We start from the raw sequence: 144,179 nt of genomic DNA on the forward strand, positions 1-144,179 counted from the left end.
CCCATATTTTATAGGAAAAGTTTAGAGGTGTATCTTCAACCGAGTTCCACTCCACCAGGGGTTTCACACTCATTCAACTTTGTCTCTCTTACATATTCATTTTTGACTGGCTCCTTGTCCCCCCCCCCCCGCGGTAATAATAAAAAAAACAAAATCCGGATGACCCATCCTGGAAGCCGAAAGCTGGACAAGTAATAGGCTCAAATCAAAAACGTAGGCTTGAAGGCCAGATCTTGGTATGTCCTCACATCCTAGAAATCTCTACCCTCTGGCCACCTTAAGGTGAAGTGTCAGCTAGCGAGGATGCACGGGATTACCTTTGTGATTAAGGATCACGAGTTCAAGCTAATTGCGGGAAGAGGGCGGTGTATCTTTGAGTCCTCAGTTTTAGGGACGGAACTCAAGGCCGCTTAGGAGGGTGCCTTATATGCGAGACGAGTTTTGAAGGCCCGGAGCATCATCTTTGGAGGAAGATTCAGTAGAGGTGATTGAGTGGGTTCTCCAAGAGGGGTCAAGCGTGTTCAACCACCCGCTTCTAAAGGACATCCGATGGCTATTGCAGGAGTGTAATGTCTTTCAGGCTGTGTATATGTTTTGGGAGGCGAACAGAGCTGCTGATTGGATCGCCCCCTTTGCTGCCCATCATTCTGGAGAGATTCTCTAGATCCGTTTTGTATCTGTTTCTCCACCTCTGTGGTGTATTTTATCTGTTGACTCAGAAAGCAGTCCCACGTGAGACTAATTTGAGATGCTGTACTTAAAAAAAATTAAAAATTAAAAAAAGAAAAGAAAAAGAAAAAGAAGAAGGCCAGATCGGGCTAGGCCCAGGTCTGATTAAATGTCACGATGTTTGGGCTGAGCCTGGTGCGAAGGTGTAGATATCGCCTCTCTGTCTCTCTCTGCTCCATCGTCCCACTCGCCGCGCTCGCAGCTGAGGGCCTCCGCCGCTGGATCTCTCTCTCTCTCTCACTCCCTCCCTCTCCACCCCAGTCCGAGTTGGTCTCCGTCAGCCGCCGGCGGCTCATCCTCTCCGTCTCTCCCCTCGCCTTTTTGGCGTCCAGACAGCATTACGGCACCCGAAATCAATTTCCAGCTGTGCCACGGGAACATAATTCGAGGCCGTCGAGCGTAGAAGCTTCCCCTCCGGCCTTCCCATTCCGTTCTCTCTTTCCTCCCACAAAACTGGAATCTATACCAGGGCGGTTCAAACGTTGAACCGAGCAGATGAGTGAGTCGACCGGCTTTTACTGGACCGGGTTCAGAGTGGCTGACGGCCTTCATCCCTCGAAAATCTGGTCCCAGAGAAGGAACTCTGCGGCGTCTCAAGACCCTCCGGCTACTTCCCGTGCGGTATAGAAGAGCGACCAGAACTCGAATAGAACAGTCCTCTGCTTCTCTCTCAACTCTACTGCGATTCTTGGAACAGGAATAGGCGCGCTCTTATGGCTCAGATTCCCAATCTCGACAATGCCCCGATCAATCTCGCCTCCCTCAGGTATTTCCCAGCCCTTCTTCCCCAATTGATTGTTTCCCCAGAATTGATTTTTCCTGTTTTGATTGATTACTTGTTTCGTATTATATCAGGGAGCAATCGCAGAAGGAGCTCCTCAACATTCTCAGGAAGGTGCGCTTCTCAATCTCACGCCCGGTTTTCCTGCTTTATTTCCCCCCTTTTCTTCTGCTTCCTTTTCTATTTTCCCGGTGTTTTCTTGTGCTTACGTTGTGAATCTTGGTAGATACGTGGCAAGAAGTGTCTTGTTATAGACCCGAAGCTTGGGGGCTCGCTCTCGCTCTTGATCCAGACATCGCTGCTGAAGGTACGCTGCTCCTTCTCTTTTCTGCAAGTCTCATTCTTTTTGAATTATGGTTTGTTGTTCTTGGGTTTTCATAAAAGGCATAGCATGAAGATTAGTGGCTGGTCCAACAGATGGGGGTTGGACACTGTGTTCTTTTGGAATTTTTGATCAAATTGCTGTTTTCCCAAAAAAGATCACAACTTTAAGTCGTTCTCAGGTGTTCTAGGTATTGCTTCCAAATGAGTGTTCAAAGTATTTAATTTTGTTTTTAGTTGCGGTGAATGGAGGGAATCAGAGAGGCATAATGTGTTTTTCAGTCTGATGTGCTCAAGCTTGCATGTGTAGAATGCCATGTGCTGGAATAATTTGTTGAAGAAAGTAATTGCAGTTTCTAGATCTATCATCCCCCAAAACAAATCTGACATATATGCATTCTAAAGTCCTGATTTGTTTATCTTCCTAGACGATGAAATAGCCACAAAAATAAAAAAGAGTGCCTATGTTATTTATTAAGAATTTAAACAGTATACAAGATTTCTAGACTATGGACAGGCACAATGAAGCCTTAACCTGCTTGGACAATCAGCCTAATGACCAAGTTATTCAGGAAGCATATACATTTATGCCAATCTAGTTTTATTTACTTATTTATTTTATGCCAGTTCAAGTTGACTTGGTCAAATCTATGTGGGTTAATTTTATCTAAATAAGCATAATTTGAAAGAAAATCACATTGATTAGCTGTAGTGTCATATGAATGTTCACATGGTTGGCGATCCAATAACATGAGTTTAATGACTTTGCTCGGTCGGACATTTTAGGCTCGTAAAGGTTTAGGTCTACTCTGGTTATTAAAAGTTTCTAAAACCCCTTTGTATTGTAAATATATTCACTCGAGGATTTCTGAGCAAGTATTTACCTTCTATATTTAGAGGCATTGAGTTTCTAACTAATTTATCCCTAGCTATACAAGCAAGAAAAATCAAACTTTATGGTCTTAACATACTGGTATTACCTTTCTGCAACCATATGAAATATTTCTGATCTTCCAAAGTTGCTGATTTGGAGATCTAATGAGTAGAAATGCTATTTTATCAATATAGCCTACTACATTATAGTCGTGTAAGAACTTATTGGCATAGTTTATCAACTGTGTTGATAGGTAACAATAATTCTGTCATCAAACTTCTCAAAACAAGCTATCTATTGTCACCTTAAAAAGATGGGGTGCTTGGATTTCATTCACTCCAGATTACCCATTAAGAAAAACTCCAGGGTGCTTGATTAGCACAACTTTGTCTATTTGAGGATACCAGATTGACAAAGATTTTAGTTCTTTTTATTTTGTGTGTGTATGTGTGTGGGGCTAGAAATGTTTTTTTTTTTGAATAATTGCCTTCTTTTTTTTGAAATAGTAAAGATCAACTTTCCTTCATACACATGCTTAGAGAGTCAAACTATGGCTGGGCTTGGCACATTCATTTAGACAGAGTCCAATATATGGTGATAGACAGGCAGAAATCTGTGGGGTTCAAACGAATTTGTAACATAAATTATGGCTGGGCTTGGCACTCTTGAGAGCCACCATAGCACACCTTCTTATTGTTTGGTGTAGTTTATAGTGGTTGACCATTTTATTACATGAAGAAGGAGAATGAATTTTATTATGAAATATCTCTTGAAGGAGTTCTTTATAAGCCTTAAGAGTTTTTCACTTCTTTAGCGGTGGTTGTTGCCTTTGCTTTATCATCTACAAGATCAAAACATGCTCCTTCTCTCTATTATTAGTGCATTTTTTGGTATCTCATAATGTGTTCAAAAGGAAGCATCATGATTCATGAACATTCCTATTTTTCGCAATGTTCCCCATGCAGATTTTTTTTTGTCCAAGTCCATTATATTGATGATATAATTGCTGCAGTTGGTGCCTTTAGCTCTTCTGTGTTTCTACGCCTTTAGTTTGCTTCTTATTGCAATAGAAAGTGCACCTTTGATTTGATCATCAAAGTGTGTATAAACACTAATGATTTTATTGCTTCAATGCAGTTGTTTGTGTTAATAAACCTCAAATATCTCCCACCAATAAGTGTTAGAATGTGAACTGCATTCATATGATCATATTCTTCCTGCATATTTTATATGTGGTGTAGGTGTTAACTAAATTTGTGGTTGTTGTTTCTTTGACCATTATTTGGTTCTCTTTCATGTCCTTTGATTACTTCGTGGTGTCATCAGCTGCTCAATTATTTCTTTTGCCTAAGGTAGTGTTATGTCCTAAAAGACATTAACCGAGTTTTGAGTCACACCGATCAATATTCTAGTTTTGCTTCCTCATTATTCTTGGATACACTTGCAATCTGAATGAATGCAAAGCAGGATTTTGTTTCTTGTTCTAAGCAAGGATTGCCGAATCAGTACCAGTAGGCGTATCGATCGGCCACCGGACCGATTTGGTACCTGTTCGGACCGAACCAAACTGGTACTAAACCGGTATCACTGGTTCGACCTTGTTCATGCATCCAAAAGCCCAAAAAAATTTGGAACATGTGCGAATCGACCGGTAGCCGGTATCGGCCGATATGGGCCGGTACCATTTTTTAACGTTGAACTGGACCGGTCAAAGACCGAACTGGTTCGGTACAGATTGAACCGGCCGGTACGGGCCGGTTTAATGGTTCTAAGGTCATGAACCATACAATCATCTACTTTGCCCTCATACCAGGGCATCTGATGCAGGCTAAATTGGGATACCTACAATTCATGGAAGTACCAAAAGGGGTTGGAAAACTAGGATTTGGATCAAGAAATCACATTGCCTCGTGCTGCAGAAAAACTGGGTAGAAGTGTTCTTTGGCAATTACAAAACTTAAAATGGCCTGCTTCTGTTTTAGGTTTGCACATGAGGTATATGTATGAAGAACAAGTTTCTAAAGGAAACTTATCAATTGTTGGTGGCATGCAGTAATCCTGTAACAATTTTTCAGATCACAAATATTTATGTAGAAAACAGAAGTGAGGTTTAGACAAGCGAAACAAGGATAACATGAGTAATCAAAGATAATAGAGAGAGATCAAGAAGAGAGAGAGAGAGGAAGGGAGATAGAGAGATAAGAAGGGTGAAACTGTGAAACCTTGCCTAAAAAATCCATAATTTTTCCCCAAAACAAATAATGGAAAATGATATTTCATGTAGCCCTAGTAAACCTTATATATATTGTTCATGACTTCTACAAGTAAGCTATGATTCTTGATAATAAAGCAACTGATCTCCTAAATCTTTTCTGAAAATTAAAATTTTGGAATCTGATATAACTATACTGGAAGATACCTAAAATACCTAAAAATCAAATGCTAACAACTTTATTACTTATCCAACCAACATATACCTAAAGTAGGAATCTTGTACACCAATCCTACTTTATATGGGACTCTGAAACCATCTCCAGAAATCAGCTAATTAAAACTTCCAAAAATACAATGATATCTAAGTAAATAGTTATTTACTCATTATTAGCATCTCAAGCTCTACTTCTAACACCTCTTTAGTCAAAATCAGGGTACCATCTATATTAACCGTTATTGATATTCCCTTAGTAGGTGAAGCAATTTAAGATTGATTCTCACTAACAGTGGTGCCGCCATTGTTCTTCTTTACTTTTGTATATCTGTAGTAACCAGTCAGCTAGTAGTGGAGTTCTTGTGAAGCTTAATGCTGTTTCATACTTTAAAGAGCTTCATCAAAATTGATCTTCATATTGGAATATAGCAATTTTTTCCACTCCATTTCTTGGCCCTTAGGTTTCACTAAAACATAAGCATAATCTGACGTGCTAATTAGCATAACTACTAAACTTGTAACTTGTGGGTGGTACAAATTAATCATGCAAAAGTTTGCTTAATGATTCAAGCTGGTGCAATAAGCAAATCTACCCCAAAATTAAAAATTATAATGGAACTTTTAATTGTAATTGAATAAGGTGTTCTGATGGTAATGAGAAAGCCAATAGATGTTATAGTCTGCCTACTTGAGTTGTTTATTACTTCGATCCATCCTCCCTGATGCCTGGTCCACCACCAAGACAGTTTAAAACTGATTCTCCTTTAGTTGCTTGGGCACCTGCTGCGAAAGTTGGTCCACATATAATAGCTGCCTTGGCTGTGGGACCCTGAAAGAAAAGGCAGGGGGATTACTTAAGCATATGTCATCCAGAGTCCAGACCCTTCCCTTTGCCCCAAAGTGCCTGCATTAATGGAAAATGGATTTGAGTATGACACTTGGGTATGGGCCTGCTAGAAGGACTTCTTAAATATTAAAATAATCTGATACATAGACAATTATCTGCTCTTGTTGCTCATAGCCAAGTCCATTTGACAAACACTTACCTTGGCTTTCCTTCTTAAACAGTGTTTACACTTAACATTTTTACAGGTAATTGTAATCGTGGTTCTGCAAAAACACTGTGGACACTGTGGTTCTTACATATGGTAATATATGAGAATAGTTTGTGATAATAGTCTGTTAGTTTCTATTCACTAATTTAAATTTTAATCCATTTGTTCCTAGATAACTTTTTTTTTATCAAAGTTCCCTATTGTTTTTTTTTTTCTAGAAATATTTTATATTTGTTTTTGCATTCTCCATTTCAACAACAAATTCTGATTCACTGATTGTGGTGATGCACTTCACAATTTGAACAGGAATATGGTGTAGAATTGCGGCATCTCTCTGCAGAACATGTTCAAACTGAATGCTCCAAAGTGCTATATCTTGTCCGTTCTCAGATGAAGTTGATGAAATTCATTTCATCTCATATTCAGCATGATCTTTCCAAAGGAGTTCAGAGAGAATACTTTGTTTATTTTGTCCCACGCCGCACAGTTGTATGTGAAAAAGTGAGTTTCCTTATAAACCCTTACTACGTCAATTTTTAGCTCTAGTTTTGGTTCCAGTTTGTTTCAGCTGTTTTGGTTGTTTCAGTTGTTTTGGTTGTTTCAGTTGTTTAAGTTCCAGTTTTACAGTTCTAGTTGTAAATTGTAAAGAAATCCAAAAAGCAGCGAAAACCATAAATGTCAAAAAGAACATAGAAAAACAAATAAAAAAAACTATTCATTGCTTAGGACCTTTTGAGTGTATATTTTTGACCTTTTCTTACTCAAACTTTAAATGGATCGTGTTTAGAGTGTAATTTGTTGTTTTACTGTTTGATGGCAATCTAGTATATGATCATATGATGCTTATGTGATGTCAGATTTAAGATAGCTAAAATTTAAAGTGTAAGCATAAGAATAAGTAGCTCATATGTACATGCGCCTTTCACTTTTGTCTTGGAGATAGGAATCCAATGAGCCGATCCATATTTGCATTCCGAGAGTCTCGAGTGAGGATGAAAGAGCCAATGGGGTCTATAGTAGGGGAAAAGAACTCTCTTTCGAAGGAGGCGGGACTTTTGCTTAGAGAGAGTTCTATATGGAAGCATTATCCATCTTGGAAAAGAGGGTACTTTTTACTACTACTACTACTACTGATCAACTCCAGGGAGAAGTCTTTCAATATATCCCTCTTGCTGATTTGGGTCAACTCCTTTAGAGGAATTGGAAGTATGAGACTAGACTCACTCTCCACAATTGGATGAATCGAAAGAAAACATACTACACTTAGATCGATTAGTCCAAAAGCGACCTATTTTTGTTTTGGCTGAAATTCTGAATTTTTTATGGAAGTTTAGCTCATGCTTAATGGTTTTTAGTTGTGATGTTTGGTCCAGAGAAATGGATCTGTTATGTTCTGTTATAGAACATTGTTGCAAGAAGATGTTTATACATTTACAGTAATTCTAACTAATAAGGGTCATTAGCTGATGATACATAGACTTGAAAATGTTGTCCTGTTATTATTGTGCTTGCATTACTATGTCATAGCTTCTCAAAGAAGTCATAAAATTTCTTATTGAACTGAAATATGTTCCTCCTTTTTTTTTTATTCTAACCTTAGCTTTCAGTCTCCTTCAGTTAAAAAAGCTGAGAACAAGCTTGTGCTTATTTATAGGAGTCAACAGATTTAACTACTCTTTGGCTGTCCAGACTCCTAAAGGACCCTTGAAGAAAGCTCATGTGAAGCCGCCTAATTCTTTGCTTCTTTTAATTTTTCTTCCTGTTGCATCTGTTTAACCATCATGTTTTGAAAGTTTTTCTGGTAATCCAACAGTTCCAGCCAATTTGGCTAGGGTTTACAAGCAAATCAAAATTTAAAATTCGGATGCAGATGCTGAGCTTGAAATGTGACAGTCCCACTAAAAGTCCTAAGTTCCTAATATTTCCATCAATAACTGAAAATATACTGATAGACTGTCAGGAGTGATTCTTCCCTGCAATAAATTTTTCAGATTGCAGAATACCTGAATACTGTAAATGAATTGGAAGGGCATTACTTTAGAATCTTCACCACTGGAAGTCCTTTGACCTTCATCTTTTTTCTAGACATCACTCGCTCCAACCAGCCTGCATGGTGGAAACATTCAAAATTTCAGATTGTACCTCATAATCCAGAGTCATTCAAAACTCTCATTCTCCATCTTCATTGTCTGTTACATCGCAGTAACATCAACCAAAGTTGTATTCATTCATATAGTTTATGTAATTTCAATATATTATAAAGGTCCAGTACTGTTTAACAAAGCATAGATGGTAAGTATAGTGAGTGTCGGTCAACTTTATCACAATGCATGTGATGCAAGCAAACAAAAAAAAAAGAAAGAAAGATGATAGATGAGTGTATAAGATACTGCAGATCTTGAACATGCATTAAGCACTGGATTTATGCTTGAAATAGACTGTTTTATCATGCTGTACTCTAATTTATATTTTATATGTGCATATGTGCATGCATGCGTGTGTGTACAACACATTTCTTTTAGATTATTGAATTAATTATCATTTCACTTCACATGTTCTGTTTTTTCATTAATAATTATTTTTAATTGCCTCCAAAGCTGTGAGACATGGGCCTGGGATACAAGGAAATAGTAGACAGGGTTACATCGTTTAGGGTGGAAAGATGCAGCCGATATTTCTTTTTATATTTGGAACCTGTGGGCAGTTAAGGAATTACAAGGGTAATTAACGAGGAGGGATGGGAGTCCAAGCTAAGACGGAGCTTGTGGATGTCGATTAGTAGGTGCTGATTTGTGTTTCTTTGAGAGAGGGGTGGGGTGGGGTGGGGTGGGGTGGCGGCGTGGGGGGGGGGGGGGGGGGGGGGGGGGGAAGAGAGAGCTGGTCCTTGAGAGTTTCTTAAAAATTTCATGAAAATTGGGGACAGATAAGGTTGGAGATGGTAAGAACAAAGGAGAGAGGGGATATTTATATATACATGCATTCATGCATGCATACATGCATATATATGTATATTATGTATCTATATATGTCTTTATTTGTACATACTAGTAAAACTATACATGCAAATGCATATAGATACAAATCCAAAAATGATAAATGATACTGGATTGTATGCCCATATAATTGCAAGTGGGTTGACATGTTTGGGATTCGCTTAGTCTCAAATCAACTTTTCATATTTAGACATGACCATTTATTCCTGTATTTTAATCTGTTTATGCAAAGTATAAGTGATGTCCTATGCATTAGACATAACCTTGACCAGAATAAGATTCGTAGCTATAACTCATAAATTCTGATAGAAACATAAACAAATCACCAGGCAACTCCCTCATGTTTGACTTTTCTTTTCTTTTCTTTGTGCATGTGCACACGAATAGAGGGCTGTACATATGTGTAATGTTGGGGATCTAAACAACAAACATTATTATTATAATTTTAGGAAAACAATTGGCCATTCTTTATGAGTTATCATGCTATAGCTGCAATTCTGCAATAAATTAATGGTTGTTGTTATGGTTTCATCATGGATTAAGTTTAAAAAATCAAGACTCTGCAAAACCTAGGTAGCAATAAAAAATTGCAAGGCTGCTAACTGAAGGCTCACTAAAATCAGATAATAGTACACTTGTCAAATCATGCTGGCTAGTAGCTGAGATTGGGGCCCATCATGAGGGAAGAATGAAGAATTGGGATACGAAGAGATTGGGCACGTGATTGCATTGGCGGCGGCGGCAAAGGTTAAAAAAGGAACCATCAAAGGTTTTTTGTTTAAGCTTTTTGATAGCTAGCCATTTGCATGAGGATTGGTTAGTGCAATTGGAGCATGAGCTCCAATTAGATCAAAGGAGAATAGTCGGAAAATTTGCGTATGTACTGAACTCATGATATGCTGTACCGTACTATGCCGGATGGTACCGGATGTACCGTTCCATACCGTACCATACCATTCTAGTACCGATACCAGTACCGGTGACGTACCGACACTTGCTAAACTAGGTATATCCCGTACCGTACCGATACTATGATAGTATGGCATCAGTACGAGGTTGGGTACCGGTACGAGATTCGGTACCAGTACGGAGAACCTTGATTGAACTAGAGCCCCTAAGGACCTTCCAAGAAAGCATTGGAGTCTTGTAGAGAGTTAACTTTGTCGAAAAGTGTTGTAGCATTAAATTTTTGGAGGGATTCAAAGAGAGAAATATCAGACTCTTGGTGGACGTGTGAGTCTTGGAGGGAGTTTGGGTTACTTGAAAGGAACTTACCGGTGGATGTGGTGCTAGATTTTTAGTGGAAATGAGGGACTGGGTCTTTTAGGTTAAAGTTATTTATTTTGATGGATATGATGCTCTTAGCTAAATCCAACGGTTGCAGTCTTGCAGATGGTTCTAGACATAATTATCGTTCGGCCTTCTGTATATAGCATAGGTATATGTGAAGGCCAGTATTTCGACAGATAGAGGAAGATACGCTGTACTCATCTACGTTTAGGGTGAGGAGCCGGTGTACCAAAAAAAAAAGAAGATAGAGGAAGATAAAGAGAGGAGAGAATGGGTGGACATCAGAAAAAAGATGGAGGGAGAGAAATGGGTCTATGAGAACAACCATTATATTTTAAAATTTAAATATTTAAAATAGCCATTGCGAAATTTGTTTGTATAAGAAAATTGTCTTGTGAAAAATAGTGCTCTTTTTAGGACCAAAGATTGACAGCAGTATCTCCAACTCCCCTAATATAGAGAAAATGGACTGAGATATCTACTCTAATCTGTATAAAGTTGTATGTGTATATGTAAATGTCATATTGTTTAATCAAAAGTCCAGAACTACTTTATCACATGAAAATTGATACTTTCTACATCGAGGTAAATGTTAATTCTTTTTTGATATCAGCAGCTGGAGTTTGTTATTTAAGGTGCTGCTCCCTTTGTATGACTCTTTTTCCTTGTTTACTTCTTTTATACTTGCTTTATAAGATGCTTGAACCCCACCTTAAATTTGGGAAATTTTATCCCTACCTCTATTTTATCAAAATTGTATCTTTTGACTAGTTATCTAGATCACCGTATTCTGTTCTTAAAAAAATTAACTTGATGTGTATTATTTTATGTTCCTTTTGCACTTCTATGTTTCATGTGTACTCTCAATTTAATTATTATGTTCTTGGAGCAAGATTTTCCGTACCGGTTGGAACTGTACCATACCATACCGGTACGCAGTCTTGTACCATACCGCATACCGATACTGTAATAGGATGGTACCTGTATGGGGTCTGATGCCAAGACGGGGAACCTTGTCTTGGAGTAATATTCTGATCCATCCCTAGCCTTTGGCAAATTATATTGGATAATTTTAATGGCCATGTGTTTTTGTTTCTTATACAAGTATACTCTGTTGTTTATAGAGTTTCATCTGTTTCTGTTGGAACTTTTCCTGCCTCACCACTATCATTTTCTATTCAACATGAATCATTGATGATACTCTCTTCTTTTTTCTGTTTCAATATATCACTGAAAAACACTTCAAAAATAAATCATTTACAACTTTACTGATTGATGAGATGTAATTTGCTTAGAAAGTATTCTGATCTATGCTCCTACAGATCTTTGAGGAGGAAAAGGTCCATCATATGCTGTCTATAGGGGAGTACCCCTTATACACATTGCCATTAGATGAGGATGTTATATCTTTTGAACTTGACTTTGCTTATAAGGTATGCTGAATGCTAATCATTAATAATATTGCACTCATAGTGTAAAGGGCTTTTCTTATAATTATTTAACTTCATAGGAATGCTATGTTGATGGTGATACAAGTTCCCTTTGGCATGTTGCAAAGGCCATTCATAAGCTGGAGGTATGTATGTCTTTCACTCTCCATGAGTGTTAAGCTTTTGGTTCAAATGGTTAGTTAACAATGCTTACTATTAGGCAAATGATTTTTTTTCCTGTCTAAACTGAGTTTACAATGTAATCTTTTTATCTAAACTGGAATAACATGCTATGTTTGTAGTTACGACAGCGAACCAGTTACTTATACTATTTTTTCTCGAGTTATATACAATTATTATAATATTAATTACTGATTTAATATTTTTTGATTTATGTCTTCCATTTGCAATATATATAGCCTTTTGAAATGACAAATCTATTTTTTTTTCACCTAGAAGACTTAAAAAATATGGAGTTCTTGTAACAAGAGGATAAGGAAAAGTAGGCAAAAAGTATTTGTGTTTTAATTAATTTTTTTTAAAAAATAAATTTTAAAGACAAACTAGTTCTTTCTGTTTATGTTTAAAATTACAGATGTTCATGAACTCTATTTTGAGTTTTCTTGCTTATGTTTGAGTCTACATCTTCTGTACATTACTCAAATGATTAAGGACTTCTTGTTTGTCTGACATGCTTGTTCTTATTTGCATGATTAAGATATACTATCTTTTGGTTTATTGTTTTTTCATTTTGTAAACCATTACTGTGCAGCTTCTGCTGATGATAGGTTGTTATGTGTTAAAATGTATATATTGTGGATTAGTGACATTACTTGTGTTTGTCAGCATTAGTGTACTTGTTAAGATGATTACACACGAAATAGTTAGAGGAGCAGAGCTTATTGTTTAAGATGTGAACTAATGTAGATTCAATAAGAGCTATGGTTCCTTGACATTGCTCTAGCTTATCTTTCATCAACATGTGCATCTTTAACTGCTTGCATTTCTGCTGCATAGCATATATGTGTTTCAGGTATGAAATTAATGCATGCTGCGAATATTAAACCTTAATTGTAAGTTACAATACATGTGTTTTGTATTTAATTTTTGTCACCCCTAATATTATCTTTGACAAGCACTTGTATGTTTGTTATAATTTCGTGTCATGTTCACCTGTTATAACACATATATGGTTCCTCACTTTGTCAATTCTTTACTGAATTTCAGTTTTCATTTGGGTTGATACCAAATGTGAGAGCTAAAGGTAAGGCTTCAACGAAGGTCGTTGACATTCTAAATAGCTTGCAAGTGGAAGAGCCAGTTAACACAGCTGATGTAATGTTGAAATATTTCTACCCTCTTCTTTGTTGTTTTGGCCTTTTTGGATGCATTGCTATTAACAGAAATTTGTGTCATGGTTTTTCAGATGGGGGTTCCTGAGATAAATACACTCATTTTGCTAGATCGAGAGGTAATGCTTTCTTCTTCTTTTAATTTGGCCATTCTATTAATGCCTGACTGAGAAGTTCTTAATATTTGTGCTCTAGGCCATTGTCACTGAAATAGGTAAAGCTTTAGTTTTTGTTATGGTTGTGATGACAAGTAGCAGATCTGGCATCTAGTCTTCGGTGGTGTTTGGCTGGAGCATAAGACCTGGATTATTGTCTTAGCCAACCAAACACTATTTGCCAAATGGGCATTTAGACTTGGAGTGGGCTATGCAACTCAAACCATCTTATGCCCATTTTTCGGGCATGGCTATTTCATGTTTATGTTGTAATAGGCTTATGCCCATTTCACCGTTTTAGATTGTACATTTGAAATTAATTGTATTATCTAATATGTTATATAAATATCATAATATGACAATCAATATATTATATATAACATTACTAGAAGAAAATATTATCATACTGTTATGTTATATCATATCATATTACATATAATATTCCATGTTATATATTTAGTATTACTAGCATAAAATATTAAAATTTTAGTACTATAAAAACATATTATAATATTATAATACTAATTATAATATAATAATATTTTTATTATAATATGATAACATTATATCTTATGCTATAAAAACTACTAATAATAATATTATCATATGAAAACATTACTTTAACAATTTTATGTATATTATAAAATAATGAAGAAAAAAGTTTATTATATTACTATAGAATTAATATCATAATATTCTCAATATGATATAATATTATGTTATAATATAGTATACTATTAACATAATATTAATAATTATTATGAAATATTTATATTTCTATAATATTATTAGAAAAACAATATTACAGTGTATTATATTAATATTACTATGATAATAGTATTAAATTTTTAATATTGATATTATAATATAATATCATTATACAAAATTAAAATAGTATCTTATAATATGATATGTATACCTATTAATATAGTAAAATAGTATATTATTACAAAAATGTCATAATATGATTATTTAGTATTAATATAGTATTCAAAATAGCAATATTATAGTAGAAAAAATTAGCATGTAATATATTTATTTATATTATGTTCATTAAATAATAGAATATAATATAATAGTTAAAATTATGCTGTTCTCTAATATTGATATTGTATTAAATATTAACATTAATGATATAAAAAATTCCATAACACTATACTATTCTAATATATGATGTATATAGTGTATAATTTATTCTTTAACATTGATATTATAGTTATAATATAAATACTATTGTATAAAATATACTGTGATAGGCCAAGGGTAGTTTCTCATTTCAGAAAAAGGTTTGATGGTTTATTCTGATTTTCAGTTTATTCAAAAAATTTTGATAAGCAAACTGAATCTTGCATAAGCACCTAGCATAGTTTTCCTTATTCCCATCATCTTGAACGGAAGCAAAGTCCCTTTCACAGGTAGTAAGTCGGTAGTCTGAGAGCCATTCAAGGAGGGGCAGTCATACAGAACTAGAATCAAAAGGAGGTAGTTTTACCACGTTGTTCAGTTATCATGTCCAGCTCAAATCATCAAGCCTGTAAGGGCTTGTCCCACAGGATTCAACAACTCTGTCTACATCACTAATAAATGGCTCAATATCAGAGACCTGTGGGAAGTCTCATCATTGCTGTGCAATCTGTTTGTATACCACTTATAAACATTGGTGTAAGCAATATTCCTTGGGCCAATAGCACCTCATCAAGGGCTTCTACAACTGATCGACCAAAATGAGGATCCCAAATTGCACGAGCAATAGGTCTTACATGTAAAAAGGTCCTGTATCGCGCAATTCTGATTGGTTGACTTCAATAGAATTTCTTTTTTGTTTTTCTTTAGATTATTTAATATTATCTTGAAAGGTAAAATGAGGTAGAGGAAACCTGTTCTATTTTTTTGAAATTAGTGTCCTCTTCCTCCACACATAGAAAAGAAACAAATAAATCAAAAAAATTATGAGAAGCTTCGTAAGGTGCTTCCTTAGGAGTTAAACTTCCAATATTTGTTGAATGCGCTCTTGTGGAATGATTTTTCCCTCATTTTTTTGGTTGCTAAAATTGTTAGAAGAGAGATATTTGTTTTTTAATAATATAAAAGATATATGTTTGCTAATAACCTAAGTTTTCTTATTACATGAGACAATATTTAGTTTGCTTTTGCTGTATATGTCGTATTTAGCCAAACTTTCATGGATCTGCCTGCTTTGGGCAGCTAGTTTTTCAGCCATTGTATATTGAGCACATCTTCTGAAGCTTTATGGCCTGTTTGTTTTATATCTTGTATGTTGGCTTTAAGCTTTCTTTACCTTGGCAGGATGATTTACATTAGAATTTGTTTTACTTCCTGTTTGTTGCCCTTGTATTTCTAGCCAGATGCTCTGTACTTCTCTTGCCAACGGCCAGGCTGCTGTCCTTGTGTATTAATTTGGCATATATTGACTAAATTCTTTTGTTGTTTTATGTTCTTATCTAAGCCCTCCTTCAGACCAATGTATTGCTCCTTTGATAAGATTCTGCATGCTTTTGTATTGTAGACATATATTGCTTATATTATGCATTTGTAAGTGATAAGGATTTCTAAAATCCCTCCTTGCCGAATTTGTGACTCATACATGTTTGATGCAGGTGGATATGGTGACTCCAATGTGCTGTCAGTTAACATATGAAGGACTACTAGATGAGGTGAGCTTCGCCTAAAACTCTGCTATATGTATGATTAATTTTTCTATTAGTATATCTGCAGGTGCAATCATGAGATACATATCCAGATACATCTATGGATCTGCATGGAACACATTTTTAATGGCAGCTTGTTTCTGCCTATTATAAATGGGTCATATGGAGGACAGTGGAATAAGGTTAAATCAGAAGAATCAAGCAATTCACCATTAAATTGAAGACTGAACTTTATTACCTTCTGTCAAATCATTATATTCTCTTTACATTTAAGAACTTTCAAACAAAATACTTTATAATCTTAATCTATAGATCTAATCCTATGCATTACTGGGCTCATAGCATTTCTAATCTAATCTAAACAACTATTCTATTTTCAGAAACCTTAATATCATTTAAACATGATGATGTTAAGCAAAAAAAAAATCTTGAACACTGTACAATTTGATGCATAGTGAATGTGTCAGTTTTGCCTAAATTTTTTAAATCACCTCCAACTATAATGCAAAAATGTTTTGACCATGGTACGCCGTACTGTACTAAATTGGGCGGTACGGAGTGTACCGTACCGTACTGGTTCGGTATTGGTACACGGTACGGAGGTGTACCAACATTGGATACGCTGAACGGGCCTCGTACCATATCTAAAGTCAGCCGAAGCAGACTGAATCGCCTAGTTTGGCCCGTACGAACCGAACCAGTGGGGGACTGGATTGGTTCGGCTATTAAAATTGGGACCGGTCCCGAACCGGCCGGAACCGGTCCCGAACTGTTTAGGTCCGTTCGAACTCGGTGCAAACTGGACGGCTCGCACCAAGTCGAGCCTGTTCGGAATACTTCCGCCTCCCCCTTTCTTCGTTTTGTCATAAGAGGATGTTGGGAAGGCTCGGCCTTCCCAACGTTTATTCTCTCTCTAAATATCTCCCTCATGGTCGGTGGAACCGTCCCGAACCGTCTGATTCACGGCGTCCCGAATTGTACCGGTGGCTTACTGGGACGGTTTCGATAACCAAACCAAGATGCCGTCGCTGGAGGGGGAGAAGAACAAGAGAGAGAGAGAGAGAGAGAGAGAGAGAGAGAGAGAGAGAGGGAGAGGAAGGAAGAGAGGCCGCCCCGAGGCTGAACCTCCGCGCGGAGGCGGCAGAGGCCGAGGCTGGGGAGAGTGGAGGCGGGGTAAGAAGGTGACATATGCCATATTTGATAGAACCTCTATTTTGATTTATGACTTGGGGTAAGAAGGTGAAAATTGTTATCTTTTATAGAACTTTATCCTTAACCGTCAGCAGCCTGCCAACAGCCTCAAGTGGCTAGTTTTTATCTGATTTAGTCACATCAGGTTCTCAAGAAACAAACATGTTTGCTTTCTGTGGCAATGGTTTTCTTTAAACATCTCTCTCAAGGTTCGCCATCTCAGCATTGGATCCCGCACCACTACCACGTTGGTATAGTGTCGGCACACTTGGTATGGGGTTGGTTCGGCATACAGACAGTCGGTATGCCTCCCGTAACAAGTTTCGGTTTGGTACTGGTACGACATGGTGTGCTTGGTATGGGATGGTATGCACTGGTACAACAAATGATTCTCCCTGTTCTTCTGTTGCCCTTATCCATTTGTGACAGCCTAGGATATGCAGAATTGTTAGATTACCTTTAACTCCAAACTTGTAATGCTTGGATATCCTAGGTTAACTAAATTGTCAACATAAATAGCCACAACGATGCTCAAATCTTGATACATTCCCTTAGCATTATGAAAGCAAAGACCTCTTCAGTAACATAACTATACGAACATGTTATCTACGTATTTTGAATTTAAGTAATAATGTTTCAACTTTCAAATCAGTGTAAAATTTAGAAATTCATTATTTTTTTTGATTTAGAGATAAATATTTGGAAGCATCAAATGGTTAAAATGTTGACTTTCTAGCTCCAGATTTTGCATTAATGTGTAAATCACTAATACTGCTGATATTTAACTGGAGCTAAGTAATTGAATCCTGGTCATGCTAATATTTATATTCTCTTATTTTCTTATCTTTCCACTAGATAATGGCAATGATGACAATATTTACAGAGAAACTATGGGTGATTTATTGTAATAGATCATATTTCAATAAAAATTATTTCATACTTTATGATTTTTGAATAAATGTTCAATGCAAGTATGTTGTTGAGTAGTTGCATTCCATTTTTGTTCTTTGGTTTATACTTTGTGCTTCTTTGAGTAATGAATTTCCCTGTGTTTTTGGCTGGACTCTTCCAATATCTAGGAGAAATTTGGAAGGTAACCTTCTTCCCTCTTTGTCTAGACTCTTCCTAAGTCTAATAGAACCTTGGAAGATTCTTAGCTGCATGAGCTTAAATTGCTTGTGCTATAATGTAGGCCCCACTACTTTCTAGAATGCTCTTGAGGTTGCACTATGGAGAGATCATATTGTTTAAAGCTGCGGTGACTGGAATTTGGAGATCTGCTCATAGAATATTTGGTAAGGATTTGGTAGTTAGATGCTCCATGAAGCTACTAAACTATACTTTGATCTATAAACAGAACATTTCATAAATAGGATAGGACTTGTTGGTGGCTCAGGCATTGGGGAGAACTATTTGTCCTTGTAATGCTCTAATCGTTCTTGGATTATGATATAGATTGCTGTGAAATTCACTTTTTAAATTTTCAGTAACTACTCTATCTATCATTTGTGAACATTTTTATTTGATTTTAAGCATATTGAAAGTGGTGATACATATGAGTTTTTGTAAGAAAGCCAATCCACCTTAGAACAACTCATACCAATTCAAATTTGGTCTTTTAATCTGATGTCCTTTCTTATTAATAATGATCTATTTCATGGATGTGACTTGCATGTCTACATATATTCTGAACCCAGAACCTAATCAAAAAAGAACCAGGAATAATTTGATACCATCTAGTTGGTATTATTGTTGATTTTATTAAAATACACTTCCATATATCATAGTACACTGGTGGGACATGCATTGATAACTCTGTGATAGGTCAATACTGGTTATTAGTTATTTCTGTATGCACCAATATATGTGGTGGCAGACTTTACTGCTGAGATCACATTGTTATTGCACTCTATTACTTTATGTAATGAGTTCCACAGGTTATGCTATACTACAGTCTGAAATCTGATTGCGTGTGATGGCTGCAATTTGTGTTTTAATGTATCTCAAATGGCTAGCATTGCCTTTATCATGATTTTTCATTTTGCCACTGTCATGCAACCAGTAGATGATTAAAGGCTTAATTACAGACTCTTCTGCCCTATGTGTTGAAAGGGATTGACTTTGTCTTTGCTGTCATTTTGGAATATCAAGATTTGATAATTTCATAGCACTTTCTTTCACAATCTCTAATTCTCTATAATATAGTCATTACTTTTAATGTTCCATGCAATTTTCAGAGTATGCGATTTTTAGTTGAACAGCTTTTACTTTATGCAAGCCTTCTCTGATAGCTTCAATACAGATTTTGCAAATCAATAATGGATCTGTGGAGATTGATCCCACTATTATGGGTGGCCAACAAGAGGGAAAAAAGACTAAGGTTCCTTTAAATTCAAGGTACTTTGAAGTTTGAAGTTGGTATTTTATTCGTTTTGGATTTGGTATATTTCCATTCAGGATGACCTGTTATATCTTCATCAATAACAGAAACAGTCACATGTATGTATGCATATACACACACACACATAAATACTTACATATATACATACTAGTAGCCTATTATGATTTTACTTTTGTCATTTTATGAAAGTGTTAGTGCACAAGAAGTTATGAAACTAAATACATTTTTGCCGTCCCCTCTTGTTTTGCCGTAAGTCCGTAACAGTGCTTTCTATTTGCTGATGAACACATTTGTTATGAGGATGCAATGTCTATAATTATGGTCTTCCAATTGAGATGGCTGCTCATACGCAGCATGATTGTCATGATTCTATCTCTCCAATTATTCTCCACTAGAGTCCAGCAACCGTGGTACATGTGCATGTTTGTTGCATGTGGAGGGCTTTTGCTCAATTTTAATCTCGATAGAATTCTAGAACTTAAGCTTGAGAGCTTGTGGAAATATACCAAAGAAATAATCTGCTGCTTGCACATAGAAAGCAACTAGATGCGGAGAAAAACTAAAACAAAAGGGATATATTTATTTTTTCCATGAGTAGTGGGGCTGGGGTGCATGGGGAAAGAATAGAGAGCAATGTTCGCCGTATCGGTCGGTACTATACCGTACTGGTCGATATTGTACTGTATCGGACATACCAGTAGCGAACCAATATGAAAGCTTGTACCATAGCAACACGCGGTACACCTCACCTTCTTGTACCGTACTGCATACCGATATTGTAATAGGATGGTACCGGTATGGTGTCCGGTACTGAGATAGCAAACTTTGGTAGAGAGTATTGTGTTTGTTTTTTTCTTTTAGGTTGTGGGGTGCGTGGCTTCAGGCTCTAAGGCCAGCCTTAGAGCCTTTCCCATTATATATTATTAGTAATAGTCAATCTAAGGGACTGACCTTGGCAGAAATGCAGATGTAGGGTAACTAGCTTTTTACTTGTTGGATACATGTGATTGATACAAGGGGGATAGTATTTAATGGATGATGGTAAATAAGTACACTTGATTAATGTCGCATACTCATATATGATTGAGAACAATAAAGAATGTTGTACTGTCTACACTTGTGGCAGTTTGATATATGATCTGCACACATGTTTGTTGTTTGTCATCATGATTGTAATTTGTTTTATTTATAAAATTGATTATAAGAGATAGCTGAAATGCGAGACATATATTTCATTTATTTCAAGCCATTTATTTTTGCTCTGCAATGTGTTTTTTCTGTTTCAGTGATAAGTTGTACAGGGAGATTCGGGATCTCAACTTTGAAGTTGTTGTTCAGGTTTTGTAAATTTCTTCAGTCTGGTTCTTTAGGCAATCTGTCTCATTCTAGATTTTTTCATCTGACACCATTGAATTTTGATATGCATTTCATGTAATTTTTGCATTTCTATTTCTGAAGTCATATTGTATTTATAACTGCAGGTTCTGCGCCAAAAGGCAACTTCAATGCAGCAAGACTATGCGGAAGTGAAATCTACTGTAAGAGTTGCCTTGTATATCATCCTGCACTTGTATTTTTGTACTGAAATTAGAAAAATGTCTAGTAGAAAATTTATATTTTTCACTTTTAATGATAAGTATTCTTTCGGATTTATTATTTGCAAAAAGAAGTCAGCTCTCAATGTCGCATTAGATGACAAGCGCCTTGAATGGTGCCTTACATAATACTGAGCTAATTAACTTTCTAACACTCTTGAAAAACATAAAAAATTTTGCTGGCAGGGATTTAAAGTATGCTTCAATTTTGATTTATCATCCATTATTTTAGATAGAGGTCCCATCTCTTCTACATCGTTGATATTTTGAATTGATTGTCATAGTTGCAAAATTCTCTGAGTTTTGAAGTTATGCTAGTGATTTTCTTGACCTTTTCATCTGAAGTTTGTTCCTTGATACCATCGCATCTTAGTGACTGCACTCTGTTTTAGATTTTCTGGTAAATTTTGTGAACTATCATTTCTATTTCTGAACTCTATGGAAATAAAATTACTGGGACAGTATTATAGTTCCAAAAAAAAAGAGCAAGAAAAGGATCTTTGCTCCTTTGACAAGGAAAGAACCTAAACTAAATGGAATAGAAGAGAAGGATTACCCCAAGGATCAAAGTCAAGTTATGGACCCATACTGCAGTAGGAAGGTAGTATGGGGTCAGCATTGGTTGGTTTGGAGCCACCTTCTATGAGCAAAGGTTGGTGTGGTATATGGGGCAGTATAGGTTGGTTAAGGATGGAACAGGTTGGTTCAAGGTTTGCCGTCTCGGTACCGGACCCTGTACCGGTGCCACACTAGCACTATGTCGATTTGGTATGATACAGAATTTTTTCGGTGTATTGAGTCCAGCTGATTGGAGGTGTATGTTCATGTCCATACACTAGCACTAGTATAATCAGCTAGAATAAGATGGTATGGATATGAACAATGAAGATCTAAGGTGTCTCAAGTAAGGATAGGTACTTCAGTTAGTGTTGAAGGTGGTAAAAAAAAAGGAGGGGAAGGTCTAATATGACATGATTGGAGGTTGTAAGGAAGGATATGGATAAACTTGGAATAACATTAGAGGTGGCCCTAAATAGGAATACAAATGAGGATCTATAAAGCCAAATCCAAGTAGTTGGGAAAAGGCTAGATAGTTGTGGTATAATCGATTGGAGCATCCATCCAACCGGACCCATGGCCATCACCAAATCCATGGCTATGACTCATGCAGGGAGATCAAGGTGGATTCCATCTTTGAGGAGTCAGCAGCCACGGTAGGAAAGAGAAGGAGAGATGGTGAGAGCAAAGTGTTTGGGAAATTGAAACAAAATACAATAATTTAACTAGCTAGAGCCCATCCCACTGGTTATTATTTTTAATTTCATTTGTTCACTATTCAACTATGCCAAATGGCAGATCTACATGGTGTGTAGGTGGAAGAAACCTACCCTCATCAAAATTGAAGAGACTGCTAGAGAATAAGGCGGACTGAATTTTGGTTTGGTTGTTAGTTGCATGATGATGGTTCCCATAAGAAACAACATAATTTCAAGCCATGTGGTAAATAAATCTAATAATGTTTGGATGCATTTGCATTATACGCATGGTAGGTTCATAAAATTGATGGTTGTGGCTCTGCAGCTTTTTGCTGGTCTAATTCACAACAATGCTGATAGATCAATGGCTGATGTAGATCCTTCTAATAATTTGTAACCCACATTCTCCTTTAGTGTGGCATTTTCGTCAAATTTTACTCTCTCTCTCTCGCTCGCTCGCTCCCTCCCTTCCTCACAGGGAAAAAATATCTTTGTACTATAGTTGGTCAGCATCTTTGGGTTCATAGGACCTAAGTGGCTGCTCAATGTATCTAGCATTGTAAGTGGGTCAGATTTGGGTAGGATCTGCAGGATCTAAATTGAAACTTGATACGATAATGGGGTTTGGCTTTTGATTTTGGGTTTTCCTTACTAGATTCAATTTGTGTTGTCTTTGTAGTTGAAAGGTAAATGCAAAGTTGGTGGAGCCGTCTCGAACCGGACAGTACCGGCCGATCCGAGCTGTACCGATGGCTCACCTGTACGGTTTCGACAACGGAAATGAGACCCGTTGCCAGAACCGGAGAAGAAGAAGAAAATAGAGAGCAAGCGGGGGAGGGAAGGAGAGGGAGAGGTCGAGACGCCGGCGGAGGGTCGGCGGAGTCCGGCGGAGGCCGCGGGGGGCGAGGCAGCGGCCGAACTCTGTTTCGTCCGAAACAAGAGAAGCGTTTGCAACTTCGCCTCCTGTAGACTCGGCTGGCCTCCGCCGGTGTCTGCCGACCCTTTGCCGACGTCCCTCCCTCTCTCTCCCTTCTTTCTCTCTCTCTTCCTCTCTCCCACGGTACCGTGCCCTTTGTCGGTACAGGCCCGGCACGGCCTGTACCGAGTCGTGCCGTCGGAGAACCGGTACGGTGCCCGGTACCGGTTCTTCCGACCTTGGCTAAATAGGTCCCATATAGCCTCTATTCATTATGAATCCTACTAAGGCATCAACCAGTTAGATGCAGAAGGTTTACATTTTAATAGTATTCATCTCCCAATGTAATAGACCTTTCCTTAAGCCATCTGCTTTTTTGGTTAAACATACTCTAGCCCCTTAAGTTTGCCCTGAAGAAGTGCAGAATTCTGAACATATTGAGTCCAAAAGAGATAAAGACATTATGAGCCAAGAGTTCTTTTTACTCTCTGAACTTGATCTCTACTTGGACCTGAAACAGGGATGCTCTTGCAATGCTTTGAGATACCAGGTGCAGTGATGATTCTTAAGGATTTAAAATAGCCCAAGCAAGAGCTTAAAGTTTCATGTAAGTCCTGAAGTTTCAGGCATTCAAATTGGGGATTTAGTCTTTCATGAAATCTATTGTCTAACTTTTGCAAGATGACAGAAGTTCTCCTGTATCCAAATTAGAAATTGTGTTCCATAGTGGTGGATTTAGAACCAAACTTGGCTTTGGAATAAATGTGAAAATTGAGATATTTAGCCTTATGATTGAAAATCTGTTTCACGTCATGAAATTAATAACCTATTTTGCTGCTTCGTCTACCTGATTTATCGCTTCTGGTAGTCCATTATGATGTCAGTAGAGATCTTGGGAAGGTCTTCAACGCCCAAGAGAAACCACTCTTTTCCAAAGGATCTTAACTTGATTGGAATGTATCTGGAACTGGAACTTGAATCATAGCAAGGGCATGATAGGTTTTGAAGAACTCCAAGACTATGCTGACTTGCTGAGTCTTTAGCAAAAATATTCTGGGTGTTTCAATGAGTAACAAGGATAAAAACACATGCATCCAGCTAAAAACATACATTAAAACAAGCAGAAAATATAATACTGGAGGTGGTCAAGTTCAGGGTGATAGATGGGCAATGATGGTGGTGTTGGCAATGCTCTGACTTGAAGTGGACGATGACAATCACATCTGGCAACAGTCAGCAAGTGACATTTAGGTAGGAACCAGCCATTATATCTCGAGAAAAGCGACAGACATCAAGAGTGGAACCTAACAGCTATCTCCCGATGAGAGCTGATATGCGCAGGCTGCAAACACCAGAGACACCGCTTATGAGAGGCAAGAGACATGGCTGTATGGAGGAATGAGCCTTGGCTCATGAGATAAGAGTCAGAGCTCTTCACGCAACGAGCGTCACTCGTGAAATATAAGAGTCACAGCTTTTTAAACAATAATATGGCCCAGAAAAGATAAGAGACAGCTCTATTCAGCAAGCAATGATTGTAAAGATAAGAGTCACAAATCTTTACATAACGAGCAAGTGACCAAGGTTCGCTGTACCGGTCGGTACCAGTCGGTACCGAGCGTACCGTACCCGTACCGATGGGTACCGGTATCGGTACACCAATGTCGGTACGGTCGGTACCGAGCGTACGGTACCGTACCGACACTCGGTACGCCTATATTAGTGCGGCACCGGTACGGGGTTCGGTACCGGTACGGCGAACCTTGCGAGCAACGCTCGTAAAAAATATAAAATAGAGGAGTCATAGTTCCTTAAATGGTGAGTAACGCTTGTGAGAGATTAAAATCACCGCTCTTAAAAGAAGATGGCTGCTACTAGATTGAACACGGTAGTGTATTATTGCTTTCCCTTCCATTATCATTGCTTTTATATTTTCACTACAGAACAATCTTACAATGATCAAGCATTAAAATATCAGATGCATCAATAAGCATGTAAGGTATTGGCTAGGAATCAGTAGTTGGTACCTTTGGGACTGATCCTTAGGCAAACTGTTCTAGATCGGTGTTGAATTGGCCATGTGACCCTGGCACCAACCTTGACGGTGTTTTTGCACTCTTCTTGGCTTCAATATTGGCTGATACCCTATGTTGGTACTATATGTATCACAACATGTATAATACCAACTAGTGAACATTATGGGACTGTATTGTAATTTTCAAAATCTTGATAATAAAGGAATAAATAATTCAAATCCTAGAATATCCGTACTTGTTTTATTTTTGTGCAAATTATGTCCTGCTAATGTATCCAATGATCCTTAACTTTTCTGCCTACTCTAATCTTAAATTTGATGGTTATTATTCTAATATAATAAATGATATTTATAATAAATTTAATGCAGGATATAGATATGAAGCATAAACTTTCTATGACATACAACAAGTATTGAAATAGATTATTATCAAATTATTTATTGGGTTATATGTTGGATACAGACAATGTGAAACCTGATCCTAGGAAGTTTTAGGATCCAAATTCGACTATTTCCCATTGTTTGGACTAGGTTAGTGGATCGTTCGGTACCATCTGGAACATACATGTGCTGTCATAGAGGCTTGAGGAGGTCTATGCTGTAGGTAAACTCGGAAAAGTCGAGAACAATGTCTAGTTGAAAATTTTATTAGCAATCAAAGTTGAGGATGATAGTGGTATTTTGATGATTAATACAATGATTAATAATGAGATAAAATTTGCGATAGGAAAGGTATAGTGAATTCTAAATTCCAATTCGGCAAAGTTTCAAGTGAAACGTACTCTTAAGTGGACAATAGTAATTTTCATTGTTTAGAGTATGTAGCACCACCATGACATATATTCAAAATTGTTTAAAGTTTATTTCATTGATTATATGGATAAATCTAACCTTAAGTTGCAGCAAAGTATGGATTGAGTCGACCCCGACACATCAAGGAAACATCTGGCACACTTCTGCAAAAATGGCACGAATGAACAGTACTTGGGTCGACCCAAGTGAAAGTTGAGTCGACCCCATCTTCAAGCTTCAAGAAAATAAGTCTCTGGAATCCCTGAGAGGGTCGACCCAAATGGAACTTGAGTCGACCCAACCTTGAGTCGACCCCAACAGAACATGAGTCGACCCAAAGACTATGTCATTCAAAAATCAGTTCTCTGGAATCTCTGAGAGGGTCGACCCAAGTGAAATTTGAGTCGACCCAACCCAACCTTGAGTCGACCCAAAAAGTGTTGAGCCGACTTAAGTGAAGGAAGGCTGAAACACAAGGTTTTGTGGTTCCTGAGAGGGTCGACCCCAATGTTGCATGAGTCGACCCAAGTGAAAGTTGGGTCGACCCCAGTAAAAGTTGAGTCGACCCAAGCACAGGCAGAAGCATAACAGCTAGTTCTGCAGAAGTACTTTTTGACCTCCAAACAATAAGTAACGGCTAGTTTTTGAAATCTGACCAATGAGGGATGTCCAATGGGTGAGGAAAACTATTTAAAGGGACACTATTCATCAGAGAACAACAACCTTTTGCAAAAAGATCAAAGCTTACACAAGAAAGACAAGTGCCCTAATCTTCTTCATCCAAGTGCTTCATTCAAGAGTTGAAAGGAAGTGGTTGAGCAGATTCCAAGAAATATCAAGAGCTCCATCCACCCTTGAAGAGTGAAGCATTCTTGACAAAGAAGAGAGAAGTCTCATCAAGCGATAACTATTCTCTAAACTCTTCTTTGTAGCTTATAATTGTTATATTTGCTCATCTAGGAGCTTCAACTTTCTTCTTTCTTTTGTTAATCACCTTGTAAAGGTTTGTTGGTGAGCCCGCAAAACCAACGGTGTAGGTTTATTGGTGAACCCATAAAACCAATTATGAAGGTTCGTTGGTGAGCCCGTAAAACCAACAATGGTTATTGGTGATCCCGAAAAACCAAAGTGTAAAGATTTTTGGATTGTGAGCCCGGAAAACAATCCAACTGTAATCCAAGGGATTATAGTGAATTCCCAAGGGGTCGCTTAGGGAGTGGACGTAGGTGCTTAGGAGAGCACCGAACCACTATACTTCTTGAATGTTTGTATTGTGCATTGTTCTAATTTCACTCACTCATCAATTAACTAAAGTAAGATAGCAAAAATTTAGAAAAACCAATTCACCCCCCCTCTTGGTTTGTCATCTTGGGCAACAAGTGGTATCAGAGCGAGGTGCTCATATAGTATTTGTTGATCTCACAATCAAGAGACAAAGATCATGACAACCCAAATGGGATGTTCTATGAGTGAGGGGCAATCCACAAATAGACCTCCTCTATTTAATGGCACTAATTACACATACTGGAAAGCTAGGATGAGGATATTCATTCAAGCTCTAGACTATGAATTGTGGTATATTATAACTAGAGGACCTCACACACCCACAATTAGTGTAGAGGGCACTATCATACCCAAACCAGAAATGGATTGGAATGAAAGTGATAGAAGACTAGCACAACTAAATGCTAAAGCGATTAATGTACTTTACTGTTCACTAGATGTAAGTGAATTCAATTGAATATCTACATGCATCTCCGCAAAAGAAATTTGGGATAAACTTGAGGTCACACATGAAGGAACTAATCAAGTTAAGAAGTCAAAAATAAACATATTAGTACATAATAAGTATGAGTTGTTTAAAATGGAATCCACTGAGTCCATAACTGAAATGTTTACTCGTTTCACAGAAATCATAAATGGGCTAAAGAGTTTAGGAAAGTCTTATACTAACTCTGAATTGGTGCGAAAAATTCTCAGGTCTCTACCAAGAGTTTGGGAGGCCAAGGTAACAGCAATTCAGGAAGCAAAGGACCTCAATACACTGCAATTGGAGGAACTTCTAGGATCACTCATGACCCATGAGTTGACCATGAGGCAAAATTCAGAAGATGAAGTCAAGAAAAGAAAGACCATTGCATTAAAGACTACCACTACAAAACAGGAAACTGAATCGGAAGAATCTGATGATGATGAGGAATTTGATGAAGAAGGAATGGCTATGCTTGGAAGAAAATTCAGAAAATTTATGAGAGGAAAGAAGAAACTTCATAAAAAGAAGCCCTTCTTCAAAGGTAGTTCAAGTAAAGAAAAGGGTAAGGACAAGAAAAAAGAAAAGAAAACGCCAATTTGCTATGAGTGTAACAAGCCCGGGCATTTTAAGATAGATTGTCCGGAATTGAAGTGGATGGCACGAAAACTTAAAAAGAAGAACTTCATGGCTGAATGGAGTGAAAGTGAGGCGTCAAGTTCGGAAGAGGAAGATCAACAAGAGACGGCTCAAATCTGCCATATGGCTAATGATGATGAGGGGTGTCTTGCAGCTAATAAGGTGGATAAACGATGGTATCTAGATAGCGGCTGTTCAAGACACATGACAGGTGACGTAGAACAATTTGTCACCTTGGAATCTAAGAAGGGTGGAGTAGTAACCTATGGAGACAATGGAAAAGGGTATATCATTGAAAAGGGTAAAATTTTTATTACTCCATCTACCTTTATAGAAAATGTCTTATTAGTTAATGGTTTGAAACATAATCTACTTAGCATAAGTCAATTTTGTGATAAAGGTTTTAAAGTCACATTTGAAGCCTCAGTATGCATAATCACAAATCCTAAAGATAATAGCATTGTACTTATAGGACAAAGGCAAAGAAATATTTACATGGTAGATCTTCATGAATTAGGCAAGAAAAATGGATTATGTTTAATTACTAATGAAGAAAAGAAAAATAAAACAAGTTGGCTTTGGCATCATAGACTAGGACATGCTAGTATGGACTTAATATCAAAACTAGTCAAGAAGGAATTAATAAAAGATGTGCCAAAATTGATTTTTGAAAAGGACAAAATCTGTAGACCATGTTCATTAGGAAAGCAAACAAAATCATCCTTCAAATCAAAGAATATAGTATCGACCACTAGGCCCTTTGAACTCATACATATGGATCTATTTGGACCTACTAGAACCGCGAGTCTAGGAGGGAAGAAGTATGGACTAGTTATAGTAGATGATTTTTCAAGGTATACATGGGTTTCATTTCTTGCACATAAGAATGAAGCATTTTCAGCATTCTTTAAATATTATAAAAATATCATAAATGAAAAGAAGCTCACCTTAATAGCAATTCGAAGTGATCATGAAACTGAATTTGAAAATCGACACTTTGAAGAATTTTGTAATGAAAATGGTATCTCACATCAATTTTCAGCACCTAGAACGCCTCAACAAAATGGGATTGTTGAAAGAAAAAATAGGACCTTGGCAGAAATGGCACGCACAATGTTGTGCGAGTCAAATCTTCCAAAGTACTTTTGGGCTGAAGCTATAAGTACCGCTTGCCATATTTTAAATCGGGTTTTAATACGACCAATAACCAAGAAAACTCCCTATGAACTTTGGAAGAATAAGAAACCAACTGCTAAGTATCTTAGAGTATTTGGATGTAGATGTTTCATTTTAAACAATGGCAAGGAGGATTTAAGTAAATTTGATGCCAAGTCAGATGAAGGTATCTTCTTAGGATACTCTACATCTAGCAGGGCATACAGAGTATTCAATAAAAGAACTCTTATAGTTGAAGAGTCAGTTAATATCATTTTTGATGAGTCTGATAGTGAGTCTCCTAGGAGAGAAAGTATTCTTGATGATGATGCAGGAATTATTGACTTTGAAAAATTGAATCTTGATGACGTGCCAAATCAAGAGATGGAAAATGATTGCGTGCCACCACAATCTCAAGACTTGCCAAAGGAATGGAGGTATGCATATGGACACCCTAAAGACTTAATCATTGGTGATCCATCTCAAGGGGTAAGAACTCGATCCTCTCTTAGAAATTTAAATGATTATCTTGCTTTTGTTTCACAATTGGAACCTAAGACTTATGAAGAAGCTGAAAAAGACACCAATTGGATAAATGCTATGCAAGAGGAATTAAATTAATTCAAAAGAAGTAATGTATGGACATTAACTGAAAGACCAAAGCATAACTCTGTAATTGGAACAAAATGGATCTTCAGAAATAAATTAGATGAAAATGGAGTAGTCATAAGAAATAAAGCTAGACTTGTAGCTAAGGGATGCAATCAAGAAGAAGGAATAGATTTTGAGGAAACATTTGCTCCCGTGGCTAGATTAGAAGCAATTAGATTACTTCTAGCTTTTGCATGTTTCATGGATTTCAAATTGTATCAAATGGATGTGAAAAGTGCCTTCTTAAACGGTTTTATAGAGGAAGAAGTATATGTAGAGCAACCTCCTGGTTTTGAGAATCATGAATTGCTAAATTATGTGTTTAAATTACATAAGGCATTATATGGATTAAAACAAGCACCTAGGGCTTGGTATGATCGACTAAGCAAATTTCTACTGAATAATGATTTTAGTAGAGGAAATGTAGATAAAACACTTTTTCTCAAAAGGAAAGACAAAAATCTGCTAGTGGTACAAATATATGTAGATGACATAATCTTTGGTGCCACAAATGATAATCTTTGCAAAGAGTTTGCTAATCTAATGCAAGGAGAATTCGAGATGAGTATGATGGGAGAACTAAATTTCTTTTTCGGATTACAAATCAAGCAAACTAAAGAAGGTATCTTCATTCATCAAACTAAGTACACAAAGAAAATATTAAAGAAGTTTGGGAATGAAAATCACAAGGGAATAGGGACCCCAATGAATCCCACTAGTAAGCTAGACAAAGATGAAAAAGGAAAAAGTATGGATATGAAGCTTTACAGAGGTTTAATTGGATCTTTGCTTTACCTTACTACTAGTAGGCCAGACATAGTGTTTAGTGTGGGAATATGTGCTAGATACCAATCAGATCCTAAGGAGTCACATCTAAGTGCTGTTAAAAGAATTCTTAGATATTTGAGAAGTACTACAAACATAGGATTATAGTACTCGAGAGACTCCTGTCTAGATTTGCTTGCATACTCTGATGCAGATTTTGCTGGATGCAAATTAGATAGGAAGAGCACTAGTGGAACATGTCAATTTTTAGGAAATAACTTAGTATCATGGTTTAACAAAAAGTAGAATTCAGTTGCATTGTCAACGGCTGAAGCCGAATATATAACTGCCGGCAGTTGCTGTGCTCAAGTACTATGGCTTAAGCAACAACCAGAGGACTATGGAATTAAACTAGATAACATTCCTATAAAGTGTGATAATACTAGTGCCATCAACCTTACTAAAAATCCGGTTCAGCACTCTAAAGCCAAACACATTGAAATAAGATATCATTTTATTAGAGATCATGTGCAAAATGGGAACATATGTATTGAGCATGTATGTACTGACAAACAATTAGCTGACATATTCACAAAACCTTTGAGTGAAGATAGATTTTGCATGCTTAGGAGGGAATTAGGCATATGTGATCCTTTTGATTAAGGAGATATACAAAGGAGCAAGATGTCTCATGATACTCTCCTTCCATTTCTAAAAACCTATGAAACATTAGTCAAACTAGTCGTCTATAGATTCCTTACTAATGTATCATTGTCCCAGTAAGAATTTGTAAGGATTGGAAGAAAGAAAAATTTTTTTCTTTTTGAAAGGGAAAAGGAAGAGAAGGAAAAATTTCTGAACTTGGGTCGACCCAACGTTGAGTCGACCCAAGAAAAATCTAGGGTCGACCCAACGACGGGACCCCACTGTTAAAAGGGAGACTCGTGAGCAATCTAGGGCACTGTTTTTACTTTGTCCTCTTCCAAAAATCCTATTCCCCACTCTCAAATCTCCTCCAATCATCTCCAAACAGTAGAAGGAAGCTTCCCAAAGCCGTTAGATCAAAATCTTGAAGAAATGGGACCCAAAAGAGCCGTAGCCAAGCGATCCGGGAGGGTTTCACGGACCACCCGTGTTGATAGAAATGCTACAGAGCCTTCTACAGTGCCTCCACAAGGTGAGACACGTGTAGAGCCTCCTCCTCCTCCCTCCCCTTCAGTCCAACTTGCAAAATTTGCGGGGAGACCAGTTACCACGGGAAGAAGGATCCACTCCGAGTTTTTGGATCAAGAAGGATTCCGGTTGGGTGATTGGTTCCGAAGGCAGGGATGGGAGTATCTTTGCTCCCTAGATGTGGTGATCTACCCAAGATTGGTTCGTGAGTTCTATGCCTTCCTGAAAGTTGGAATGAGAGGGCTTATCTCTGAAGTCCGAGGAGTAAGGGTTAGGGTTTCAGAAGAAAGTTTGAGTGAGTTGCTTCATCTTCCCTGCGAAGGTGCAACTCCAGAAAAGCCTGAAAACAAGTTGAGAGCTCTACGGTTGATTCTTGAGAATGATGATTTCGACTATTCCGAAAATGTAATAGCAAGCTCTCTTTCAGCTGAGATGAGGTTGTTGCACAACTTCATAGGTCGGATTTTGTTTCCGAAGAGTGGAAGATTTGATCTCATTTTTGAGCGAGATTTGGTTGCTATGGAGCACATTATTCAGGGCATTCCCCTGAACCTCCCAGCTATGATGCTTAGGCAGATGAGGAAGGTCATAAGCAATACAAGAGTCTCCCTGCCATATGGTATAATACTCTGATCTTCCGACAGCATGATATATCAGTAGAGGAAGAGATCTCCAGGCATCTACTATTTACTGACACATACACTGCACGATCCCTTATTCGCATGGGGTATGAGAAGGTGAACGGGCAGTGGGTGCATGCAGGAGCTAGGATTCATGCTGTATCAGAGGGTGATGCACTAGAGATTGGAGATCCCATCCCTGAGGATGAGGAGCCTGAGGATCATCCTATAGCACCTTCGGAGGCTGGACCTTCGTCATCTGTTCCCGCGGGATACACAGATGAGTTTTGGAGTAGGATGACTGAGCTTATGACAGCTCAGGCGAGAACTATCACTGATGGATTGACGAGCAGATTGGATATTATGACTGCTGAGATTAGCGATCTTAGAGAGCAGGTAGGAGCTCTACGGAGAGAGAGAGGTTCATGGACCATCTGTGCCCCAGGCAGCTGAGTCAGAGATTTCGGCACAGAGTCATCCAGCTCACCGAGCTCCACGCCAGACTCAGTCCCATCAGGCCCGACCTCCCCTCGCCACATATGCTCGGAGGATGAGGACTAGATCACAGCCATTAGATACCCCCTAGGCTGATGTTAGCACTTTTGGTATTAGTGCCTAGGATTTATCTAGTTCTCATATGTATTTTGTGATTGATCATGTACTTTGTGTGATTGATCATGTACTTTGTACCTTGATTGAGGAATATTGTATTTGTTTTGTTTTGGCATTAATGTACTACAATGTTCCATTTTGATCAATGAAACTGAACTGTTTATTAATTATTGTGTCTATTTATCTGTTACCATGCACCTATTTGATGATAACAAAAAGGGGGAGAAGCAAGGAAAGAGCAATAAGTTGACAAACAAGGTTGAAAATTATAATAGGAAAGACTACATTTAAGGGGGAGCAATTTGTACAATGAAAATGTTAAAGTCTAAAATTTAAATCGAATTTCAGATTTTGGCACATACCTTTCATACCTCGATACATAATCTGAAACTCTTTCATTATCTCAAATTTTTGAAGTGTCATCTTTAACCAAGTATAAAAGAAAGGGGGAGAAGACCATAAGTTCAAATTGGCAACATTTGGATGAAATAGGGGGAGACTTCATTCTCATATTTGAAAAGCTGAAATTCAGCAACTTGAGCCCTTCTAAAATTAATTTTAAGATAAGAATCAATTTGATCATACTCAATATTTTGTAATCATCAAAAAGGGGGAGATTGAGGATGATAGTGGTATTTTGATGATTAATACAATGATTAATAATGAGATAAAATTTGCGATAGGAAAGGTATAGTGAATTCTAAATTCCAATTCGGCAAAGTTTCAAGTGAAACGTATTCTTAAGTGGACAATAGTAATTTTCATTGTTTAGAGTATGTAGCACCACCATGACATATATTCAAAATTGTTTAAAGTTTATTTCATTGATTATATGGATAAATCTAACCTTAAGTTGCAGCAAAGTATGGATTTGAGTCGACCCCAAGCTTGATTGAGTCGATCCCGGCACATCAAGGAAACATCTGGCACACTTCTGCAAAAATGGCACGGATGAACAGTACTTGGGTCGATCCAAGTGAAAGTTGAGTCGACCCCATCTTCAAGCTTCAAGAAAACAAGTCTCTGGAATCCCTGAGAGGGTCGACCCAAATGGAACTTGAGTCGACCCAACCTTGAGTCGACCCCAACAGAACATGAGTCGACCCAAAGGCTATATCATTCAAAAATCAGTTTTCTGGAATCTCTGAGAGGGTCGACCCAAGTGAAATTTGAGTCGACCCAACCCAACCTTGAGTCGACCCAAAAAGTGTTGAGCCGACCCAAGTGAAGGAAGGCTGAAACACAAGGTTCTGTGGTTCCTGAGAGGGTCGACCCCAATGTTGCATGAGTTGACCCAAGTGAAAGTTGGGTCGACCCCAGTAAAAGTTGAGTCGACCCAAGCACGGGCAGAAGCATAACGGCTAGTTCTGCAGAAGTACTTTTTGACCTCCAAACAGTAAGTAACGGCTAGTTTTTGAAATCTGACCAATGAGGGATGTCCAATGGGTGAGGACAACTATTTAAAGGGACACTATTCATCAGAGAACAACAACCTTTTGCAAAAAGATCAAAGCTTACACAAGAAAGACAAGTGCCCTAATCTTCTTCATCCAAGTGCTTCATTCAAGAGTTGAAAGGAAGTGGTTGAGCAGATTCCAAGAGATATCAAGAGCTCCATCCACCCTTGAAGAGTGAAGCATTCTTGACAAAGAAGAGAGAAGTCTCATCAAGCGATAACTATTCTCTAAACTCTTCTTTGTAGCTTATAATTGTTATATTTGCTCATCTAGGAGCTTCAACTTTCTTCTTTCTTTTGTTAATCATCTTGTAAAGGTTTGTTGGTGAGCCCGCAAAACCAACGGTGTAGGTTTATTGGTGAACCCGTAAAACCAATTGTGAAGGTTCGTTGGTGAGCCCGTAAAACCAACAAAGGTTATTGGTGATCCCGGAAAACCAAAGTGTAAAGATTTTTGGATTGTGAGCCCGGAAAACAATCCAACTGTAATCCGAGGGATTATAGTGAATTCCCAAGGGGTCGCTTGGGGAGTGGACGTAGGTGCTTAGGAGAGCACCGAACCACTATACTTCTTGTGTGTTTGTATTGTGCATTGTTCTAATTTCACTCACTCATCAATTAACTAAAGTAAGATAGCAAAAATTTAGAAAAACCAATTCACCCCCTCCCCCCCCCTTCTTGGCTTGTCACCTTGGGCAACAAAAGTTACTAGTCACACCTTAGCTAATAGTTGTAGATGACATTCCATTAATTTGTACATGACTTTTAGGATTAGTTTATCATTGATAGGCCCTTTGAAATGGTTTCCTCATAGGTTACCCCCTTCATTTTACTGTTTCGTCACTTTCGTGGTCTAGGATAGAGAGAACACAATGCTGCTCTACTTTCCCACCTCATAACCAATATGTAGTATGACCATTAAGTCCCAGCAATAAGAACCTTGCATGGTACAATACAATGATTAACTTAATTAGAAATTGAAAAATGTCGTCTTTTTAACATGCTGTAAGGAAACTTCTTCATAATAAGGTTCTTATAAAAACCAAAAAAATGACTAACCATTAAACCCGTGATTTGTGTTTGACATGTCTCCAAACCTCCATAGGCACATACGATGGTGAATCACATGATGGACAACCCACTCGCTTGTTGCTATATATAGTCTCATAGCGTGCTTTTGTGTGTTGTACCATTGTAAGACTTGATATCCATTGTTGACCATTATTACATTAAGCCTTTGGGGTCCATTGGTTAGTTAGCATTTATCTGAGCTCAAGTTGTCGGTTATGAGTTCAAATCTCCTCTATGCCGACCATTTATTTAATTAACCTGGTTATTATCTTGATTCATTCCAGTCCTTATGGTCAATATTTCAAATCCCAGTGGGACAGAGGCATCCACTTGTCCGAACCTGTCCCTCTTAGAAACCAAGGCACGAGACAGGGTTGGAATCTCCTGCCTGCTTGTCACATTGTGATCATGCCTAGGAATCAGCAGGAATGAGGGCAAAATGCATGTTATCCCCTGCTGCCCGCTGCCATCTATCATCTGTTCACTATTTTTTTTTTCAAAATAAAGTGGGACTAGCATGCTTGTGGATGTATGTGGTCCAATGGGAGGAAATCATGTGGACTACGATGTGCCATCATCGATTGGGCCGGATGCGGCACGTCTTGTTCCATGAAAATCTTGGTATAGCTTGTCTCATGGGATTTAAATCTTTGATTGTGGTTGTTATCTTGATTCATTTCAACCATTGTCTCCCCTTATCCCTCCATGTGCATGGTCCATGCGGCATGTGATTTTTTGTGTGTGTGGGGCGGGGGTGTTAAGCTTGGTATACATTGTTTACCCATTTCCTATCAGCTTAAGCTTTTAGGGTCAATTTGTTAGTAAACAACCATCAGCAGTATTTTGGTTTGGCCTTAAGATAAAATTACAATAATTGCATTTGTTGACCTAATACCACTAAAAAATTTGCATGGTGATGCCTTTTGTCGATCATATTGTTCAAGGGGGTATATTCTTCAATGTGGTGTTCTATTATGTATTTAACTTCTCTAAGTTTTTCTGATTTGCAAATGATTGTTTAATCTTTTTTCGGTCACAACATAGATACTCAATTTGAAGGAACTACTCAACAAAGGACGCAATTTCAAAAGCTTTTCTTCTTGTTTGGTGCATAAAGTGCTCCCCCTCCTTATCCTTTTTGTCCTATTTATAAGTCTTGAGTCACAACTCCAAGAAGTTAGTGCAATATTTTCATTATTATTATTACCAGTGATTATATAGTATGTATTAAATAGTGTGCTATTTGTTTCACAGTCACAGTCAGTATCTGGGCTGAAGGATTTTGTTAAGAAGTTGAACTCACTACCAGAAATAGCGGTATGTTTTTCTTTATTTCTAATTTAAGTTCTTGTATGGAACTAATAGCTGATAATCACTTCAGAGGCATGTAAATCTGGCTCAACATTTGCAATCATTTACAAGTAAGCCATCATTCCATGCCCGACTAGATATAGAGCAAACGATTTTGGAGCTGCAAAATTATGAAATGTAAGCTACTCTATCTCTTTTCCAATCCTTCAGCTGTACTAATGTTTTAGTGGACTGAGAGATCTTAGTTTCTTTCACTTTGAGCTTTGTTTTCTCTATTTTTTGATGTTAAGATCATGATTCATGATACTGGTTCTCTCAATGCTCTCTTATTTTTACTCCAAATGCTTCATTAAGACTCAAAACCATATTGGTTCTCAAAGTTAATCAAAAGGAGTCAATTATTCTTTTAATGATTATTTATGGTATAATTTTGTTCGTCGGTTTGCTGATGTCACTAAATGAGCAGATGTTTTGAGTACATCGAGGAGATGATCCACAAACAAGAGCCAATTATCAATATGCTACGCTTGCTGGTGTTATTTTCCATTACTAATTCTGGGCTGCCAAAGAAAAACTTTGATTATTTGAGGTAAGCTTCATTTGTTTGCTTATCAACTTTGATTTTTCTGCACTTCTTCAACCATTTTGATGGATGAAAAAGTGTTCATTTTTTCTTTCATTGGCCATGAATGCTAGCATCTGATAATTGCTGTCGTTTTGTATTTCAAAACTTGTGCATTTAGATTGGTTGGTCATAGCATTCTGCTCAAGTACACTATTCATTTAATGTCCCAGAACAGTTTTAATTTTTTGTGTCGTTTATTATTTTAATTTCTCAAAGAAAGCTTCTTGAAAGCCCACAAAAAGTATTTGGCTGGCAGCTATCTTTGAGTCATCTTCTTTTAACCAATCTTGGATCTTGGTCCATTTTGGTAATGGCAACAGCGTGAATCGACTCACTGCATATCAATTGTTTGCTGGTATGACTAAAAGAAAAGTCTCGGAAATTGAAAAGCTAAGGGATCTAAAGCTTTTAGTGGAGAAAGAATATGTTATGTTGGACAATTGTTCTGTGAACATGTGGATATTACTCTTTGTAGCTTAATTATAAAAATCTGCATATACTGAATCATATGATGCGCAGTATGTTAATTGGAACTGTGACATGGTTGTGAACTGTCCAAGTATCCAGAAGAATCTGACATGGATTTCTTTTAAAATTCAGACACAGGGACATGTCTATATCTTTTTTATGTGTTGAGATATGATTGCTATATGCATATAATGAATAATGAGCTAATCCTATGCTCCATAAGTTCATAAACTTTGATAAAATGGTTGCAAATTGTTATGTTAATCTCGATAACTTTCATATGGAAGTGCCAGAAGTAGATAAGTTATGATGATGGCTTTATAATATGATGATATGAAGTGTTAATGAGTGTCTCAAGTGTCCAACTGTTAGACACACCAACTCACTCAAAATCTGGAGTATCCAGGTAACACTTGTTCACAAAGAATATGTCATGACAGTTATTATCATCAATATACAAACTGCTTTGTAAAACTGATGTCATAATCCAGTACGGTTGAGTACAGTGTGGACTTTGAGGATATTCATTTATCTCATTTGAACTTCAATATACACACTTCAAAATGTTAGGTAGGTCTGCATTGTCACATATTGCATCAAATTGTCTTGTCATTGTTACAGTATATAGAGTTCAAAGTAATGCTATTTATCCATAACCAAAAATAAGAGGGAGTTTCTTAAGGAAAACTCTTGAGGTTCTTATATATTTCTTTGTAAAAACTCTTCCTATTTTTGATTATCAGAACAACCCAATAGGGTTAGCAGTTATTATTTTGCTATTATGATGCTTTTGTGGGGCACATGTGTCCAATCTTGAATAAAGAAGCATATAAAGTTGAAAATGCCCACACATATATTTGCCATCATTATCCCTGTATTCTTTATTGCTATTCATTGCTTTCCTTCTGACTGAAGACAGAATCTTGCTTGTTTCTGCACTAGGTTTTAGCTAAACTTTTTTACTTCTCCTGCCATTTGAACTTCCTCTTTCTTTTAACATTTGCCCTCTTTCTAAATTCAAACCTCAAGGCCTCGCAGGACCATTGTCCAGATTTTGAGTTTGGTACTAATAGTGGTTCTTGTCCTCCTTGCTTGACTAGGTTGAATCTTTGAAGGGCATTACCAACCTTCTAAGCCCTCTAGAAGTTTTTTCAGTCGAGAGCCCAAGATTGAGATTATTTCCTTTGTCCTCCTTTGCCTGAAGCAAATCTATAGAAGTTTTGAATTCAGTTAGTCTATAGAAGTTTCGAATTCAGTTATCATATCCAGCACTGCTATGTAGTATGCATGTGCACATGCACATGAACCATATAGGTAACACTTTGTTACCTGAATTGTAAGTAGGTGAGAGCATAAATTCGGTTGCAGGTGCAGAAAAGTTACGGGCTTCGAAAATTTGTAATAAGGGAGTCCTTAGGTGGTGCAGCAAGTTTTCAAAGAGTTTTTTAAGTAGGTTCAACAACCTAAGTTACCTTATACTAATGATAAGATAAAAGGAGAAGTTTCCGAAGAGTTTGCCTGTAGTTGAAATGTGTTGATTTTTTATAGCTGGATTTCTATCCTTCTATTGTCATGGCTTTGACAGACTTGGGAGATTGAGAGATGGACTCGGTGCTAAGTTTGGAGGATATGGACATGCAAAATAGGATGGTCTTTTTGGTGGTGAAAGTGAAAGGTCTGCAGTGTCATATCTTTCTTGTCTTTCTCATGCTATGTTGTCATAATTGATTTGGTAATTAAATGAGCATATCAAGCTTTGTCGGGTTGTGTTCTTTGGTTGTCAAAAATTCTTGTTTTAATGAATTTTACCCGTTAAGTTGGACCAAGTGTTAAATCATATTGGATTGAACGTGGCTTTGTTGGCTCAAGTCCATAGCCCGTATAGATTTTCTTGATGGAGAAGTAGACAATTTTGATGGCCCCACTCCTTCAGTTTCAGCCCCTTGCAGTGGTTGGGTGGCAACAATAGTTTTCGGGCGGTTCCGCATGTTACGAGCTGTGCCGGTGGCTCACCGAAACGGTTTCGGCTGTAAAAATGAGACGCTTGCCGGAGCTGAAGAAGGAGAAGGAAAGAGAGAGCAAGCGGGGAGGGAGGGAGAAGGAGAAGTGGCGGACGCCGGCGGAGGGCCGCGACAGCCAAGACCGCGGCCGGTTCTCCTATTTCGAAAGAAACAGGGGTCCGGCCGTGGCTAAAAAATTTCGGAATTTTTAAGTGAAGTCGGCAAGAGTTTTGCCAACTTCACTTAAAAATTGCAAAATTTTTTAGCCGCAGCTGGACTCTTGTTTCGTTCGAAATAGGGGAACGACTGCGGCTTCGCTTGCCGCCCACGGCCGCTGGCGTCCGCCATCCTCCTTCGGCCCTCCTTTCTCTGCTCGCTCGCGCTGTCTCTTTTCCTCTTTCCTACGGTGTCGTGCCCTCTCTCGGTACAGACCCAGCACGGCCCGTACCAAGTCGTCCCGCCGAAGAATCGGTATGGTGCCCGGTACCGGTTCCTCTGACCTTGGTTTCCAACCAAGCAATCTACCAATACATAGCATTAGAAGACTTTTGGCTGCTAATCCAGAAATAAAGAATTCCTAAAATAAGCAAGAAATGTTTCCTTTTACTCTTTTTAAACCCCCAAAAAAGAATCCCCTTTTCTCTGTTTTGATTCTTCTTCTAACTAAACAAATTGGTGTGATTTTGTGAAGGGCTGAAGTAGATCAATAGAGCTGGAGGATAGGTTGCCTTAATGTAGCTTTTGAGGAGGCTATTATGGAGGTTGAGTAAGCAGTTGTATGGCTTGAAGGGTAGGTGCCAACTGAATTCCATCAAACTAGCAACGTTGATGCAATTCTGCACTAAGGTAGGTGTGACAAAGATGACGTGGACGAGAGGCATTCTTAGTATAAGGGTATTATTGGCAAAATGGAATGTTATATGCATAATAATATTTTGATTATATTACTATATTTTCACTTAGTTGGAAATTTTGGAGGCTTCTATATTGTTTTGTGTAAGATAACTTAATCCTTGAGCTGAATGGAGCATATGAATTTGTAGTTTAAGATATCATTGATATTTGACCTTGATAGAAAACAGGGAAGAGAAGTTTCATTTTTCATGATTGATGCCCAAAGTTTAAGGAGTGGTTGATGGTTGCTAAGATGCAATGGAGTCAACTACTGGGGCAATACCCAATACACATAATTGGAAACTTTAGATGGAGCCCTATTAGATGTATCGATGGTGGGATCTTTTTTTTTTTGTTTTGTTTTTTGATGAGGGGGAATTTTGGTTAAGTAGGTTGAGCTTGTAGAAAATGAAACTTATACTAGTGACAAAGTGCTCTCTTGGGAACATATTCTAATTTGAGACTTGATGTATTGAAGAAGGCTCCTAAGATTCTTTATCTCAAGTAGGTGGTAGATATGGTACTTGAAATGGATGATGAAATAAACATCATAAATCATAATCACAACCATAATAATCTTTTCTATTAATTCTTGTTTGTATTAATGATCGTATCATGATATGCCGTACTGGTTAGTACCAAGATATCACCGATGCAGGGTTTGGTTCTTTGACGGTAAACCTTGGATCATATCATTAGCACGAAATTCATGTTATGCATGAGTAGCTTATTTGAGCCTCCATATAGCTCTATCAAGATTTTATTAGTCTACCAGAAGTGCATGGATTGCTTTGTCATGCCTGCATATCTTTCAATTGATTATGAAAAAGAAAAAATGTTGGAGCCATTCATTTCAGTGACGCCTCATATTAATAGGTACAACAACCACCCTAGTTGGGATGATGGTTATCTTCGTCATAGGTATCAAAGGGGGTGAAAGTATCATCCTTGTTCGTCCCTTAAAATTGTGCCCTTAATTGACTACTTTTGTTGAACATTGAACAATTATGTTAGGCAGTCTACTCTATGTCTGATGATAGAGCCTCGGAGGCCAGGCGGATTTCCGCATCTATTCTTCAGAAAATATTGGCCAATTATTGGGAAGGATGTGTGTTTAGCAGTGAGACAATTCTTCATAGAAGATGCAATGCCTCTGTGTTGGAAAGTGGCCTATGTGACTTTCATCTCAAAAAGACCAGATGCCTTGAAACCACTCCATTTATTATCCAATCAGTCTGTGTACAATTTTGTACAATATCATTGCCAAAATTCTGGTTAGTAGGATCCACCCTGTGTTGGGGGATCTAATATGCATGATTTAATTAGAGCTCCAAAATCCAGGAGCCTTATGGCCATTAAAATGGATATGGAGCGAGCTCATGATCGTATTTGGTGGGAATTCCTGTTGTATTCTTTGATATGGATGGGGTTTTAGAGTGGGTGGATCAGTTGGATTAGAGCTTGTGTGGAGGGGCCATCTTTCGCTTTATTAATTAATGGCACTCCCACAAAATTCTTTTAGTCAAATATTGGATTGCGTCAGGGTTGCCCATTTTCCCCATACTTGTTCATATTATGTGCCGATGCATTGATGAGAATGTTGAATCTAAAAGTGAGCCAGCAATGGTTGCATGTATACCAGCCTATACCATCTGCACATCTTGTTTCACATTTACTTTTTGCTGATGATTGTCTGTTAATTGCTAAAGCAACTTTGACGAATGCTGTAATGTTGAGGAGTGTTATTGAGGATTATTGCTTGATGTCGGGGTAGCGCGTTAATATTCATAAATCCACTATTAAATTCAGCCCCAAGATTGACTACCATGTCAAGCATCAGACTAAATTATGTCTTGGTGTGGAAGAATGTGAGGGGACTTGGCAGTATTTGGGAGTACCTATCATGGGCAGGCAACTCAGAGTATCAGAATGTTGCACATTGGTACAAAGGATTCAAGACAGATTGGGAGGATGGCAATGGAATACTTTATCAATTATGGGCAGAATCACTTTGATTAGGTCAATGTTGAACACTATGCCTGCCTATCTCATGGAAAACACAATCATTCCAAGGGAGTAATCAATAGAGTTGAATAGATGATGCGAAATTTCCTATGGGGCTCCTCTGACTAGTCTAGGAAAGTCATCTTTTTTCATGGGACACTATATGTCAACCAGTTCAGGGTGGTGGTTTGGGTATCTAGTATCTACTCATTGGCTGTGAGACAAGATGCATTGATGATGAGATATACGGTGAAGTTTCTGCTAGAGCCCCAAAATTTTTGGAGTAGGCTGATGAGAGCTAAGTATGGGGAGGGTGGATTGGCTATCACAGGTAATCAATATCGTAAGTATTTTTTTATTTGGAAAGTAATATGCTCCTATGCACCCAAGGTCCGCCGGACTGACTGTACTGATGTACCGGTAGGCACCGGTACTGGTTCGGTACGAGTTGGAACCGGTACCGAACCAGCCAACAGAGTAGACGCGCGCGCGGATGAAAAAAAACAACGCGCGTGTCCGCGCGCGGACGCGAAAAAAAACAACTTGCGTCCGCGCCCGTGTCCACGTGAGTGGACGCGTTAAATGCCACAGAGTGACATTAAATGCCCCACACGGGTTGCTAGCCTACGTGGGCGCGCTGCCCCGCGCGGGGAACAATGCTCGGGCACGTGGAATCGCGCGCTTGGCCGACCGCGAGGTTCATCCACGACTTTGGCACAGCGTGGGATCAGCCCGCGCGTCAGACCTCGCCCCATCAACCCAACGAGCACTCGACTGAGAGGAGCATGCCACACGGATGGCTGTGCGTGCAGGACGGCACACATGGCACGGCCATGGCGGATGCACCCCCAGCGCGCCCACGCCCCGGCGCACGACCGACCTTGGCTGCGTGCGCGCATGGCCTTGCGCAGCAGCGGGTGCGCGCCCAGGCCTGCGCGCCCAGGCCTGCGCACCCAGCAGATCGCCTGCCCGTGCGCCCAGTAGACCGCCCGCTCGCGCTCGCCCGTGCGGGCGCGGAACAAGCTTTCCATGGGCCCAGCCCGCGCGACCCAAGCAATCGCAACCTTCCATCCTCCTCCATCCAATGGCCAAGGACCAAGTCAATATCCAGTTGCGGGAGGGCCCTTGGGTGATTTTCAACCATTGATCTCATGCCAATCGACGGTGGAAAAGCCTTAGATCCATGGGAAGACAATTTGCTATGTTTTTCTTAAGAGGGTTACTTAGTTTTGTCTAAGGTTTTAGCCTATAAATAGAGTTGTAAAGGGCCATTGTGAGGCATTGAGAGTTATTCCAGAATTGTGTTCTTTTGTTAGAGAGTCGGCCGTAAGGCTTGGGCGGCGCTTGTGCCGATTTCGGTCTTTAGATCTTGTGTTCTAGGACTTGGGCTAGTGATAGATATATCAATCTCCACTAGAATGGGCTAGAAAGGAATCTCTTCATTCCCTTGCTAGATTTCTTTTGCTTTCATTGTTCTTATTATTTGTTCTTCAATTTAGTGGAATAGAACTCAGTTTGCTTTCATTGTTGATTTTTCTATTGAGTTATTCCACCGGCGTTGCCTGCAATCGGTTCATCATCAGCGTTTTTTGAAGGCGCACGTAAGGAGCGCGAGGAAAGGGGCATAGTGAAGGGCTTTGGACCGTGAGCCCCCATCACGCTCTTCCCCGCGCACGGGCGCGCTGCCCCATGTAGGCGCGGTTCCTAACGATAAGGTACCGATACGGTACCCGATACTAAGATTGTGGACATTGATGCCACTACGGTTCTAAAGTTGGAGAACATTATATTGGAAGGGGTATGAAAATGGTTTTAGCAGGAACTTAGCATCAGGGGCCTACTCACCTATTAATGATGGATATTTGGAGACTTAAATCGAGTATCACCTCATATGTAGTTCAGCATGTTTTCAGAGGCTAACCAAGCAATTGATTGGGTGGCTTCCTATATGGCTGATCATAGTGGACCTGAGTTGTGGGATATCTCTAAATACTAGGCTATCTTCAAGATATATTGACGGTAGATGTGATTGGTGTATTTATTCAAGGGCTCTATAAAACAACCGGTTCAACAGAAAAAAACAATTATGTTAGGTTTAAACTTTTGGCCACACACCATGTGTCCTCATTTGACCATAAGAGTTACATAACACAATATTGGATAGTCATAGTAGTTTTATTTTTGTAGACTTTGACTCCCTTGTAAGGGATCTTATCATCAGTAGGAGAACCATGTCATGTGTTTGTTGAAGAGATGAAGCTCCTTATCTATCAGATCTTGTCACTTTATATGCGGAGCTACATTGGAGCTCCATGATGGTTGGATTTTGGCTCTTAAGGACATGAATGGTTATCAAGAAAGACTGTCTAAGTGCACTATTGGAATGCTAGAGGGATCAGTATTTCCCTCTAATCAAGACAATGGCATGGACAGGCATCATGTAGTCTCATACTGAGATCTTTTTTTCTCACTTTCTATCATGGTATTGCCCGAAACTAGTCGATGTGGGTTGGTATGGTACAATATGCACCTAGGTTTGGGGCGGTACTGGGCGATATGGGTTGGTACAGGGCCTGTACCGATTCGATTGATGCTTTTGTATCAGTTCCAACCTGGTATGGTACATCTTGAACTGGGCTGTTTGGGGCAGTATAGAAAATATTATGAATAACTTGAGATCAATTTATGTCATATGGTGGTTTCTCTCGGAACTTGATGATAATGGCTCTGAAGGTGCAGAACTTCAAGTGAGACAAGAAGCAAGGAAGGACCTGAGTTGAGAGATATGCTTATGTTAAGAGCTATACTTGATATAGAGCACTTGGCCATCCTACAATGTAGTTGAGGAAAGAAAACTAGTACCCATAAATGTGTAAACATGTCCATATATGTGGGAAAAACAATATTAAGGGTCTTAATATGCCGTACCAGCCCGAACTAGATGGTATGGGGTACCATACCGGTACCTAGTATACGTGGCATACCGTGTGTGGCGTACCGATACTTGGTACGCCAAAAAAACTCCGTATCGACATTGTGCTAGTATGGCACCGGTACGGGGTCCGGTACCGAGACGACGAACCTTGATTAAGACACTGATGGGGCATCAACATGAGCTGAAATGGGAGCACAAGCAGAAACGTTGGAAACCTTAAGGATTATCAAGCCATAATCGGCAACACATAGAAGAATGGTAGTGACATGCGAACAATTTTAAGGTTGTGAAGTCACTTCATCTTGAAGATACCATTTTATGCAACTGTTTGAGACGACGACTTACTAAGGAAGCGATCCATGTGACAAGATAAAGTTCTGATGGGACTATGACAAGATAAAGTTCATACAATGCATTGATGAATCATAATTGCAAGGTCTTAATGTGTCGGAAAGAGTCTAAACCAAGGTAGGCTGAACTAGACCGAACCGCTCGGTTCGGCCCGTACCAAGCCGGCCCAGTGGGGAACCGGGTCGATTCGTCCATCAAAATCAGTTCCGGCTCCCCAGCCTCCGCCGTCCGGCCTCGACCTTCCTCTCTCTTCCTTCCTCTCCCTCTCCCTCCCTCCCCCACTCTCTCTTTTCCTCTTTTTTCTTTGTCTTCTCCCCTCCAGCGCCGGTCTCGTTTTCGTCGCAGAAACCGTCCCGGTCCGCGGCCGGTATGGCTCGGGATCCCTGAACTGGGCGGCTCGTGACGGTTCCATCGACCTTGCAATGAGGCTTAACAGATACTTATTTATACAAATTGAAGGGATGTGACTGAAGAACAAAATCACTTGTAATATTCGTAATATACAAAATCACCATTTTAATTACTAGTCTCTCTTTCAATCCCTATATTACTAGTTACTAGTACTCCAAACCTTTGGTATTTGAGATCATGTCTTTCTTTATCAAAAATAAAGTTATCATAAAATCAAGTTTTTTCATATCCTTTAACACTATTGCCATCCTCATAATCTTATGCATTCCTTAGCTCCTGGCCCCTTTCAGCTCGATTCATGTTCAATTGCCCACTGATATCTCATGGGGTTTGTTTGCGACCTGGAAACCGTCTCAATTTGCATAATATGTCGAAAACAATATACAAGGATATGCTTCGGGAATTGTTAAATATGGCTACAATTCCTAAATTATCATCAGCAAAGGTGAAGCATAGTTAGTGGTGAAAGACCAGAATTGATCACACAGATGCATTATCGTGACAAGTTTTGCTACGAAGAATAAGAATTGCAAAAATAATTAAGCCACATATTTGACAAGGCAAAGACTATTGGTGAATGAATAGTCAAATGATGGCCGAAGGATTACAAATTTGTAGGCAAAATTATTGGGTTGATTTATGTCATAGTTTTTCTTTCTATCTCTCTCTCTGTGCTGTTTCAGAATGCTGTACGATATGCCAAGTATAATCTTAGTAGAATAGAAACTCTAAATGATAGAAATATACCCATTATAGTCCTTGTACTGACTCTCATGCCAATTCAACACTTCCAGTATATCTTTCCCCCCACAAGTTTAGGTAAAATGCTTGTGGGATGATTGCCAACTAATTGTAATGCACCGGAGTTTTCTCAATACAGCAACAATGCTGCACTAAAATTCTCAGTGCATGATCAAAAAGTTAATATAAAAGTTAAGAGCTGTAACTAGCCTTCTGTTATTTACTAGGCACTGCTCATAACTCTTATGAATTACAAAACTACATTGCTCAGAAATCACATTAGGTTTGTGGTATTTATTTTCTTTTTAACATGTTCTTGATCATTTTCTTTCATAGTGAATCGATATATTTTGTTATACACATATATATAATCTTCTTTTCTTAATTTAGGAGGGAGATACTCCACAGCTATGGATTTGAGCACATGTCTACATTGTATAATCTGGAAAAGGCTGGACTCTTTAGGAAACAGGTAGGTATGATTTATATCATAAGCAGAGAAATTTGCATAAGTTTCAGGTAGTCTACATGAGATTAAATATTTTGCAACTCCTTGCCCTATATATACAATATTTTAGCTTGGTGTTATGCCAATTTCTTTTCCTCTCAATGTCAACTGAATTGATGTTGAACCTTGCTTGCAGGAAACAAAGACCAACTGGCCTACTATTACAAGAGCTCTGCAACTTATAGTTGATGATACCGACACAACCAAGTACATATATTTTACCTCTTTTTTGGGATCATTAGTCGTTAGTATACCAAGTTAGCATCTCCCTGTATCTTCATGCGTAACCAAACTTCTTGTGGTAGTCTTGTTGTATTTAGTAGTCTAGCTGTTTGTTTTAGTACTACTCCCTGGTTGTTCCAGCCTACAAAAAGTGGATTAAAAAAGAATTAGCTTTTAAGGGAGTATTGTTCAGTATGAGGTAGTGCCCATTGATACTGGGCTAATCTACTTCAGTCTTCCTCAATCTGGCACGATCCAAGTGGTTCTGTTCTGCTTGGGCATACATGAGGGTTTCCAGCCCCCATCTTACTGGCTTCTAGCCAGTATGCTCAATTTCAAATCTTTAGTGTAGTCCTCATGTCCATTTAAAGGATGTTTTAGCGGTTTCATTAATCCATAATATGAAAATATAAATGCTTTATCAGATGATTTTGTATTTGTTATTCTTTATTGTAAGTATCAATATTTACATTCTAAACATTTGAACTTCTTGACTGTATTTCAGCCCCAATGATGTCTCGTACATCTTTTCTGGATATGCGCCTCTTAGCATTCGTCTTGTGCAACATGCGATTAGATCTGGATGGTAAATTTATTTCCCATCATATTGTTCTATTGATTAGTTGTTATAACAAGCATTGCTGCTCAAATTTCTTCATGCGTCTTGTTTGACATCTCTTGCATGTACTTAATAAACTTCTTTCTAGTCAGTTCTAGTAATATGTTCTTTTGTAACCAACAAACATCTGACTTCTCTTGCTATTTGGGTGGAAAATTTGCACATAAATTTTTCATATTACTAATTTGTTTCGTCGACAATGTCCATTCATACTTATTCATTGTACTGTGATGGCCAGTTTTTGTTATCGTAGGTAAAGGTTTAGATTAAAAGTGAAAGGAGAGTTAAGTAAAAGATGAAAAAAATGGAAAGGGCTGGACAGGCTTACTATTACATGTATTCGTTTTCTCCGCACTCCCCCATCCACCCACCCACCCACACCCAAACTCAACCCCAAGATAACTAATCATTACATGAAGGAAAGAGAATGGACATGCTTCCCAGCTCACTGTTATAGATTGATATGTAGCACAGGTTTAGTGGATGGCACAGAAAGCTTAATTCATTATTAGGATTGTGCCAGCATGTCTATCATTGGACAAAACATTGCTAATTAAATTGATTATAATTTCTGTTAGATATTATACGAAGTTTAACTAAAGTGCTGATTAAGTAAATGAGTTAAGCCATTAACTAGTGAAGTGTTCCCAAATAGTGTCTCTTAGTGTTCGATGTATTATTTAATTAGTGTCTTGGATATCATAATGCATTTATGTAAGAGGCATGTGATGAGTCAATATGCATCTATATAAGGCTATGTAATTTGTCATTCTGTAAGCATGCAGGAAATCATGAATGAGAAAATATTAGTGTTATTATTCTATCCTCTCCTACTTTCTACCATTTATTTCTTAGTAGAGTATATTGGAGCCCATTTTGCTTCTGCTACCCCCAAAGCAGTGGTGTTAGAGCTAACAAAGTGGTATTAGAGCCCCAAAGATCTTGTAAGATAGACAACCAAATAGAGTTATTTGAGAGTAAGGAGGCTCCAAGTGTTAGGATCATTGTAATGTAGAAGCCAAGAGTAGCTTCGAGGAGAAGAAGCAATTAATTATCCCCAAGGTGGGAGGCGAATTTCAGAAAAGAAAAGGAGAGAAAAGGGGAGAGAGAGGGAGAGAAAAGATATGCCTTTCTCATAAGAAGAGTTGGTGTTTTTCTAATTATAATATCTGGAGCATTTGAACATGCACCTGGTTGGAAGGTTGCAAGCTATGGGATGTCATTAAGAATCCCATAGGTTGCATATCAAAGAAATTCGAAATGGGGGAGAAAGCTTTGAAGATTTTGTCAAAAGCAGTGCATCAAAAATTATTGGAGAACGCCAAAGAAATGAGTTTTTGGAAGAAAATTTTGAAAATGAAATAGAAGAACAAAAAGTTGAGAATAAAAATTTGAAAATGATGTGAAAGAAGAAAAGAGAGTGAAGTTTTGTGGAAGAAATTGAAAAAGTAGAACAGAAAACTGAAAATTTAGAAATTAGAATAATCAAAGAAGAGAAAGTTGAGAACATAAGGGAAAGTGAAAATGCAAATAGTATAGAAATCAAGTAGGTAAAGTTTGAACTCAATTGATAAATTTGGCAAGATGATTAGAAGTGAAAAGGAAAACATGTAGCTTAAAGAGCAAAAATTTACGGAATCTTACATGAAGGCAAATATTTGAAAATATGGAAAATCCTATGTTATATGTTGGAGTGGAGAATTTATTCTATGATGCTGGTGGGTCAATATGGAAGCCTTCTTTGGTCAAAGGGAGCATGCACTAGAAGATAAATAAGTGTTGTCTAGTGAAGATACTATGTAGAAAAAGTGATGCTACTAGACAAGCAACAGAGGAATTATCACAAGCCCTTTACATCAATAGAAATGGTCTCAGATGTCATTCCATTCAAAAGCATTGGATCTTCTACAACAGTAAGAAAGCGGCAGATTTCCAAACCCCTCAATGCCGATATTTTTGAAGAAGGCATAATGGTCTTGGTTAGAAGAAAGTTTGGAATAAAGGGTTGGGGGGGGGGAGGTGCTGGATATCAAACTAGATTTAATTAAACCAAATTTATTTAAAGTATCAAGTAAGTACATGAGTTGATCGTTTATTAGTGTTTCCTAATATTGTCTCTTAGTGTTCCATGGATTTATTTAATTAGTGTCTTTTGAGAATTATAATGCATTTATGTTGGGTATGTGAAGAGTCAACATCTATCTCTGCAAGTCATTTTGTAAGTTAAGTGGTCAAGAAATCATGTGAGAAAATATTAGTGTACTACTCTTCTATCCTCTATTACTCTACCAAGTTTCACTTTCCCAGTACCGGACCCTGCTTTGGTACCAAGCTAGTACTGTGTTGGTATGTCTGATACAGGGGACTAAGTTCCGATTTAGTACCGTTATGGTATAATACATCTAGTACAGGGCGGTATGCATCGATATGAAGAACCATGTCTCTACCCTCCATATCTTAATACAGTATATTACAACCCATTTTGCTTCTGTTGCCATAAACATAGTGGTATCTGAACTAACAATTTCAACAGTTGCGCTCAACATAAGAAATAGATATTAAGACATAGATATCATGGGTACCTACCCTAGAACAAGTTGCACCTTGTCGATGGTCTATAACTACTTTAGGATTATCTAGCTCTTAATTGTAAGTATTTGAGAGAAAAAATCAACATACTCTCAAATTGTTGACATACATATATGACATCATATATGTTAAGTTACAATATTAGAATTCATATGAGTTACAAACACAACATAGGGTCCATTTATTGGTATAATATTTTTTTGAGAACTAGGATAAGAGGAATGCCAGCCGAATTTGAGTGAGGGTGGAACCCGAACCTAGGTCACTGCTATTACCATCGAGTGACTTTACCAACTAAAGCTATTGGTGCCCTCAATAATTGGTAAAAGTTTCTAATAATTTAGGACATACTTTGATGTTGCAATGTAATCAATGGTGTGGGTAGATTGAGTTGGGTTGAGTGCAAGGTATGCTGACCCGACTGGAACCAGTCAGTTCAGCCCGTACCGAACCGGTGCTGACAGGTACCAGTTCAGTATGGCATATAAAATCGGTTCCGACCCCTTCTGAGTCAAAACCGATCGGGGAAGAAGAAAGAAGAGGAAGAAGAACAGAAAAGAAGAGGAAGAAAGAGGAAGAAAGAAGAGGAAGAAGAGAAAGAGGAGAAGAGGAAGAAGAGAAGGAGGAGACTTACTGGTACCGGGCCTCGTCGGGGCTTGCTCACGGGAGAAGAGTGGAGGAGAGAGGATCCTCGTCAGGGCTTGCTTGCGGAAGAAGAGCGGAGGAGAGAGGAGAAGAAACGAGAAGGCTCAAAAAGGAAGAAAATTCCGCACGGAAAATGCGCCCTACTCGGGAGACATATCCCGTAAGGAAAATGACGCGGAGAAACACGTTTGCGGGATGCCGTTTTAAGTAGGAAAACGAAAAAATGCGCAGAAATGTGTTTCGCGAGCGCGGGGCCGCGCGCCTGCGTGCTCTCATGTGTGCTATCCCCGAACCGGTTCGGTACGACCCGATACTCGTACCGTACCGGTATCGGTGCCCATCAGTACTTCGATACCTCGGTACGGTCGGTATGGCGGACCTTGGTTGAGTGTGCATGATACATTCCTTTTCCAGCGAAAGCTTGCATCTGAAAGTTTTGCACAAACTGCTGGTTTTATTATCTGGCAGAGCTATCTAGAATGTTATATCAATTTTAAACTTGGGGTACGTAGGACCCAACCCACTAAATTTTGGGTTTCAATTGGCTAGAGGTCTGATCCAAGTTCTCATCCTGATATAAAAATAAATAAAAATAAGAAGTTTATAACTATGTGCTTTGGACCTATTTAAATATTTGCTCATAGTTTCATGTGGTATTCTTTCTCGAGAAAAAAAAGCAAATTCCAGAATGAGTATTGGTACCAAAGAATCTATTTGACCATGCATCCTTGATGATTAGAAGTGGGTGTATAGCTGCGTCACAATTGCCTAAGGTCTGTTGTGTTGGTATCGGACACCATACCAGTTGCTCGGCAGCATAAGTCGGTTAGGGCCCGCGCTGTGCCGTGTCGGGCCTGCACCGACACAGCAGAGGAGGGAGGGGAGAGAGAGAGGAGGACAGAGGGAGGGAGAGAGGAGGCCGGCGGCCGGGCAAAAGGCGGAGGCCACGATCGGGTCACTGTTTCGTTTGAAACAGGGGTTCGGCCGTTAAAATTTTTTGCGATTTTTATGTGAAGTCGGCCTCCGCCGGTCAGCCCCGAGCCAACCTCTCTTCCTTTCCCTCTCCCTCCCCGCACCCCCCTGCTCTCTCTCTCTCTCTCTCTTTTCCTCTTTTTCCTTCTCCTCCCCCTCTGGCGTCTCGGTTTGGTTGCTAGAACTGTCTCAGTAAGCCTCCGGTATGGTTCGGGACGTCCCGAACCATGCGATTTGGGACGGTTTCGCCGACCATACCATTGTCTATTTTTGTTGTTTAAAAGAAAAAAGCAATGATGACGATATAAAATATATTAGTGAACCTATCTTTGTTTTCTTTTTTTAAAACTTTCCACAATTTTCAATAGCAAAAAGGTGTTTGCTTCTAAAATTTTATACAGTTTCACCTGGCTAAGCTGCCAGCACTATTGTTGCTGCAATTGCCCCCGTTATCACTAACACCATTACCACCATTACATCTTTGCCGCCACCACCACCATCTTTGCCGCCGCCGCCCCCATGGCCAGACCACCACAACACCAGCATGAACACCATTAGCAGAACCGACACCACAGTACCACCACCAGATTGTTAATCTGTTTTTTGTTTCAGAACATAAGAAACAAGTGCCACCAAAAAAATGTATTTTCTATGACTTTCAAAAACTAGAAATGAAATAAAAACAAACGGCTCATTAGCTTCATTTTTTTTAAAAAAATAAAAGAATCCTCTAACTGCAACCAAAACTAAGGTTTTCTCTGCTGTTATTTTATAGGCATATGGATCAATCCAATATCAAAAAGTCTGTGCAGTTTTATGTAATATTCCTCTACGTTCAAGGCTGATGATTACTTTCATATTTTCATGAATCGTTTTGTGTCATATTACTTAATATTTGATGGATTATAGTAAATAGCTATTTTATGCATATATTAGCAAAAAGATGGCAGACCTTAATCTTGTCTGTGGGAATAGGCAGCTCCAAAATGTAGATATGCCATTTTGCGGCAGAAACATTTCTCTCTCTCTCTCTCTCTCTAACTCTCTCCACAAAACTGGTACATTTGCCATGTAATGCAGTACTCTTGTTTGTCAAATACAAGGCAGTGTTTTTGAAAGAGTTAAAACATTCGGTAACAACATACATATAGATGACGGCTTTTCCTAACACAACCAACAATTTGACTATACCACTATTCATATGCTCTAAATGGAAACTGTGCTTTCTTCTAAATATTTACAAAATGTACAAGTGCATGCAAGCAGGCAATTGAACAGGGTTCCAGCAGGTATCTGGAGATCCTTATCCAAATCTAATCAAATTGGAGTTGCAAAACACAGCTGCTAGTGATCTTGGGGTTAAAGTTTGCAACATGCATATCATAAGCCTTGAGGGCCTTCCAATGGAAAGAAATCCCTAAATCCTAATAATTTTTGTTGAAGATTTTACTCCCTTCTTTCCCCTTTTTGAGAAGAGGATTCAAAGTGATAACTTGATTTTACTTATATAAATATGAAGATTGGTTGATTTTTTATGTAACTCTCTCTTGTTAACTAAGTTAACTTGCAGGCGTTCAATTGAAGAAATAATGAAGCTGTTGCCTGGACCTCATTTGGATTTAAAGAGAGTGAGTTGTATATTCCATATTGACATTCATTTTTCTGGAAACTAGATGAAGTTTGTATATTACTGTCATATACTGAAGCCTTTTCTGTATCATCCTTGATAGGGTGCTTCTACAAGCAGTTCTTCATTTGACATAGTCTTAGGCGCGCAGTCTAACCATGACAGGTGATCATAGTTTCCTCCCATGTCTTAGTGTAGTAATATTTTGCATCTACTTGCTAACTTGAGACCCTTTCCCAACCCCACCCTCATGTTTCCAAGAACACTACCAAATATGTTCTTGCTCATTTAACTGTTTAGAAATAAATTTTGGAACTTTATATATATATATATATATATATATATATATATATATATATATATATATATATATATATATATATATATATCTCTGTGTGTGTGTGTGTGTGTATACATATATAAAAGAAAGTTTACACGCTTTACTTTTATTTTTCCTCCATCTTGATGCTTAGGTTAAAGACCACCAAAATACATGAATTTTGGTTTCTGAACATCGTCCATAGTGTAGATCATCTTCAATGGCTTGGATTTCAATTTGGATAGTATATTTATGTTGACTTATTAATTTTTTTCTTCAAAAATTTAATGTAAAGTGTGTAGTCCAGCTACACACATACATATATGATATAAGCACACAGCACACTAATATGTGGAAAATTTTGAAAATAATAGGATATAGATATGGAAGGGACATAACATTAAAGAAGTATTTCTGTACGTGTATAGTACGTTATAAGACAAATCAAGGATAAGAAGTTAGGATCTTCTGGTGCAAAAAAAGGTTTGAGGATATTCCCAAATTGGAGGTCTCTGACATATTCTTAATTGATTTGATCTGTTACAAAGTCCAGAAAATCCATCATATTGTTGCATATTCTTCCTTTTCTCTGATTAGAAGACTTCATTTTGGGTTCCTTGATGGAAAATCATGTTATATAGATTGCAAGAATTGATTCTAGTTCGAGTGGCTCATATCCATCATAGGGTGGGCGATTTATTATGGAAATGGCCCTTGACCTAAAGTGTGGTTCTTGGGCACTTTTAGATGAAGGATGCTAGAATATTAATAAGTTGTCTATGGTCATTGTAGATGGATTTTTATTGGAAATCTTACAGATTTCTATAACTAGTACCATCTTAACCAATCATTGGCAGTGTTACCTAGACACTTGGTGTGGGTGCCAAGTAGGGAAGTGTCAGACATGGCAGCCTCCAAAAATCCAGACATGGGAGCACGACATATTATTAATCAATAATTATTTATGTACATAGATTATATATGTGTATTTTATGCTTTTCCAAGAAAGAGAAACTGAAAAGGAGGAGAGTAATGTATGTTGCTTAACAAACAAAATAATAGAATAACATTGAGTGTACATGTTGTTTTAAGTTATCTGGTTCATGATTTCTCAGGTTGTGTTAGCATACTTAAATTGATAAATAACCATGATAACTTTACATTAAAATATAATGACACTTAATTTGTTCATGTCATTTTGATAACTGTTTATTAAAAATGTAATGGCACTCTGCTTAGAGAGATCTACACACGTTTGATAACTTTGTATTAAAATATAAGAATAATTCGCTTGAAGAGTCCACAGAATCTTAGTAACTTTATACTAAAAACATAAGGACACTTTGCTTAGAGTGTCCACATATAACCTTGGTAATTACATGGGCACTTTGCTTGAAGTGTCCAGCACTTGAAATTAAGTGTGTCCTACATGACACTGCCAAAAAAGTGCCCAGTACCGGACACTTTTTTTTGTTTTTTGTTGATGTCAGCAGGGCACTTCTAATGGAGCATCCATCTGTGCCATGTTGTTCTGTCGTGTCATGCTGTGCCCTGTCCATTTCTAGAAACCTGAAAAATGGACTGTTCAGGTAACATTTCATCAGATTTAATTTAAGTGGAAGATGCAATGAGACAGGTTCCTGTGATTTTCACATAGCATCTGAAAATGGGACTCAAGTTCCTTGTAGCTTGTGGGCACTGGTCTGGTTATTGATGATCCTCCTTAAGTGCTTCCTGTGAAAGATTTTGCATGACAGAATACCTATCAGGGACCACATTTGAGGAAAGAGCTAATTGTGATGCTAGGAATCCTGGATGTGACTGTCAATTGAACTCTTATCACATGTTGTTGGATTGTGAAGTATCCTTGCAATGCTCAATTGTGATTTTCATGGCAACTGTAATGGTAATCAGATTCTGTGGATTAAGGGTCATGGAATGGAAAAGTCAATGAAAGCTATTCAAAGCATATGCCATCGGGCTTCAGCGCATGTCTGAACTGGAAGAATAGGAACCTAGGGCTTTTGATAATCAATAAGAAAGCGCTGCTGCGTGTTGGAGAAAGTTCTGGAACTCACTGGGGATTCCTTCAAAAAATTTTGCAGTATAAGACAAGGATCTAAGTGCTGGTGGCACAAGGCATGTCAGCACAAGTGATGAGCTGTGTCGAGCACTAACGGAAAAAAAAAGAATATAAAGGATTTAAGACTTGATCCCGTCCCCTCCTCTTCCCCCCCCCCCCCCCCCAATCCAAAAAAAAAGTTTTTTTGCATGTATACCCTCCAAAATATACGAACTTGTATGAATACCCACGTCAAATTGCTATTTGCATGTATACCCTCATAAAATACTTATTTTGCATGTATACCCTTCTTTTTCTTTTTTTTTTATATATGTACTCATGCCATCTAACGTCATTAAAAAATAAATGATTTAAATTTAAAATGACTGAAATACCCTTACAGGTAGAAAATTTTATAGGGATCCATATGCAAATAGCAACTTTGCAAGGGTATTCATGCAATTACGCATATTTAGGAGGATATACACTTAAAAAAATCCAATAAAAAATATCAAAATTCAGTAAAGATAATTCAATTGTTTTAAATAAAAAAAATATGGCAAAAAAAAAATATTATCATATCACATGATCTCATGTTAATATCAACTATTATAGCATGAATCATGTTGTTTTTACGAAATTCTCGCCTCAAAAACAAACAACTCAATATTTACAAATCATTAAAAGATATTTTACTAATTTAAGCATCTATAATTAATTGAAATTTGAAATGCTTAAACTTTTAAAAATAATGAAGAATATATAGATGTCATAGATTCAATAATGATAATTGTATCAAAAACAAATGGAGAATAGCATTACTAAAATGATCACCTAGTATTCCAACTTGACCGAGTCATGATCTTAAAAAGAAATGACAATGTGGCTCAATCTTTTTTTGACTTGTCGATTTTACTTGAATCATAAAAGACTTAGAAGTTCTAGCCGAGTTTTGATCTTTTTTTAATAATTTTTTTAAATGTATATCCTTCTAAATATGAGAAATTGCAGGAATATTCTCGTAAAGTTGCTATTTGCGTGTATACCGTTATAGCTTTTTTTTTTGCATATCCGCCCATAAGGGCATTTCAGTCATTTTAGTTTTAGGCCATTTATGTTTTAACGACGTTAGATGGTACAAGTACATATGCAAAAAAGAAAAAAAAAGGATATACATGCAAATAGTAATTTTATGAGGGTATTCATGCAATTTCGTATATTTAGAGGGTATACATACAAAAGATCCAAAAAAAAGAAAAAGAAAATAAAGAGACTTAGTAAGTTTTGTGGTGATCTAGCGCCGGGTGTTAGTCTGTTAGACCCATTAAACTGTTACAAATTAGTAAACCTGTTATCCTATTTTTCATATATCTTTCTGGAACACTCATATCTACCTTCATGCAAGTATAAGGTATTCTTTACTGTTCTAGTATAAGTAGTTGCTGAAGAATCATACCATTTCCTGCAATATTGTTTTGAATAATGGCAATCCTTGCCATGAAAGAATATGCAATTGTGATAATAGATCCTCTAATGATGCATGTAGTTTTTCTAGGGAACATTTTTCCCCCTTTATCTGGACTTTTAGCTTGCTTTTGTAATATGGAATCATTATGACTTGCACTACATTGTATTCTTGTGGTACTTCAATTGTTTACAATACATATTGCAATTAATTCTACTGATTGCACCATATTAACAATTTCAACCACAAACAAACTGTCATCTAAATTGTATTACTTAGAATAATAGATATAACAAAACGACATTTTAATAATTTCATGAATTTAAATATATTTGTGCCTTTATGCCTGATTCTCAAAGGCCTTGGTCCGAAACTCGCTTCAGCTGTGAAGAATTTCATATATCTATTTTGTAAATAATATTTGTTGAGCAATTTCCAGGCTTATGGATGGACGTCGTTCCCTAGCATTAGTGGTCTTCATTGGAGGGGTAACTTTTGCAGAGATTGCTGCTCTTCGTTTTCTTAGTTCACAGGTATGTAATATCATCCTGGGCACAATCTCTTCTGGCTCTGTTTGAATGTTGTATAACCTTGAGCTGCAAAATAATGGAGTTTTCACGGTAGTCAATAAAGAGAAACTGCATGATTTCCTCTAGTGAAAAAAAAGGACTTCCATGATAGGATGCATGAGGTTCAAGTAATTAAAACAGCCAAAAGAAATATTTTAATAATTTTTGATCCGTTTATTAAATACTTGCTGATTGGTATGACTGTACAAGCATCTAACTATTCTCCAAGAGCCAGAGCCTTCGCTCTTATATTCTTTTTCATCAATCACCTATGTTTGGATGGTCAGATTTCTGGCCTAAAAATATTAATTCTTGGATATGCTTATCAAATTATACTAAGGGCTTCTTCGTAGAATTTTTCGATGTGGCTCATCTAACAGAAAGAGATTCTGGTTATGGCTTATCAAATAGTATCCAACTAGTTACTGTCGAACCTCATTATAAATGAGCTTTTCTGTTATTTGCTATCAAATCATGTTAATTTGTTCAATGGAACATAAGTTGAGCTCTGCATATCTGTTGTGACTCTATGAAGTATATTGGTGCATATGGAGGCACGTATTGAAGTTTCTGTGTTATGCTAAAAAGTTGAAAATTGTTGTATTCTATTGTTAAAGGAGAAACACTACTTTAAAAAGATTCTAAAATCATTCATTATATTCAAATGTAGGAAACTGAAATGTATTGTTTTACTTCCATATCTTACATTTTCCTGCAAGATCCAAAATAGCTGCTTTACCATGATGTCTATTTATTCGAAGTTCTTGGTACCACCCGTTTCTTAATTTAGTGCTTCTTGTAGTTGCAAGAAGCAGGTGCCCATACAGAGGTGTGGGAAGTGGGTCTTTGAAAAAAAAAAGAAAAGGAAAGAAAACACTTGGAAAGCGGGTACAAGAATGAGTTTCCGAAGACACTCTAAAGCTGGTGCACCAACCTAAGTAGAAGATTCCTGTTACTAAGGTGCTCATCACAAAAATAAAAGAATCGTTCCTTAGTCTAGCTGTTATAGAATTATTTAGTAGCAACTAAATCATCAACGGTTTTTATAGTTTTACTGTAGACAAGAGTGGGGCAGTCAGTAGCTTTACGTGCTTAATTGTAGCCCATATTGACATTAGCAATCTAATCTGTTCAAATAAACCATATTGAACATCTTGCTGGTCCTCAACAGAGGAGTTGCTTTCCTTCTTTTTCATGCACCTACGAGAGAGAGAGAGATCGCTCATATTTCTTTCTACTTGTGCTGCAGGAAGGAATGGGCTATGACTTTATTGTTGGCACTACAAAGATGGTGAATGGTAACACAATTCTTGAAACACTCATGAGCAACGCTTAAGGAGTTTGAAAACAATGGAAAGAAAGTTGCATCTCAATCCAGCTTGGCTCTGTGAAGTCGTTCTACATATCTGCATTGCTGGGTGTTAAAGTTTTGACTGCAAGTTCACTACAGTAAAAGTACATCATATTTCTAATCTGAGAACAGAAGAACCAAGCCCTGAATTGACTGCTTGGTATTTCTTTTTTGTTTGCTCTGGTCAGCTCCAATTTGACTTTGTAAGGTATTTGAACCAGGAAAAACAATGATCGGTTGTCTTCTGCACTTGTTATAATTGCATATTTGAAAGTACATTATTTGAGATTGCCAAATATATATTAGGGTGAGGTAGGAATCATTGAGTCCCTCATAGCCCAACGTCGACCCAAATGGACTACGTAGCTCTTCCGGTGAACTCGACCTAAACTTAGACAACCTATAACCAATTTGCCTCAGGAGTCGTATCAAGGTAAAATAGTTATGATGAAGAGAAGGATAGTTACTTATAATGCATATCTACTATTCTTTTTGCTACCAACACCAGAGTCATCATTGAACAAATTTCATTGATGTCTATATTATTCTTTATACCTTGAATATTTCCCTAGCCAAATACAAAACACAAGGGCCAGGCATGGATTTAGATTATTCACGTCCTTTGAATCGTAAACACTAGGGAAGCAGCAACAGCAGGTTGATCATGTTCTCTAACAAGAAAATCGGATGGCATGGTCTGCCGTACCGGTCCGTACCGGCCGGTACGTACCGGTCCAGCCTGGGACCGGTACCGGATCAGCGTGAAATCCGGTATCGGTAGTTTATTGTTGAAAAACCGGTACGGAATCGGTACGCCACCGGTTCGGACCAGTACGCCACCGGTACGGATCGGTATGGGACCGGTTCGGGCCGCCACCGGTACGCCGATCGGTACCGGTACGGCGGACCTTGTCGGATGGTGCTTCTCTTTGTAATCTTATTCCGAACACCTTGTGGTTGGTTGAAGTGATACTCATTCTCCGCTCCAAATGGCTACTAACCCAAGCAGGACGAAGGTCAAGGAAGATTGCCTCCTCTGGAGCAAATGATAAGGGGTGATCGTGGGCGAGGGTGGTGCAGGGCCAACCTCACCAACATAAGATCTCGGAGGAGGAAGTCGCCTCTCTCCAACGCCACTTTACATACATCCTTCCTTCCGGAGGAGGAATTGGAGGAATCACGAAAGGAGTGGGACACTATGACCGTGCCTGGGTGGAAGGATGCCTATCGAGCAGGTGATGAAAGGGGTGAAAGGAAGGTCCAAAATTCTTAATGAGGTCGAGGAAAATGCTAATGGCAGAAGACCACCTTCTATTCGGGTTCAAAATGGAAGCAGGAAATTCGCTGCTGACACCTCTTCAACGAGAGCTGGGATGGTGCAGGTTGTTGACATGGGTGCTGGCGAGTCAAGCTCAAAATTGCCTGACCAAAAGACCAGCATATGGAAGGGTGTCTTCCTGATAGGGGCTCAAATGGCTGTCACGATAGGGGCGTCTAAAGTACCGGTTGAGGAACTCACCATGGGTGGCGACTCTTCTTGACTCTCTAATGAAACTCTTGCTATTGGAACTGCAGGGGAGTGGGCGAGCCCTCTTTTGTACCTATGGTGACGAGGCTTTTTCATCTTTCTCATCCACATTAGTCTGTGTTTTTTGAGACTAGGCTGTTGGGGCATAGCCTCAAGCATGTGAGACATAGGTTTTTGGGAAATAGGCTTTTCCATGCTATTTGAATCGTGTGGACTTTTTTTTTTTTGCTTAGACGGGTGGATCATACCTGACGAGTATGGATGTACCCAATGAAATCAAAAAACAGAATACCTCGAAGTGTCAGGGGCAACTCTTCATCACCACCTCATAGGATACTGCCGGAGTGACTGGCTACATAAGCAACCACCCAATCCGCAGCCCCATTAGCTTCATGGAACACATGCTTGGCCTGAAAGACCCCTTCATCTCTCACCATTATCCAGATATCTCGGAGCAGAGGGTGGACGTAACCGTTGCCCCTTGAGCCCCCCTCGGGATCCAACTAATGATAGTGGCCGAGTTTCCCTCCAGAACGATGGAACTGGCCTGTGAGACACACTGGGCATGACGAAGGCCCGCCCAAGCGGCCCGCAGCTCTGCGTCTGGAACCGATATGTCGAAAAGTTGACTGCCCCCTGCAGCCACGACCCTGGAAGACGGGTCCTTAATAACAAAACCCGAGGTGGCAAGCATGATTCGTGTGGATTCTTTGGCAGCATTATAGCCAATTGTCGAAGGTAATTGCACTGAACAGCAGATCTATGTAGTGATTTTAGAGCCACAATGGAATCCTTGAGTTCTTGTTGCTGTGTATGTAGATACGGAATGCCAACGTAGAAGACCTCTATGAAGAGAAGCCACTGCACAACCAGTAACAACTAGTCTCGCTCCAGAGAGCGATTGCTTTAAAGTTTGTGCACGATCGAACTTTCCGGCGACTTTGGGCGTGGGGTAATAGCAGATAGAGGGGGCAAGGAGGAGGGAGGTCCCTCCACTGGCGGGAGCTGGAGGCAGCCTCCACCAGGCAAGGTGAAGGGGCTTAGTTGGGCGAAGCAAGAGGGTTGACATCCCACCAAATCTCGAAGGTGGAGGTGGAAAATCTCTGGTGGCACTTTATGATGGTTCTTGAGCTGTCCGAAGATAGAATCGAGGCTTCCAGGCGAGCATGGGAGAGCATGGCAGTTGTCATCCAGAGCTTGGGCTGCTATGTTCCGGCGCAATGGATGGCGACGGGTGGAAAGCTTCAATACAAGGTAGAGGTTTTCCCTCTCGCTGACGATCACATGGCTATGAGGCTTAAATTAGAGACCGACTGGGACAACACCCTCTCCGGCAGCCCTTGGGTGGTGGCGGGGTAGCTTCTAGCAATGGAGCCTTGGGTTCTCGATTTTGTTTGGGTCTCGACATTGTCAGCTCGACGGTGAATTGGCTTCGTATGTCGAGGCTTCTGGTGGAGTATTGGGAGAAGAAGACGATCCTGCAGATCGTCTCAGTTGTCGGCATCACCAACCATCAAAAAAAGATGGGCTTCACGAGGGTGAAGGTGGCCATCGACACCACCAAGCCGTTGACATCGGGCATCCAAATCAAAGGAAGAAACAGGGTTCTGTGGCAACCATTTGTCTTTGAGAATGTCCTCAACTTCTGCTTCATCTGTGGGCGGATCGAGCATGCGGAAGATGAATGCCAGTTTCCAGCACCGGTTCCGGCGCAGAGGTCGGGGATCTGCAAGAGCAAGCAAGATCTCCAACTCCCATAGTGGTGGAGGCGATCAAAGACCAGGGGTTAGTGGTGAGTTTGACTCCAACTTGGATGAGCTAGTTCGAAGGCTGATCTTTGGCCTCTGGCTGGCGACGACCAAGGTCTAGCTGTCGAGGGTGGCAAAGATGCAGGAGCGATTGAGGAAGACAACCGATCCAACTCAAAATCATCTGGGCTGGGATCGTCGTCCTCACGGCCAAGTTCACCCCCAACCACTTGAGCTCCACTTGATCACCATTGGACTCGGATGGTGGGCAGAAACCAGCGTATGTGGCACGTCGGCATTCGCCCCTAAAGGACCGAAAGGTCAGAGAGGGAGTTAACCTAGGCACTAGGTCAACTTAGGGGGGACTTCACACCGGGATCAGGTTTGACCCACTTAACGACTTGGGTGACTCGGTTGATGAGGCCGACGAAGCTGGGCCAGGTGAAGTGCAGGACGGCCCATCGGTGGCGATGATGGACGTGGGCCTGGACCATTCGAACAAGAGGCCCAAGAGCCAAGCAGCGGAAGAAGCGGGCGCGGGCCAACGCAAAGGGGACCTAGGCTGGCCCAATGCCGCTAATTGGGCTGTTGTTGATGCTGGGCCCGAGTCCCCCTAGTGGTTGAATCCGCTATGGATCGCAGGCACAACACTGATAGTGAGCCGGAGCTGGGCGATACTCCAACCTCTGACCACATGCCACAATCGGCTCCAATGACGGGCCATGTGGCTCCGACAAACCCCAACACTTTTCCAGCGCCTTCGGAGTCTTCACTGGCAGCTGGGGACGGTCAGAGGTCAGGCACGACCATAGAGGGTGGAGCGGCAACCCATGAGGTGGTGGAGTCGATTCGGCCATCGATAATGATGGCGGAGCAGGCCGATAGAAAGGCCACTGGAGGGGGTGGGCTGGTTGGGGAGCAGCCGGAATGTCCTTCCTCTGCTTCGGGGGATCACTTAGTGGCTATAAGAAGAGCAAAAGAAGCATTGAAGTTGGGGGTGAAGGAGGGAGCCACCTATAGTGGGCCGGCCCAAAATGAGAACCTTGGGAAGGGGGCTTCAACCAATGAGCTTAGTCTCCCTTCATCTTTGCCTTGGGTGGAATGAAGATTTTGGTATGGAATTGTAGAAGGGCAAACAAGCCCTCCTTTTCTACCTCATTGAGGTTGATACAGGTGCATGGCCCGAATATTTATTTTTTGTGTGAGATGCAGCTCTCTAGAGACAGCCTCCTCCATGCTCTGCGTCGGTTTCCTACGATCTGAGAGTCCTATGGCATCGAATCTTAAGGTTTGTCAGGGGAATAATTGTACTTTGGAAGCAGAGAGCAACCATGGTTGATGTTTTCCAAAACTACCCCCAGCAGATTGTAACAACAATCTCAGAACCCAATGAACTTTCTTAGATTTTGACGGATGTGTATGTCAGTACTGACTACAAAGGAAGGAGAGCCGTGTGGAGAGAGCTGACTAACCTTGTGGCTCAAGGTATTCCGACCCTAGTTGCTGGTGACTTTAATTGCATCCAGGGGTCCATAAAAAGGAGAGGAGGTAAGGCCTATACTGATAAGGTAGAAAAAAGGAAAGTTTCGTGACTTTATGGCAGCCAATTGATTGGTAGATCTCGGTTTCTCTAGACCAAAGTTTATGTAGTGTAACATCCAACTGAGTAGTGCCAGAATGTGGGAGAGGATTGACAAAACTGTGGCTTCAGCTAGCTGGATCTAGTGCTTTCCCACTTATCAGGTCCGTCACCTTCCTCGGATTGCATCGGATCACTGCCCTATCCTGATCAACACTATCTCCAGCACTAGCCATCACAGCCCGTTCTGGTTCAAGAAGTTGTGGTTGTCATATCCTCAGTCCTAGGACATCGTCCGGAGGGCATGGGAGGCTCTAGTGCGAGGGGATGCTATGCATAAGGTCACCCGAAAATTTGGAGCTCACCAAGCCGAGGCTGCGAAGATGGAACTGGAAGGTGGTAGGCGATATCTTTAGACGCCTGGAGAAGGTGGAGGCATCCATTGCCGATCTTTAGAGGAGGGAGGAGAGTAGTAGTGCCTTATCAAAAGTGGAGCTAGTTGATCTCCGACAGAAGCTAGCTACTCATTACTCACTCTTGCGACAGTATGAGGTTTTCTGGCAATAAAAGTCTAGATTTTAGTGGATCGAGAAAGAAGATAGGAACACTTGGTTCTTCCATCAGTCTACTATCATTAAAAGGCAGAGAAATTTAGTCCAATCTTTGAAGGATGAAGCTGGGCAAATAGTGGAGGAAAGCAACATTCGACATGTGCTATTTGAGTTCTTCAGATCTAGGTGGACAAAGGGCAACGACCGAAAGATGACCTACAACTTTCTGCCCCTAGATGTTGGAGTTGGGATAATAGAGAGTGCTTCATCCTGGTCTTATTGAGCCAATCTCAGATGGCAAGGTGCAGGGGCGATCTGAGCTTTGCTGGAGGATAAAGCTCCAAAGTGTGGCAGTTTTTCTCTATTCTTCGAGAGATACTAGAGCATTATTAGGAGGGAGATGGTGGAGGCCATCCAGCTGTTTTTCAGGACAGCCTCAATGTCGGATGCTTAGAAGACTACTTATATTATCTTGATACCAAAGTATCAGGATGTAATGGAGCCTAGCCATTTCAGACCAATTAGTTTTTGCACTACGTTTGGAACGACTAAGAAAAATCTTGTTGCAGAGATTGTAAAGAGATAAGATAGAGCAATTTTTATTTTGTCTTTTTTACGATGATAACACTATGCATGCAGAAATTCGACACATTTTGAATCCATGGTCACCTCTAAACAAACATGAGTAATGATAAGCTCGAGTTGATTAAAGCAACTTATGAAAGGCAAGAACAGAGAAAGGAACAAATAGAAGCAAACTGAAGCCATAAAACAAGAAGGATCAAAGGGAATGAAGTTTGACTTTCTTGGCAACGATTGATAAATAGTTTTGGCTGCCGAAAGACGTGGACTTTTGGGACCCCCTCCACCTCTGAGTCGTTCTTGCGCTTTCGAAAATTTCTTAGAGCATTCAAGGGATCTCCTTCTCCTCTAAAGCCTCATCTTATCCGAAGATTTCCCCATTACTTCGGCCAAGGATATATATATAAAAAAAAAAGGATATGCATGGACACCCTAGCAGAGCTTGTTTTTACTTTATTTTATTCTATTTTCGGAGTTACAGCTATTCTAGTGTTGGGCACTTCGCAGCGCACATTGACTATAAAGGAACGTCCTGTGGGGTCTACCAATAAGTACAAAAAAGGTGCATCTAATTGCTGAGACAAGGTGTATCAACCTATTCAGGCTGGCGGACTTAGGATTCCTTCCCTTGAGGTAAGACATGAGGCCCTGATAGCTAAGAAAACTATCAGATTTTTTTCTAGATAGTGCCATCCCTGTAATCTTGACCTTGCACACATATGTGTGTGTTTTTTTTCATCCCTCTCAACTTAGATTGTAAATTTTTTTGTAAGCTAATAATTTGCAAGAATACTCCCTTAAATATGAATTTTCCGCATAAACGCGGCTTCCATAGATTCTGAACATTGTTGAAATTACTCCCTTCAAGTGAAATGACATTGATACCCTAGAGCCTCCTTTGATCTCTGAAGGCTAGATCAAATGTTCTAAAAGGTAATTGTCATTTTGTAAAAAAAGATAAAACCTTGGTTAAACAAATCAAATACTAGATTAGATTGGCTATTGCTAAAGGTGGTTAACAGCAAAAGTATTTTGATCCAGACAAAAAATATATTTGAAACGGTATTTATGCAAAATACAAATTTGCAGGGACATATATGCAAACAAAAATATTGACGGGTACATATATTCCAAAAAAAAAAAAAATCCTTCTTTGTTCACCGGAGGTGCTAAACCATGTGAAGCATCATCATTTCAGAGTCCATTGAACATGCAGAAGGCAAAGTAATCTGTAGAAACAAAATACATATTCACATATAACCACCACAACTCGAAGCAGCAACAGGCTTTCTTCATAGAACTCCACTAGATAATAGAATTTTAAAATCTCATCTGTTGACACACAAAAATCAAGGAAAATTGCAGAAGTAGGGCCAACGGATGTGAATGACATTGATGATCAGAGAACAAATGAAAAATAGACCATAAATTGGCAGTAGGACCAAAACAAGTTCATCACAGCTCCAATTACTCTCTTGATTCAATAAAAAAGAAATCATAATGTTTATGGTGGGAAGCTTAATCAGAGCAAAATAAAAATTCTATTACGATATATCACATCCATGTCCCATCAAACAGTTCAAAGCTGGCTATAGCCGGTGGTAGCATAGCTGCCCCATATGTTGCAGGCTGCTTCCAAAAAGCTAGTTAAAAATCATAAATTCATAACTGAAAGATCGTCACAATTTAACCTAAATAATCAGTAATCATTGTTCATAGTGACACCAATATGATAATTGGGTAATGCAAATGAAAAATTAAAACAAAATGCAATTACTTATTTTAAGTAAACTAACTGCAAAAAGAGGTAGAGAACCTAAATAGATGCAGATGCTCGGGGCCCACTTTTTCTCATACTTGCCCTCTAGTAAATTGGAAGATGAGGTTTCATTTTTCCCTCTAAAAGAGGTAGTACTAACCCTTCACCATTACATATTATAATTTGGGGAAAAAATAAACCGCTTGGCAATAGAGACACCAATATTACTCAGGAAACAAAAATAAAGAACCAAAAGCACCACATTCAAAGCTATGCTACATTAGGCTGCCAAGAAACCTCAATTCAGCATACACCCTCAAACTCAAATTGGTTGCATGCTGCAGAGATTTTCACTATTAATTCTGATGAGAATTGTAATGATATACATGTCATGTTTAATTTGCACATCAGCATTCAGTTAATAATGGTACGTAAAGCAGATAAAAATATGATTGAAGTACATAATAATGTCAGGTATCATCCACAATGGCCACAAAAATTCTCATAATAGCCTGCGCACAAACTTGGCTTATAATGATATTGTTTTGTAGCTTTCAGCTGCTTATCTTGATAATGATATATGAGAAATTATAGCCTTTACAAAAACCAATTCATGAACTGCCAATCAGGGGATGTCTAACGTTCAGGAGCTTACAGAATAGAAGCAGAAAAAGGAGCAGTTCCAGTTCCAAAGAACAAAATATACACTCGTCAATAAAATCATTCTTCGGCATTACAACAATCCCTGGCACAAGTAGCTAAAGGAATCAAATTTAAAAATCCGAGGAACTATGGCTTGACTCTAACAAAGGGGATTCAATTAAGCATAAAACTTTGACTGATAAAATGTAAGAACAAGATAGTGAATTTTCCCATAAGCAACCTTTTCTCAAGGTAACCTGGCATCTTAGTGACTTCACATCAAAATGGATCAGGCATCCAAAGACAAAGGAAAGAACAACACCTGTAAAGAAGTTTTAAACAAAGTTACATCTGTGTAATAATTTTTTACAAGATACATATCATCATACACATTCTCGGTCAAAGAAACAATTTAAGTCAATCATTTGTCACCACTTTGTTCAGGAATATATCAAAATCATTACAGAAAAGAACCAAGTTTGCAAAACCTGGACGCTATTCTCTACATAATTCAACATGTAACAATTAGATATATCATGATATTAACCATTCATGTTAGAGAAAAAGATTTGGTCTCATCCTTGGAGATTGATCATCCTAACTGCATAGCTATCTTAAGAAATTGGAGAACACACATTTGTGCTAGACATCCAATAGAGATTATCTCTAGCACCATGTTTTGCAACTATTGCAACTTTCAAATAGAAAAAGCAAATGCAAGTGTGACATATTAGTTCAGTTTCCAGTCATGATAAACTAACAGAGGGGCTGAACTTCATCCTTTATCTCTTAAGATAAATCATCAGGGGCTTAAGTAGCAGTTCATAAAACATGATTCCATACAATGCATACTGCACTACTAGATTATTGACGCAATACAAAGGAGGAATTTTGTATACCATCCCACATCATATACCGCACATCACAATAACATTCTGAAGTATAGGCCAAAAATCGACACCAGTATGAAATTATATACAGGTACCCTGAACTACTCACCCTCATGTATTTTGGACAGGAAGGCCGATATTCCATTCTCTTCCTGTATTTTGCAAGCACATCTACAGCCTACTCAGAATTTAAATCTACCAATGGGCATAAAAGTCAACTCAATAAAGGATTGATCCATAATTCATACAGGATATCGAGTTCTCTGGTTCATCAACTTGAATATCTTAAACTATATCCTTTTTCTCATAAAATTCCTGAGTTATCTCAAACAAATATAAATGCATGAACACATGATCCTATAATCGAAGGTGCTTTTGGGAAAGATTGACAATCTCCAATATCCTCCCCTCAAAATTCTACAAATTTGATAGCAAGGAAGACTCCATCCATTTAAATTAATTTTTTGATACTTCGTTGTTCTGGGATGATTTGCATTCCTTTTAAGAGGATGGGTTTGAATTTATAAATAATAACTACATGAAACTTTAATAGAAGGTTAGCATAAACAAGCAACAACATTAGTTATAAAAGTTTATTTCAATCTATTACCTATTAATTTCAAAGTCCTCGCCATCCTTTGAACTAACCCACTTAGTGACTGCTTTTACACATGCTGATAGCTTTCCTTCAATTTTTTAATTAATACTTCTGGACTTTGACCATGCATGTGATCTTACTGAATGGGCACTAAACTCCAGCTAATATTGATTGCTCCCCATTGGTAGTTGAATCCTCATCTGTAGTAGTATGGACAAGAATAGGACTATGACTGCTAGATGAATGACTATAAGGAGCACTTAACAAGGGATGATAAGCATATTGAGTCACAGGATCTTTTTCTCATGCAAGTATCACAGCATTCTGGTAAGTACTGAATCAAAAGCTTCTATACCAAAAAGAAACACAATTTATGTAAACAAGATTGCCTAGTTCTAACTTCAATGGAGGAGAAAACAGTTAGTAACTGGGGCAGAAGTTTCACCATCTGAGCTTTGGAAGATAAGAAGGTTTTGCCTGAAAGACCTTTTAAACTACTTCAATCTCTAGCAACCTTGTGTCATCTTTGAAAGACTCCTGCCTTAAAAGGAAAGAAATTCCATTTAAATGAGAAGATGCAACACATAATAAGAACCAAACTCTACCAAAATTTCTCCTTTTAAAAGGCAAGCATGATCCAATTTCAGGATTTTCTGTCCCTTCTGTGCCAAACTGCAAGTAGTCCGGTGGAAGATGGCCTCAGGTGAAAATCAAGTGGCCCACATATCCAAAATATTGAATTCGTCTTGCAAGAAAGGGACCAAAGTTTAACCCAGCAGTGAAATACAAAATTCATGGTTATTTCTATTAACTAGGTGTCTTTTGGAAGAATGCAACAGGAGTGATCTGGTAGAAAAAGAAAATGTCACATGGAAATCAAAATTACAAGCCAATCGCAAGATCATCATCCCTTTAAATAGGTGTATAGGGGGTCAACCCTACCTTGATGAAAGCAAGGGGCCAGCCGCAATCCCATGGAAAGCAATATTATCTCCTAAGGGAAGAGGAGGAGAAGATAGACGGATGGGTGGATGGATAGAGAAACAGCCTCAGAAAAAAAAATGGAGGACGTCAACATGTTTGGGAACTTCATTCAAGGCCAAAAATGGTTATTTATACTTTATCAACAATCATACAGGAGGATTACTGAATGTTATGAATTGTGATATTAAATGGTCAGAATACCTTTATTGTTAGATCTATTCTGATGTACTTCCTTATGACATGGAACACCAACCTAGTCCCCAGGCAAAGTGCTGAATGTCTCTTTACATCTGTGAATACATAAATTGTAAACCACCTATTCTGTGCACAGCATATTCACATTCTGGGAGCATACATCCACATCCAATGGACCACAGCGTCAGAGGAAAACTTTTATCTTGGACAATACTTATTGCTCTCACTGAATAAATAGATTACGAGGTCTCCATGCACATGTGCGAACATATGCTGGGCCTGTTTGGATATTCCTACAAGATTGGGTTGAAAGCCCTGCACGAATCGTGTCTGTTGGCCCATCTATCTCGTATTTTCCAAGGGCCTGCCCAAATCCCAGCCTTTGGGCTGCAGGAAGGAAAAAAAGACCCATGGAGATCTTTTTTCCTTCCCACAAGATTTGGGATGGGAAGTTTTTGGTTGATAGAGCCATGTTTAAATAAGCAGCCCAATCCACAAATCTTGCAAGATTTTCAACCCAATCCTGTAGGAATATCCAAACAGGCTTGTAAGAGGATCTATTTTTACTTTCACAGTGTGTGCATTTCTCATTGAACAAATACACGCATACATCAATCATAAATTACCATATCACAGATAACCATGCAACAAAAGAGGGACATATTGTCTCTAACAGTCAAAAGACTCAAAACATTGGGTCAATCGACTAATTCATCATACTTTTAAAGTTTTAAGTACTATACAATGCCAAGACTCTCACATTTAAGAGAGCAAACAAATACAAGAACCATTTAGTCAAAATTCATTGGATTTAATGCAGTAACTATTGTCCAAAGCAGCGTGTATATTGTACCACGAGCAAGTTCATTAGTAAGGCAATTTCCAAAAAAAATGTTACCTGAACACAATTGCACGATGTAACTGCAGATGTCTAAGAATCATTTCCTTATCCATAATGAAGTTCTCACATGACAATCTTCTGACAGATAAATTTAGCTTCTACTTTACATGGTCATTCATTGGCCTACTTTTGTTTCAAATTTCTCTGCCAAGAATTCATCAAGAAGACCAAAATTCGGCACACCATATTTACTTGAGTTATCAGAAGGCAGCTTGTGAATACATTCAAGAATATGCTGAACATCCCGGCATAGTCTGGTTTTTTAAACAGCAAGCATCAAGAGGATCAGATTAAGATACGATATAGAGCATTTTGGTGGTAACAAAACAGCAATATATGTAGTATACCTGTTCTTGGCTTGTGGGGTGCTGACATCCAACTTTGAGAATGATTCAGAAATATGTGAATGGAATATTTGAATCACTTGCCTGTGTTCATATATAAAAAAAATGTAATTATTATTAGCATTTACTAGCTCAATCATTTCTATTTTTATAAGATATAGGTTGCATTGGAAGAAATGCTTTGGTGTTTCATATTTTCTATAAGAATAAGGGATGATCATGATACTTGTTACCTAAGGCTTTTTTTTCAGTACCCATTCTTATCAGATGCTGTTCATGTTCATTCTTTTGCAACTTATATGAAGCTTACCTGAGTTTGATACCACAGTTTACTCAGCTGTAAGCCAAAATAACCTGTATGTTATTATAGTACATAGGGCTGATAACATTATAATTGTCAGATTGTAGCAAAACAATATACTATACTCAAATTATGCCTATTGTATCTATATAAACCTGTATCATTTTCATAGGAAAAATTACAGGTTGTCAGTTGATACTTGACACCCTGTTTTGGAGTCATTCTTAAATAATTGTTTGCTCTTAGTCATTTGCTTAGTACTTCTATATACCCGCTAGAGTTAACACCTTTAAATAGTAGATCCATATTAAAAACATGGCATAATTATTACATGTTTAATATATTTCTTCAAAGTTGTATCATTCTATTAGATTCTTTTTTTCTCTGTTTTGAAATATTTCATAATCTTCAAATAATTAGACAAAATCGACAAAACCTATCACCCAAAGAACATCTTTTCAAGTATTAACACCAAAGATAAAGTGACATGTGCACAACTATCTCACTCCAAATCTCATTAAATCCGGTCCACTATTTAGAGCTTGCGCTAATAAGTGCATGACTTTTGAGATGCACTTCCTCTGTTTTTCTCTTGAAAAATGCCGGTAGAAAGATATTACAAACGGGTGCTCTAGTTGAAAAGTGAATCAACAAGCAAACATTTCAAGCGTCAAAAGTCCATCTTGGTTGTTTGTGTTAAATCAAGCATCACATGATACATTATAGGCTACCTTATGCTAAAATAGAATAAGATTATGACTTTTAATGTTTCCCTTTATGTTATTTCATAACCAAAATGTTAACATAGAAGCTGACAACCAAATAGTTAAACCTGCCTAGTGCACCATGAGTCCCTTCACATGGAAAATTTTCCCACAACATTATAAGTTGTAAAGAAGTCATATCTTCATGCAACTTAAGGCTCATAAAGAAAACAGTAAGCTTAACATCGGTTACAAGAATGCTCCCTTTGATGTTGTAGAAATTCTGAAGCATATATTTACTTCAAAAATCATCACCAAGTTAACTAGCAATTTGGGCACTACAATTTGCATCCCACATAGACTACCCACTTTTAATATCAGGTAAATTCATAGCTTGCTTTAAGATTTTGACATATTAATACTGCATGATAAATTCTTTTCAACAAGACGACCAGTCAGATACACATAATTGTAGTAGTACTAGTTGATATGAATATGTTTCATGTCATTTGTGTCTTGGTATCTTTTTGAAATCCATGGTAGCAGTCACAAACTACTCTTGAAAGTAAACAATATAGTGTAACCACGCATTTAATAATAAGATTGCTACCAGCTTGATGCCAGACAGGTAACATATAAGTTATGTAACCTGGACATGCAGCATCAGAAATCCAGCATTCTTTTACATATATATACACATATATAGACATACGTAAAAGAAACAAGTAAAAAATTTGACCAAAATGGTGATGAAAATAAGAATTTGCATACTTTGACGATATACATCATATAGGGTAAGACAGATTTAAATTCATAACATTTATTAATTTGAAGTGCAAGACAAGCCAAAGCCAGCAACATCCAGAACTCAAGGCATGGCATTAATGCTAAAGAGTCATTACTTAAAAATACAAGGTTTATTGTGCTCTAGGATACCAAGTTCCCAACTCTAGATCTATATGCCCTTTTGTTTAACATGTTTGATTCATAACATATAGCTCTTTACCCTAGTAATTCTATTTCAAGTCATGTTTCTAGCAACGAAAAGATGGATGTGCATTAAAACTAACATAGCATTCATCTGACACTGAGCATGGACTTCAAAATTATGAATTGATCCTCTTATTGCATCAACGTTTTCACCTGAAAATTGCTTGAACATCAGCCTCCAGCAAAGTCTGAGACAGAATACGATGGAGATACATAACTTCCTGAAGATAAAGCAAATAGAGAGAAATCAGACCCAGTCACCATAATATGTGGGACAGAATGCAAGCTAAAAGGATATCATCTTTTCAATACTGAATAATCCAAACTGTGAAACAACTTCTTTTCTGAGGTGACATGGATTAGAGGGAACGAGGTGGCTATTGCAAGGAGCAACCAGCTGACTATCCAGCTGGTGATCTCGCCTTCAATCAGGCATAAAGATGCTCACAGTTGCAAGGGTGTTAACACCACGAATAGCGAGTGGCTTACTTTTTGAGCCCTGCCAATCACATCATCCAACTGCACTTGACCAGTAAGACTAGTAGTCATAGAGCAATGTCAGCTTGAGCCACTGGCTGGCAGCAGCTAGACAGCCATAAGCATTACTTGTCGCCAAGGTTTGTTGTACCGGTACCGAACTCCATACTGGTGCCGCACAAGTATAGGCATACCAAGTGTCGGTACGGTACGGTATGCGATATGTCAGGCTTACCGATACCGGTACCCATCAGTACGGGTACGGTATGCCCGGTACCGACCGGTACAGCATACCATGCTTGTCGCTAAAACTCCTATAAAATAAAAGAAATATAAGAAAGAAGTGGGGCATGAGACCAACATGGCCTCCTTTGTCTCATATGAAACTGGAGTGGAAGTGCTCCCCCACTTCTTGCCCCAAGCATGATGGCACAGCAGCACCAAATAGCATGGACCACTATCAAAAACTAAGGTGTATTAATAGCCAGTCCCTCCATCGACCACACTATAACTTTTAGTCCCCATTGACTGGGATTTTAACACCCGTCCCAAGTTTCAAAGTTTCTTTAATTCCCAGTCCCTAAAGGCTGCACAACTTATATCCCAATATGTACACAGTTACAAATAACTTTGTACATAAATGTGTATGTGCAGGGATAGTATAACTGTGAACAAAAACTAATATAAGCATGGGCAGTATAAGTGTAAGTGTGTGCAACCCTCGTATAAGTGTGTTCAAGACTAAAAATTAAATGCTAGTGATCAAAAGACCACATGTTAAAGTCCAGTCAAAGAACAAACCAAGTGTTAAGTTCCCCTATTTCTTTTCCCTTCAGGTCCTTAGGCCAAACACACAAATAGGCCTATTAACGAGCCGAGCCGAGCTGAGCTCGAGCCTAAAAGGCTTGGGCTCGGCTCGTTTCACAGAAGCTCGGGCTCGGGCTCGGTACCGAGCTCTGTATTGAGCTCGAGCTCGGGCTTGAGCTCGTAAAGCTCGTTTCAATTACGAGCTCAAGCCCAAGCCCGAGTCCGCGTCCGAGCTCAGGCTCGATAACAAGGATCCAGTATACATTAAACACCACAAAAAAATAACAAAAAAAATCACAGCCTCCATAGTAAAAATAACAAAAAAAAATGGAATTTTGAACCAAATACAAATATCATAAAAATCACAACTTTTCTTCTTCTAAGGAGTTCCTGAGAGCCCAACGATGCTGGTGAAGCAATCAGCAGCGGTGCACCGCCACCAGAAGGTCTGGCCAGTGGGAAGGGAGAGGGGGAGGGAGAGCTCGGAGCAGGAGATGTGTAGGGGCTCCCATCCGGCAGCGGCGGAGCGGAGGAGAGAGGGGGTGAGGGACCGCTGCGTTTTGGTCCGGAAGGCTGCCGACTTAGGATTAGAGTTAGGGCTAGGGTTTTTCTTCGGTGGTGTCACCAGCGGAGGAGGAGGAGGAGGAGAAGGAGTTGAGGCAGCCAGCGGTGGCGGAGGTTTTAGCCGCCGCCGCTTAGTCATGGCTCCGACAATAGAGTTCTGCGTTCCGAAGACGAAGAGGAAAAGAGACGGGAAAAATAAATGGGATGCCATCTAGTTGACATGAAGAGCCTTTCCAAACAGGCACGGGAGAGGAGGGCGGGTGGAGTTTGAACCAAATAAAAATACCCTAAAAATCACAGCTTTTCTTCTTCTAAGGAGTTCCTGAGAGCTCAACGATGCCGGTGAAGCAATTGGCGGCAGTGCACCGCCACCGGAACGTCTGACCAGTGGGAAGGAAGAGGGGGAGGGAGAGCTTGGAGCGGAAGATATGTAGGGGTTCCCATCCGGCGGTGGCGGAGTGGAGGAGAGAGGGGGCGAGGGACCGCTGCGTTTTGGTCCGGGAGGCTGCCGGCTTAGGATTAGGGTTAGGGCTAGGGTTTTGCTTTGGTGGTGTCGCCAGCAAAGGAGGAGGAGTTGAGGCAGCCAGCGGCGGCAAAGTTTTTAGCCGCCGCCGCTTAGTCATGGCTCCGGCGAGAGGGTTCCGCACTCCGAAGACGAAGAGGGAAAGAGATAGGAAAAATAAATGGGATGACATCTAGTTGACATGAAGAGCCTTTCCAAGAAGGCCCGGGAGAGGAGGGGGGGTGGAGTTTGAACCAAATAAAAATACCCTAAAAATCATAGCTTTTTTTCTCTAAGGAGTTCCTGAGAGCCCAATGACGCCGGTGAAGCAATCGGCAGCAGTGGGCCGCCACCGGAAAGTCTGGCCAGTGGGAAGGGAGAGGGGGAGGGAGAGCTCGGAGCGGGAGATAAGTAGGGGCTCCCATCTAGTGGCGGCAGCAGCGGAGCGGAGGAGAGAGGGGGTGAGGGACCGCTGCATTTTGGTCCAAGAGGCTGCCGACTTAGGATTAGGGTTAGGGCTAGGGTTTTGCTTTGGTGGTGTCACCAACAGAGGAGGAGGAGTTGAGGCAGCCAGCGGCGACGGAGGTTTTAGCCGCCGCCGCTTGGTCATGGCTCCGGCGAGAGGGTTCCGTGCCCCGAAGACGAAGAGGGAAAGAGATGGGGAAAATAAATGGGATGCCATCTAGTTGACATGAAGAGCCTTTCCAAGGGGGCTCGGGAGAGGAGGACGCCGGGGGGGGGGGGGTGTCAAAAAGGCTCCAAACGGCAGGCAGTGTTAAGTCACGAGCCCAAACAGGCTCGTGAGCTGCTCAGGCTCGAGCTCGGGCTCGGGCTTGTTTGACTAACGAGCCGAGCTTTTACCAGGCCGAGGCCGAGCAGCTCGGCTCGTTAACAGGCCTACACACAAATAAACACATAATTGAGTCATTAAGTTTGGATTTGACCATTCCGAACCCAATAATTAAGCTTAACTAGTCCTATTTTGATATTTTAGGTCTTCCATTTTCAAAGACCAGGACATTTTTTAAGGATATTAGGTATCACATACAGCCCCATCACTAGCAAAAAATAGCGCTCTATATTTTTTAACAATAATAGGACCCTTTTTTTTGGCTTGAGCTCAAATGAACGGTCAATAGTGATACCTCACAACCAAACAAGATGAAGTGGCCTCACCTACAGAGAGTAACAAATTATTTCACCAAGAAAAAGTTTTAAAACCCTAAAATTGCACTTGCTGCTAAATAAAGAAACCATCATCAAAGCAAATGTATATAGAACAATGGAGTTTTCTGAAAGAATCATCAAGTCAGACATGAGTGACAAGTTGGAAAACAAGAGGCAGTTAACATTAACAGACCTTGGTGACTGATCGTGCAAACTGACTTGGTTGTAAATCATTATCCTCTGGTGCATCCCAACTCTCAACAATTTGAGGCAGCTTGCGAAGATTTGCCAACAATCTTTCCCTCATTATCTGAACCAGCTTTGTGTGAATCTCATCTCGATGAATCTTGTAATCCTGTAAAAAATGAATATAAAATCATGAGAAACAACTGAAAACATATATATGCTTAGTGAATCCAAAAATGAGTCAACAGATGCTACCAAAGAAGATGTTAAAAACCACAGTATAACCTTGTAAAGCTCGTGGACAATACAGTATGTGCCATCAGGGTATTGAATGTGCACCCAAAAGAAACAGGATGAGGAAGAATAAGGAGGAAGAAAAAGAAGAAGATGCAAAAACACCTTTAATCTCAGTACCAAGTGGTACAGCATGGTTCAGGGACCTGCTTGGCATGCTACAGCCTACAGGTCAGTTCAGGCCACTTATCCTGCAGAACCATCACGAGGGCTGTCATGGACCAGTCCACAGCCAGTACAGGCCCCAATATAGGCAGGAGTTTACTAGACTTAATTCCTACCGTATACATTAAGAACCTCTATTGAACACAACCATGTTCTTGTAATAAATGTTGTTTGATGACACACTAGCATCATAGAAGTATGCAGTAGCTGTTGCTTTGACATATGGAAGACAAACAGGAATGGCTTTACAAAATGGATGCAGATTGGACACTTCAGTAAAAATTCCAGTGACTCACACTGCCATGGCTGGCCCCATATGAGAAAGGTGAAGGATTAATGTTAGGCTGACAGACAATCACTAAAATATGTCAAACTACGAAAACTTGATCTTGGTGAATGAGGATCCATAAAACCAACCCCAAATACCTGGGTTAAGGCTGGATACTATAGTTACTGTGAGTAAAAGTTCCAATGGCTCGGAAACCAGATGGTAATAAGCATTACATAATACATCAAATCAAATAAATGAGAACAAAAACAACACGCCGTATCCCTGGTTTATTTAATCCTTCCTTCCGTATAGCATTCTGTCCAGCGCAAGGTTATTCATCTTTGCCAAGTAGCCTTGAACAATTCATACTTGCTTTGACACCGGGTCATTGAAATACATAAGGATAAGAAAAATGAAGATGAATGATTCTGACTATATACCTAGAAATGACTAAGAAAGGAATCTTATGTTTATGTGTCTCGACACAACTTTTTATTCATCCAAAAATATGGAAGTGTTGGATCAATTTGGTAAGAAACCACGATCAGCTTTAATGAAATGCAAAAATATGTAGCCTCCAATCAAATGGAAAGGACAACCGGTACATCATACTGAGTATCGGTATGGTACATACCTCGATACCAACACTTAGGACAATGCCCCGAGTCTCAGTACCCTATTAGTACCACGGTGGGCATGATAACTATGGTATCTAGAGAAAGCACAAGAGGATGAGAAAACATCCCTAGTGCAATCTATGGCCAGTAGAAACAAGACTCATGATCAAAGTTTCCCAATGAGCAGAGTATAGCATGCTCCAAATCTCTAAGAAAATACTAAACCATCATTGGACCCTTCTGAACCACAAAGGCCCAACAAGCACCCAAGTATAAATAAATGAGTCAAAAGGACTTCATTCCATTATGGTCACAAAAGTTTTATTGACCGGATGAGATCAAGTAGCCAAAAGAGCAGCCTAAGCCAGCCATGTTCGGGTTACTGAATTATGGAAATGTATCAGCCAGGCCAAAGAATGCTTTGAGTCACATGGCTCAATTCATTGCAGAAGCTCTCCTACATAACAGCAGAGTATCGCATGGTAGCTATTTAAAAAGCCCAAACCGACAATCCAATGCTATTAACATGAAATTTCAGGAGCAAGTGTTAGAATGAATATAAAATTTTCAACCCAAAGGAAGTGTCCTTATATAGAATATTAAAATCTAAATGACTTCATCCAAATGAGCATGCCAGCACATTATGGATGGATATCCAAACAAACTCAAAATACAGCATCCATATTTATATAATAAAAGAACATATAAAGTGACGGCAAACTAAACTGGGTATGTATACATTGATCAGTGACCAAAGTAACAAGGTTAAACAAAATGAACATCAAAGTCAAAAAGCAATGACCTATTGCCACTCCTTAGGTTAGATTTTTTGGAGCATACGAGTGGCAGTTTATAAGAGTGATTGGCAGAAATTAGACATGAAGAACCTAAATTGCTTTATTTTGGTGATCAAGTAAATAACTTGGAGACCACACTGCATATGGCAGGGAGCATTTCCAGAATTTATGACCAATAAAATAGATGTGATGAGCTTTGCAACCATTCATTTGGTAGCTAAAAGAGAGGAAAGAAGCTTATTAATTTAAAGAGGAAAAGATATCTAAAAACTGGCAGGATCAAGAACCTACAGAAATTCAAAGATATCATACCTGAGCTACTCTATCAATTTCGGACATCAGCAATGCTTTACGAGCCTCGGGTATTTTAGAAAAAAGAACTCGTCGAATATCTTGAATTTCAAGCACAGAACAAACCATGTTAGAATCAGTATGATCAATTGGATGCAATTCTTTTACCAGGTCATCAATAGAAACCCAATGATTTGATATTTAACAAAATCACTTGTAAGAAGCTGATGGAGAGAACTACCATTTTATGGTGAGCTGACCATTATATGAATGGTACAATGAAACTAAAGTGAAGAAAATCTTGCAAAGTATGCAATGATATGTGTGTATATAGTGGACAAATCAAATAAATGATAAAAATGTATGACATGATGCCAGATAACTAAAAGAATTCTCAAAGAAGCTCTACAATTTTAAACAAGTCAGCAAAAGTAATGATCATAAGTTACATAAACAAAAAAAAAGGGTAAAAAAGTTAACAATCCACAGGAGAATGGCATAGTTTAAATGAATTTCATCATGATCAGATACCACTGTGATGTCTAGTTATTCTATGCTACAGGTCTTAGATTTCCAACCTCCGCATGCAGGGAAGGCTGAAGTGAAAAATTCGTAAAATTCTCTTAGAAGCAAAAAGCAGAAGCTGTAGTTACTTAGGGAATGATGGAGCCTATAGTTATGGAATGCCAGAAGAAAATGTTCTCATGAATCTCTATAGACATACTCTCACCCAGCCCCATGACATCAATCAAAAACCTGTATGTTAACATACTGCTTAAAATTTGTAGTTCAAATCATGTCAACCAGTCCAAAATCTAAAAATTAGCTACACAACATGATCACATAATCATATAGAAAGGTACATCCTCCGTAGAAAGGATAAGAGCACATCTGGTCGCTTCCTAAGTGTATCACCTTCTAATACTATGAACTATTCTTCAAGAGATGCAACATTCTAACAGCATCTATGAGAATACTTCAAGGCAGATGTTTTTTCCTCTCCTTTTTTCAGAGAAGTCAAACAGAATCTCACAGCACAACTGTAAGAAAATGCATAACAAAGCGGACTCTTACACTTAGTTAGAAAGTTTTTATTGAAGGCAAATATGACCATCAGAGGAGAGAGGAAGACAGCCTAAGCCTCAACAATATGTGTCAAAAAAAAAGCCAATCCTGTCAGGCAACAAGGGAAAAAGAGAACAACACATCTCTATAAACACCTCAATATGAAAGAAAATGCATAAAAATCAAACAGTTTGAAAGTATACCTCATAGAAATGAAAAGACTATCCATAAGAGAAATGGGGCAACGAAATACACATAATACAACCAGCAAGTTAACCAACAACAATGACAAGGAAATTTAAATTACAGAAGTAAAGCAATTAAAAAGCTAATAACAAAGGATGTTCTGTTGACTGCTTCTAGAAAACCATGGTTGGATAATAAATGTTTACCTGGTATGATAGCATAAATAAAACTGATGATCTGACTTGCCAGAGCTAAATGCTTAGAGGTTATGGACTTTAGACCTGACACCTGTAATTCGATATAATCATGATGTAATAAAGCACAGCCACAGCATTCAATCCTCATAAACAAAATCCAATTTAATCGGAAAAATTGCATTGATAAACGTATAAAACATAGACAAGCACAACTTTTTTTCATAATAGCAAGCAAATATGTCATGCAAATAGTAGATTAAAAGAAAAAAAAGCTTACACAAGGACTTTAATATAGAAAACCAAGACAAGTTTCACTGCAATAAGAATAAGACACAGATAAGTGAGTTCTAGATGCCAACAAAGTGCAAATAGATTATCTGGTTGTAACATATCTTTAATAATTTACATCAACCTTGTCCCGATTATTGTATTAATTAATAAATACACCATGAGGAAAGGATGCTAAGAAGGTAGGCTAGCTGCTGGCATGAGTTGTAGAAGGTGTCCAAGGTACAGGTGCCAAAAGATGAGCTAAGAAGGCACTTGAAGATGCATGAACACCAGAAGCCAGCAGTGCAAGCACTGCTGCCAATTACAATAGCACCATCCAGAAGTAAGATGACAACGGAACCACCATGTGGCAAGGTCCATCTAAAGCATGAAATCTCAAATTAGTGTTCATTAGCAAGAAACCCACTGCAAGGTGAAAAGGCAGAAGGTGCAGGCTGGAAATGGCAGAACGGGCTATCAATAACAAATAGAAGTACAACGAGCTGGTGAAATTAATTATCATCAACTAGCATCAAGTAGTAATTCAAAATTGAGTGTAGAAAACAAAAGAAATCAACAAAGGGAAGCAATTGTAATTGGCCATGTGCAGTCTTAAGGTGCTGATCTGCCTGGACATCAGAGATGAGGCTACAGGCACAAATCTATAGTCAGCGCAGTAATCAATGAGAAGTTGGCCCCGTTAAGTGGTCCTACATCAAATGATCCCAAACTCAACTGATGACAGCTTTAAAAGCTTTCTTGGTCCTCAAGTTCTGATGAACACTGTGGCAGCCACAGGCAACCGGACCACCAGATTCTGGAGCATCAAAAGCTCTTGGGATTAGTCAACTTTCCAGTATTCATTTTCATAGCCACCAGAAATTAGATCACCAGACACCAGAAATAGTTCAGCCAAGCTAGTCATGTTGAAATAGGGTGGTGGGGTTCAATCCTCAGGAACATAGCAGTACCTGCTAAGGACATTTTGAAACTTTGGCTGCTTGTTTGCAAAATATACTTCTTTATACTCAAAAACATTGCTTTGTTTGCTCCAACTGTACAGTTATTACATAGTAACTTTATACAAAAAAACTCTCACTTTCTATAAGGAAATTTTAGATTTAAACCAATCATGATTAGAGAATTAGCATAATCAAGCCAGCCTAGAGCACACATATTTATCTTAATCCTGATCTAAGAATCAGAAAGATGCCAATTAAATCTGCTTCAGGACATCTCATCATATGCCCTTACACAATAGTGTGAAGAAAGCATTTTCATCAGATGCATGTTTTGGGTTATTCAAGTACAAGATATTGAACATGGAACCCAATAAACATTGGGTAAATCATAGTTATCAAAAAGGGGAAAACAATGTTCAACAGAATGTGTGTGTCGTCTCTGAATAGACAAATCAATAATAGGAAAAACACTCATTATAAGTCCAGTGAAATTCTAGATACTGCGCAATGTCATGACATGAAATTCAGAACATGATCATATACTCAATTTTTTCTTAAGATATTAAGCAGCCAACTGGCATTATTGTTAATTATACATCAGTTAGTATAGTCATTAAAACAGCAACTTCTTAACTTAAAATTTAATTTACACATTAAAAAAAAAGGTTAAATTTACCTGCATGGCACCAGCACCGAGAACAAGCTGACAAGTCCTGGTGTTAAACAGCTTCAATATTTCCACAACACGATGGACCACTTCAGATGACAAAGATGGCAAACATTTGCTTATGTCAACATACTCCGATAACATTTTCAACAATATTAAACCACTGCACGTGAACAATTTCAAGTGGAAATTAGTTCAAAGATCAAAGGGGACCTAACATGGATATTGACAAAAATAACAACAATAACATCTCTGGGAAAAATGGAATAAAACAAACAACAACTAATAACTACAGTCTAATGTAACATTTTAACAACCAAAAGCATAAAAAGAGTAGAGGAATGAATTAAAAAAAAATAAACAGGGTCATCCTTAATTGTAGATGTATCGAATAATAACCATATTAAATATTTTATTTAAATTAAACAATCACAATCTTTTATAATGGATGCTTGATTGCAGAGAAAAGCAGAAAAGAAGAAAAAAAAAGGTTTTCCGATCATAAAGATAACTAACCAGTTTACCATGTGATAACCAATTCCTCCGTACATAAGGGTTTGAGAAGTAAATCTTCCATGTTCTTTCATATTACTGCCAACAGAAGGTGTTGGTTCAGCTCTGTTTTCTTGATTCGATGATGGTGGCAAGGTTTGGTTGCTAGGATTTGCACCATGCTTGCCTGATACATTCATGCTAAAATGTTGTTCACCAGAAGAAACCCCAGATTCAACCATCTCTGAGGAAAGACTATCTGGGCCTAGCACACCATTATCAACAGAAGAAAGTGAAACAACAATGGCCTGAAATTCACCAGGAACATCCACTGTAACCCATGTCTCTTGATCAAGAACGGCCTTAATTTTTGTCATCTATACAAGATAATTATAAAGTTAGAATGATGATGACTTTCAGGTCACTGCATTAAAAAGTAAATAAACCAGCATTTGCAGAAAGCACATTCAGAATCATGTCAAACATGGTAGAGTCAAAAAATTAAATAGTGAACCACCACAAGCATGCAGCTGACATACTCGAGATTCATGTTGGAAGTCAACGAACGCCTTGGACTGTGACTGTAGAGTTCCACGAATGCTATAACCTAACCTGCCACCAATCTACAAAAGAGGACCTTGTCCAGCATAAGAGCTAAAAATTTCGCAAAGAAAATGAAAATATTAGGAATTAATCTTATCCATGATGGGCAAGCAAAAACAATTACCTTCTCGGTAGCTGCTATAAAATCCTGAGTTATGTTATAAATGCTAAGAAATTCTTGAAGTCTCAATCTGGGATGAAGAAGAGCACGGACACCAAGGAGCTTAGCCCATCTTCCATGAGCAGCATCGCAAGCAGCAAATACAGCTTCTGTGTTTTCCCGCAATACATCAGCACTGAAATTAATCGCCATTATCAGAATGTTTAAACAAAGTCAACCAAATTCACAAACAACTAGAATGCCGATTATACATTACAAAATTGATAATACAATGCAATTTTCTTTTGAAAAAAGTTAGATGTAAAAGGTTAAGAAAATCAGAAAACAAGACTACCATGATGAAAGAAGCCAACAATCAATATCATGATGACAAAGAAAAGGAAATGTTTAAAATGCAAGAGCTCACTTTTTTTCTTTGCTAAGCTAAGATCAGCTATAAAGTTCATAACTTGACATTCGTACCTAAAATGCTAGTGATTTTAGCAAATTAGTTTAAGAAGTTATGTTAAAATTTTAATCTTTGGTGCTCTTGTTTATTGCTTTTCAGCAGGTCGTTACTGAGAGTTTAGCAAGACAGAAAACACAGAGAAATAAATAAATAAATCAAAAGCAGATGAAGGAATCCAAAAATTTGATGACCAAAATTTAGCAAATAGGATCATAAGTAAATCAGCATTACAAATAGTCAAGAATAATGGTGTGCTACAAACATGAGCATGCATGCATGTATGCTCCGCCCTTCAACTTCTACATTATCAATTGCTGCCACTGACTCATGCATGTCATCCAGCAGAAACGAGAGAAAGGAAAACCAAACAAGCGAATCATGCTTGCCACCTCGCACAGCATTACTAAAGTAGAAATTTCTGCCAGACAATAACATGTGTATAAAGAAGCCAATTTTCTCCGCTTTATTAGATTTTTAAGATCATTGCACTTCTTACAGGACTAAAAATAAAACAACAATGATTGATTCTACTGTCAATAACTTCATCCCTACAGCACCTAACATACTGAACTTCCACTTGGTCCGTTGCCAATAATAACTTGAGGTCCTATATTTGAAGACCATAATACCAACTAAGATCACTCTAAATTGCCCAAGATTCAAACAATAACACTTCAAATTTGGAAGAACCTAGAAAAGAGTGATAAACTATAGCTCCTTAATATACCACATAAAATACGTAGTCTTGCATTGCTGAAATTTGTAAAGGATCCACAAAGTCCAATTCTAACAGCCAAGAGACTTGAGTTAAGCAACTTATATTTTTATACTCCTATCGCAATATACCCAGAATCTTTGTTGCATTGAGCCTTCAAATAGCCTAACCCCACTAAAGACTTAGAAACGGGCATTGGTATATACTCCAACAAGGGTCTCTAAGAAGAAATTCTTAGACATTGAAACAACCCAACTCTTTGACATACAACCACACCCCATGTACCCAAGTCCATATAACATTGCCCAAGATCAGCAGCCTTTCTGCAATTTCATTTCATCAGCTGATACAAATAAATTCATTTTCTTCCAAAATTTCCAGACATCCTCAAGTCCCATACCTTTTCGCGTCCTTTTCAAGAAATATTCGCTTCATTCTTGTAATTATTTTAAGTTCTCATTCAGCCATAAATCCAATTGTTTGTTGATCTAATTACTGGATGTTTGATATAAACCACCAAGTTGTTGGACAAGAACTGGCTGCAGCTATCAAACAAAGCCATCAGATATAAATTGATACAAGATTCATAGTCCCCACTGATTAGGTAATGGTTCCTAAAAAGAACATAGGAGGAAGTCACAGAAAAGAGAATGTAGAGAAGGTAAGATTTGGCACAAAAACTATGACCCAGTAGATGTTTAATAACTCAGGAAATCCGAATACATTGTACATGACTTCATGAGCAAAATGCTATTTGGTAACAGGCACTAAGCAAAAGAAGAGAGATTTGATAGGGCAACGACCCTAGGGGCAGTTGTTATTAGAGCCCTTCTCTAAATCACAAAAGAAGTGTTAATTTCATGCACTCACCAAAGATATATAACTAACAAATATCCCTTACGAAAATCCAAATGCTGACTATTTTAAAGAACATGTCAAAAATCTGAAGGAAATTATTCTCAAGCAATATTACAAGGTTAATAAAAACCAGAAAGTACAAGATCTCACCGGAAATTTTTGGATGTATTTGGACTGGAACCATCATTTGTCTTTCCTTGGAATAATGGAAGTTTGGGAGCATTCCTGGGAAGTGAAAGTGAGATATGGGGAACAACAGTAGTATCGCTCTCCTGGGCAGCTTCTGCAGCTGCAGCAGCTGCCGCACCATGTGCAACTGCCACGGCAACAGAATCAGTGGCATAACAACCATCAAGGTTTCCCATAATCCATTCGATGACTCTCTTAACTTCCGCAGCTTGCATTAAATGTGCCTGTATTCACTAAAAGATCATAGATCATATTACAGCAAACATAGACACAAATCCATGACTGAAGACATTTAAATGAATTACAGAGATAAAAGAAAACTTCGTGTAGCATATTTTATCCTCAACAACTTCAACCACATCATGGTACTTTAACACATATCAGGTACTGTCTGTCCCATGGCATGCCCTTAATGGAACACCATAATAGAAAAAAGTGTATTGATTAAGATAAGAAAGCCAATTATTAAGACCAAAGGAAAAAAGATTTAGTGAAAGATTAAAAATTAGTCTTTTGTGTTACCTTGTTATAAACTAAGTACATTATATTGGTGGATGCCCACAAAATGATGAATACATTGTGTGACTTTCTATATCAACTGAAGTTAGCTGATTACCTATACAAACCAACAAATCACGTAGTCTAATGAGCATCAGAAACCTATATGACAAGGCTTGACAAGATCTTATCATCCATTAAGGAGATCAATCAATCTACTTGCGCAGGGTTGGGTAAAGAACTGCCTTCAATCATGTACTCTAGGCCTGTAAATAGGTCAGGTTTAGGAACTAAACCCAAGCTTATAAATACAGCATCCAGCAGAAAATAGATAGATATCAATCTCCAAAAGCTATAGGAACTAATATGATTGATTTACACGATAAGAAAATAAAAAAGAAATACTGCAAGCTAACTTACCTCAATAACCTTGAATATAGCAGCCAAAAGCTGGACAAAGCTTTCAGACGACAGGCTCCTCAATTTGCTTGCCAATGACAAGCCTCCACCTGAGTCATGATGCAATACGTAAGATGAGTGATAAGGAGGTCAAGGACCAAGAAAAAGATATAATTAAGAACTAGTGCAGCTAAAAGACACAACAACTATATCATCAGACCATCTGAATCCACAGCTTGTTCCCCAGACACAAAATCAGAGTCTAGTGGTCGGGCTACCAAAACTGGCAGCAACTCTGCAACTGTAGTTTTGATTGCAGCTTTCATATCAGTAATAAGTGCATCACGGTAAATCCTCAACACAGCTGGGAGTTTTCCCTGAAAGAGAACATGATAAGACAGGTGCCATCCAACTAACCACTTCATAACTACAATGTATCTATCGAAAGCATGACGTACAAACTTCCTTTCTGACATAAGAAATGAGATTAAAGGACAATGTTCAAATTGCAAGAATAGAAACTGAAATAAGCATTCATGAACAAAAGAAGCGAGGGATCACTAGTTCACTACAATACAAAAATTATTATAGGGACCTTTTTCATTTAATCTTTAAAGCAAGTAGAACCACTACATGTTTATCGATCACAATCCACAGCTTGTAAAAGCTGAGCACCCAAGTAAGTTAACCGAAAACTACTTGGAAAAACCTAGTCAAATAAGTTCAGATTATTTGTATTTTCTCAAGTTAGGATTTACTAATGTCAAAAACCAATCAAAATTCTACATCAACAAGCTTTTATAGTTATTCTATAATATGTTACAAAATAAGGAATGTTAAAAAATTGGATTGGCTCCAATCAATTTAATGTTATTTTATAATATTTTTGTTCTTTTTCTAGATAATTTGATCATATTAGTAAGTATTTCAAGTTTCATATTTTTAAAACTATTTTAAAAGGAAGAAGCCATTTCATTGATGGTAGATTCAATATTACTTTGTTCATAGAGGTCTTGAAATTTATTATGAGTAATTCTTTGGGCATTATGACTTCAAAGGATCATGCCCAAGTAGGGATGCATTTTGGAAGCACATGCAGTACCACAGTGGACCAATCATGCAAAGCCTTGTCAGTCTTATACACAATTCCTATTTGCAAGAGTATGCAGAGCTTGCACACTTCAAGAACCATCAAGATAGACCCTTGTCAGCTGCTCTCAAGACGGTTACGCGTTCAACGATTAAGTGGCTTGAGACTATAAGCTTTGTGTCATTTACAATGAAGAAGGTAATGGTCGCCATCCAATAAATTGTATGACATGGAGGACATTTGATCATCATTGCAATGGGATCATTATACAGTAGGAATGTAATTTTTTTTATTTTTTGCCCCACATTTTATTTGGATTTCACCTTTTAGTCTTTCCCTTCTGGTGCAGCCAACCTTCAAATTCATCATAATGTAACGAAAATCAGTTTAAAAGTCTACGTTGCATTCCCATGTTCGCTCCACTTTTATGTGGTTCACATTACCCCCTTCTGCATGCCATATATTTTATGCATTGAGGTTCTTATAAGTGCATGAAATGTATGACATTAAGTTTGGAAAAATCAACATCCACCATACAGCAATGTTTCAAATCTCAATATAAAGTCCTGTACCAGCACCTAGGGTCCAAGCAAGCCAGCAGAGTTTAGCCTAGTAAGCTGCTCGAGCTTAGCGCAGTCAAGCTAGTTATTATTCGAACTTCGCTGGAGATCAAGCGTAGCTTAAGAACAAATGCTCAAGCTCCATTAGGCATCAAGCCAAGTTTGAGCTCAAAACTAAGCTCGAATCAAGCTCGAATATAATGACCCTCCAACAATCTTGCAGAAAAATAGATCTCTTCCCCTCGCCCCTGGTTCCCACCAAAAAAAAAAACTAGATTGCAAAGGAATAGGTGAAAATGGGAGCCTTCTGGGGAAGAGTAAGCCAGAATTCAATTTCAGCATGGTTTCTGGCACTAGCAAAAGAAAGGTATACACATGTGGAGAGCTCCCATGCTGTCACATGAAGTAAGGAAAAGGAACTATGAACTATCTTGGAACACCAAACTTGAGGCTCTCATGGTGATGCAAGGGGAGAGAGGATCTCCATCAATGAGACAGGCACGATCGATAATGGTAGGATGGACATGATCAATGATGGTGTGGAAAGATAAACCCAACAGATGAGAAGAAAGAAGAGAGGCTAGGATAGGGGATGGCAGGGGAACATTATTCCATGACGGGGCGAGCCAGCAAGGGCTAGGTGAGAACAAGACATGCAGAGGAGGCGACAGGCCAAAATGAAGGAAAGGGATTTCTGTATTTAGGTTTAGAATTGGGTAAGAGGTTGACTTGTAAGTTAAATATATATTTATATATACAAGTGTGTGTTCATGAGCCCAACAAAGCCGAGCACCCACCTGCTTGAGCTTGGCTTGTTAAACAAGTGAGCCCAATATCATGTTTGGGCTCAGCCCATTAGGTTTTTTGAATGAGCCTGAGCAAGCTTCTTAACGAGTGAAGCCTGAGCTATTTAAGGACAACTCAATTCAATTGTAGCCCTACCGGTACCTTACCAATATGATAGCCCCGATGCCAACACATGGTGCAATTTTGAAGTCGGAATAGCATCCACACCATGTGTCCATATGGAGAGATACCAATCATTCATACAGTACCAAGTCAGTATGGTACACTCTGTACCACACAATATGAGTTGGTACTTAAAACTTTGCAGAAAAGTATGATGTCAAATATATGGTATATCTAAATTATTTGAACATGTTGTATACTTCCATGACATCTCTATCCATGAGCAAAAAGTTGTCATAAAGAGATTAGAGGGAAAATTCGAAAGTAATTGGACAAATATGTCTAGAAAAACAACATTGCACCTCCTTGTTCCAGTATTCCACTTGAACTATTAGTAATCTTAAATGAGAACAAAACAACATTTAACGGTAGAAAGATAAAAAATTCCAAATCAAACCATTAAGTAGTGAAATGATTCAAAGTGAAAGTTTATAGACAATCAAGGATTATACGGTCAAAAGATCCCCAATACCATAGAGCAATCTTAAAGTTATTTTGCTGCATACAAATGTCACTTAATAATGTTAGAAGCGAACTTGAGCATAGTTATTGAATGTTCATAACTACCTCTAGGTCTTATGTAGAAGAGATACTGCTGAATTAGTAATTACATCTAGGTGATATGTAGAAGGGATACTGGTCGAGTGTAAACAAATACATTGGGCTATTAGCCCCTATTAATATGTTTATTCCATTATTGCATTCAAGGATGACATGAAAGTCTATACCAGTACTTGCCATATGCCATATTTAGTGCCAATGTTGGACCAAACACATGGCACAACTACATGCCCAAACCCTGGCCAGCCAAGAAGGACTATTTGCCATTATGAAAAAAAAAACCACACATAGCATGCCCATACCAAGCTGGTGCAACACATGCTTGTAGCACCTAGAACCTTGATTGCATTTTACAACCGCTCCACAAGATACAAAAGGGCTGACATCCTAGCATCTTCTTAAACATCAAAAATTCTCCCATGGTGCGAGGTCATTTACTAAAGAGTTAATAATTATTTCCACTCCATGTGCTAATTGCTGAATGAGAATTGGAAACTAATTGTTGAATCATTAACATATACCAGGGTTTCATTACTTTAATTTTTCAGAATAATAAACATTGAGGATGCAAAGCAAGTTGGTTCAAATCAAGAAGTGTTGTGCGGTGCAGCTTAGTCAGCAAACTTACAATGTTGTTAAAGTTTCAGCATTTAGATTTGTGTTAGATTAGACGAGTATGAATCAACTAGGATCTCATCTAATCCATTTCCTTTTGATCTCTTAATACCACAAAACACCATAGGATTGTCCACAGAACATTACTGGCAAGTCTATTTGTCTACAGTTACCCATGCTGATGTTCCACTTTGTGTCAGAATGTTCAATCAGTTCATGTCAGGCCCCAAAAAATACATTTTGAAATACTAGATGCGTTATTTATAATCTGAATACTGATGCATGTTAAGCTATTTAAAGAGCAAAATGGTGGTATATAAGTAATAATTCCTTACAAAGTTACAATTGTTATGTAGGTTAAGATACTGACAAGACATCAATTGCATATTACAAGACACTTATAATGCGAACTCAGAAAGACTTGAAGGTGAGATGATGTAGTTACAAGGTCCAGAGCTTATGTGCCAGACTTGTTTCATGTTAGGATGAGTTTTTAAAAAAAGGTTTGATGAATCTATGTTGTAACACAGCCATGATGCTCCACATACAATCAAATCCTGTCCAGCATGACAGGAGACACTAATTGTAAAGATGAAAGTAAAGGAGTGCACTAATCAAATTGGAGTTGAACTCAATGAGATATATTATGAAATAAAACATTCTCTCTTTTCTTCCCCTCCCTCTCTTCCCACCTTTACCTCTCTGGATGCAGAAACTACACAGGCATAGGATGATCATCAAATTGATAAATTTCAGGTAAAGAAAGATAGGTAGAAGACTAACTGTTCTGAGCAGACAAATGATGAGAGGGAGAAGATGGTCTCGGAGAATGGAGCTTTCATCATCATCTAACTTAACCTGTGGACCAAGGAAGAACAGTCACTTGTTTGATAAGCAAAAAGGCATTGTATTGACGCAAAATCACTTCTAAAGTATGCTGCTATGATGTTCTCGACATAAATAAAATTCATATGACACAACATCAGAATTCAGAATTCAAAGCTAATTAAAAAAAAAATATGAACAAACATTGGAAAAGAAAAAGAAAAAAACTGAGAATTTAGTTACCAGAAAGTTAGTAAAGAATGGTGGAAAAGGAAAACAAGCAGGAAAACAATACAAAGCATGCATTGATAGATTGATGCCACTTCTCAAATAAGAAACTTGTAACAAAGTACATGAACTACTTGTTACAGAAATTTCAAAAGAGTAGTGCCATAAAGTCAGCAAGTTTAAGAACTAATTCAGATAACTAGGTAGTCTTGATTTCTAAAGCAACATATTCTTGCAGTTGCATGACTAGAAAATTCTGAAATCTAAAGATTGAGGTTTGATGATGGAAGTTTGGATGCAGAAAAATACTTAGAAGTGAGAAGGAAAGAAAAAACCCAAAATTTGAGAGTTTGACTCAAAGTAGAAATTTTCAGTCCATGATCCACAAATATGTGACCTCTCAAATCAATCAGTGTCATTATATATAATCATATGTTATAGTACTAAAAACCAGGCAAAAAATAGATTATAGAAAATTCTCTGGACAGTCAAGTCCGGGCAAGCAAGTCCTGGTTCAAATTTTTGAGGGAAAAAGAAGGCAAACCAACTCTCTATTGACACTTGATGTGAAAATGAAAGAACAAAATGCAAAATTAGTAGCTCATACAAGTACAGCACCAGATGCCATAAAAATTAAATAACATCAATGGTACAATGGAGTGTTGTAGTCATGCCGTTATATTGTACCTCACTTTGTTATGTATTAAATTATCATTAATTCTGCTTATATGACAAAACAGAGGATGCTAGATATAAGAACAACATGCTAAACAAGTCTTAAAAAATTAAATTATGCCACCAACTGTACTAGGGTCGGTTGAACCAATTCAAAGCCACATTAGAATGTTGAAAAGCAAAATTATTCAAAGATTTAAGGGAAAAAGGGTGTGACCAAGTTATTGATATCTCAAACATATGGTTCAGTTGCCTTTTACACACATTTTTTATTCCTGTGGTTATAACCAAGGTCCGCCGTACCGGTACCGGTCGGCGTACCGGTGGCCGGCCGGACCGGTACGGTACCGGTCCGGTACGTACCGGCCGGTACGCGGTGGTTTCAAAAACCACAGCGCGCGGTGCTGTGGTTCTAAAAAAAAAAAAAATCGTACTGGTGCGAATCCGGCCGGTTCGCACCGGTACGAGGCCAGTACCGGCCGGTACGGGCTCCGAACCGGCCGGTACGGGCCCGTACCGGCCGGTACGGGCCCGTACCGGCCGGTTCGGATAAAAAACCAGGAATACCGATTTTTTTGCCGTTCCGGTACCGGTCTAGGACCGGACCGGTACGTACCGGCCCGTACCGGCCGGTACGGGCCGGTACGGCATTCCATGGTTATAACCATTATAAGCAAAACTGCAAAAGAATAGTCAGCATGCCGACCACATCTAGAAAAAACCAGATTCATGCTTTTCTTTTAAACCATTAGAAGAAAAACTATTACAAGCATACCAAAAACAAATCATTGTTCCATATCATACAGCTCCGTTACATTATAAGTAAAACTAATCATTGTTCTGTATCATACATCTCCGTTGCATTACAACTAACAGTAGTTTCCAAATTAGGAAATTATTCAGTGCTAGGTTTCTGTTACAACAGATAGAAAAATTGAAAATAATCTTAGTCAATAAGGGTTAATGCATGTCTTGTATTCTCTTCAGTTTTGAACAAAGTATATAAATTTCAATACACAAATGTCATGGCCTCCATGATGACAACACATATTGAGAGAAGTATAAGAGCTCCTGTAGTTTAGCAAAAGAAAACTACTATAACTGGATAACTACTAGTTCAAAGAACAAAACTAAATGTTCACGATATAAGAATGAACATACTTCATCCTCCATCCCATTGGTGAGACTAGCAGCCTTTGTTTTCAACTTTGACAAAATCACCTTATCATTAATTTTGGCATCATTTATGGCTGCATGCAAGAATTCTGCTGAAAGAATGCTACAAGAATGAAGATTATCAAGTTAAACAACAAGTCTGACATCATACGATTGATAAATTTCAAACAACAACAACAGGCAGAGCTGACATGTTTAAGTAAGTGCACAACAAAAGCTATCCCTTGCTAATCTGTGAAAACTAAACATGATGAACAAAGACATAAATGTGTAAAATTGTAGACCACAAGCATAGCTCGAATCAAAATATGCCATACAAGCCCGAATCGGATGGTACAGGGCGTACTGTACCATACCAGTTTAGTATCGGTACTTAGTACAAATGGCGTACTGACACTCGGTACGCTAAAAAAAATTTCGTACTGTACCGTACCAATACTATACTAATGTGGTACCAGTACGGGGTCCGGTACCAAGATGGTGAACCTTGGCTCAAATCAACGGATGTCGAACAGGGCCAAACCACTTTGTTCAGCCCGTACCAAGCCGACCCAGTGGAAAACCGAGTCGGCTCGGCCTTTGGATTCGGTTCTGGCTCCGAATCGGTCGGAAAAGGTCCGAATCGAACGAGACCGGCCGAAAAAAGGTCCAAACTAGACCTTACGATGTAAACCGGTTGGAACCGTTCACAATCGGATGGTTCCATTCGAACTCGATGCGAACCAACTAGTTCACACCGAGTCGACCCGGTTCTGAACCAGGCCCCTCTCTTTCCCTTTGTCTGGTGTTAAAACGTTGTTGGGAAGGGGCCCAAGAAGGCCTTTCCAATAATATTGGTAAGTGGCAGAGAACTTTCTGCCTTTCTCCTTCCCACCGAGTCAAAAATTATACCAATTCAGCACTTTAGAAGAAACACCCAAGCCTAAATAAGGTGTGCTTCCTCTTTTCTATCTCATTTTCTTATTTTTTGGGAGGCCTAAAAAAATAGCTCAAAAATTACAAAATAAGCAAAGATTATGCCAAAATTTTCGATTTGGACTTGATTTCATGTTGTAAATCTACGGACGATCTACACAATAAAATAAATATTTTTAATTTTGGATTATATATAATTTTTAAAAATTAAAAGAGTTTTCTACATGAATATCCTTCTAAAAATTCAAATTTGTGTGAATACCCTCTTAAATTTATTTATTTCTGTACCCTCATAGAACCCTGTTTTTGCACAAATGCCCCTAATATAACGATTCTTCTAACATCGTGAATAAAAACCATATTTATTTCATTTAGATATAAAATAGAATTTTGAAATTACTTTTTGTCCTTCATCACAATCGCCTTATAAATGTTTCTTTTTGCCCATCTACCCATTAAGGATATTTTAGTCATGTTAATTTGAAACTGTTAATTTGTTAACGACGTTAGATGGTGTGGGTACATATACAAAAACAAGGATAAAAAAGGGGTAGAATAGCAAAACAAGTATTTTACGAGGGTATACATGCAAATATCAATTTTGGAAGGATATTCATGCAAAATTCGATATTTAGGAGGGTATTCATGCAAAAAATCCAAATCTAAAATATATTAAAAATATATTTTAAAAAATAAAAATTAAAAAAAACCGATCTAATCTATAGTGCTTACATTGATAATGAGGATGATCCTATGATCGGATGGCCTGTGGACCAGCAACACAAGCCAAATCTTGATGAGCGAGGATCGCCTCCACGACCAACCAGATTTGTAGCCGATGAGGCTAGGATCGATGCAGGAGAATGAGCAGGAGCATGCATTGTATTATTTTATATATGTTGATAATCTTTAAATGTATATAATTCACTGTATTATTTTATCATTTTCACCAATACTTGATTTGAGGATATTTCATGTTGCTCCATATATCATGCAACATCTCACTAATCATTTTATGCTTTATATCATTTTAAAACAATAAGATGCATCATTTAGATTAAATTGGAATCATAGAAATATCAAAAAAAGAAATAGACTTAAAACTATTGAAAAAATTCAAAAAAAGTGATTACCAATTAAATCAACTTGAAATACTCCACAAAAAAGGGCATACCTTACTGACGCCCTACCGTACCATTCGCTGACCGCTATCATTTCGGCGGACCTTGGCTCAAATAGTTAATTCTAAAAGTATTTAAAAATTTTATCTCAGTGTCGGATACTGCAATGATACATTAATAGTTTGGGATGATACAGTCAGTATGATACAGTACGCACCCTTTACCAAGACAGCTTGTGACCCCTTTTTCTCACTTTTTATCATAGTACCACCTAAAACCTCATGATATGGGTCGATAAAGTACAATACGCACCCCGGTTTAGGGGCGGTACCATGCAAATATTGTACGGTTCCGCTCGATTCAAGTCAAATTGGGTCTATACAGGGCTTATACCAAACCAAATAGTATTTTCATATCGGTTCCAACCCAGTATGGGTCGATAAGCCCCGAAACAGGCAAGTCGGGTAGTACAGCAAACATTGCTCCTACCTATTATCAATAATTTCAAGAATGTTGTTGATAAATCTAGAATCTAGAAAATTTAAGGGCATCTTAACATCTCCTTTGTATAGCTACATCATGACTTTCTTATTCTTCTTTTTTTGGGTAAACCAAGATCTCTGACATGTTCAAGATGTTGAACGAGAAGTATTAACCATTCACCAACCCTATATGGATTTAGATAACCAAAAATAAGCAGCTAATGTAAGAGGCATTCCCATTAAAATAATATGAACTATCCTATACATTGATGCAATATGCTTTGGCATTAGATACAATTCATAGTCCCCCACAATATGTAGAGTAAAAACTTAAGACTCATTTGGTTTGCAGGAAGAGAAGTGTGGAAAGTGTGGTCAACAGAAAAATGACAAAATGGCTTATGTTTGGTTAGAGGTTTCAAAGGAGAGAGATGGAAAAGTTGCCTTCCCATAAAAAAAAGTTTTCCTCCTCCCATAGGAAATAAAGACCCACATGGGACATGGAAAACCCACTTTCCCATGAGCTAGGAATCAAGGTAAAATTCTTTTTTCCCAAAAATGCCTAAAATCCTAGTGGCTTTTGTCCTTTTTTTCTCTTTGTAATCAATCTATTAAGGGCAAAAGTGCATCCCATGTCTTTCTTGGTCGGACCAACCCAACCGGCGATTTCCGACAAGTCTCTCTTTTTTTTGAGGGAGCAAAGGTATTTTATACTGCTTTTTCAGAAAAGTAGATGCTCAACCAAACATAAGTCATTCCAGAAAGTGTGCTTCCTATGCCATTTTCCCATGGTCAACCAAACATATCAAAACCACTTTTCAAGGTATAATATATCCAGGAATCAGCTTTCTAGAAAACACATTCTCATGAGGTAAAATTCTTGTGAACCAAACGAGTCTTTAGCGAGAAAATTCAGTTCCAATAGGTTCATTGAAGCCAGATTCTGAAGGCAAAGATGAATTGTGAAGGCTATCAGCAATACCTTAACTCCTATATTTTTTTTGTTGATTGATGGATCTTGCAAAGTACCAGACTATTCTTTTTTTTTTGCTTATTATTTTTGTTTGCAGCTGAAGGAGAAATTAGATTACTCAAAGAGTAATAAAGACAACATTGGGTGATAATAATACATCAAGTTTTCAAAAGAAACAGTAACTTTTAACACTAGGTGATGCATACAGTTACTGGGGTTTACCTAAACTTCACATGCCACACGCTCACACATAATGCTGACTTTAAATCAGTTAACGCATCATCATACACTAGTCAATTCCATGGAAAATAACTGTAATGTTGGACAAAACTACTACTTTGCAAGTACCAACTGGTTTTTGAATTTTTTATGCTTATAAAATTATAATTCAAAATATGTGACACAGGTAAAATCGCATATACATGTCCACTTCAATGAATAAATGACTTAATGATGGAATAATCAGGAAAAAGAAAAATCAGTAATTGTAGATGAAAACTATGTTATTTAAACTCAATAAAACAAACAATGCATAAAATGTCCTTCAACTCATTCCAGCTATTGGAAAATGCTATAATACTGCCATGAATAGTCCCAAAGCTAGATGAGAAAGGTGGATGGTTGAAGTCTGGTATCGATTTCTCGTAAAAATACGTGAATAACTATGAAATGTATCTAAACATGGATTTAAAAACCACTGGAACAATAAGGTAACGAGACAATACCATTGGTACCAGGACATTCCAATGCAAAATTGGCGCTAGTACAAGTGTCGAAACACCAAAACAATCTGTATTGGTGCATACTGGGGCATACTGATGCGCGCCAGAGATGCACCTACCATACATGTTAGTACCAGACTACCAGTGGTATTTCATTTTTCTATATTTTCAAATTCACTTTCGGTACGTACAGTTGGTACCATACGGTTCTGAAGGAAAAATGGGACAGTTCAATATCAGTATTTAAAACATTGGATCCAACTTTGATGCAAAAGAGGATAAATAAAGCCATAGTTGGGAGAAGACTAGACAGCTGTTGTTATGGCTATAGAAAATGCCATGTTTAAGGATGATATCCATGCCCATAAACTAATAGTATTTACGTAGATAATTTGTTAGACTTATCCTTCTTATAAAAAAAAATTTATATTAAATGTTTTAAAAAATAGCTTTTATTTGTGTGCTTGCACATGCCCTAGATATGTCATTTTTTCAAAAAAAAAAGGTTAAAATTTGTTGAACTTTACTAATAATAATACATAAAAAACATAACTAAAGTAACATTGAACAATAAACACCAAGCATCATTATTTTCATTTATTTGGAAAAAAAGAGAATCCTCAGGATTAAGAAATTTTTCCAATAGAAAACCATTATTTTATAATTACATTAAAGCATTTTGACCCATGCCCATCAAATACTTTGTAATGGCTAGCATGGTTGAACCTCATCGGATTTTTGTTGGTTGAATTCAAGGATGGTGGAATTGTCCCGAACTGCCCGGTTCAGGCTGTACCAAGCCATACCGGCAGCGAACCGGGATGGTTCTAACAAGCAAAACAAGAAACCGACGATGGAGGGGGAGAGAAGGAAAGGTTGGAAAAGAGAGAGGGGGAGCAAGGAAGAGGGAGAGGAAGGAAGAGGGAGGGAGGGTGGTGGAGGGCTGCAAAGCCGCATAGAGGGGAGAACCCCTCCGAGACCCCTTTTATTTTTGAAGTTTTTAAGTGAAGTTCGCAAAACCCTTGCCGACTTCACTAAAAAACTTCAAAAATAAAAAAAGACCCCCTCTAGGACCCCTGTTTCGAACAAAATAGAAAAACTGGAGGTAGAGCCCCTCCTTCACCCCTTAATGCGGATCCCCGGCCCTCCACCGGCCTCCACCGAATGTCCGCCACCCTCCTTTCTCCCTCCCTTCCTCCCTCCCCCCTCTCTCTTCGTCTCCCATTCTCCCTCTCCCCCACCCTCTCTGTCGTGACAGGATGCACTCTGCCGGCCCCCGCCGGTCTTCTCCTTCTCTCTCTCCCTCCCTTCCTCCCTCTCCTTCCCTCCCCCCTCTTTTTCACTCTTTTCCTCTCTCCCATTCTCCCTCTCCTCTACCCTCTCAATTGTGTCGGTACGGGCTTGGCACGGGAGCGCACCAAACCATGCCGCTGAGCAACCGATCCGAGCCCCATTACCGGCACAACAATCCTTGGTTGAAATGTGATCTTCTACAGTTAAAACCTTAAATACGTAAAAGTTCATCATGTTAATGTAATACAGCGATGTTCAAAAGGGTGGTACCATCCACACCATACCGTTTTGATAGAAAAATGATACCAATAAGGGTGTGGGACGAAGGTTCAAAAGAAAAGCATTATATACCGATCTGTACCAATTACGTACTGTCAACCCGCACTAACCATGCCAATTATGTTCTGATTGGTTTTTATTCTTGGTGATATTGACTATCTTGGTTCATCCCAGCCATGAAGATACCATACCATTCTAAAACAAAACTGATATAGGGCTCGATATTGGTATTTAAACCCTTGGAGTTATTAGATTTAGTTTAAGTTAGACCATAACATAATTTGTTAAGCATGTAAACTTTATCTTCATCAACATAAGCATTACAAGGATCCCTATGGTATGATCACTACTGCACTATTTATCAACTGGTAAAATCTCTGTCACATAGATAAGAAACCTCTAAGATAATATAACAACTATTTTTAGGCATTTCAGATATTGCTAGTCATTCTTCATGATAAGTACAATCAAAATTTTAGCTCATATTATACCAGTAAGATTGTAACAGCTTTCTGTCTGTCTCTTCATGTTTTTAGATAAGCACGTATGTATATCATGTCTTGTTAGTTAACATGAAGCTAATCTTGACAGTATCAAGTTAACAATTGCCGTTATTGTATGGTATGCTGAATCGGCCCGTACTAGCCGGTTCAGCACATACCATATCGGTCCGGGCCTTGACTGGTGCAGTTCAACTGTAGAAAACGGTACATAGCCTGCACCGACATAACCCAGCCGGAACCGAAAAAGAAGAAAAGGAGAGAACGAGCGGGGGAGGAAGGTAGAAGGAGAGGCCTCCGCCGCCGCCATCGGAGGGCCTCCAAGGGGCGGCGGAGCCCATTTTAATTTGAAAATTTTTAAGTGAAGCTAGCAAGCGAGTCACCGACTTCACTTAAAAAATCCCAAATTTTTTTCTGTGATTGTGTCTCCTGTTTCGGAACGCGGCCGCAGCCTCAACCTCCGTCGCCCCCCCTGCCGCGGCCTCTGCTAACAGAGGAGGCCTCTCCTTCTTCCTCCCTCCCCCCTCGCTCTTTCTTTCACGTCGTCTTCTCTAGCTCCGGCTCTCGGTACGGGCCCCGGTACCGAAACGGTACCGAGAACGATGAATCGGTCCGGTAGGCCATCGGTACGCTTACCGGTACCGATTCGGAATATCTTGCGTTATACAATGAGAAAAGAACCAGAATAACAACACCAAATGAGTTAGACAACCACAATTCTAAATAAGACAACAGTCAACATGAGTTTGTCCTTCAAGAAAAATACACAAAACTACCCACTAACATCGAGTGCTAGTTCTCATCAAGAGATATGAGCAATCATGAGAACGAACATTGACCTCAAGGACAAAAGCATATAATTAACAAGCCACTGAAAAAGCTGTACCTGTTTATTGAATCTAAGGATGTTGCTAGTTGGTCGCGTAGATGACGAAAACAATGAAGACCGGCTAGCTCATCAGTGTCCTATTTATATAAAAAGGAAAGCATGAGTAGTACAGGATCAAATTTCACAAAATTCAAACCAATATAAATTCTGCAAAAGAAAAAAAATTATTATACAACCAAAAACTTATTGTTGATCAGAAAATTCAAAGAAAAAGTTAAAGAATACTGGAAGTCAATATTTCAATATAACAAGCATTACTCAAAATAGCTAGAGGCATTTGCACAAACTCCTTACGAGTAAACTAAAAATTAATAACTATGTTCCAGTGAATGAACTGGCCCCTACCATGAGCATTTTATTTGGATAAAGATTTTCATCAAGTTGATATCAAACTCAAAAATGCATATCGTCCACTAACTGCGATGAATGGAAGTGCAGATTGGGTAGCGAACACTCTGATTTACCATCTTTCCACATTATAATTCATTTTCTTTTTATATACCTATATTTACTAGTTAAGAGACCGTAGATATGATCACATCATATGAGAGTAGGTATGACCATGTGGTATAACCTAAGCAACACAAAACAAGGATATTCCTGACCAATAAAGAACATATATCTAATCAGGCAGAAAAGTACCAGCAAATGCTGCAAGTCATCTGTGACATCTAGAGCACCAGCACAATCTGCAGCTGCAACAAGCTGCATGAGGTCAACTGCATTAGCTCAGACTGTCAAAGTTACTAAGAATTATTATAAAGGTAGTAAGTATAATAAACCAAAAACAAATAGAGTTCAAATTGCCAAGCAATAACTAAACTTGCAGGATTAGTTATTATAATAGGAAAAGATTACAATAAATATTCAATGTTAACAAGCACCCTATTTTAACCAACATGAAGAGCAAAAGATGTGATGCCGATAGGTCTACCCAAGCTTGATGTGCACCATCATTGAAAAGGATTGTTTGCCTCTTTCATAAAAATAATAAAGTTTCATGGTTCAAATCAAGAGGCATACAAACCATCACAAGATGAAGTATGTCAAAAAAAAGTACCAAATTATTTAACATGTCTCTGATAATAAACAAGGGACATGTCCAATATAATATCTGATTCAAATTAATAACCATTAATCTCCTATATCACGCGCCTTCTGTTAGTGCTGTTAAATTTTGTGATGCTTTATACTTTACCGTACCTCTATGCTTGCTCCCTCAATGTAATCAAATAGCAATCTTTTAAACTTCCTACCTATAGAAATGTTCTCATATGTGCGATAGTTGGAACTCCCTTGACATTCTTGTTTTCTACTGTAACACCCCTACATATCGTTCTCATGATAAAGATCGTCCCAGGATTTATCCCCTGACATCTAAGAGCGCACAAAACCACATCTTCCTAGCATAATTACAGTTATAATTTGCATCTAAGATGTGGAAACCACATTTTCCACCATAGATGAGGGGAAACATGTCTCCTACTTGATGACGGATTTCCCAGTAAACCTAACTAAGAAATGAGTGGGAAGCACATTTTGAGTAACACGGAATTCGCATTCTCAAAATAACCAATATGGTATCCCACTTAGATAAGAAAGAAAAAAAATACCAAGCTCTCTTTTTTCTCTCTTCCCCGCATGCCTTAAGCCGACCACCTGCAGGAAATTTAAAAAAAGAAAAAAAATACTCAGTTTACATATTCTCTTTATATGAGTTTTCTTTCCATATTCCTTCTTTATTTAGAGGTTTTATAAATCTAAAATTGTTTTTACTTAAAAACAATCTACTCTGACAAATATATGTGAAGCCCTAACATGGACCCAACACCTAAAAAAAAAGGTATGTGCTAGGCCAACGAAAAAAGAAAAAAATTCACCCCATCAATCTATTAAAAAAAAAAGAATACTAAGATAATGAACATGGGTTTTAATGTTTTCTTATACTTTGTTAGATATTTTTTTAGTATCTATTTTTCTCAAAAATATTTTTTGTCTTATATATGAATAATTCTAATAATTTTATATAAACATTTCTCATTTCCAAATTGTACATTTTTTTGTCAATAGTTTCCTGCTCTCATTTTTCCTACCATTTCTCGTACTTATTTCACTACTTGGCAACTTTCACCTCTTTTATCTTTCATAATTATATCAAAAATTTATTTCGATCAATCTTTGCAACACTAGGACCTTCATCCCATCTGCCAAATATGAATATTTGATGACAACAAGTTATACAAGTGATAGAAATAAACTCCCCAAGAAATTTCATTTTAGCCACCTCTTCGCACATTCACATCCACTCATTGCATAAGACCTCCACCCAATCTCAACACCTGTTCCTCCGTGCCTTCACATTTAGGCCCATCGAACTCAAGCCTCGGTGTATTTTTGCTCTCACCATTCCCACCGCTCTCTTTGACCCGACGTAAATTTCAAGTGATGTGACAGTAGGATACGGGATTTACTGCTATCCCAGCAGGTAAAAGTATTGTGCTGGTCACTAAGATTCCTCAAGGACACCAAATGAATTGCAAACAAATTATCCCCTTCCAAAATAAGAGTATCAACTAGTAAAAACAAAAGTTACAAAAAAGAATCAATGTTTAAAAGAAGAATGTTTTGTTGTTGAATAACAATATGGTTGTCATGGTTTGTATACCTTATTGTATCAAATTCAATGAAGGCTTTAAATATCAATTTCATTGCTTCCTAACAAGGATTTAAGTGCCCTTCCTTACCAAACCAAACCTACAATACACATTGTGTTAATAGGTTATTGAAATGGTACAATGGTGCACACCTCTATTCAAGGTCTGCTGAACCGACCTGTACCGGTCGGTTCAGCCCGTACCGGACCGGTGCCGACTGGCACCGGTCCGGTACCGGGGTATAAAACGGTTCCGACCCAAACTGGGTCGGAATCGATTGGTTCTGTACCTGGACCGGTGCGAACCGGCCCGGTACAAGCCGGTACCGGTGCGAACCGGCCCGGTTCGCACCGGTCCAAGCCACACTTTCCCCGCGCGGGGGTGCGCGGGGAAGAGCGCCCGCGCGCGGGGCAGCGCGCCCCACGCGCGGGGAAGAGCGCCCACGCGGCTGGAGCCCGCGTGGGCCTCTTAATGCCACAGAGTGGCATTTAAAGCCACTCTGTGGCATTTGTTTTTTTTTTTTTTGAAAAACGCGCGCGGACGCGCGAGCGGAGAACGCGCGGACGCGCGAGCGGAGAACGCGCGCCCGCGCGCGATTCCCCGCGTAGGAATCGCGCCCGCGCGCGATTCCCTGCGGGGCACCGTGCCCACGCGGGCTGGCAGCCCGCGTGGGGGCATTAAATGCCACAGAGTGGCATTAAATGCCACTCTGTGGCATTTGACGCGTCCGCGGACGCGCGCGGACGCGTTTTTTTTTAATTGGGAAACGCGCGCGAGCGGAGCGCGCGCCCGCGCGCGTTTCCCCACGTAGGAAACGCACCCGTGCGCGATTCCCAGCAGGGAATCGCGCCCGAGCGCGGTTCCCCGCGCGGGGCACCGTGCCCACGCGGGCTGGCAGCCCGCGTGGGGGCATTAAATGCCACAGAGTGGCATTAAATGCCACTCTGTGGCATTTGAAGCGTCCGCGCGCGTCCCAGACGCGCGCGGACGCGTTTTGTTGTTTTTTTTTAATTTCCGCGCGCGCGGACGGTTCGGTACCGGCTTGGAGCCGGTACCGAACCGGAACCGTACCGGTGCCGGTGCTCACCGGTACGCCGGTACAATCGGTTCTGCGAACCTTGCCTCTATTTCATATGCCGGCCCACATAAATGCTAATCAACTCGTGTCAATGTGCATTGTTCCAATACATATGAATATGGATAAAACATGCCGTACAAGCTTGTACCCTACTTCTCCCATGAAATCAATAGACAACCATCCTAAACAATCTACCAATAAGTGGTCTAAAACACTTAAACGTTCATTCCCTTTCTCTCCCTATCTTTTAAGAATATAAAGGGCCAATCTACAGACTGATAACTATAATGATAAAACGACATCACTTTATATCAAAATAGAGTTTGTAAATCATAGTAATCAGCAGTGTATAAGCTTAAGATTGATCATGATAATGATAAAACACCATCACTTTGCATCAAAACAAAAGTAAGAAGTCTTAGTATTCCATGGTACATAAGTTTCACATATTACTACCATTGTACAAATTTCACATCTATATGATAATAATTGTTTTGTTGATGTGTTAACATAAGCAGGCATCCTCATTTACATTTTTATCAAGAATTGTAAACTTATTCATGTTATTTATGTTAGTAATACTAATTCAACATCTATTTATATGACAAAATACCACAGGTTCAGCAATCAATACCAATATCCATGACCCAAAACTACTATAAAATAGTGATGGACTATAGTTTTGCCTTTATATGTCAACACCAGTGCAAACACAATAAAAATTGGCCCATGTAGCATATCTTCAGTGCATCTCTGCATATCATTTGCAGTCTTCTTGCATTGTCATGCTTCAGTTCCAAAATGTGCCAAGTATCAGCAAAATGCAGGACAAGAATCAGCAAAATGTGCATGATATGACAGCCCTTAAACAGCCTCAGGCATGACACTTGATGCTTCACTCCTTGCTTTTGAAACTAGCAATGTCTATACATGCAAATGATTATTTGGAAAATTATGAAAGGTTAATAGATATTAAACAACGCAAAGCAGCCAATATAGATGCATCCTGTAATCAGATTAGGTTTCGATTTTCTTCATTTATCTTTTATGAATTTCAATTTTAGTTAGATTGATCCTAGGAGTTAGGTCATTTTTACCATTACCATACATACTAATTGAACGAGAGTTAATCATTAGAATTTATTTTCTAAAGGAATCTTGATAGTCTTCTCCTTGTGGCTCCAAAGTACTCTAATTGTTTTCTATATGAAGTCTTGGACTAAGTTTAACTAGGAGAGGCTTGAAACTGCCCCATATGTGTAAATAAGTCCACGATGATGATTGTACTACTTGTTTCTCTCTTCTTGTATTTCCTTTTAGGGCCTGAAACTTATCCTGTATTTTCTATACAGTCATCTCAAGATTGCAGACCCCTTAGATAAATCTATTACCACCACATAGAAGGCCCAAGTATTAGATACATAGAACTCTAAGACCCACTACCTACAAACTTTATAAGCCATTTTTAATGAACATTCTAATCATTTTCTGTTCTACTTACACATTGATGTTATAAATGCTCTAAAATGTACTTTAACAATTTTGGTTTAATATCCAACAATTTGATCACCTCCACTCTTATCGCTGCCAACTACACCTTCTGAATCTCTTGTAAGACTTATAAGTTTATTTAACATTATTTTCAATGATCCTTCAGCAAAAAGAACTACAGTTGGATATTTTACTGATATGATGTCTAAGACACACTACCTATAAACTTTATAAGGCATTTTTAATGAACATTGTAAATTTGTAATCATTTTTGGCTCCACTACACATTCATGTTATAAATGCTCTAAAATATACTTTAATAATTTTGGTTTAATATCCAACAATTTGATCACCTCCACTCATATCTGTGCCAACTACAGCTTCTGAATCTCTTGAAAGATTTAAAGGTCTATTCAACATTATTTTAAATGACCCTTCAGCAAAAGAAACTAAAGTTGGATATTTTACTGATATGATGTGCCCGACAACTTCCCAGATGAAGCTGCCTTTTGACACTATTTTAGAGAACTAGACAAAGAAGTTCCTCAATTAGCATCAATTCCTCATCCTTGTTTAGTTTTAAGCTTTGCAACTATCAAGTATTACCAAGCTTTAGTGTTACTTCTAGGGCATAAGCTACCCCCCAAGTATTATGTCCCTCACCCCCCCCCCAAAAAAAAAAAAAAAAACAAAAACAAAAAAGGCAGAAAAAAAAAGCCTATTTTCCAACCACACTAATTTAAGTCATGAGATCAATGGTCAAATACCATTTATCTTAAGAACAACATACACTATAAAACCAATACCCTGACTATTCTAAAGCACCAGTGAAAAGGATCAATTAAACTTGGTTTTTCAAGCATATAAAAGATATCCAGTTTGTCTCTAAGTCTCTCGACTCCACATCTTTGGTATATATTGATGCCATGACCATCGAGCCTTGTCCCAACTATTTGTAGTAGGCTTTATGAATAACCAATAGCCAATTATTCTTATTTAGGCTACCTTTGATTTTGTTGCAAGATTATCAATCTCCTTTCTCACAACTTCCATCAGCGTTAACGTAGGTCTTGCCCTCCTCTTTTTAAATCTTTCAGTAATAATAGTATCTCTATAGGAGAACCTCTTTAGGTTTTACTAGACATGCTTATGCCATCTAAAAATTGATTATCCATCACTTTGCCTTTTAACTAGAGGAACTCATATCTTACTAACATCGTACACCTATCTCAACATTTCCATTTATATTACATTTTAATATATTTTTCAGATGCTCTTAACTGCCCAACATTTGCGTCTACAACATACCTGCTCCCAGTTTATAATTTTTTCCTCACATAACCAAGGAATGCATCAATCAAGCACCTCACCACATCATCTTTCGACTTCTTATTACCTTATATGTCTTCAATAATCTCTCATTTCTATTTTAATAATAAATCCTAATTATTGAAACAAATCACCTTGGGTTATCTCTTATCCATCAATCTTGACTTGACTGAGGCCTCTTCATTTTCATCGCATGAAGGCAACACTGTCAATTTAAATATGATAAACAAACGTGCTTCAAAATCACTAATTTTGATATGTGTATGCAGCCCCGTGACCACTCAACATATGGTCCAAGCGGCCGGCATATACAGCCGGGCTAGGATAAGCTAATCTACTAGAAAACAAGAATTAGGGATTTTGTCATCATGCCTACTGTAATCTGTGGAGATATTTACTTCAGTTATATAAAATTTGAAATGCTCATGAGGGCCTCACAAAGAACCCACATATTTCGCTTTTTGAACATCTCCATTTCTTCAATTCAATCTGCTACAGAGAACATGCACTCTACAAGTGGTATAGGTGACGGATGGGACAGGAGGAGCAGCAGCGGCACTCATTTCTCTTACTTGTTTTTTAATATCTTGCGAAATTTATTGAAATAGATTAAGCAGTTTGTAATGATAAATATCTAGCTCATTAACAACATGCTGCAGTCAGATCCAAAAACAAAAAAAAAAATATAAAGACAAAATGCGAACCAGTTTCAATGCTGAGAGCGCCTGGCTGACATATAATATAACACTGAGCTTCTGCTGCAAAGCAACGAGGTTCCCCCGCGTAGCATTAAGCTCCTGCACCTGTCTCGCGGTTCCCACAAGATCACCAATCAAAATCCTGATCGCCTCCTTCAGCTCCCGAATTCGCACACAGGCCTCCACAATCTCCCCGTTCAGGCCCTGCAGCTGCCCCTGAGCCTCAAAGAACGAGTCCGACCTCAGCGAGATCTCCCTCACCAGGTGCATCTCTACCACATCCAGGTACTGCGTCAGCCTCTCCTGGAGCGCAGTATTCTCCTGGGCCGACGGCGAGAAGGGGCACGCGGCCTGGAATGTCGTCCCCTCCTCCAAAGCAAAGTCTTCCTTGAAGAACAGGGACGGCACCTCCCGGAGGCACGCCACCAGTGCCTCCCCCTGGCCGCGGATTTCCCCATCCCCGACGGCCGCGGCGGTCTCCTTGGAGCTGTGATTCCGGACATCCTCGAAGCGGGAGTAGGACTCGAAGATCGCGGATAAGTAGGGCTGGAAGTCGGCGCGGATGACCTCGGGTAGGGGAATCGAGGGGACGAGCGGCGGAGGAAGGTCGGCAGTAGCGGCGGAGGCGGAAGGCCACCAGAGGGACCAGTACGCATCGGAGCGGCCGGCGTGGGGGTTGTTGAGGATGGAGGAGAGGCTCTGGCTGACAGCAGCGGCGGAGGCGGAGGGGGAGTCGAAGTCGGATCGGCTGGAGGCGGAGCTGGAGCGGCCGAGGTTGATCGGATCGCGGGAGCGGGGTAGGCCGTCGGCGGCGGTGCGGAGGGGGGCTCTTCCCGGTTGGGAAGGCGGCGCTTCCATCCCGGCGGAATCTCGGAGCAGGAGAGGCTTCAGAGGAACCCTAATTCGGGGGGCGGAGAGGCCAGATTTAGGGATTTAAGAAGGAAGGGGTCGCAGATCCGATGCTGATCTAATGATATATACAGCAATGCGATGGAGGGAGGAGTTGCAGATCGAGAAAGAGAGAGGGAGGTAGAAGAGGTGATTATTTCCGTGGGCACGTGGAGGCGTGAAAACGGGGTGTGGCGATCCACGGGGTATTTTTTTAAAAAAAAAATAAATTATTAAATAAAATACTAAAAACGGGGTTTGGGGATGTGAGATGTTAGCATCCCTAACCCGGAGACCACTCCTTTTTTTTCCAGCTGGTCAACATTTCGCCTTGTTATCTTGATAAATTAATCTTGCATAATAGCCATATCGTTCTCCCACGAGTTCATTGATTCATATTTGATTTCTTTGATTTTTCAGACAACTAGCACTTGCCGTAGAAGTAAAGAGTATATTTTTTGTTTTATTAAGCGGATCCTACAATAGGAAACAAGAAAGATAAATCATCCATTTCTAGTCGATATCCGGAGATTATCATAAAAGTATGTTGTATTCTAAGTTATACACGTCTATTAAGAGACTAATAGGGTGTGAACTGGTCACCTTCTTTATAGCTCATCACTTCGGTAATATTCTGAGGACTCGCCAGTATCTATTTTCTCATCACTGAAATGTGTTTTCTCTCCAAACTTTTATGATAGTGCTCACGTAAAGTTAGCGTGAGCAGCTGATGTAGTAAAAAAAAAAAAGAGTGTAATAGAACATGCTGGATCCACTGTGACGATAAAAAAAAAAATCTTCGAAACATTGCAAGATATACTTAAAATAGTTGCTATAAAATATAAAAAATGAAGATTTACACATATAACATAATATATTTTAAATATTATACAAAGACTTTGATTTTGTATTTGTATACAGTGGTCTAGAAAACAATCCCATACCATTATATAAAACACCAGAGATAAAAGTTATAATAAGACCTAAAATTTGTATTTGCATGTTATGACTGAAGAACTGTCATGGAGTCCCATATGAAATGTGGGAAATTAAAAATAACTCATGGATCCCTAAATATTTCCAATATTATATGAAGGTCTAGTTTTTGTATTGAAGTATGTGGGTCCATGAAGCATTTTGGGGTTACTATATAAAGCATCGAAACAAAAAATTATAATAAGGCCCATGATTTGTTCAGCTATAGAACCATTCCTAGGTTACTATATAAATTAGGAAAAATAAAAATATACTTATACATTCTAATATATTTCAAATATCTTATGAAGTCTTAGTTTTTATATTTTACTATAACGTGCAGTAATAATTTTGTGTCCATCATATAAAACATAGGAACTGGGTACTCTATTGTAGATGGATGATGAAAATTTTAAAATAATCTTAATTATTATTGCCTATAAAAATATAATTTATATTAACAATTAGTATTATTTATAGTACTTTTTACATGTATGATACGCCAAAAATTGATTGTAGATGTGATTACCCAATGAATATTATTAGCATTCAATATGGAAAAAGATCTCATATGGATTAGATACATCATTACTCATATTTGGTCTATATTTATCTCGAGATGAGATAGAACGGGACGGATAGAGTTAAATAAAATAGATTAACTCTATAAAATTATAATAAATATATTTTTATATTTTTTATATATTTAGATTGGAGGATTTTATCTTGCTTTCGATCGGATAAAATTTGAGTCGGGTGAGATGAGATATTTAATGAGCTCGTAAATTGCCGTCCCTACCGATCTACTAAGGTCGGTGGTTTAACCCCGGTCGTCCACTGAGCCGTGATGGGACGGGTGACCTTCAGCCCGATTTGGCGCTGACCACGTGCGTGACTTGATGCCACCTCGTGCGAGAGGCCTCGATGGACGCAAAATTCTGAAGGACGGTACCAGATCAAGTCCGTATATGAAAATCCGTGCACACATTCGGAAATTTGAACTCCGTCGTTGCTCCACTAATGAAAGCAAGTAGTGGAGAAAATATAGAGAGCCAAATCACGCGGACGCCCGCACGGTTACGCAATTGGCTGGAGACGGAGCGGAACCCCCTCTTTATTCCCCCGCCGCGCCGTGTCCTCTCCCCGCCCTCGATCGACCCCCGTCAGCCCGTTAATAACTTTTTTCCGTTGGGTTTTTACCGCATCATTCGGCAGCCCGACCTCTCCTATCCGCCGGACGATGGGTTGCTCCTCCTCCCTTCCAGGTCTGCATTCATCCCCCTATATTTTTCTCCCCATTTCTCCTTCTGTTCCCTTCTCTATCTAGGGTTTCGTAAATCCACCGATTCAGTTACTTAGCTCTCGATTTCTTTACATGCATGCAAATAGGTAACCCTTCATAGCATCTATTTGTTGAATTTTTGTTTGATATGATCTCTATGTCAACATGTAATTTGGAATGCTATTATGTTCTGTTATGAAAAAAATTGGAGCTGAATTCTTGAATAAATTGCTGTTATTCTTTTGCATTAATAATATTGGCATTGTTATTGCGCTTTGTGATGCATGCGACGTGCATCGAATCAATTGTGAATTTGCTGTTATCTATTGGGAAAAGGCCAGTTTTTACTCGCTCCGGCTACAAGCACGAGACCTTCCAATCTCGTGTTGTTTGGTTCTTGAAATCGATTGTTTAGCTCGTTCAACAAAATATTATATCGACCGTCTTGTCTTTTAATTCCTTGTGTAGGTTGGATATCACGATTTAGGCTTTTTATCATATGGCAGTAAAATGAAGCGTCATAATAAATTGCTGATCTATTCTATCGTTTTAATGTATTAGTTTTGGTGATAAAACCAGATGATCTTTCTTATCTAAAGTTTCCCATGGGCAACATGCAAATATGCATAATGTCCTACCATCTTACTGTTGCCTTTAAAGTTTAACAGAAAGAAAATTTATGTGCTGGCCTTTTCTGTTATTTTCCAATAAGAGCTTAATGATGCATTTTGCCAACTAACTTCAGTTTAAGATAAGTTACCTAATCGAGTTTGTTTTGCTACATCTTCAGTTTATGATGTCCATTATCCTCTGTATCACTAGCTTAGGAACAAGAGATAAAATACAAGTTGTGTGGATGGTGGATTTTATGACTGTTGGTGAGATTTCTTCACATGCAAATGTTGGGAATCATAGAACTTTTCTTTTTGTGTTTCTACATATGAGTTACACTCAGTTTGATATGAAGTTAGGTTATTACTTATTTGCGATCATAAGGCAACACAAGCTTTAGATGAAAACAAATATATAAGTTCTATTTTAGGAAGCATTTAGTCTAAAATTATACAGCACAGTTTACAATTTTCAGTTATAATATTTAAAGTATGCTAAGCTACAGATGAAGCAATGTCAAGTTATTGAGACAATCCAGGATGCTAACATATGATCTTTTGGCACCAATCAGATAGGAATGCTGGAAGGTTGGGTAGTCTGAATAACGGAAACTCAATGGTTACTGACTCAAAAAACTTGCGCGTCAAGGTATGTTAGTTTGATTTTTTTGTTGTGACAATGTTGTTTGACCTTGGAGCTGCAGACTAATTGATGCTTTGCTTACCAGCCATCTTGATTTTTGTTTCATCTTTTATGCTTACCATATCACACTCTACAATTTCAGCACAACGAAGAAACTCATGCAAGTGTTTTTCAAGTTATGACAATTTTATACACTATGAGAGGCTAGATAGGTTTGCTAGTATTACCAAGTTTTAGATACTATACTCATATTAATCTTTTGACTTTTGGTAGGACGCTCAGCAGAAATGGACTGCTGGTAAGCAGCTATACTACATATATATGATTTATAAATGATATCTGTTACAAAATAGGCTGAGTGAATAGCCCTTGTGAAAAAAGAGAAAAAAAATCAGTGACTAAAATGCATTTGATAGATATGTACCCTCATGGATATATTTACTAAATTACGTTAGGGAGAGTAGCTGAATGAGACTTTCAATCCTGAAGGTTACGTACTTCTGCATGTTGCAAAGATCAGATTTGAAAAAAAAAAATAGTGAAGTTAAATTCATATTTCAATTACTGGAGGTGATTATTATCATCTAGATGGGCAAGTAGCATGGAGAATCCTTGCATTGGTAAAAGATGACAAATGATGATGGCTTGACATCATTGATATCCATCATAATATGGTAACCTAGTTGTCAAAGAGCTTTTTGAGTCCATTCACACCGCATTTTAATTCAAAAAAATGAAGTGACTGGTCCTTTTGATGGAAGAATGGTGATTATCGTAAGCCTTACTTAGACACTGTGGAAAAAGGTAATTTTGATATCGAGCTTAACTAGCGCCTAACTTTTCTTAAGGCCTTGTTTGGATGCTGGAATTCATTTTCCAGTTGGTGAGGGACAATGACCGAGGGCTTTGGTTTCATGAAGGAAGATAAGTGTTACATAGTCGTTCAGGCTATCAGTTCCCCTCTTTCTGATATTTAGGAGTTAGATATTCCACTTAGAAGGTGGTTTATCTTATCGAGAAACAGGGATTTCCAGTGCAAATGGTGTCCTGATTCTTTCTAATTGTACTGATCTAGTTGTGAATCAGTAGGGGGCTTGCCGTGGTACGAGCTATGTCCTACACAATCAACCTTAATTGCCCACCTCAGATGTGTTGTTTTCAGGATTATCATTTCTTTTTTACCCTCTTTCTGCCCTTGCTCATCGCAAGCCATGACACCTGCTTATGAAGGATTCTATTCCGGTCTTCAAAATGTAGGGGCATATGGCGTCATTTTAGTAAGAATATTGAATAAATGACTTACTATTAAGAGGATAATAGCCCAAGCTAATAAAAAAATGTTTGTTGTTAGTTACTTATGGTGCCTTTTACAGGCATGTTTGTTATGTTTCCTACATATCCATAAGCCCGGGATCTTATGTGGTTGCTTTTTGGCTCACATCGACTTGACATTTTGTTCACTGGCAACTTATCTAGTGATTGACCAAACATTAGAATAAGTCCATTTTTTCTTGCAGTTTTATATTTTTTGTCCTCATTGATATTGTTTAGCAGTTGGTCTGACTCATGGCAGAAATTTCTCGCGTATGTTCAAACATGTTGATAGCTTTAATATGGGGAACCAAAGATAAATGGTATCTAGAGAGGTAATAGGTCAAAAGAAAACAAGCCTTTCAATATGGACTTCTGGAGCATAAACTTGTGTGCATAAAAATTACCATTTCAAATTACCATCAAGTCATCATGGACTTTGTCCAGCTGCAACATATAATTCACTTTCATATCAACCCTTTTTTTTTGTGCGTGCAGTTGGTATTGTTGGGGGATTCTGGTGTTGGTAAAAGCTGTATCGTCCTTCGGTTTGTTCGTGGTCAATTTGACCCAACTTCCAAGGTAAATTTTTTATTGATCTTTATAGTTATTGACGTAATTATCCAATAGTCAGTGGACCTGCTCTTGTGTAGTGACTTATGCTCGTCAAAGTGCTATTCTACTTGTTAAGTTTGCTTCTTGTCCTTTATTCTTGTTGTAGATTGATTTCTATAACGTATGCTAATATTTAGATATTAATGCTGTTGGTTCTTGATGGTCTTTAGGTAACTGTTGGTGCATCATTCTTATCACAAACATTAGCCTTGCAAGATTCCACAACAGTAAAGTTTGAAATATGGGATACTGCTGGCCAAGAGAGGTATATAGTTGAATTAGGGTATATAGTTGAATTAATGATATTATTGCAGAATACATCATAGATCTGCTTCTCTTTTATCATATATTTATGAGGTTAACATATTTAATCAGGTATGCTGCCTTGGCACCTCTTTACTATCGAGGAGCAGCTATTGCAGTTGTTGTCTATGACATAACGAGTCCAGAATCATTTGTCAAAGCAAAATACTGGGTTAAGGTACGATACACCTTTTCACATTAATGTAAGGTCTGTCGTACCGCCCCGTACCGGAGCGTACTATACTGTACCGGAAGAAAATTGGTACGAAACACATCTTTATATCAGTACATGCCCCATACCATCCGTACCGAGGTATACCATCCTGTACCGGTCCGTACTGAGGCGTACTTAGATAAAAACATAGTTAGAGAGCTATTTCGGCATAGAGGTATACCGTACCGTACCGAACCGAACCGATAAAGTACCGATACGGTACCTGGTACCAAGATTGCGGACCTTGCATTAATGCGATCCTTCTGAACAGATTTTCACTTTACCTCTGCTTATATCTACTTTCATATGACTTAAGAAGTTCTAATGGTAAGGACTGTACCAGAAAACCAAAGATCAGTTCCCATTTTCTAATAATATAACTCTAACACCTTGATGCCTTTTTCCTTGAAAGAGAGTATGGTATTGGCAAGGATCGTTTTTAAAAACCTCTTCTGGAAATGCTGGTTGGAATACTGGAGTGTCCGACAAAGTGTTCAAACCTGTAGATAGTTATGTTGTTGGATGGTTTACTGTCATTTCCTTAACCTCCCACCAACAGTATTGTGTTCAACTTGCAACAAATAATTTGAGGCTCTGATATTTTTTAGGGTCCTATTAATCTTCTCTGTTTCATTTGGTTATTTTTTTAGTTTCATGATCCAAATCCATTCTTCTTGTTGTTTTTTATTACTTAGGTAAGGTGTTATGTTGTCGTGATTTGGCATTTCTGCCTTTTTTTAATTTCCACCAGCTTGAAATTTAATAGATTTTAGGTGGCGGTATAAAGAAAGAAAAGATTTCAGGTCATGACATCTTGACAGGGCTATCACCTGGATGCATAGGAATCTTTGTGCAGGCTCTTGATCTGGCATCCACCATGCCTTTAACTCTATGTCAATTTGTGATTGTATGGCATATCAGTTTTTAGTGGGTCAGTTTTAGGTGCTACCATGGCTGGGAGTGAGAAGCGTTGGAAGCTTGTCTTACTATAGTGTGCGTATCATACCGTACCGATTGTACTATATCGAACTAGTGTTGAACCAGTATTGTTCAAGGTATTGGTTTTGCAGACCTTGTTTGGAAAAGCTTTCCCATTTTGCTGCTTGCTGGAGTACATGTGATGCTCTCTATAATCTCATGAATCATGATATAGCTTATTAGGTTTGTTGGGCATGCCTTTTATTTAATTGCCTAAACAGTAAATCGGATAATACTTTCAGTTTTCAAATAAATTGTCTAAACATATACTTGCTTTTGCTAAGAAGAAACACCTTGGTTTCTAGAACCACCTATGCCACCTCAAATTATTAGAACTTGAAACTGCAATGAGATTGTTCACCTGAGCCATTTCACATTGCTTTATGATTGCCACAAGAACTATAATTGAAACAACTTTTGTTGTAGCTTCAATTGTGCAAAATCAGGTGTCCTTTCTGCAAGATTCTTCTCTTTCAAACTATCCCTCTTTTTGGTGGTTGCAATCACGCAGACTGTCTGAAAGATTCTTAACACATGCCCTGCTTCATCTTTAAAATTATTTGTCTATTAATAGAAGTGTTCCCTTTTTTCTCTTATTCTTTTTCTCTTTTTTTTGAGAAAAATGCATCTCACCAGCATGTATGAGCCCCTTAAAACTGTATGAACTCAATATTTGAAGCTACATGCTCCATACCCAGAAAGATGCTGACCCCAAGAATCCAGTGCAAATCATATGTGATCTAATACTGGCCTCTTAAGAGTCTTCACAAATCTCAATTTATCATTTTTCCTTCAACCTACTGACTGCATTGAACCTATACATGATTGCTTCTCTTTGACACTTACTGACTGCATTGAACCTATACATGATTGCTCCTCTTTGACACTGAAAGGCATGCTTGAGCTCCAATTGAAAAAAACAACTAGAAGGACATGTCTCCTAATGATTTGAGTGAACACCTTATAGATCTGGAAAATAACACTTCTTTGTAATAGAACCCAAATTGCTCCAAAACTTATCCAGTTCTTTCCTCAAGAACCCCATCCAGGCTGAATCCTAAATATTCATCAGAAAATGCCATGTACCAATTCAAGTTCTTATGGTACACTTTTCGTTAATGTTTTTATTAGTAATATACATTCCTCGATACTTCCTAGTACACTTAATGTTCTCCAGGACTCTGGATCAAGGTGATTTACACTGCAATTTTACACGTTATATGACCAAATAGATCAATGGTCAGTGGAAATCTTTTCAGTATGTTGTCAATTAGAGTTTACCAATTTGTGCAATTCTCGAGACATTCTGTATATATTGCAGTATTATATTGCACACCAGGAATTTCTTTTAGTAACTGGACTATTGTTTCCAATTTGCCTTTTTCTCTTTTTGGTTTCTGGTAAGAACCAATTTGCTGCTTTATTTAGTAATTTATCTGCCTGCACATGCCAACTTTACCCATTAAAGTTATTTACTGATCCATGTTGTTAAACAAATAATAGCAATTTGCATGTAACAGGAACTCCAAAAACATGCAAATCCTGATATTGTCATGGCCTTGGTTGGTAACAAGGCTGATCTGCATGAAAATCGGAGTGTATCAGTCCAGGTATGCAGCATCTCAAGATTCATTGGCATTTGCTCATGGCTGGTATATATTTGGCACTGAAAAAATTATCTGGTCCTTTGTTTTCTGAAGGATGCACAAGACTATGCGGAGAAGAATGGTATGTTCTTCATTGAGACATCAGCAAAGACAGCCGATAACATCAACCAACTGTTTGAGGTACTCATTCACGTTAGATATTGAGCTCCATGCTGTCAAATTATGCATATTAGAAATTTGCAGGACCACATGTATAGTTTGCATAACCAAGGTGTATTTAATAGTATGCTCAAGTTTTTTTTTTTACCTTTCTTAGCGCCTGATAGGGGCCTATTTTGCCATGCAGATGTCTGTATGTTCTTTTCTTTCTTTGGTTGAACCAGAACTTTGAGAATGCTAATAATATGATTTTGAGTATATGGACAAATTATATGTGGTTTTATCTTTCTATTTAGAGCACAGGGGTTTGTGATGCATACTTTCACACATGAACCTAAAGGCTTATACCTCCTTCAGATGCTTAAAATTGTTGCATATGTTCTACTTTAACCTTGATTTACTAGGAATTCCAAGTAATTCTAGTTCTCAAATGTGACTGGTTCATAAGCTGACCCCAAATAGTTGGGAAAAAGGCTAGATGGCCATGGTTATGGTAAACTCGACCGGTTCATATGCAATAGGAAATTTTCCTATACTTATAATAAATCTTAATCATATATGGGAACGATTGGTGAATGTGAATTCATAAAGCTGACTGAAATAGTTGGAATAAGGCTTGATGATCATGGTTATGTATCAGTCCATCAACATTTGACAAAATTCTACATGCTTGTTTGGAAATCCGATGTTGTGTACAACAGCTACTTGTTATCGCACTAAAATTATAGCTAAGCAAATTAAGCGGCAGCTTATCAATTGACAGTATCTAGTCATGTTTTCATCTAGATTATCCATTTCCACCTTGAGTTTGAATGTCCTATAACGGCTTCTCTTCTGTTTTATTGATCATGGAAATTGAGTGGTGAAAAATATCATAATGCTGTCAGAGGTTATATAAATTGATGCATCTCTTTTACTTATATATATATTTATTTGAATGATTGAATTGTTAAGACTGTTAACTAAAGCTCTATTCTCCATTTTTTTCCTTTCCAGGAGATAGCAAAGAGGTTGCCCCGGACAACATCCTCTTCCTGATTGACTTTGGAGACGAAGTCCACCAACATCCATCATATACAGGGGACTGTTTTTTAGTGTGTACAATGATAGTATAATTCACTTGTTATGTGATATATCCCTTCATATCTCAGCTACTGTCATATTTCATGTATCTCGGTTAATAGTATGTTAGTCATTGACCTTCCGAAGTTTATGCCAGAGTTGCCGTAACAATTTGTTATGACTCTAAAGGGCCTAATCAGTTGGCCGTCTTCTAAACAGGCTGAGCCAGATCACCTAGGCAATTATATTTTATGTTTCTTTTCCATTGTGCTCATGTTATGTGGAAAGTAATCCGCGAGATCTAAGCTGAATAAGGAATGAGGGTATGATTATTTATTACATGGTAAATGTGTTGGAAGTATTGGGAAAGCCATACAGAATTTCCAGCACACTCGCATGTCAAGATTTTTTTTTGCCTTACTGCTGAACGTTCCTTGCATTGGAATTGAATTTTTCTAGACAACTATCAATTTCTTATTAGTTTGCTTAACTGATTAAGAATAGTTAGCACTTAATGACCTGCCGTTAGGGTGCTACTTTGACTTTTTTATGGTGGTCCAATAATTGAAATATTCATGCTTTGGCATTATCTTGGTCCTGGATATAACTTTTAATTGCTTTTTGTTCCTGCACTTCATCTTGATAGTGCTGTAGCAGGCTTTCACAATCCAGATTAAAAATAGCTTGCCTTGATCTAGATATGTGAGTGCTGTAGACCTCTTATATTCCTATGCTGATTAGTGGAATCTCTTTGTTTCTTTCTTGTAATGTAGCAGGATCTAAGAAATTAATCCTGCTGTTTTTCTTTCTTCAGCTCCTTTGGTCACCTATCCCAAGTGACAGTTCACCGGCGCACCTCTCATATATTAGAGATCATGACCTGTCAAAGGCAAAAAAAAAAAAGAAACTTTTCACAGTTTATTTGTTGTGTCACACAAATTTATCAGAATATTTCCTTAGGAATATCGCTTCATTCTTGAGTTTGCCAATAAGCATGGTCAAGTGCATTAGTCCTTGTGGACTATTAAGGGCCTGTTAGATATTGCTTTTGTTTCCTGTTTTTTCTTCTTAAATCCGAAAAAAATGAGCTAGACAATAGCATGCATGATGAAACTTTATAGTTTTAACTTGTTTGTGAAATGTGAGCTATTTATACAAAAGATTTGTGATGAGCATCGTAAGGCGTACTATTGGATATCTGGTCAGCAGGTCAATCTGATCAAGTCAGCCATCTGTTTCAGCCCGAAAATTGAGCCTGGGGTGAAGGCGTCTATCATGAGTATCCTGAGAATTGGCGAGCAGAAGGAGACCCTTAGGTACCTTAGGGTTCTAATCACGGGACGCCGACTACATAGGGGGGAGTGTACGAGCATGGAGCAGAGCATCAGATGTAGATCGGAGAGATAGAAGGTAGGTGCGCTATCGATGATGGGCAGAGTCATCTTAGTATGGTTGGTTCTCCATTCCTATCTACTTGCTTTCTAATACCCTAATCCCACTCGCAACACTACGAGGTTTGGAGAGGCTATTCAAAAACTTCGTCTGGGGGCGGCAAGGAGACGGAGGGGGTGTCTATCTTATGGTTTGGGAAACCATTTGTCAACCGACGAGCAGGGGTGGTTTGGATGTTCACTCACTGATCGAGCGCAGGGAGATACTTTTGACCAGGTTGGCAGCCAGGTTTCTTCTGGAGCCGGTGAGTTTATGGGGTGCTCTGATGAGGGTGAAGTACGGTGACCCAGCATCCTAGGACGCTATGCGAACTGGACGAGGAGCATCTTTCATATGGTGGGAGATTTGTGTGCATGCCTCGAGAGTGTTATCGGTGATTAGATGGGAGATCGAGGATGGTCGGACAGTCAGAATTCTGGAGGATAGGTGGTTAGATGAGGGCACACTGCAGGGTTGGCCCATCAGGGCTGACCACAGGTGGCGGGAGGGCCGGAGGGTATGCAAGCTCTTCATTAGAGGGGAGCAGAGGTGGGACGAGAATCTCATTGGGCGCATGTTCGGGGAGCAACTAGTCGAGCGAGTTCTAGTTGTGCCCATTCCGAAGGGGGCGACAGCTGATAGGGGAGTGTGAAGCATGACTGGATTGCCAATGGTGAGGGCCCGAGTGTTGGAAATTGTGTCCTAAAAGTCAATCGTCGGCCTGTTGATGATTGAATTGCACATAAATTAATGAATTAATAAAAGGTTATTTGGCATTATTCATCGCATATATTCTGTACATCTTTTTGAACTCTTGTGATGTGATGAAGTTCTTAGGACTCTTTTAAGAGATAAAGGAGGATTTATCTATGAGTCCTTAAACCAGTTCGCGACCAAACAACATGCTATTACTAGGACAATAGCATTATCAAGAATAGGTCATTGTGTGCCATATCGTTGGTTGTCCTCTTAACCAAGGAGTCTAGAGACACTGATATGCCACACAGGTGAAGTGTAGCAGTACATTTCACTGAACATGATCAGTTCCGGAATGCTCTACTGTCAAAAGATGTTCCGAGTGGATATGGATATATGTGTCCCTCCGATCTGAGATCACCATGATGACCAGCAAGCAACTCACTGTACTTTGGTACCGGACTATCTGAGTTTCTAATTCAGTAACGAAAGGTTACTAGAAGCAATCAAGTACTTGCGAAGTCGGTGTATGAGTCAAGATGGAATTGACACCTCCTGGAGACAGGAGATAATGCCCTTGTGTTCAATTTAGCAAAACCTTGGCCATGATAATCCTTGTGAGGAGTCACAGGATTTGTTAAGTTGAAACACATTATGGATGAACTGATTAAAGAGTTGACAGTGAACTCTCAAGTTGTCCTAAGCATTTGGAGTCATAGGGATGAATTATACGGTAACTATAGTCCAAGGGTTCTTGAATGTTGGTTTGCAATCATTCGACTTATCCGGATGCAGGGTACCATTGCTAGATAGTCATTTCGATTAGTACAAGAAGTTGCTCTTGTGCTACCGGCTTATGTTTGAACTTATGGAATCACACGCATAGAAGTTTCTAGGTTGATCAAATGGCTGATTGATGATTAAGAATCATTCAGGGATAATTTAGTCAATTCGATTGACAAATTATCCTAAGCAAAAGTTGCATTAAAATAATTATTGAATTATTGAAGGATTAATTAACAATTAGATTGCTAATGAACTCAATTTGATTGAGTAATTGGGCTTAGGTTGAGCCAAATTAAATAGGATTTAATTTGGGCTACATCAGGATTTGACCTAATTGAATTGGGTTCAACCTAAGTTGATTGGGTTTGACCCAATTGATGGGACTTGATCCAATTAGATTGGGCTTGATCCAAATTAATTAGAAGACCTTATTTGATGAGGATTATGAGTCCAAATAATCAGAATTGGATAAGGAGAAGAATCTCTAAATTTTAGGAACCCATTCTTATCCTTCTTGGAGAAGAATGACACCTTGATTTATTCTCAAGATTTTCCATGCCTATCCTCTTTATTTTTGGCCAAAAATTGGCGTGAGAAGAGAGGAGGCATGGGGATATATTTTCTATAAAAATGGCGCCTCAAATCTTTCTAAAAAGATTTATATAAATTTCTTAATTTGTAGGGATTGCATGGTGCATGAAATAGAGTGGTCTGCGGCTGAACTTTGGATGCATGAATTTTTATCTTTTAGGGATCCAAAATGCACGAAATTTGGCTATGTTTATCTTCTCTTAGCTGCCAAATCACCATAATTTATTGTGGATTTTATTAGTCAAATTAATTGGCTAAATTAGGTATGAGGCGTGCCCACGCCTAGGGTTCAAGATATACAATATTTAGAGGTTTTAAAAAATTCTGAAAAAATTTTCTAAGGGCCTCCATCCCTTCTTCTCCTTATTCCTCACGTCCATCCTTCATCTTCTTGAAGAACAATCAAAGGTTGAGTATTTAGAAGGAGAAAGTTTTAGCCATTGCACCGTTCCTGCGCGAGCTAGCACTCCCGCGGAAGACGATCTACCTAGGGCTTCGCGTGGACAATCTATAGAGGCCGGATGCGTTTGCGGCTGCAAAGCATGATCAAGAAGTCATCCAAGACCTTCAAGGAATCAGGTATGAGATTTGATCTCATTAAAGTTAAGATTAGATCTTAAACATGGTTGTTGAAATTTCAGGGTTGCTGAAATTTCAGAATTATATGTTAGATATATAATCATTATTTCATGCTTTATATAAACATTTAAATCATGGTTCTTATTTTTGTTGTAGAGATCTGATTTCTAGCATTCATGAAAATTAAATATTTTAATTTTTAAATACTTCCGCTATAATTTTTTGAAAATAAATGCATGCAGCCCGCAAGGGTTCCTTTCACCGAGACCTCTCAAGCTAATCTCGGAGCCCTCAACTCGACAGATGGATAGCAGATGGATTTAGAGGTCGCAGATTCATCCTTGGGTTGCCCTATTCATTTGGAAGGTGGCCTGAGGATGCCTGCCCCACCAGAACTGTATTGGGGAGGCGGGGTGTGAGAGTCCCTGCAGCCTGTATGACTTGCCCGGAGGTGGAGGAGGCCATTTTCCATGCTATCATTGACTACCCATGGGCCAGATAGATATTGTGCTATGCTTTGGGCCAGTCGAATCAGTGGCAGAGGTGGTCATCTATGCAGGAGTTTCTATGATTTTTGAAGGCCTCGGCATGGAGATCTGTGTTTGAGGAGAGGGGGACACGTGTTGCCTATCAGTGTTGGTTGGATAGGAATGCTCGAGTCTTCAAAGGTGTCAGCCCTCACCCGAGGGTGACAGCAGCTAGAGCCCTTATGCAGGCGGTTGAGATCACCGACGTTAAAGAGGTATCACCTGAGTTGGCTAAGGACATTTGAGGGCTCCATTCTGCTCACACAGCGTCCAGGACAGTACTCGTTTTCTGGATGCCCCCACCCTCTAGTTTTCTCAAAGTGAACTTCGACGGCAGTGTGGACGATGAGGAAAGATGCAGCGGTGTGGGGTTCGCCCTCCAAGATCACGACGCCAGATTAGTTGCGCACGGGGGGGGGGGGGGGGGGGGGGGGGGGGGGGGACTTTTGACTCGTCAGTGGTGTGTGCCGAGCTTAGAAAAGCTTGGAAGGGCATCTATTATGCGAGACAGACTCTAGGTGCAAACAATGTTATTTTTGAGGGCGATTCGGCTATAGTGGTTGAGTGGATCCGGGGATGGGGATGCATAGCTGAGGACCGGTCGTTGATCCATGAGATTTGTAGGTTGATGGAGGAGTGCGACTCCTACTAGGCTTTACACGTGTTCAGGGAGGCCAATAGGACGGCCGACTGGGTGGCCTCCTATGCGGCCCACCACTCCGGTGATTTTGTCTTGGTGGGTAGTGGGTCTGTGCCAGGGTTATTACGTAGTGTTTTATTTTTTGATTTTGTTGGCTGCATTCACACCCGTAATATGTGAGCCACTATTATAAAAAAAAAAAGAGAGTAGAAAAGATTTGTTGCTTCCAAAAAGAGTGAAAAATAATAAAATCTAAAAATAATAGAAGTTTTATGTAAATATTATTTTCAACACCAAACATTTTCTGATATTTCACTAATTTGTAGAGAAACAAAAATAAAAAAAAAAAACAATGATAATTTAATACTACACACCATGTTCCCTAGCTAGGTCCCTGTACCTTTATTTTTTGATTCCAAATTTTTTCTTAATATATGTAGTGTTGTAACTTTTTCACTTTACTTTTAATATAATGCATGCTAGTTCTGCCCATCCAATAAAATTCCCAATGCTTATACTCCATGAGTGTTTCTACATCCTCAGGTAACCAGCAACGGATCTCCATTCTGTACTCTTATTGGCTAGTCTTTGGGATTCCTAAGATCTGAAATCTGTTTGCTCAACCTATATAATTACAAAGGCCATAAAACGCAAGGGCTAAAATAATGAAGGACTCGACCGAGATAAAAGAGGGAAAAAAAAATCTGCCTACATTACATCACAAGGCTCAAAATACATTGGAAGCCATAGATGACAAGAGCTACACAAATTAGCTCACTATACAATAGCAGTTACAGATGACCAACTTATTGATTGCTCCCACGGCCATCAAACTTTTCTAAGCAAAATTCTGAACAAGGGAGCACCTTGATCCATGACATGAACAGACTTTATTTTAATCTCTTGTTTTGGGTGGTCTACAAAATTCAGATTAATGATAAATATTTGATTGGTCAAAGGTCCTCCAGAATTGCATTCTAATATTTATACAATATGTTCTAAATGGGTGGATAACCATCCACTTCTACTGCCAACATCTGACCAAGCCTGGCTTCTACATTCTTTTGGCAGCTGATGGTTATATCCTGCGATATCTACTTTCCTTATTCTTGTTATTGCTCACATTCTTCACCACGTCGCAACTCTATTTATTAGGCCAAAGGTCCAATTTTCATAGATCATTGGACTCTGTTGGCTTCAAGCTGGATATTTTAAGTCAACATTGCTCAGCCTACACCTCTGCAATGGACTTTTTGAGATCATTCAATCTCCTTTGGCCGGTATCTTTACAAACTTTACTCATCCTGTTCAATGTCACATGATAGCCCATCTGAAATATTCTTTTTTTTTGATCTATTTGGTTTATCCGAATGGCATTCACCCAAGCAGTCCCATATAGGTTGTTCGTATATGGTGTAACCAAGAAGCCTGATAGTATGGGTGATTTCGGTCCTCCAATTTGATTATCTTTATGGTAATATAATTGATTCTTGTTCTTCTGCAAATAATATTGTTATAGGCTCAATAAAACTTGCTTACTTGAGCAATCAAATGTAATGGTAACATGTGATTTTATCACTGTGAGATATAAAATATTCTAATAGTTCAAGAACTTATGCACCATATATGTCAGTTAATTAGTTATTTATAAATTAGTCTACCCTGTTATAATATAATGGGCATTAAGCTATTGCAACTAGAACTCGAAGTCTTTTAGGCAGGCTCGAATCGAAAGATTTTCGCCCACGGTCATCAAGCTCGTCTAATAAATAGATTGGATTTAGATTTGGATCGGCATAATTTTTTATTTTATTTATTTTATTTTTTTTTGTTTAATGTACTTGTAGACTTGATGGAAGTTATTCATGATATGTGAATTTAATAAAATAATAGATATGTCGTAGGTTAGGTACAATATTTAATTATTTATATTTAGTATTTTTAAAATATGTTTAAAAATCCTTGCTACTCTGAGCAACCGACCTGTCCACAAATTCGTTATGGAAAAAGTTATCTACGAGAGTATCGAGGGGGATTTAATTTTTCCTTCAAAATTAAAATAAAAGATTTTGTTCTTAATTAGGTCTCAAGGGAGTCAGTAAAACTGACGGCAGCGATCCGCTTATATCTGTCCGTCTGATATTAATGGAGATTCGGTAGAGCCTCCCAGATCTAACAGAAGCATCCAATGGCTGGGATCCTTTCACAAATCTCCACAACGAAGCCCCACCTAACCTCACCAAAAAGAGAAGTAAGTCTGCATTGGAAAACTTTCATGCGGAATTCCAGTTATCATATCCCTTCCGTCGGTGCTGATTGATGTGGTAAGAATGAACGGTGGATTTCTCATCTCATAGCAAACTTTATGCGAACTTCATTAAAAATTAGCTTTCCTTAGTGGACACGGCTTCCAGTCATAGCTCGGCAAGGAGTCGAACTACTCTCCTGGGGGCTATAAATACCCGTCTTCGGCCGTCTTCTCTTGTTTCCGCAGATTTATTCTATTCGATCGCCTATTCTCTTTGGATTCTGGTTTTTAAGTGAGTTCAGATGGCAAGCAAGGGCGAGGCCTCCTCCTCTTCCGATCCGTAAATTTCCTTCGGTTCCATGGATTCTTGTGGATTTTATCCCTTTTTTGGGATCTGAATTCTAGGGTTTTGAATTTTTTTTTTTAATTGATTTTGTGGCGGTGGAAATTGATGCAGTAAGGGAGCAAAGAAGGATTTTAGCACCGCGATTCTTGAGCGGAAGAAGGCGCCGAACAGATTGATCGTCGACGAGGCGATCAACGATGACAATTCGGTGGTGTCGATGAATCCGGAGACGATGGAGAAGTTGCAGCTGTTCCGGGGAGATACCATCCTCCTGAAGGTGACGATCTTTCTCTTCTAATTCTTTGTTTTTCTAACTTTTGTGGGGGATTGGGAAATCTTCGGTGTTGTTAGGGCAATTACATGGATAACGCATTTAGATGGTTTTGTTTTATGTTTTATATGTTGGGTGTCAGATTTCACGGTTTTTGGAAGCAATTGGACTCGACCTAGTTCAATCTGATACATGGTTTTGAAAACAATAGCGTTTAACGCGGCTTTTCTTGGTGGATTTTCATAATCTGGCTTTGTTGTGGACAAACGAGTTCTTGTTCCTACTTTACTAATTTTGGACGTCAAGTTCAATTATATGGTTTTGATTTTAAATAATATTGCGAGTTGGATTGTTAACTTGTGTCTTTCTTTGTTGGTAATTGTAGGGGAAGAAACGGAAGGACACTATTTGCATTGCACTTGCCGATGATACATGTGAGGAGCCCAAGATTAGAATGAATAAGGTTGTTCGGTCAAATCTCAGAGTTAGGCTCGGTGATGTAGTTTCTGTCCATCAGTGCCAGGACGTTAAGTATGGGAAGCGTGTGCATATATTGCCAATTGATGATACCATTGAAGGAGTTACTGGGAACTTATTTGATGCATATCTGAAGCGTGAGTACTCTCTTTTCTTTCCATCTATCTAACTGCTAGACTTTTGTGAGATATATAGAGTAGATTCTGTGGCTAGTAAATCTTGGTGCAAGATTTTTCTTTTGTATTTATGTTGGTGCAGGGTATGGCTTGTGAATTGCTTTGTTATTGCTGTTCTTCTCGTTGTTTATATCTTCTATATATTGTTCTGGGACTCAATTTATTTTTTAGTCACTCAGCAGTTCTTAATTTTGGAACTAAGTACTTGCTAGTTTACTATGTGCAATTTTCAAGTGTGACTGTGTAGGCTTTGCCTGGTTGTATGATTATGTGGAACCATAGCGGTCTTGAATGGCTAATGTTTTGCACAGAAAATCATGTAACTGTATTTATGAAAGACAGAATTTTCTAGCAACATAAGAGCTAATTGTGTATCATATTTCAAATGTACCCTGCTTGTATCAATTTGACAAATACTGTGAGCTAAAAAATCATTATTCAGAAACATGTCTGGTTTATGTTTTGTTTGTCCAGTTGGATTATTTGTAGTGGAATAAAACATAATCCTTCATGTAATGAAGTTAATCTAGAGTTCATAAAAGGCATACCAGTTCAGTATTAGGTTTGCCAAAAACATGGATTGAAGTTTTCCCTGAAACTATAAAACAAAAGCTGAAATGTTTTGGCTTTAGTTAAAGAGGCAATTCAAAACTTTAGTATCAGCAGCTACAACTAACTTGTTGGGCCAAATTTGTTATATTTAAGGCTTTTAATGCTAATCTTTTGCCATTTCTTTATTTCTTTAAATGTTCGAGACACATCCTCTAGCTTAGAGTTAAATTATATATGCTTGATTTTCTATAGATATGGAGAAAAATAAATTTCCAAATATGTGTTGTTGTTTTTATACTTGTATACATGCTATAGTTTGATGTAGCCTCATTGAGAATTAAATACTACACAAAGTAAAATCTGCAGCAACTTCTGTTTGAATTGAATTGATCTATGCATCGATCCCTGTAAAATCAATCAGCTTCAATCTGATGACTAATCTGCTGTCTAGAAAATAATAGCAGTAGAAGCAGATCCAGATCTAGAATCATATCTGAAATTGCAGTAAAAGCAAGGTTTTAAATACGGTGAAACAGGACCATCTCGGTTTTCTTGTGGAATGAGATGCCCCCATCCAGATACTCGAGATGGAAGATGTCCTATCCTGTCCGACATCTGGGATGCTATCCTGTACTGACACTTGGCATTGTTGGACGCGCTGCTGTCCCACTCGTAGTTAAAATCTTGAAGAAACTGGGAATATAGGCAGGAATAGTTGGAAAGTAGAAAAGAAAAGGAGAGAGGATGTTTTTTGGCCCCTTGTTTTCAAGGTAATTTACGTACAATCATAAAAATCAACCCGAGGTGGGCCACTTCTCCCTTTTGATAAACCTAACCAACCACTAATCCTACTACAATGAGGACTCTTAAAATAAGGAAAATAACCTAAACTAAACAACCAACTAAACTATTGATTTTAATTGTGTAACTGATTCACAATTAGACTTATATTAAGACTCCCTGATCTGGACATAAATTCAAATAAGAAAGTAAATAAAGTACCGAGATAAGCCTTGATTACCGTTCATGGTACTATAGCGTGAATGTTAACCATGAACAGTATGCTATGGCAAGTTGAACCCTAAACAGAAACTAATGATTGTAGGAAAAAATTGAAAACTCTAAGATATCAATTGCTTCCACTACGGTGGATCTTCGTCCCTGAGATCTTCTGTATGATTTCTACATGCCCAAGACATTTTGGATATATATAGTATGATGATAAAATCCCACAAATAATTTTCTTACGTCCATGGTATGTTGTACCGGTCGGTACCAGTCGGTACCGGGCGTATCGTACCTGTACCGATGGGTACCGGTATCGGTACGCCAATGTCGGTACGTCTGGCATACCGCATACCGTACCGTACCGACATTTGGTACGCCTATCCTAGTGCGGCACCGGTACGGGGTTCGGTACCGGTATGGCGAACCTTGCTTGCGTCTAGTTCGTCAGATAGATTGCTGCATCAGTTTATCTTGATCAATGGTCCCGTGGGACTCCAATCATATGATAGACTTTGAATACCATTGGATTCAAAAATTTATCAAGGAATGGATCAATGTAGTGCCTAATCTTAATGCCAATCATGAAAAGAGCATCAACCTTATTTTCCATGACCAAACTCTTTAGCTGTTCAAGGATGGTTCGGTGACAATTTGTTCTGGTGCCTGTTACTTTATAAATAAATGATCAACTTTCTGAATTAATGTATCTTCAATCAAAAGAATTATAGATGGTTGATCATCAACTTTTCACCTTCATCTTTATCTTCGATCTTCATACGTAGACATGGAGGGTCTCTGGTTATATCTTTTTCCAAATTTTGTGTATCCTCTGCCGCCTTGCAACTTAAAGGGAATTCAAAGCATGCAGAAACAAACCCTCTTTTGGGATCATTAATTGAGGCAAGAATTGCATCAAATGTAGTGGATATACATTAATCATACTCTTTTGTTCTCAACACCACTCTTTGTATGTTGCAATCTCTTGTCATGTTCTGCATTATTGACCATCTTATGGTTGTTGAGGGAGCCCTTAAATGATTGATCTCCTGCTATGATACCACATCTGACAAAGCCTTGTTTTGAATTGAAGGCTATAGAAACTAATATCTGCAGCAAGTTTTGTTTAAAACAGAACTGAAGTGATCTGTGGATCAATCCCTGAGGCAATCAGCTTCAATCTGATCACTAATCTGTTGTCTAAAGAATAACAGCAGTAGAAGCTGATCCAGATTTGAAAAACAGCAGCAGAAGACACCAGGAAAATAGAGAGGAAGAGTAGAAAAGTAGAAAAGAGGAGAGGAGGGAGAAAGTTTGTCCTGTGGCCTCTTATTTTTCCTATGTAGCTCACGTACAATATTCAAAAATCAACCCCACAGCCAGCTACTTCTCCCTTTCAATAAGCCTGACCAATCACCAATTGTACTCCAATGGGAACTCTTAGAATGGCAATAACATAAACTAAACAATCAAAACTAAGCAGTCAACTAAACCATCGATTTTAATTGACTTGCTGGTTCGCAATTAGACTCGTAGTAGGACTCCGTAATCTGGACGAAAACTCAAATGGAAAAGCAGTTATTCCCAAATAAATCTCTATTACTATTAATGGTATTGTATCATGAACAGTGCCAGTGAAGTGTATGCCATATCAGATTGAACCCTAAACAGAAAATAATGATTGGACGAAAAAAATGAAAACTCTAAGATGCTTTTGTAATCTTAAGAAATTATGTTAAATTGACATATTTTGAGTTATGAGCTGCTCATTTTTTATAGGTGATTTGAAACATCCAAGAAATGTTTGGTCTGATTTCATTTGTTAACTGTATATGTGCTTTGATGGCTAGAACTAAAGATTCTTACTATTGTTGATCAGTTCTTGTTATTTTCCAGTAAATTAGAAAGTATTTTGTTTGCTAAATTACTTTGCTGATGGTAACCCTGATATTGACTGATTGAAGGTGATTGATTGTTATATCTCATCATTTTCTTTTGTCTTTTGGATACTTTACCATGTTGTAATTTTGTCAGACTTTGGTTTTGTTAGGTGCCCTTTGAATCTGCCTTCTTATCAGATTTGTGCATACTAGGGTTGTAAATCAACAGCCATAAATTAACAGATTGTTGATGTTTGATGCTGTGGTTATGATGTACATTCATGTAAATGATCTTATGCCACTTAGTGTTCTATGCATATAGGTCTAATTGCTTTATTTCATTTGTATCAATGCCAGTTTAAGTACTTCAACTTTTCGAGTTTCTTGAATGGTTGGGTATGTTCACACGTTATAGGAAGTTATTGGACTCCTTGACCCTTAAAACTTATCACCCTGCAATTGTACTTTTATTGGATGTCAATGTTTGGCAGTTCTATCAAGAAGATGTCAAGTTTAACATTGCAAGTAAAAGTTTGCTCAATTAATAAACTTTGGGGTAGTTAGTTAAGTTTATCTGTTATTACACGTCAAGGATTTTACAGGCTGAGATGGCGCATGCTGCGTCATGCTGTTTTGTGCTGACACATGTGCCACATTGTGCTGAAACAAAGAAAAAGTATTTAATATTGCTTATTTCCTAAGAAGGAATATTCGAGTGTCATGCCAACTTATGGCTAGTAATGATTTTGACAGCATGATACGTGCATGTCAGCACTTGATAATAATTTGGTGCTGGAGCATTCTGGTTAACAAACCATCCGATGCCTATTTACCTCAGCCACATGCGAAAGTGAGACCTATTGCTTCAAGTTCAGTTAAGTGAATAGGTTCACAAAGATTCGAGATTGGGTTTTTTGTGTATGCATACAACTTCATAAACTAAAACTCTGCATTTAAAATTTTTTCCATCATTTTTTTAATAATTGTTTCTGCCTGATGAAGTTTTTGATCTGTAAGAGGAATTTTCTGTGCCAATTCTGAAATAAGTAAATAGGACAAAGTGGAGGAAGAAAATCATTGCTTAAGTATGTTAGGTGATTTTAGCAACATACTTATTTTGAAATTGTTGTACATCTTCCTCAGAAAATTATTTTTAAGAGTGAGACGATGCCTCATATTTTTGCATATTAACAGTGAAGAAAATTCAAAAAGTCACCCAAACTTGGTTTTATGATCAAATTGTATTAGACACCCAAACTTGGTTTCAGCCACTAAAGATGGCCCCTACACGGTTGAGCAATGTCTCTTTTCTAGTGAACTCTATTTTTTTAATATATATAAATCCCAGCTAACTACTTTTGGTGTTTAATTAATGGTGGACCTTCCTATTTAAGGGGTTGATCTGATGTATGGGGTTCTTTTTAATTGGGCATCGCTACTTGTAGCATGGACCATTATACCCTGAAGGGACCATTATGCAAATAGGGATTGGAAAATACTTTACTTGGTCCCAAAAAATTAGTTTCATCCAAGGGCACTGTATCGGTAAGAAGCTCCGGATAAATTTCTTTTTCTTTTTTATTTTTTTGTTCCCAAATTGTTCCCCCTTGGCCACATGTTCATGATCCCATAATTTATATTAGCTCCCTTGGTTGGAGAGGCATTTAGTTTGATGAATTGGCTTGAACTTTTAATGCGTAAACACTTTTCCGTGATCTTCTTTTAGCACTAAGGTGTTTTCTTTCTTTCTTTTTTATTTTTTGGAAGTTGTTTGGTGTTTTCTCACTTAGATCATTTGCATCTGCTACCAACAATCTGTGACTGAAATAAGAATTTGTTAAGACTATGATCATCTTTGTCTTTTTGAACTTAATTGATGTAACGTACCTTGTTTGCCGTGATCTTTTGAAGTCTCAAATTTTGAATGAATCTTTTTAGAATGAGGTTTTGATACTTTGATTCAACAATCATGGTGTAATGGTGCTCATGGTAAATGGCTGTGGTATCAAGTAAATAGTGGACGCTTCCATATGCTGCTCTAGTGTAGTATCAGTGTACCGGTATGGAATGAACTTATAATCTGATGATCGAGTCGATTCCATGATTATAAGTTCATAACCCCAGCCTATTCCCTCCCATTTTGGGCGGAACAGATCTACTAATTCTTTTATTCTAGTTAGTAAGAGGGATCTTAAACTAAGAAATAGATCTAGAAGCTAAAAGAGGGTATCTTGAGCAATTACAAGAATTGGGTTCATTGATATTCCTGGTATAGTAGATGCTATCACACATACAGTCATAGACATGCATCGCCATAGAAAAACTTCTTCATTTGCAATTCCATCCAGCATTCTTGACCACATATTTCTTCTTGTGTCTTCAACTTTGTGTGCTGCATTCTGTCATATGGTTGAGTAGCAGGGCTAATATGGCACCTGGTTGTCTGCACATTCCACCTCATATTATCTAAATGCATATCACTCCTAGGACTTTTTGTTGCGAGGCCTGCTACTTACCTAAATGATTCATTTGCTTAATAGACTTATCTGGAAACTTTTATAGTTGCTTTGAGAGTAACAGCTGTTTTTCATAACTTTCTCAAACGGTTGCCACCTGGGAAATCTCCTCCACCGTCCACAGCCTAAAGTTTGCTATTTTGTACCAATTAAACATCCACTACTCTTTGGGCTAGGCTAGCTTGTTTCTTGCTCTAGCCAGTAAACAATTTGTATGTTTATACTTTTCTGTTATTCTAGATTGGTCCTTAATATTATGCCTAAATAAAACTCTAGTTGGGCATGGTCCCTGTAGTTTTTATGGACCCAGTAACTTAGTTTTGACCATTTATAATATAAAACAAGTTGGGACTTTATAATTTTTTGAGTTCACGGAGGTTTGACCTCTAATATTGAGCCTAATTAAAGTACAATTGGGGGTTGCCTTTCTAGTTTTTTTTTGAGGCCATTAATTCAGTTTTGACCATATATAGTATATTTTCTATATAGTGTAGATGTCAATTTAGAGGCAATGAGCTCATCTCCAATTTTATCTTGCTTGTGATATTTGAACTAGCCCAACTTCTACTACAGCAATTTGGTCAGACTCAGACCAAGCATGTCAGTTCCAATATAGAGTAGTTGAGGTGAGGCCAGGGGTATAATCGAGTCAAACTTGTTTTGGCCTAGGTTGGCTCAAGTTGAAACTCTATTTGAGCCTGAAATTTGAGTACTCGTTTATTATTTTGGGGAGCCTCATTTGAGCTTTAGTTTTGAAGTGACCTGAACACTAGCCATTCTTGATCAGCTGAGAAGTATAGATGAAGCTGAAATCAATTCAAGCTTGGTTAAAGTTCGAATGTTGCTCTGTTTGAGCTTGAATTGATATTCATAGTTTCATTCTATATATGACTGTTCCTTTTCCCAGTTGTTGTTAAGAAACATAGGTATGGCTTGGGGGATTAACAACTAAAATTGAAAGGAAAGAGAAAAAAACCTCCAAGAATTCTGCTGGTCCTTATCAAATCTTATAGATTGTTCGTGGTGTTTAACCTTATGCTGCATTTGTCCCTTGCTCTTGGCATCTACATTTTGGCAAAATAGTTTTAAGACATTCTTGAGTCCCTTCCCAAAATATTTTTTCATTCTAGTGATGATTTTGTGCAGTACAGCCAAATACTTTGCTTTATTCTATGCTGAATCACATACTTGATGACATATGTAATGCCTGTTGTGGTCTGTGTTTCTAATGCTAGACAACTTTTCTTCCTATCGAGAAGTTCTAATATTTTCATCATGCTAGTTGTTTGGCATGAAATGATCCTATTGACTCTGTTGGTATTTCATAAGCAGTTAAGTAATTTTGGATGTATTGTGGATTTGCTTATTAAGTATGTTTTGCATATGAAATATGCTGTTTTGTGCTTTCTAATTTCAAATTGTAATCCTTTCATTTGCTGGATATTTTGCAGCATATTTCCTTGAGGCATATCGTCCTGTAAGGAAAGGGGATCTTTTCCTTGTCAGAGGAGGGATGAGGAGTGTTGAATTCAAGGTGATTGAAACAGACCCACCTGAGTACTGTGTTGTTGCTCCAGACACAGAGATCTTCTGTGAGGGGGAGCCTGTGAAAAGGGAGGATGAAGAAAGACTCGATGAGGTGGGGTATGATGATGTGGGTGGAGTGCGAAAACAAATGGCTCAGATTAGAGAACTAGTAGAACTTCCTCTGAGGCACCCCCAGCTATTCAAGTCCATTGGTGTGAAGCCACCGAAAGGTATATTGCTGTATGGGCCACCTGGTTCTGGAAAGACTCTGATAGCCAGAGCGGTCGCAAATGAGACAGGTGCTTTTTTCTTCTGTATCAATGGCCCGGAGATCATGTCAAAACTAGCTGGTGAAAGTGAGAGCAATCTGAGGAAGGCTTTTGAAGAAGCAGAGAAAAATGCACCATCAATCATTTTTATAGATGAGCTTGACTCAATTGCTCCAAAGAGAGAAAAAACTCATGGAGAAGTTGAAAGGCGCATTGTTTCTCAACTCTTGACATTAATGGATGGATTGAAATCCCGAGCGCATGTGATTGTTATTGGTGCTACTAATCGACCCAATAGTATTGATCCAGCTCTTAGGAGATTCGGGCGATTTGACAGGGAAATTGACATTGGTGTGCCTGATGAAGTTGGACGTTTGGAGGTCCTTCGAATTCATACAAAGAACATGAAGCTAGCTGAAGATGTAATTGATCTTTGATGATTATCCTTCTGATTTTGCGTCTTTTCTTTCTTTCCCCTAAAATTTGATTCTTAATGCATTTCTGAAAATTTTTAAATGTATGAAAATGGTTTGTACCTTGCAGGTTGATTTGGAAAGAATTGCTAAAGACACGCATGGATATGTTGGTGCTGATCTGGCAGCCCTTTGCACTGAAGCTGCCCTTCAGTGCATACGTGAAAAGATGGACGTCATTGATTTAGAGGATGAATCTATAGATGCTGAGGTGCTCAACTCAATGGCAGTTACCAATGAGCACTTTAAGACTGCTCTTGGAACCAGCAATCCATCTGCACTTCGTGAAACTGTAAGTTTCATGCTTCTAGATCCCTTACCCTTTGCACTTAGTACATGAAAATTATACTCGGTTAAAGTTTGAATGCTTTTAAACCTAATATATTTTTCAGCCTAATGTGATGACTTCTATGTACAGGTTGTTGAAGTGCCCAATGTTAGTTGGGATGATATTGGTGGGCTCGAGAATGTCAAGAGGGAGCTGCAAGAGGTAGTTATTTGTTGTAATTTACTGTTCTTTTTTTCCCCTATAAGCTTTGGAGTTGCTGACTAGCCTTTTGATTCTTGTGTTCCATATGTATAGACTGTTCAATATCCAGTTGAGCATCCTGAGAAGTTCGAGAAGTTTGGAATGTCTCCCTCCAAGGGAGTGTTGTTCTATGGACCTCCTGGTTGTGGGAAGACCTTATTGGCTAAGGCAATTGCTAATGAATGCCAAGCAAACTTTATCAGTGTCAAGGGTCCTGAACTGCTTACCATGTGGTTTGGTGAGAGTGAAGCAAATGTACGTGAAATCTTTGACAAGGCTCGTCAATCTGCACCATGTGTCCTTTTTTTTGATGAGCTTGATTCGATTGCAACTCAGGTTTGTACATCTTTGCGGGTCACTTGTTTCCCCCCTCCTTTCCTGGTTGTTCTGTCTCACAGATAATTTCTATTTATTTTCTATTGCAGAGAGGAAGCAGTGTTGGTGATGCAGGTGGTGCTGCTGACAGGGTTCTTAATCAGCTCCTTACAGAGATGGATGGCATGTCAGCCAAGAAAACTGTATTCATTATTGGAGCAACTAACAGGCCTGACATTATAGATCCAGCATTGCTTAGGCCGGGCCGTCTTGACCAGTTAATTTATATTCCACTGCCTGATGAGGCTTCTCGTGACCAAATATTCAAAGCTTGCTTGAGGAAGTCACCGGTGGCCAAAGATGTTGACCTGAGAGCTCTTGCTAAGTACACTAATGGATTTAGTGGTGCAGATATTACAGAAATTTGCCAACGTGCTTGCAAATACGCCATCAGAGAAAACATTGAGAAGGTCAGTCTCTCTTGAGCACTGTACATGACTTGCAAATTTATCTCTCGTGTTTATTATCGCCCCCCCTTCTTGTTTTGCCACTCTGTTTTGTACCATCATCTGTAGGGGGAATATATATGCATGGCTTGGTGGAAAACTGAAAACTGTGAGAAGCTTGCTTGACATATATCATGCGCTTCTTACAGAATCTCAAAAGCCCGCACTTCCTATCATCCACATTTCAGACAAACTCATATATTAATCATTGTTCTTATTGAGAAATTTCATGAGTTCACCTTGGCTGTGTTTTATATACATTGGCATTCATTTTTTTAAAAATAATAAGAAGGCTATGATTACCTTAGCCTGTCACCTAATTATCATGCACCTGAATTTTCTTTAGTAACTTCTTGCAAGTCAGATTGTTTATGAAGTGAAATAGCTTCGAAAAAGTCCACTGTTGTTTTACAAACTGGGCTGTCTTTACAAATTGTTGTGGTTAGTACACAACAATATAAAAGTCCTGTGGGAAGGGATATCTTTACCACTTTGACTAACCAGCAGGGTACACAGTCTCTCTTGGTATTACCATTCCATTTCATAAATCATTCATCCATCTCTAATTGGTAATTTTTCCAATACATTAAGCATGCAAGATCATACCCAAGGGAAAGTGATTCATTGATTTTGTCATGCAGGACATTGAAAGGGAAAGGAAGAGGAGCGAAAATCCTGAAGCCATGGAGGAAGATGAGGCTGATGAAGTAGCGGAGATCAAACCTGCTCACTTTGAAGAGTCCATGAAGTATGCTCGCAGGAGTGTGAGTGATGCTGACATTCGGAAATATCAGGCTTTTGCACAGACTTTGCAGCAGTCAAGGGGGTTTGGCAGTGAGTTCCGCTTCTCAGAACGGTCCGAAACTGGAGCTGGGGCTGCTGGTTCTGATCCATTTGCTTCTGCAGCTGCTGGGGCTGATGATGATGATTTATACAATTAGTTTACAATCATGTGCTGTAATACTTTGTTCTCGCATATCTATCTGGATATTTTTAGGTGGATTTCTTTGTTATGTTATTATCATTAAGATTCAATTTTGATGATTCTTAATGAAAAGAGATAAAGATGTTTTCTCCTTGTGAGCCATAACCATTATACATTTTCCTTTTCCAGTTTTTTTACCTCTGGACATGTCTTTGTTACATTTTGGGGAAAATCATTTGCAAAATAACACCTTACTTTAGTGGTTAAACTTAATGCACTTGGGTACTTCTTGTCATGAAAAATTAGCTAATCCACATGAGTTTCATGGGCTGGATGGAAGGTGCTATATAAATCCTTGGTTTCTGTACTGGAGATCTGGGTTTGTGTGTTAAATCGCCAGGCTGCTTGTGTAGCCTACTACTGCCTCTGTTGTCTAGCTGTCTGATTTAGGCTGCGTTTGATTGTGCAATAAGTCGGGATAAGCTGGGTAATAATAGATTCCCTCCCTGCTAAAAACCTATTTCGTTCTGTAAACTTTTTTTTTTCTTTTGTCGGTTTAACTTGAAGTTGATTAATTTTATCTCACTTTTGTGGTTTCCATGCCTTTAAACCCTCATCCAACTACACGAGTCCAGGTATTCTGTAGTGTTTATTACCAGGAATGGGAGTAATTCCACTAAACTGCATCCAGACCTGTTCCAGCTTCCAAGACTAGCAGCAATCATAAAGTCTGCCTAACCGGCAGACGGACAGGATTTGTGATGGATGGTGTATCCTAATTATACCTTTTGGGTTGGTCTCTTTCTCTCAAGTAAAATGCAACAACACTACAAGAAGATACACAGAAGTGGTGATAGTTTCCCAAGTTTTCTTATCCGGGCAGCAAATGCAACCCTATGAAATACAGAACATATGGGTCAAACCCAATCATAATAATACGCAGCTCTAGTTAGCAGGGTATCTGGTGCAAGGCCAGAGGCAGGATTACAGTCTGGCTTTATATTATGATGATTTCATACATCAATGCCCTCTATAAGACTACTAGCAGGGCTCCTGAATTAATAAAAGCTGGATGTATAATGGAATGACTACTTCTTGCGAACTGAGAACACGGAGATCAAACAGCTGATGTGGAACCATCCTGTTCTGTTTTGTGTTGTTGCTGATCTGGTTGTGTCATTCTTTTCCTGCTGTGACTTGCCTGGATCATTATCATCAAAACCCAGATTCCTTTTAAAAATCATGAACCAAAACTCAGCAACGTATATTCTCAAAAAGGATCGTATTTTTCTAGTTGTGGTAATGCCAATGCCCTAGTTGTGAGCTGGTTTTGTGAACCAGGAGCATGAAACTGACCCCTTGTTCAATGCAACCTTCTACAACCATTCATTGCAAGAAAATAATTCTAACAAAGAAACAACAAGTTCTCATGTTTTTTCTCGACTTTTGGTTAAAATATTTAGCCAGGCTTATTAAGATTCTTATTTTACCAATCTTCCATTTAATCTTGGAGTCTTTCTTTAGTATCCAGGATGTGTAGCCTAAGGAGGAATATATCGTTATACCTAAACAAAAATCCTATTTCTAGTTTATTTAAGTGGAGAGGTAGCGATTCAACCCTTCTAGCACGGCTCTTCAAATTTAACTTCAATGTAAATTGTGATGGAGACGTTAAAATCTCGGTAGGTATGAGGTATAACTTGCTTTAGTCTATGATGAGACGGTTTAATACCGGCAGAAGGTTGTGAAATCCTAATGAAGACCACGCAAGGGTCTAAACCAAAAACGATTCTGCCATCATCATTGGCAATCCAAGGAAAATCTTTTGGAGTTCTATAGGTGTGCTTTGGGCACATGCACACATCGCTTTAAGAGTAGCATTAATTACACCTAGCTCACCCTTTTTGTTAGTCTTTTGTGCAATGAAAATAGGTACTCCATAAGAGAGGTGGAGGTAGTAACGATCTATGTGTAGGTTTAGCATACTATTTGGAGAACCGCTATTGACACACCAGACAAGTTTGCTGGGAATCGCTTCTCAGGTCCAAATACAAAAATTTTGAAGAACTGTTTGATTTGCTTATCTAAGCAGTACAACTGTTTGAACTAAGTGGTTCAACAACTCCAAAGAATATGGCCAAGAATCGTAGCCATCTTAGCCATTAATATATTTATCATGCGACTCGTTGTCTCTGTTAAGAGTATTGCTACAAAGAAGGCTTTTTCCTTCCCGCTTGGTGAGCGCTTTGCTGTAGCCAAGCTTACTGCTAGCCTATCGGCTAGAGCTAAGCTTCGACCGCGACTGCTCGTTGCCTCTGACCGCCTTATTCCATCACCCGAGATCCGAGTTAGCACCAGCAAAGATCTCTTCATTCCTCGCAACTGGACTAGCTTGGAAGTAAGCTACATGTCGCCTATCTCACCCGGCACTTTGAAGGGTGAGCCTTCGCTTTTTGGATCGTCTTCTGCCCAATACAGTACCCTCCTGTTTTTTGCTTTTCATCCCATCGAGTTTACTTTGTTCACAGGTTGACAAATTGCCCATCCATTCATCTCTCAGTTCAGTATATGTGTGTATGTGTTGGATTATACACTACTTTTTATAATCTTGTTTAAAAAAAGAAGAGTGAATGATTCAAAATCAATGATGGACCATCCATACTCAAGCTTCAAATTGTTGAATATAATATAGAATATAAAAAAATATCTAGTATCCTGATTTTATATATTTTGGTGTTTTTTAACCCAATTATCAAATATATAACAAAATAGGCAATTTTAATAGCATGGTACTATGTTTTACTATGATTTAATAATCAAAATCTACAGAATTTTAATCTATCCATGTTTTAAGATATGCGGATAATGATTCTTAAAGTGAATTTTAAATTTATATGCTCTATCATATAATTTAATGTACTAATGTAATCGATAGCATTAATTTTTATATGATTTGATGCATAAGTTAGAAAGATCACCCAAATATATCAATTCTGTTTTGTATCATGCATGGTCAGCAATTTGAATTTGAATTTAGATGATTTATTATTGATATCAAAATTACTAATTCTTTTTGTAAAAGCAGTAAATACAAAATATTTTCCATCTGTTTATCTGTGTAAGCATTTATCTATATATAGCGTTTGAAACGAAGGTGCAGTAAAAAAGAGCTAGACGACTCTTATTTCCTATTGAATGACGTGGTGATAGGATCAGCGTCCAGTAGCAATTTGCTTTTATTAATTAGAGTCTAAGGATATCTTCCACCTTTTCCGTCTTCCCGTAAAATCTCTACAAATACCAAAGTTTGTAAGGATCTAACATGAAGTTGTATTAAATAGAAAAAGAAAAGAAAATTACAAGAACACCCTCTTAACTTTGGGCCAATCTCAAAGATACCCCCTCTACTTTAAAAAGTTTTAACCATGGATGATCCTCCTATCATTTTTAGATCTTTATAGGTGGATGAACATATGGTTCATCCGTAGTTGCTTTGAGATCTATGCACATGGATGAATATCTGGATCATCCGCTGTTGCTTCGAGATCTATGCATATGGATTATCTATTATTATTTTGTGATCTATGCAAGTGGATGAATAATCTTGGTCATCCATTGATCGCTTTGAGATCTGTGCATATAAATAAACATTTAGATTGTCCGTGGTTGCTTTGAGATTTATGCAAACAAATAAATATCTGATCATTCGTGATTGCTTTGATATATGTGCAGGCAAATGAAAAATCATGATCATCCACTGATTGCTTTAAGATATGTGCAGGTGGATGAATATTTAGGTTATTTGCGATTGCTTTTAGATCTGTGTAGATGGATGAATAGTTCGATCATCCGCGGTTGCTTTGGATAAATAATCCTAATCATCCACTTATTGCTTTGAGATATGTGCAGAAAGACGAATAATCTGATCATCTATACGGTCGTTTTAAGATTTATGCAGGCAGACGAATAATCTAGGTCATCTACCAGTCGCTTTGTGATCTATTCAGATAGGTGGACGACCATGGTCATGCACCGGTCGCTTTGAGATGCATGCAGATGGATGAATAAAGATATTTGGAGTACATTGAAACTTGTAAGATGGATGATTCAATGGTGGATTTGCACAAAGTAAAGTGAGTCTTTTTTTTTTTTTATGACACTAAGGGCAATTCGATCGTAATATAATTTTATATTAC

At 38.5% G+C, this 144,179-nt stretch overlaps 4 protein-coding genes across 7 annotated transcripts; 3 read left to right on the forward strand and 1 right to left on the reverse strand.

Annotated features, from left to right (window-relative positions):
• The first annotated feature begins 1,485 nt into the window (after nt 1–1,485).
• On the forward strand, nt 1,486–61,094 carry ATVPS33 (Sec1/munc18-like (SM) proteins superfamily). Its single transcript, XM_089923926.1, has 24 exons — nt 1,486–1,495; nt 1,585–1,624; nt 1,737–1,817; nt 6,226–6,281; nt 6,495–6,689; nt 11,794–11,904; nt 11,982–12,047; nt 13,129–13,236; nt 13,328–13,372; nt 16,027–16,083; nt 19,571–19,665; nt 20,956–21,007; nt 21,151–21,207; nt 37,200–37,331; nt 37,410–37,472; nt 37,537–37,643; nt 37,933–38,055; nt 48,286–48,367; nt 48,540–48,610; nt 49,131–49,211; nt 55,021–55,078; nt 55,181–55,242; nt 59,363–59,456; nt 60,742–61,094. Exons 4-24 carry the CDS (start codon nt 6,279–6,281, stop codon nt 60,826–60,828), a joined length of 1,749 nt encoding a protein of 582 aa, XP_089780052.1. The 5' UTR covers nt 1,486–1,495; nt 1,585–1,624; nt 1,737–1,817; nt 6,226–6,278; the 3' UTR covers nt 60,829–61,094.
• A 6,767-nt stretch (nt 61,095–67,861) lies between these two features.
• VPS54 lies at nt 67,862–111,211 on the reverse strand. Of its 4 annotated transcripts, none has more exons than XM_039126765.3 (20): nt 110,077–111,211; nt 103,463–103,525; nt 102,818–102,897; nt 95,632–95,749; nt 93,526–93,600; nt 89,168–89,324; nt 88,969–89,057; nt 88,012–88,274; nt 85,844–86,015; nt 85,656–85,739; nt 85,141–85,493; nt 84,634–84,787; nt 82,735–82,816; nt 81,299–81,378; nt 78,850–79,011; nt 75,293–75,360; nt 73,148–73,228; nt 72,798–73,054; nt 69,474–69,554; nt 67,862–68,060 (listed from the first exon to the last, which is right to left on the reverse strand). In XM_039126765.3, the coding sequence occupies exons 1-18, from the start codon at nt 110,926–110,928 to the stop codon at nt 72,916–72,918; spliced, it is 3,072 nt and encodes a 1,023-aa protein (XP_038982693.3). In that variant the 5' UTR covers nt 110,929–111,211; the 3' UTR covers nt 67,862–68,060; nt 69,474–69,554; nt 72,798–72,915. The 4 variants fall into 4 exon arrangements, with proteins under 4 accessions (XP_038982693.3, XP_038982694.3, XP_038982691.3 ...); XM_039126763.3 differs by lacking the exon at nt 67,862–68,060 and adding an exon at nt 69,090–69,335; XM_039126766.3 differs by lacking the exon at nt 69,474–69,554.
• Nucleotides 111,212–112,973: 1,762 nt separating this feature from the next.
• Nucleotides 112,974–120,981, forward strand: ARA6 (Ras-related small GTP-binding family protein). Its single transcript, XM_008786271.6, has 8 exons — nt 112,974–113,198; nt 114,399–114,475; nt 116,279–116,362; nt 116,566–116,660; nt 116,771–116,876; nt 119,411–119,500; nt 119,591–119,677; nt 120,653–120,981. Exons 1-8 carry the CDS (start codon nt 113,174–113,176, stop codon nt 120,692–120,694), a joined length of 606 nt encoding a protein of 201 aa, XP_008784493.3. The 5' UTR covers nt 112,974–113,173; the 3' UTR covers nt 120,695–120,981.
• A 7,383-nt stretch (nt 120,982–128,364) lies between these two features.
• LOC103703433 (cell division cycle protein 48 homolog) lies at nt 128,365–140,180 on the forward strand. The gene is made up of 9 exons (XM_008786272.6): nt 128,365–128,556; nt 128,674–128,839; nt 129,219–129,447; nt 136,891–137,657; nt 137,779–138,000; nt 138,127–138,198; nt 138,292–138,573; nt 138,663–139,022; nt 139,700–140,180. The coding sequence occupies exons 1-9, from the start codon at nt 128,519–128,521 to the stop codon at nt 139,997–139,999; spliced, it is 2,436 nt and encodes an 811-aa protein (XP_008784494.1). The 5' UTR covers nt 128,365–128,518; the 3' UTR covers nt 140,000–140,180.
• The last annotated feature ends 3,999 nt before the right edge of the window (nt 140,181–144,179 follow it).

This window comes from Phoenix dactylifera, chromosome 6, assembly GCF_051530095.1.
Source record: "Phoenix dactylifera cultivar Ajwa chromosome 6, Ajwa_hap1_PhDact_Kaust_v1.1, whole genome shotgun sequence".
Taxonomy (NCBI): domain Eukaryota; kingdom Viridiplantae; phylum Streptophyta; class Magnoliopsida; order Arecales; family Arecaceae; genus Phoenix; species Phoenix dactylifera.

Excerpts from the sequence above, each read along its gene's own strand:
- ATVPS33 (XM_089923926.1), top strand. Across the intron at positions 38,056-48,285 it reads AAAAACTTTGATTATTTGAG|GAGGGAGATACTCCACAGCT; the intron begins GTAAGCTTCATT and ends TTCTTAATTTAG. Across the intron at positions 55,079-55,180 it reads CTCATTTGGATTTAAAGAGA|GGTGCTTCTACAAGCAGTTC; the intron begins GTGAGTTGTATA and ends CATCCTTGATAG.
- VPS54 (XM_039126766.3), bottom strand. The coding sequence starts at position 110,928 with ATGGAAGCGCCGCCTTCCCAACCGGGAAGAGCCCCCCTCCGCACCGCC. Across the intron at positions 103,526-110,076 it reads CGCTCTCAGCATTGAAACTG|CTTGTTGCAGCTGCAGATTG; the intron begins GTTCGCATTTTG and ends GACCTCATGCAG. Across the intron at positions 89,325-93,525 it reads TCATTTGTCTGCTCAGAACA|GGAAAACTCCCAGCTGTGTT; the intron begins GTTAGTCTTCTA and ends GTTCTCTTTCAG.
- ARA6 (XM_008786271.6), top strand. The coding sequence starts at position 113,174 with ATGGGTTGCTCCTCCTCCCTTCCAG. Across the intron at positions 114,476-116,278 it reads CAAAAAACTTGCGCGTCAAG|TTGGTATTGTTGGGGGATTC; the intron begins GTATGTTAGTTT and ends TTGTGCGTGCAG. Across the intron at positions 116,661-116,770 it reads GATACTGCTGGCCAAGAGAG|GTATGCTGCCTTGGCACCTC; the intron begins GTATATAGTTGA and ends ATATTTAATCAG.
- LOC103703433 (XM_008786272.6), top strand. The coding sequence starts at position 128,519 with ATGGCAAGCAAGGGCGAGGCCTCCTCCTCTTCCGATCC. Across the intron at positions 128,557-128,673 it reads GCCTCCTCCTCTTCCGATCC|TAAGGGAGCAAAGAAGGATT; the intron begins GTAAATTTCCTT and ends AAATTGATGCAG. Across the intron at positions 129,448-136,890 it reads ATTTGATGCATATCTGAAGC|CATATTTCCTTGAGGCATAT; the intron begins GTGAGTACTCTC and ends GATATTTTGCAG.